General features: G+C 41.5%; 2 protein-coding genes and 1 pseudogene across 3 annotated transcripts; 2 read left to right on the top strand and 1 right to left on the bottom strand.

Annotated features, from left to right (window-relative positions):
* Window positions 1-1,734: 1,734 nt before the first annotated feature.
* Window positions 1,735-2,290, top strand: LOC127220550 (serine/arginine-rich splicing factor 3-like; annotated as a pseudogene).
* A 72,199-nt stretch (window positions 2,291-74,489) lies between these two features.
* Rwdd4 (RWD domain containing 4) lies at window positions 74,490-87,428 on the bottom strand. Its single transcript, XM_051182408.1, has 6 exons — window positions 87,217-87,428; window positions 83,823-83,903; window positions 78,542-78,651; window positions 78,311-78,461; window positions 77,216-77,333; window positions 74,490-74,639 (listed from the first exon to the last, which is right to left on the bottom strand). Exons 1-6 carry the CDS (start codon window positions 87,238-87,240, stop codon window positions 74,584-74,586), a joined length of 540 nt encoding a protein of 179 aa, XP_051038365.1. The 5' UTR covers window positions 87,241-87,428; the 3' UTR covers window positions 74,490-74,583.
* Window positions 87,429-87,639: 211 nt separating this feature from the next.
* Trappc11 (trafficking protein particle complex subunit 11) lies at window positions 87,640-125,649 on the top strand. Of its 2 annotated transcripts, none has more exons than XM_051182386.1 (30): window positions 87,640-87,807; window positions 90,395-90,620; window positions 91,536-91,705; window positions 92,964-93,034; window positions 93,941-94,055; window positions 95,850-95,949; window positions 96,304-96,377; window positions 98,023-98,119; window positions 100,727-100,860; window positions 101,845-101,992; window positions 103,438-103,531; window positions 104,164-104,243; window positions 104,345-104,423; window positions 104,500-104,554; window positions 104,838-104,983; window positions 105,644-105,705; window positions 105,825-105,957; window positions 107,428-107,558; window positions 107,944-108,099; window positions 110,319-110,506; window positions 110,613-110,761; window positions 112,307-112,428; window positions 112,902-113,021; window positions 114,531-114,596; window positions 114,706-114,862; window positions 117,852-117,963; window positions 119,465-119,556; window positions 121,249-121,382; window positions 123,293-123,460; window positions 124,718-125,649. In XM_051182386.1, the coding sequence occupies exons 2-30, from the start codon at window positions 90,417-90,419 to the stop codon at window positions 124,760-124,762; spliced, it is 3,402 nt and encodes a 1,133-aa protein (XP_051038343.1). In that variant the 5' UTR covers window positions 87,640-87,807; window positions 90,395-90,416; the 3' UTR covers window positions 124,763-125,649. The 2 variants fall into 2 exon arrangements, with proteins under 2 accessions (XP_051038343.1, XP_051038344.1); XM_051182387.1 differs by lacking the exon at window positions 87,640-87,807 and adding an exon at window positions 88,892-88,991.
* The last annotated feature ends 18,530 nt before the right edge of the window (window positions 125,650-144,179 follow it).

The raw sequence follows: 144,179 nt of genomic DNA, 5'->3' as shown, positions 1-144,179 counted from the left end.
TTTTGCAGTGAATTAAACAGTAAATTATTCTTAGTTACATTTGGCTACCATAAATTAAGTAACCTTTTCCAAGCAGTGGGTGGCATTTGCTGCAAGGGTGCTTGGAAGTTGCCCTGTTCAACAATGTCTCTTGGCTGCAGTGGCACTGATCACATATACAGGGTTTCCAGGTTTTATGTGACAGGGGAATTGGAAATGGGTGGGGCTCAACTGTTTCTGGAACTTGCCTTCACTTTTTTCTTTGGCCCAAAGGGAGGCTTTCTTGTTCCATTTTGCTTTGATTGTGAACTCTAACCCAGGTATTATCCAAATAACCTTTCTTAGGTTCCCCTGAGCATTCATTGCATAAATTTTTTTTTTTTTTTTTTTTTTTTTTTTTGCTTTTGTTTTTTGGTTTTTCGAGACTCGAGACAGGGTTTCTCTGTGTCTTTGGAGACTGTCCTGGAACTAGCTCTTGTAGATCAGGTTCGTCTCGAACTCACAGAGATCCACATGCCTCCCAAGTGCTGGGATTAAAGGCGTGTGCCACCACCACGTGGCCATTGCATCCACTCTTTTTTTAAATATATATATATATATATATATATATATAATTTTTTCTTATTTTATATATTAATGCCAGTTCAACTCTCCCTCCCATGTCCCCCCCAAACTCCCTCCTACCCCCCCACTCCACAGTGAGGGTGATGCCTTCCAGGAGGGAAATATCTGTCAAGTCATTTGGAGTAGGGATTAGGCCCTCCCTCCTGCCTCTAGGCTAGGGAGTTTCCTTCCATGGGGAATGTGCTCCCAAAGTCCTTCTATGCACCAGGGATACATCTGGTTCCACTGTCAGAGGTCATTAGACTGCCCAGGCCTTCTAACTGAGACCCATGTTCAGGGGGTCTGAGTTAGCCCAATGCTGGTTTCAATGGGGGCATTGCATCTTAAAGACAGTTAATTTTATGTCTCTGTGGTGTGCGAGTCTTCTCTAGGTCCTGAGCAGCAGAGCTGCATGGGTGCTGTCACTACAGTGAGAGAGGTTGCAGGGGACACATACAGAGGAAGCACTTCTATTAATTATAGCAGAGAGCCATCCCATGATTGTGGGAACGGGTAGTGAAGGTGGTAATTCACACCTACAACTCCAGCACTAGAGGGTAAAAGGGAAGGGAGAAAGAAGCAAAGGAGAAAAGAGAGTAATTATAGAAGACACCAATCATGTGGCATTGGCATGTGAAGTTTTACAAAACATCAGGGGTTTGTTTGTTTTGAGACAGGGTTTCAAGGTTCTTGGCCGGAATCTATCTTGTAGACCAGGCTGGCCTTCAATTTGTAGAGATCCATCCACCTCTGTCTTCTAGGTACTGTACTGGAATTAGAGGCATGTGCTGTCATGCCTGGCCTTTTTGCCATTGTTGTTGTTTTCCTGGAACTCATACTGTAGACCAGGCTGGCATCGAACTCACAGAGATCCTCCTGCCGCTGCCTCCCAAGTGCTGGGATTTAGATGACTATGCTGTGGCTTTACTGAATTGGCCTTTACAGACCTTAGCTTTCCTGTTCTCATACAGCACTGCTGTTCAGGACCTGGAGAAGGCTCACACATCACAGAGACACACAATTAACTGTCTTTAAGAGTGGATGCAGGCCATTTCGTGGACGCCAGGGAACGGAGAACATCCAGAAGTGTGCGGGTGGGCCTGTCAGGAGTGTTTGGGTTTGAGCCTTGGTGTTTGAACCCATGATCTAGAAATGCATCCGGGTTCCTGTCCACTAGATTGTAAGGTGTATGTAGGTAATCTTGGAAACAAAGGGAACGAGACTGAACTAGAGCGGGCTTTTGGCTATTATGGACTACTTGGCAGTGTGTGGGTTGCTCGGAACCCTCCTGGCTTTGCTTTCATTGTATTTGAGGATCCCCGAGATGCCACTGATGCTGTCGAGAGCTGGATGGAAGAACACTATGCAGCTGTCGTGTGAGAGTGGAACTGTCGAATGGTGAAGAAAGAAGTCGCAATCGTGGCCCACCACCCTCTTGGGGCGGTCGCCCTCGAGATGATTACCGAAGGTGGAGTCCTCCACCTCGGCGAAGATCTCCAAGAAGGAGAAGCTTCTCTCGAAGCCGGAGCAGGTCACTTTCTAGAGACAGTAGAAGAGAAAGGTCTCTGTCTCGGGAGAGAAACCACAAGCCATCTCGGTCCTTCTCTAGGTCTCGTAGCCGATCTAGGTCAAATGAAAGGAAATAGAAGACCAGCTTGCTAAAGAAGTGGTGTACAGGAAATGACTTCATTTGACAGGAATATGTACAGGAAATTCAAGTTTTGTTTGAGATTTCATAATCTTGGTGCATTTTAAAGATGTTTTAGCTGTTCAAATTTGCTTTGAACTTTAGTTTTACATAGACTGAAATAAATACAGTTAGAGTGTGATGTGCTAATGATAAAGAAACCACTGGCAGATATGGAATAAAGCTCTAGTTTGTCTAGTAGCTGGGATATGGTGTGGAGCTGTGGGTAAAATGATAGGCAGTCTTTAAAAGCTGTTAGTGAACACCAGCTAACAGGTAAAGGACGGGAACTGCACCCTGAAGGCTTTCCTTACTGATTGCTATATATGGACGCATAGCTGTAACATTCTTTATTTGGAAATGTAAGACTTTAAATTACCAGGGTCCTATCAGTGTAAAGGTACATTGTGGAGCTGAACCTTTGAGTTACTGTGCAAGATTTCTTTTCCATGCTGTCATTTGTTAGAATCCTCGGGATTAAAGTTTTGGTTACAAATTGTTGTTTAACTTGGAAGCCTGTTTTTTCCTTGCACACTCACATCTGTGGGCTTGGTATCAAGTCCAAGTATAACATTCCTATTGGAAGCCATACTTATATTTTCTTGTAAAGTGCTTCTGGATTAATAAAATACCAGCATAATTGTGTAGTTTAAAAAAAAAAGAGTGGATGCAATGAATGCTCAGGGAAGCCTTAAAAAGTTATCTGGATAGTACCTGGGTTCAAGTTCACAAATGAAGCAAAATGCAATGAACGAGAAGTTCTCCCATCTGGCCAAAGGAAAAGTAAGCATCGTCAGCTGTCTTGAACTGCAGTCTAAAGAAGCTGTCCCCTTGACTCGTACCATAGACCTACTGGTTCTTTTCAAACACATGTCTAGTTCCAAGCAGATCCATTACCCAGGAAATGATCCAAACAAAGTCTGTAGCTCCAACTGTTTCTGGTTTAATGTCAATATGCCCATGTGGATGTGTGTGTGTGTGTGTGTGTGTGTGTGTGTGTGTGTGTGTGTGTGTAATGAGCCCATGAACTCAGAAATGAAGGAAATAGAGTTGCTCAAAACTTTACACCATAACATCAGAATAAAAATCTACAATTCTCGGTTGCTCTGGAACAAATAAAGACACCAATAATCACAAAGGCAGCATTACTTGTCTACAAAATCTATCACCATAATGTGGGTGTTTGTGCACAGAGAGAAAGAGAGGGCTGGGAGCTGATCCAAAGGACTGGTGGCAGGAACCTCTGTAGAATGTCACCTGACAGGGAGGCCCACTACTTAGATAAATAAAGAAAGCAGTCAACTCAATCCATCTCTATTAAAAATGAGATCAATCAATATCCTTTTTCTGGGAATCCATGCCTACTAAGAAACAGCCGTGATGCAGCATCTCAAACCCACAGGAGTTCTGGGCCCGTGTGCCAATTCTCTTTCCGATCATAAGGACAAACTGGGATTCAGATGACTATAACTCAATTCCGTCTCATCATTTTCCCCAAGTTGGATCAAATCTGGAAAACATCTAGTTTCCTTGTTCCAAAAAGCTGCGGGCTGCTCTGAGAGTTCACTTGATCGCTCAGCCAATTCAATCTCACAACACCAGAAGCTTCTAACGGCCCGACTGTCGAGCTTTACACTATCGAGCAGAATAGATTGACCCTCAACCTCAGTGAGCTTTCCAGCAGAGAAATATAAGAAAATGTGACAAGCATCAAGCTTTGAAGAAATATGGGTTGTGAGGCAGAGTGGAATGAGTAGGTTCTGGGAAAGCTCCCTGGAGTATGCATTCAAACTTCAAACTGATGTGTGGGAGGAGAGAAAAAACCGGGGAAGGGGAGGGGGCAAATGTGGAGAGGCAGAGAAAAGAGCGCCGAAGAAGCTCAGGTGGGTTGGCATTTTAGAAAATGCCCTAGCTGGATGCAAGACTGCATCCAGCTGATGAATGGCCTAGTGAGCGCAAACATTAGGAAGCTTGACATTTATGTGGAAGGCCACTGTATAGCTCAGCAGCAAATGAGAATGATCAGATTGACAGGGAGAAAAATCCCTGGCTGGGTAATCATTTGACTAGGAGGTGGGAGTGGCCAGAAATGTGGCAGGGGATCATTGTACAGATGACTGTGATTCCTAAGAACTTCGGTGATAGCTGAAGGGACAACCGGGGATTGGGAGAGACATTTCAGAGCTATAACTGGAAGGGGCTTATGGATAAAATGGGGGGGGGGGTTGAAGGAGATGAGGGGTTTGGCATATCATTTCCAGCCTGCCGGATTGGGCAAACGACTGGATGGTGTGGGAACCATGAGACCTGGGTGCTTATACTTGCGTTGAACCTACACAAAAGGAGAGAGATGAACATGTGGGAAGAGAAGTGTCTTGGGGCTAGAGAGATGGCTCAGTCCCCGAGCAAATTTGAGTATCTGAGTGCAAATCACCAGCTTACACGGAAAAGGATGGGTGTGACAGCCCGTGCCTATTGCGGATGAAAATTCTCTGTGTGTGTGTGTGTGTGTGTGTGTGTGTGTGTGTGTGTGTGTGTGTGAGTGTGGAGGCGCAGCTGTGTCTGGCTGTTAGTAAAAACTCCTGAAAGGGATCTGTGTCTACAGGAACTGACTGGTGATTAGAATTTCAGTTCTGTGGAGAGATGTAATGTTGCAGGTACCAAGGCCAATCAGTTACCTTATTATGGGCTTCGTTCTGACCTTCATGAACACCCAACCCCTAGCCTGGCGGTGGTGGCACATGCCTTTAATTCCAGCACTAGGGAGGCAGAGGCAGGCCTGGTTTACAAAGCGACACAGAGCTTTATCTCAAAAAACAAAAAACAAACAAAAACCCCCACTCCCCCCCCAACTCCCATGTTAGAAACAGCTAAAAGGCTTTTTAGAATCTATTAGCTTATCAATCATTAGCTTCTATCCATCCAAAAGCTAAGAATGCCATTAGTAGCACCTGGAGCCTACAGAGAAGTCTTCCCCATCCCCTTCTCTGATGGACCAACCAATATATTTTAAATTTACCTTGAATTAGGACATTCTCTGTTCTATAAAACTATAAAAAACTGTGAAACAGCTTGCATACTGGGACACAGAATTTTGGCTTAACCAGAGTCTGTGTTGCCCAGCCCTACACACTTTAGGATAGATAAACTGTATCTTTATTCCTATGAGGTGAGAACTGTTGTTTTCCTGGGCAATCCTGGTGGCCCAATGTGGTGCCCCAGGCAATCTTGCTTTTTTAAACAAAAGAATCAACAAGAACCAGGCCAGGTAGCTGACTTATTGTCCACTATCCTGCCTTGCATTCTTAAGTGGAAATCGCTGAGTTCGTCATCTGTACTTCCCTGAATCTCACTGGTGGTCCATTTGTTTGTTCTGAGCTGAAGTTTAGGATCCCTCTCAGATACTTGTTGGTTCATTTTTCAGTGTTTTGCTTTAGGTATCCACTTTCGCAAAAACATTTTGGTCTAAACATTCGGTTTCAGTAGCTTGCTTTTGGGTCTCTGAAGACATTTTACATTCTAGCTGTTTGGCTTGTTTTCAGTATTTTATTCACTTTTAGAACCTTGAAGGCATTTTGCCTTTTTCTGTTATTGCCTTTGAAATTGTTTGACCTTTTTCTCCCCATATTCCTCTTCAAATCCATACTTCTTCATTTTCTGATGTTTCTCCTGTGACCTTGGCAGGACTTTAGCTCAGGGATCTTTCCACAGGGAACTCCTGGAACTCGAAGAACTAAATAAAATAAATCCAGATGATTTTGTCTATTGGAAAAGGCATTGCATCAAAGACTCCCCCCTCAGCCTCATTGCAAAGAACCTTTATCTGGTACTTTTACCTACACCCTGTGGTGCAAAACGACAGGATACAGGCACTGGATTCATTTTTCCCACGTCAAACATGTCCCAATTTAAGACACATCCATGTGGGATTCAGAAGGATGGGGTGATACTCACCTTTTTCTAACTCGTCAATCAATAGCAGTAAGTAAGTGAATGCAAACCCCAGCTTGCATGTATGTATATGTATATCTGAAAGGATAAAAGCAGTGAGGGGCTATCTATGGCTGGCCCTACCAAGGGATGCCCCTGGAGAACACGCCACGTGCAACAGAGTTAGTGCAAGAGGGTTGGGGGTTATCAAAGAGCAAAAGGCTGTGTTGGAGTGGGGACATGACAGAGGCAGACAGGCAGACAGACAGAGAGGACAGGCAAGAGACAAGCAAGAGGCAAGAAAGGTAAGGGAAGCAACAGAGGGTCTGTGACCTACAGGCACTTTTCAGGTGTGTGCATGTGGAGTGGCTGCTGGTAGAAAGGCACCAGGTGGCAGATGATGACTTCCTTGGTGGCTGAGGCAGCACCTTGGTGCTGCTGCTATTGCATCAGAAACAAACATCTTCTAGAAGTTTTCTGAAAAATCTAAAATTTATTTTAGGACTTTCCCTTAAATGATAGATACAATGCTGATCTTAGGGACTTACATTATGCTTTTCTTTACCTTGTTTTTTGTTATGCCTGTTTGCTTACCCAAACCTCCTATCTTACTTGTACCAACTTGTTGCTTGTTTTTGCTTTTTTGAGACAAGGTTTCCCTGTGTAACAGTCCCAGCTGTCCTGAAACTCCCTTTGTAGATCAGGCTGGCCACAAACTCACAGAGATCTGACTGCCTCTGCCTAATGGGTGCTGGGATTAAAGGTGTGTGCCACCACTGCCCCGCCCTTGAACCAAGTCTTTTTACTTAGAAAGATTTAAAATTTTCACTATGTCCAGGAAAGAATTCTTTTATTATTCAATATGATTTTGATAAAGATAAATTCCAGGTTTTGGACTGAGTCCTAATATAAATCTACCCAAGATGATCCCTATCCCCTTTTAAGGGTAACTCCGTTTTAAAGCCACAGCTCCTACACCCAAAGCAGCAGAAAATGTTCCCATTAAGAAGGGAAGAAGCATTTTAGCTGGGTTTAACCAATTAGATTATTGTGATGCCATTTATACTGCATATGATTAGTAACAACAAATCCCCAGTTTGATAGCCCGTGTTTCTTGCCACCTGTCCTGATGACCATTTGCCTGTAACAGTGACTGGATACCCCACAGCCACAGTGGGACATACCCACACTTGTGATGGCTAGTTTTACATCAGTGTGATACAAGCTAAAGTCATTTGAAAAGAGGATACCTCAATTGGAAAAAAAAAAAAAAAAAATGCCTCCTTAAGATCTGTAGGCCAGGCAATGGTGGCAAATGCCTTTAAGCCCAGCACTCAGGAGGCAGAGGCAGGCATGTTCTGTGAGTTTCAGGCCAGCTTGGTCTACAAAGCTACACGGAGAAACCCTGTCTTAAAACAAAACAAACAAAACAAAAATCTGGCTGTCAGCAAGCCTGTAGGGCATTTTCTTAATTAGTGGTTGATGTGGGAAGGCCCAGCCCATTGTGGGTGGGGTCATCCCTGGGCTGGTGGTCCTGGGTTCTATAAGAAAGCAGACTGAGAAAACCATGAGGAGCAAGCCAGTAAGCAGCACCCCTCCATGGCCTCTGCATCAGCTCCTGTCTCCAGGTTCCTGCCCTGTTTGAGTTCCTATCCTGACTTCCTCTGATGATATGGAAGTGTGAGACAAATAAGTCTTTTCCTCCCCAACTTACTTTTGGCCATGGTGTTTCATCACAGCAATAGAACCCCTAACTAGGACACTTACTATTGACATGAACTTCAGTTCATAGGAGTAATTTGGTGGACTCAATTCCAAATGCCAACACTGCTTTCTGGCCTGGAAGGTTCTGGGAGGTCCTATGGCACACCCAGACTACTGCCTACCAGGAGTAACCTCCACACTGTTGGCTCTGGTATTGGATATCCAGAAACTTTGGGTTGATTCTTTTTATCCAAATTGTATCAAAGCTGTCAGTCTCCAGTGGCAACAACATTCTTGGTGCATTAACTAAAATTGGCCAAATGCAGAGCCAACAGAGAGATCTTATTGGAAGTACAGACATTGGATTAGAAATTGTTAGACAAACTGAATTTGCTGCAAATGAACAAAGATGTTTCTTAGAAAAGGACTACTTTCAAAAATAGAATTCATAGAGGGGTTATTTCCAGAAGAGGGGAAAGGGTTGGCAACTCTTCTAAAGAGAAATAGCATTCTACAGAAATGGATTAAAAACACTAGACAATACAGGATTATTACCAAACTCAGGGGTAGGAAAGAACCTTGTGTTGGTTAGTGTTCTATTGCTGTAAAGAGACACCATAGCCATGGAAACTCTTATAAAAGAAAACATTTAATTGGAGCTTGCTTACAGTTTCAGAGATTTAGTCCATTATCCTCATGGTCTGGGAACATGGCAGCACACAGGCAGACATGGTGAGTTCTGTATCTGTATCTGAAGGGTTCAGGAAGAAAGAGACACTGTCTGGGCTTGGGCTTCTGAAACCTCAAAGCTCACCCACAGTGACACTCTTACTCCAACAAGGCGACACCTCTTAATCCCTCTCAAGTAGATCCACTCCCCATTTAAATAAATGAACCGGTGGGGGTTCTCAAACCACCACAAGTCTGTACCTAGCTCAGCAAGGACTATGAGTAATGTTAATTCAGATGGACTTTGAGGTAGCTGTGTGGCAATGGCCAATGTTTCTCAAGATATTGTGCCTTAAGGGCCCATGTTCCCCTACTAAATGAATCCTTAAATTATATAGTGTAGTTAGCCGGAATGGGAAAATACTAAGCAACATCTGTATTCTGCCAATGGGAAGCAGATAGGCTTTCCCTTTCTAACTGTGAAATGAAAAATAACATTCACTTATTCCCCAAAAAACCTGTGGAATCCCAAATTCTCAAAGGTCTGGCCCCTTATGTGTATCCATCATGAAAAATATTTGATACATGGAAAAGGGTTTGTTCTGCTGGGAAGGAATTCACAGTGATACTGTGCTGTTATCTGATTTTCACCCCCTGTAATGTAACTGCCCATTTACTTTCCCAAACTTCCATTTGGTGCAATACCAAGATAGTAGGTCAGATGAAGCTATTACCTACAAATAAGAGTCACAGTAATTAAGATATTGAAGACCAGTCATTTTTAGAATTAGAGCTAGCCAATCCATGTCAGGTGATTGCCATGGAGCCAAACTGGCCAGAGGAAATACTAGAATTAAAGGATAAGGAACTGTTTCAAGTGCTCCAAACATCAAATACAATGTTGCATGGAGCACAAATGAATGTAGATAAGGGGGTGGGGCGCACATCATCATCAATTCAGTAAAGGACTATGATGACACATACAGAGGATTATTTTGGTTGGTTAATGTTCCCACTCCCCTCATCTACTGCTTCTACCTGAATAGACCAGACTGCATTCTTGATTATTTTAATTTTAGGTACAATTTAGGTGCATAACACACAGGGTGTTAAAAAATCACATCCAGATCACAATGGGTAGTAGTTCTCATGTAATCCAGGAGTTTCTTCCTTAACGGTCCTTACCAGCTATTCCTCTCTCCTGAAGACTGCTGTCCTACCCACTGGATCTACACCAGATGCTACCAGGAACCTTATTATATTTAATATGTGGCCTCCTCATGTACAAAATGGGATAGTTGGCCTATGGGATACTGTGAATGAATGCCCCCCCCCCCCCCCCCGCCTCTTCCCTCCAAAAGCTACATCTGGCTGTGAATGAAAACTCCCAAAGGGATCCATGTGTATGGGAAGGAATTGGCTGACGGGACTCTCAGTACTCTGGAGAGATGGAATGTGGCAGACTAATTACCTTATTGTGGGCTGAGCTCTGACCCTCTAGAACAGCCATTCATTGCCACCCTCTGTGTCAGAAATAACATCTCATGACAATAGACAAAAGCCCTTTTGGAATCTATTTAGCTTAGCAGACCACAGGCTTCTACCAATCCAAAAGCTAAGGATATCATCAGATAGCATCTTGAGCCAATAGAAAAGCCTCTTCCATCTGGATGTACCCACCAATGTATTTTAAACTTGCCTTGGTTCATGAAAGTGCTTTAATGTTAGAACACAGACTTTTGGGGCAACCTGAGTCTATATTCGTGGGCCATGGTCACTCATATATACTCTAGAGTAAACTGTATCTTAGTCCTTTGAGGCAAGAGCTATGTCTTTCATCCAAATGGTAATCCCAGTACTGGGGTGGGGGTGGGGATGCTGTGGAGACAGGAGTGTCCTTAAGGTTTGCTAGCTGACTGGTGTAGTTGACTCAGTACACTCTAGGTCCAGTAAGAAACCCTGACTCAAGATAAAAGGTGACAGGTGACTGAAGGATGCTCCTGATGTTGACCTCTGGCCTCCACATCACACACACAGACACACACACATACACACGCACATACATGCACAGGTACCTATACACACAAGCATGCATGCAAGTAGACACACCAAAGAAAGACATGCACTCCCACTAGACAACACAGAAGGAAGAGGAAAGCTCAAAACAGAGAGGATCAGGCCATTTTAACATTTGTCCATTCGTCAACAGTAAAGGAACTACTACACTGTTTAGCATGGAAACATCTGGAAAAAGGTTTCCTGCTGCTTCTCCTCACAGAGCCCCAAGAGACAGAAACCTCCTAGTAATGAGAAACTAAATAACAGGATAGATTTTGGTTCATCTCGAATGCTTCAGATTAGTCTGTTCTTATGTTCTGCACCCCTTCCCGAATGCTTGTCTGAAGGGTTCATCGTTTTCACTCTTGGTTAATTTCATTGCGTCTTTACTGTGCCAGCCTGTATATTGGGTTTCTCTAGAGAAACAGACCACATCCTGTATGTGAGTACACAGGAGATTTATTTGGGGAATTTGCTCATAAGACTGTAGGGGCCTGCAGTCCTGCAAACATCTGTCTGAAAGCTAGAGGTCACAGAGGGCCAGTTGGGTAGTTCAGCCTAGGTCTTAAGTTTGAAGTGAGGTGATGCTAGGGTGAATCCTGAAATCTAAAGTCACTTGAATCAGGGGCTCTGAGGTCAAAGAGCAGGAGACAGTGAATGTCCTTACTTAAGAAAGGAGGGACAGAATTCATGTTTCCTCTGCCTTATTCTTGTATCCAGGCCCTTCTAGGAACTGTCAGTGTTCTCCCATTTCTGATTCTATAACAAATAGACCAAGACAGAGCCCTTTAACACAAGTTTTTATTCAGCTCACAATTTTGGAGAGCTAAAGTCCAGGTAGCATGATACCTTGACGAGATACCATCTTGATGGGTGGAACCACGGAAGGGGTATGTGCCAGAGAGAGGTCACTGGTCAATGGGATGCTGAAGAGAGGAATTCGGGGGCCAGGCTCACTCTTTTATAACACATTTCTTCTTTTTTTTAAAATTTATTTTTCACTTTACATACCAACCCCAGTTCCCTCTCCCTCCCTTTCTCCCCCACCTGCCCCCAACACATTTCTTGAGAACTCAGATCCAACGAAAGTATTATCATCTTTTTATATTGTCATACTGGGAACCAATCTTCTGGGACACAAAAATTCTTTAGGCCCAGGACTGCCCTTCAACTTGACCTAGAACACACATGTGTTCACAGACAAACACCAACATCCTTCATTTAGTCAAACCGACACCTAAAATGAATCTGTATATAGTCCTTGGGTGACCTCACATGACCTTTTCAATATGTATCATTTCAACCTAGCATAGCTATTTTGCTTTTGGATCTAAGGTTTACTTAACTTTTCAAGTTTCATACTGAATTCCAACTCCTTAAATGAACCTTAATAAGTAATTTGTTCCTGATGAATCATTGACTCATGAACTATAAGCTAACACTTCCCAAGCTTACCTTGCAAAGGCTGCTGTTTACAAGCTGTGGTTTTTATCTCTGAACCCTCATCAGCATTCCCAGCACAAATAGGGACTTAGTATTTTGGGGCATTTCAAAGATTATTTAGCTTTTTTAGAAATTCTGTCACATTCCTTTAAAATTAAAAAAGAAAGTTACATTTTGTTTGCCCTCCTTCTTTCTCACATTTTGAAGTTGATGTTTTGAAGTGATGAATGAAAAAATATAGACATTAAATATGTGAAGAAAAAGTGCTATGCAGTTTTCAAGAAAGATCCATTATTTAGCAAGCTTTTGGGAGTCTTTCCATTAGAGTTGTGAAGAGGAGCATTTATCAGTGAATCGTCACCCACCTCCAGTAGACATCGCTGCCTGGAAGTTCAAGGGTGTTCTTCTGGTCCCCCTATTTTCCGTCTCTATTGAGTGGCTGTTGTTTCCCTCAAACCTCTGGTCCTCTCCTGTCCTTTCCACCCTTTTCTTCTTTAATTGACACCATCAGCCTACAGCTCTAGATATCCTCTAAACCGTTTGCATGGCACCTGCATCCACTACGTTAACCGGCCAACCTGCACTCAATCCATTCTCCCAGAGATCTCCTCACTCCACTGTGGTTTCAACCATTGCCCGTCAACTGGATTCTGCTCATGACGTTTTCATTTCTCAACCAAGCAAAAGCAGGCAAGCAGACAAACAAAAAAGCCCTGCCCCAATTTGCTTTCCTGGTGATAACCGCATCGCCTTGAGCACCAAGGCAGCAGAAGGTGCTGCCTTCCTTCCTTCCTTCCTTCCTTCATTCCTTCCTTTCTTTCTTTTAGACTTGTTGCTCCACCCACTCCCAGCACATCTGTGCAGGTCACAGCATGACCAAGCACTTTCAGCATCACTCCTTGTCCATTTCATCTGGGCTCTAACCCACACTTAGCCCAAGAGCAATATACCTTCCTACTTGAAACTTGCATCTTGTGGTGATGGTATGCTGGGATTCTCTAAGGCTCTGTCCTGACCACTCTGTGAATTAATTCATAGACTGCTATTGATCTAGGCTGTCAGTTACTAGGTGGTAATGATTCCCAAACTGACATCACTATCCCAAGCTTCTAGTCTCATCTCTAGATCTTATTTATTTTTCTTGTCGTCTTTTTTTAATTGAATTCAATTTTTAATTGAAAATATTTTTTATGATCAGTTTCCCCTCAGTCTCCTACCAGATCCTCCCCCCCCCCACATCGCCACTTATCCAACTCCATGCCGCCTTCTCTCTCTCTTTAGAAAATAAGCAAATTAAAAAAAAGAGAAAGAGAAAACAAACAGGAGAAAACACACACACATAGACACACACACACACACACACACACAAAACCTATAAAAGCACGAAACCAAAAGCAATAATACATAAGTAAAAGACCAGTAGCTTAAAAAAAAAAAAAAAAAAAAAAAAAAAAAGCCCAAACAAAGCAATATGAAACAAAAAAGTCTCCGAAATACCATTAGTTCATTTTGTGTTGTCAGTTTATAGCTGGGCATGGGTCTGCCGTAAAGTGTGGTTTGTATATGTAGTGAGACTCTGCTGGAGCGAACTAATTTTTCCTTTATGAGAAGCTGACCCTTGAGGATAGCTTTTGGGGTAGGGGTGGGAACTCGTGTCTACTTTTCTCAGCACTGGGACCCCATCTGAGATAGACCTGTGCAGGCCCTTCAGGTGTTGCCACAGTCTCTGTGAATTCATGTGTACATCTGTCTCCTTGTGTCTGGAGGACCGACACTGTTTCCATCCCCAATGTCTCTAACAGTCTTTGCACCTCCTCTTCTGTGTAGGTCCCAGAGCCTTGAGGGGAAGGTTTTGATAGAGACACACCATTTAGGATGGAGTGTTCCAAGGTCTCTCACTCTCTGCACACTGTCCAGCTGTGGATCTCTGTAATAGTTCCCATCTACTGCGAGGGGAAGCTTCTCTGACGGTGGCTGAGTAAGGCGCTGATGTGCTCGTGGAGTGCTTGGCTTCCTAAAAATGCCTCAACCTCAACACATCTAAGGCTGAATTTGCTGTCTTTGTGCATGAAGCTGGGCCTCTCCCGGCGTTGCTCCTTTTCTTAGTGTGCAAGACGTTCCCCGGATGCTGTCTCCAACTACGGCCTTTCTTCACCTTCCAAATTCAGTACGACATAATTCTGCTGATTTAAACCCCTGATGGGCCTTGAATCTTTTCTTGCTGTTATGTGCTAGTTTAAGCAGTTTCTAAGGCTCTTCAGGGAAACCAGATCACACTCAGTATTCATCTCTCCCCCCTTCTCCTTTCAGATTTAAATAGTAAAATCCAGTGGGCCCTGGCTTTTCAAAGGCTCTAGTCAAGAGCCTTTGGACATCAATAAGGCAATCGCCTAATAAGTTCATAGAATGAGCAAACTGGAAATTTATGGTGACGTTATTTACATTTTTACAAAATTTATTGATTTTTATTTCAATTACATTCTGAAAGAGACATTACAAAAAATGCAGTGTAAAATTTGCAACAGTTGCTGCATGCAAAGTATGTCTGGTTAAAGATTAAAACTGATTGAAAATAGCCCACTGAGCTGATTATTGTAAACAAAAAAATGACCACACAATTCTATTTTTATATAAATTCAATTTAAAGATAAGAGAAAAAGTAAACAAACATGAAATGAAAGTACTTCAAATATAAACCGAATACAAATCAGGTTCAGATTACGCGTATTTTCAGATTCATCATCAGGCAATGCAATTACCAAACAGTGAGTTCAGTCAAACCGGCACTGTCTGTCTAAAGAGGCCATGCAACATAACATGCAGGAGTAATTTTAACATGGAAAGAAACAAACAAAAACAAAAAACAAAAAATGGCTCTCAGCCCTGCAGACTGGGCTTCTTCACTATCAACAACCAATAGCTGCTTTCAAGTAACCATGACAACAGGCTCTGTACCGGTTAGCAGCAGCATCTCAGAAGACCGATATAGTTCAAGGTCAAACACTGTGTTTGTTTAAGAAAAAAAAAAAAAATAGCGTCTCATCCTGTTCTTCTGTACAAGCAAGTCATGGAATATCAGCCAAAATTTGAGGCTCCCTCAGTGTTGAGATTAGGGCCCTACCCGAGTTGGGGCCACTGTGGTTTCCCGGGGTGTTTACTTAAATCTACATGGACCTCCAGCTGCTGAAGATGCTGAGCTGTTGCTGGAGCGGATTAAGTGACCAAAAAATATTTCCACTTAGTCTGTCCCTCCCTATGGTGCCTGGTGACTCCCGTTACAGACCCCAGCATGCCCATAGCGTGGAACGGAAACTATATTCTCTTTCCTAGAATTTGTTGAGTAGTTTTAATGAGTGTGCTACATCTCTTCTGTTTTCGTTATACTTCTGTTTTATTTAACTTATTAGTTTGGGGTTTACAGCATGTGCCAAGGGTTCTCAAGCTGTAGTCCAGGATCCAAATGTGGCTTGCTACCTGTTTTTACTTAGTGTTTGTTTTCGTGCCATAAGGACAGAACTCAGCCACTGCGGCTAAGACAACAGCCTGCAGAGCTTAGAAACTCACTTCTTGTTGCTTTACAGGAAAAGTTTCTCCATTCCACATAAATTCTTCCTGAGCGTGCACACTTCAAAAAGAACAGTATAGGACTGGGGAGATGACTTGGTGGTTAAGAGTATGTACTGTTCTTTGCATTCCCTGCACCCATGTTGCATGTTGGGATGCTCAACTGCATAGCCACACATTCACATAATTTAAACTATAAACCTTAAGAAAAGGTCACTGTGGTCACTGTTTTTTTTTTTTTTTTTTTTTGAGAATGTTCCTTTTTTGAAACAAAGTTTCAGTATGTATCCTAGACTGGCCTTGAACTTATGAACATTTTGCTTCATTCAGACTCTGGAATGCCGAGATTAAAGGCATATACCCTCACCTTGTTCTTTTGTTTTTTGTTTGTTTGTTTTTTAAGTGTATGAGTGCTTTGCCTTCATGCACCGTGTGTGTCTGATGTCCTCGGAAGTCAGAAGAGAGAGTAGGATCCTCTAGATCCCCCATAAGCCACCATGTGAGTGCTGAGAACTGAACCCCTGCCCTTTGCAAGAGTGACAAGCGATCTTAACCTGCTGAGTCATCTTTCCAGCCCCACACTTGGCTTTTTAAAAGACATAGCTGTAAAAAATAGTCTTAGATATAAGAGGTGTGTTGGGAGTAGAATGCAAATTAAATTTTTAAAAAAGTTTACCCCTTCCATTATTGTTATTTTGACCATTCCCCATGTCACACACTGATGTTAGACTTTGTCCTTAGGGATTTCTTTTTGCATATACTTGTTCTCTGCTTTCTGAGGCAAAGCTTATGTAGCCCAGGCTGGCCTCAAATTCATTATGGAGAAAGAGGATGGCCTTGATCTTTTGAGCCTCCTGAATTCACGCCTTGAATTCCTTGTGATTGGACTTTGTTGAGCGTCTTAGAATGACAGATGTATAGTTTCACAGCTTGTGTAAGCTGTGGGTGTCTTCTGCTTCATCCTTAGCGGTGGTCCTTGTCAAAGCTACAGATGATGCCTCTAACCCTATAACCCACTCACCACCCACTTTGATAGGTGTTCTACCTGAGAGTTCCCACCCCTTTTCCACATAGCTCTCTGCTCTGGAATGCCAGCCTTCAAATTCTAACCGTGTGGATCACTTCCCACTTGTCTCTTTGACTCAGAAGGGGTGCTAGGCCTTCAACCCCACTTTCCATCTCTCCTATACTGTGGCCAGTGGCCAGGAAACTCTTCCCAAGTCACTAAATGAGGCAGTCCTGGGAGCACCATTCATGATTTAACTTTTTATTATCTAATTTTCAAACATCCACAACAGTAAAGAAAATAGTACAATGTGTTCCTGTAGCCATCTGCAATTTCAACAGTTGTCAAATTTCCCCCAGTCTTATGTTGTGTTTCCCCAATGTGATTCTTTTTCCTTGAGTATTTTATTTATTTGTTTTTGAGACAGGGTTTCTCTGTGTTGTTTTGGAGCCTGTCCTAGAACTAGCTCTGTAGACCAGGCTGGCCTCGAACTCACAGAGATCCACCTGCCTCTGCCTCCCAAGTGCTGGGACTAAAGGCATGCTCCACCAACATCTGGCTTTCTCTTGAGCATTTTGAAACAACCATGGACAGATATCTTATAAGTACTTCAGTGTACATGTCATGATGATGATGAGTAAAGACTTAAAAAAAATGTAGTTAGTACTGGGCCATTCGTCAATTAAAGAGATCATCAAGCATTCTTGAATACCATCTAATATTGATGCTGTGTATGAATTGCCTTACTTTAATTCTCCTTCCTTCCCTCTCTTTCCCTCGAGCTCTTAGGATCGAAGCCAAGAGTATGCACATACTAAATAGGAACTCTACCTCCAAAATTCTCCAGCCCCCTTTTGGTGGATGATCTGTGACAATCCACATGCACACAATTGTCATAGTTTACATATGGTCGTGGCATCTCTTAAATCTTGTATGCTGTAATAGTCTTTTCCCACATTTACAATACCTTAAAGAGGTTATTGTAATGTAAACTCTTGTCTGAAAACTATCTTCCAGTTATTCTTCCCTTGTATTATCATTTCAAATTTTGGGCAAACTCTTAGATCTCCCTCTAAATTGAAAGTTGGACCTAGAAGTCTAAAGAGTAGCTCAGGTTCAATTTTTTAAATTTCCATTTTATTTTGTGTATTGGTGTTTTACCTGCATGCACATCTGTGTGTCACATCCATGCCTGGTTGCATGGAGGCCAGAAGAGGGTGTCAGATCCCCTGGAACTAGAGTTACAGATGGTTGTGAACCTTCGGGTGGGTGCTGTGACTTGAACCCAGGTCTTCCAGAAAAAGCAGTGAGTGCTTTTATCTTTTGAGTCCTCTTCTACACCTGCTCCCAGTTTAGTTTTCCAGACAAGAACATTTATATAAGATCCCATGTACTTCTTCAGGATTATAGTAGTAATGACTTATTGTCCCCCTTTTAGAAAGGCTAAGACAGAGCTGTATGTGCCAGACATATCAAACTCACCCATCTGTTAAGATGTCCTCATCAGAATTTTATCTAATAGCCTAGACATCCTTCAAAGGACAGTCTCACTATGATTGGCTAAGTGGGGCTAGTTTTAGTGACAAAACAGCTTGAAATACTATGAGGGTGGCTATAAGAATATTCTTGGCTCAGACTGAGGCAACATCTCTTTCTCTGTTCTTTACCAATTTGCCTGATCTATTGGCCTGTTAGACTGTTGACAACATTATTCCAATGTATGGTTTCAGTGGAGTAGCTGTGTGAGGCCATGTGAGATGTTAGAATTTTAGTACTGGAAATTAAGCCCCATAGGGGATGGTTTTCAGTGTGAGTGTTCAGATAAAATCCTCTCAGAAAAGACTTTTCATTTTGCAATTATTCCTCTATTCTTCTGAAGGTTCAATGTCTTCTATTGATGAAATTTTGCTTATTATTCTTGGTAAGTAGCCAGTACAAAGTTGGCAGGTTTACTTTACTAGTCTGTGAAATAAAAAGAAGGTCTCAGATAGCAGGCTGAGATGATTCTCGACTAGGAACATGTGAGACTCTCACAGTGGCGTGGGCTTAATACTTTTTTTTTTTAAAGGAGGGCATGGGGTGCAAATAGTACAGATTGAGAAATACCGATCTAAGGCCATACCACTCTGAACATGCCCAATCTCCTCTGATTTTGGAAGCTAAGCAGGGTCTGGCCTGGTTAGTACTGGGATGGTAGAAATACTGATCTGAAAGACAATGGAACCAGTTCAAGGAACACAAATCCATCAGGTGACAGCCCAGATTGAACAGTGCTTCTTTTGCTTTCCCTGTAATGGGCTGCTAGCTCTCAATGTCCGGGTGAAAGTAAATAGTCACATGAGATACCACTTCATACCCACAAAGATGACTGCAGTGGAAAAGAATCACAGATTCAGGACTGGTGTGGAAATACTGGGCCCTCATCTATGGCTGATGGACAGCAGCCTGGAAGTACACAAGCATAGAATCACCATGTGATCCAGCAAGCCCATGTCTAGACGCGCATTCAAGATAACTGGAAACTTACACCCCAAACTCACAACATTGTAACATTAAAGTTGGTGATATGGATCCATGGCAAAGTGCTTGCCTGAAATGTGTGAAGCTATGGGTGTGATCCCCAGCATACAAAAAGGAAAGAAAACAGGTGTGATATTATGACCATGTGTAAATTGACTAGCTAAAACATTTCACAATTCAAGTGTCCACTAACTATTGATAGAAGATACTACATCATGGGTGAACCTTGAGGGTAATATGCTTAATGAAAGAAAGCTAGCCCCCTCCCAATGGCATGTTGTATGATTCCATTTACATGCAATATCCAGAATAATCAGCTCCATACAGGCACAAAGGAGCAGGTGGTCCTATGTCATCTGAGGGGCCAGGCATTGCAGGGATATAGACGGATGGATTGCTCTGCTGTGTAATTTCTTTGGGATGATGAGGCATTCTAAAATTATTCCACGGTGACTGTACAACTCTATGCATATATTAAGTCACTGAACTGAACACTCTAAATGGGCAAATTGTTTGCTGGGTGAAATAAAGCTGTTATTAAAAATAAAATTGAGTTTCTTTTCTTTCTCTTTCTTTTGGCAGAGCCGAGAGTCAATTCCAGGGCCTCATTAGGCAAATGCTGTACCATTGACTTCATCCCTACCCTGGAATTGCTATTTTTAGCCATCTGTTCTTTTTTAAAATTATCCTTCCTCATTGCTATCTTCTGCCTTTATTGAATTCTGGTTTGCATTTATTTTAGTGTGCGTCATAGTAGGTGTGTTGAGGTAAGAGAGAGCAACTTATTCAAATCAATTCTCTCCTACCATGTGAGTCAAGAATCAAACCCGGATCATTAGGCTTGGTAGCAACCACCCCTACCCACTGAGCCATCTCACTGACCCCTTCTTCCTTTTTTTTTTTTTTTTTTTTAACATTTTTAACTTAACAAAGTTATCATGTTGCTAACAATGAAAGATAAACCTACCAATGTAACTGGCATTGAGAAGGCTACTGAAACAAATTAGATTAGAAGGTTGTATAATGAATGCAGACTTAGAATGGCCATATCAGATGGAGCTGCTTCCTGACTTAAGAGTGGAGAACATATGATTTCCCAAGGCATATAGACTTGTAACTATATGCTTATTTTAAGGCTAGTTGTTTTTAAAGGAAAAAGCAAGAGCTTCGGATATGAAAAGACTAGGAGCTGGATTTGTTTGAATCTTGGGGTTTCTTGCACAAATTATACTTGAAAACAATCTCCTAAGATAAGCAGAATAGAAGGAACATGAATCTGTGAATAGCTCAGTTCAATTTCTGGTGACAGAGTCTACAAGAGAGCATCTTACCTGCCTTAATAACTGAGTCTAGTTATAGCCAGCACAGGATGATGGGTTTAAACTGTGGGAAGGCAGTACAATCTGAAATGCAAAACAATAAACACCATATCATGAATTCAACATGCAAATAGACCCTGTGTCACTGTTTAAAATACCAAAAGGCTCAGAGAGAAGAACAAGCAGACTAAAACTTCCAGTGGAGTCTTTCCTGGTGTTTAGGCTGAGCTGGTTATGCAGGTTGCCATGGGTGTGGTGTGACCTGTAAGTTCAGTTGTTGGACTCTTGGTTTGCAATGAAGCGCATTTCAGGAATTATTACATAACTGGGGATTTCTGCCTTCATGTAGAAACAAGTTCTTGCTTTTGTAGGACTGGATTGGTCAGGGAGTTAGTTGTTACAATGTGAATCTGACTCCTTTAGCCCTTTCTCTTGCTCAACATGTGACCTCTCTATTGTACCTGCTCCTACTATGAGATGACATCCACTACGTATGATGTAGCCCAGTGGTCTCCATGCCATATCTCCAACCTCCAGAGCCATAAGCAGGTAAATCGCTTTCCTGTATGAAACACTCAGTCTACAGGCATTTTATTGACAGATAATCAAATATTCTAAGACAACATCAAGGAGGCTGAGCAGCATGAGGGGGATACAAATTACTCCACAGAGAAAGTAAGTAAGAAAAAAGAACAGAAGTTGTTGGCTCTTAATCTTTTACTTTTCATTAGATTAATTTTTATTAGTCATTAAGATTAATTTAATTAGATCAATCTTTTAATCTAAAAGCTTAAGTATAACTAATCTAAGGCCAATCCATACATGGTCTTGCATGGTTCGGTACATATAAAGCTCATGCTCTATTGATTTCTGCTTAAAAGGGAAAGTTTGCCCCTGAAGTGAAGACTTCTGGGATACAGCTGTACTCAGAGGTATTTTGAAAGCAGTTGCAGTCACTGCAATTTTTCAGCAGAGGCATGTAAGAAATGAACAACAAAAGAGAATCATATAGACACTCTTGGAGAGCTGGGCTGTTGATCAGTCCTCAGTTCAATTCCCAGCATTGCCAGGAAAATAGAAAAGGAAGCCACTGCCTTGATCCTGCTTTGACACTGTGTTGGTACTAGGAGGATGGCCCAGTCAGCAAAGCACTTACAGTCATGCACGCCTGAGAGCCTGAGCCCACATCCTTAGAATCCATGTAAAAAGTGAGGTATAGCAGCACAGGCCTGTAACCCAGAGCTGGATAAGAGGGGCTGAGACAGGGGATTCCTGAAGCTCACTGGTCAGCTGCCTCGATAAACTGATGAATTCTAGGTTCAGTGGGAGATACTGTTTCAAAAAATGAGGAGAGAGGTTCAGAGAGACAACCAATGTCAACTTCTGATCTCTACACAACTACATAATCACATACACCCCACCTCCCACAGACATTCATGCAGCCATAGTCTCAGTTGCAATCCTCTAAGGCTCTTCCCAAAAGATTTTGATGGCAGATTGCATGCTCATAAATCAAGTCATGTAGTTTCTTTGTAATTGCTTTAAATGGTTAGGTGAAGTTAAATTGAACTAAAAAGTTGCACAGATTTATTATGGATTCCATAATGTTTTAAGAATTTACTCAATAAATTATCCTCCAAATCGCTTCCACTCTTCTGACTGAAGATGCCCTGGAGAACCTTTTCCCACACTTGGAGGAACTGTTCCCAGACCACATTGAACTGCCTGGGAAAGGGCTCTATGCCGTCACAGAAGGGCTTTATGATGTCACAGAAGGACATCACATCTATGACATCGCAGAAGGGCTCTATGACATCGCAGAAGGGCTCTGTGCTGTCGCAGAAGATTCCACTGACATTTAACACACTTCAGTTAATTCTCCCCAAAGACGCAGGGCTCACTTTGGTGGGTTTATCGGCTTACAGGCAGGTTAGCCTTTCTTTGCACCTGAGCCCCAGATCTCCATCATTCAATGATTCTCAGCCTTCCTCATGCTGCGACCCCTTAATACATTCCCTCATGTTGTGGTGATCCCCAACCACAAAATTATCTCGTTGCTATTTCATAATTGTAATTTCACTGTTGTTACAACTCATAATGTAAATATCTGATATGCGACCCCTGTGAAAGGGTCAGTGGGCCCCAAAGGGGTTGTGACCCACAGGTTGAGAAGCACTGCTTTAACTGGATTTGTGAACTTGGGTGTCCAGGAGCACATCACGCTGGCTGGGTCTCACTTTCCCCACCACCGCAGCGTTCTAACAGCTTTCTGTAGATCCTCACTGCAGTTTTGACACGGTGTCAGGAAAGCACAGTTATCATGTTACACAGCAGGAGGGACATGACAGCCAGGCTATTTATAACCGTGCCCTTTTAGACGGCAGTGTTCAGTGCCTACTACATGGCTTTAACCTGGAGTTAATGATCCAAGTGACCCAGTTTCTCAACCGCGATTCTAATTGTTAGAGTTACGTTCTAATTTGGAACGAGCCATTAACACTTTAAAATCTCAGAGCAAACAGGTGGAGCTTTTTGGAGATATTATATCATAGTTTCCACCCTTTCAAAGTGCACAATTCAAGCTTCTCTCACACAATTGCCAGATGGTGCAACAGGCATCCTGTCTTCTGGACATGTTTAAAGGCATCGTGTCACACGTGGTCTGCTGTAACTGGCTTCTTTCACTTCGAAAGATTTTAAGGCTCGTTCATGTTACACCGCATTTCAAGGTGTCATTGACAAATACAATTCTAATGTTTGAATCTGCCACAACAAATTATCTATATCAGGTGGCAGAAACCCACTGTAAAAATTTTCCATAAAAAATTAAAAGCCAGATATAGTGGCCCATGCCAGAACACCCAGTGCTTGGGAAGCTGAGGTATCATAAATTTGAAAACAGCTTAAACTACAACCAAGACCCTGACTCAGACAAAAATAAAAAACACAAAACCATTTATAATCACAGAATTTACACTGGCTTCTGTTTCTTACATTATTCAATTGTTTTTAAATTTTACTCTTTTATTTTTTTTTCTTATGTGTATGTGCATGTGTGAGAGTGCAGTGCTCATGGAGGCCAGAAGAGGGAGTCAGACCCCCTGTAGCTAGAGTTACACACTGCTGTGAACTGACTGGCAGAGGTGCCTGGAACTCAATCAGGGTCTTCTGGAGAAACAGCAAGTGCTCTTAGCTACTGAGCCACCTTTCCAGTTTCTCTTCAGTAATTTAAGAATCCGAGTTGAGGCATAATTTCTTAGAAGTCTGGCTATGACCTATGACACAGAACATAAATTGTAGAGCATATAGTGTTTTATTTGAGCTTCTCTAGGTTAGTGGAGACTTTTCTCTGACATTTGCACACAGGGCATCCGACAATCTTCTGGTCCTGCATCTGCCGTTGAATGTGAACATTTAAAGAGCCCATGCATGATGCATCAGATAAGCCAACACAATGTTTACCTGGTGGAGTTTGCACAGGGAACAAGGACCTAGACAGCTAGAAACTTCCAGACTACCTTGTTATGAGTAAGGTATTCCCACTGTTCTGGTCCCACCACTGTGCCAGCCCCAAATAACACACAGAGACACTGTATTTGATATAAAGATGTAGGCCAGTTACTAAGTTTCTTACTGGCTAGCTCTGTCTTAAATATTAACCCATTTCTATTAATCTAAGTATTTTCACGTGGTCTCATCTTACCTGAGAGAGGCCCTGGCATTCTGTTCTCTGCAGTCTCTACATGCTGACTCCTCCCTACTACTTCCTTGAATCCTCCTTGTCTCCTAGTCCCATCTATTTGCTTTCTTATTGGCCAACAGTGCTTTATTCATTAACCAATAAGAGAAACATATTTACAGAATGACATCTCCCATCACTATCCCAAACTGTGTACTTCTTTATATGCAAGCCTTCAAGTGACCACCTGGCTCCTTCTATAGTGAGGAGATATTTGCATGGATTCTCAGGATGCAGAGAATGGAGGCTTAAATGGGGCTCTTCCAGAAGTGATGATTCAGTGTCTATAAAGGACATGATGGGCTTCATTTTGAAAACACAACACAAGTTTTTGCAGAGATGTGTAGTTTATCTGTCAATAATCATTTCTATAAATGATAGTAGGTTGTTGCCTGAGGATTAGGACTTTCAACACATTCTGTACAGCAGCATCAATTATTGTATGAGAGAAATGGCAACCTCAAAGCAGTTACAGGCAGGTTGGACCGATTTTAAGTATTTATGAATAAAACATTACAGAGCAGGGTGCAGAGGCAAACAGCTGTGGAGATGGCAGGAAAGCAGTCACACTCAAACTCAGGCAGGCAACAAATGTCCTGGAAACACAAGTGCTATGTTCCCGTGCTGGCTCAGCTATTGTGACACCAAGCTATCACATCTGTTTACTGCAGCAGATGGTGTGACAACTGTTAGGGTGGTAAATTAAAATAACATGTACAAAGTACCTAATGTGCACCAGGCATGCTACAACTATAAACCAAATCTAGAAGGATTGCAGTTTGGCCTATGTCAAATGCCAATATATAATCTTTGTTTTATGAAACAATTCCTATGGCTGGGGAGATGACACAGTGAGTTTAGTGCTTACCACACAAACATGAAGACCAGATTTTGGATGCCTAGGAGACATGTAAAAGGGTAGGCTTGGTGCACACAGACTCAGCATTAGGGGATCCCAGGGGCTTGCTGGCCAGCTGGCCCTGCCAATCAGTGAGTCCTGGTTCAGAGAGAGAGACCTTCTCTCAGAGGATAGTGCAAAGAGTGATAGAAGAATATAGCTAGTGTCCCACTCTCTGACCTCCTCATGTACATGAACAGGTAAGTACACACACACACACACACACACACACACACACACACACACACACCATTTCTGAGTCAACCACTGCCGCAGTTTTGAAAGCTTTTGCAATCAGTGGAGAGATTCTTGAGTTTTGCTAGTTCATCTTAATATGGCATCATTGGGCAAGAACAATATGGGACAAACACAATAAGCAGTAGGAGGTCAGAGGTAACCCTATGATATAACTAGGTCAGAGGTAACCCTAGATGTACAGATGTAACTTCTGAGGGAAGTGTTTTTGCAAGTCTCTTGTTTACCAAACTCAATGTGTTAAAAGGCGAAAGATTTATACCATCTGAAGAGAAACCAGAGAATTTAAATGCATCACAAAATTGATGAACTTCTAAGAGACATAGTGACTTATTGATGGAGATTTGGAATAGTGGTAGAAAAGAGAGCTTGAGGCATCTGTTCATTATGCAACCAGCGAATGTAAAAGTCTTGTGTGCCTGAGAGCCTTCTGTTTTCATTCAGGTCCAGCAATCATCTCTGTCTACTCTGTTACCAAGTGTCCTACTCCTGACTATAATGTTTTCCAAGAACGCAGACGTGTGGGGGAACTGGTATACCTTTCTATATTTCTGCAGTTCTCAGGTTCTGTCATAATTAGCTTCATCTGTTAACAAACAAGTCACCTGGGAAGATGGAGGTGCAGAGAAAGGATTGCCTTGATCAGATTGGCCTGGGGACATGTTGCCTTTGGTTAGTGTTTTGTTTTTGTTGTTGTTGGTTTGGTTTGGACTTTCAAGATGAGGTTTCTCTTTGTAGCCCTGGATGTTCTCTAACTCACTTTGTAGACTAGGCTGACCTTGAACTCACAGAGATCTTCCTGCCTCTGCCTCCCATGTGCTGGGATTAAATGTGGGCAACCCCATCCCCAGCTTTGGGCAGTGTTTTTAATCACAGAAACCTGAAAGCAAACTAGGTCAAGTGACATCTATTTAATGCCATCATTACCCATGGTGCTGTTGAAAGACCCTCGGAGGGCCTGGACCCTCATGCCCCGACTCAGGAAAGGCCCCCCCCCCCAAATCACTCATGAGAAGTGGTCTTGATGCAAAAGCATGAGGTCTTTTATATTCCAGTGCACTGGGGTCCACAGCCATACTCCACGTGGGGTAGAGGACTGGGAACCCTGGGTACAGGGTTCAGACAGCTTTTATAGGGTTACAACAAAGCCCGTGCATCACAAACCAATCATCTCATAGCATCCAGTGTGGACCAATCAATTTGAACTATCCAAGTCAGCACTTAGTCCAGGAAGTCTGCTTTCACTAGGGCTTCTGGGTAGTGTGGCACAGCTCATTTCCTGTTCTCATTCACTGACAGGTGCTGTCAGTAAACTGCCCTGTCATAAACAGTCAAGAATGACCTTTTGCTTACTCACTGCTAGGGGGCAGAGTCTAGGGAAAACTAGGCTAAATTTTTCCATCCTTACACTGTTTCAGCCCTTGGGCTGCATGTGAAGTCCAGTTTCAGGTGCCAGTCACTGAGGTCATTAACCTCCAGGTCACTGTGTCCATTGAAGACAACTATCTCAAACTGCTTTCTGTTGCTGTAGAACAATGTCTGAGTATAATGTATAAAGAAAAGTTTATCCACCCACAGTTATGGCGGTTCAAAGTGCTGCTAGGCTCTGGTGAGGTCCTCACAGAGAGTGACATCACAATGGCAGAGAGTGTGTATGGAAGACTTTTAAAACTCAAAGGTTGAGCCCCCCCCCCCCTTAATAACATCCTATTCCCATGGGAATTCATTCATTCTGTGAGACCAGTCTGTCAGGAGGAGGGATGGCCCCAATGGCCTCACTAATCCCCACCCCTTAAACCAATGATTCTCAATCTTCCTAATGCCGTGACCCTTTAATACACTTCTTCATGCTGTGGTGACTCCCAACATAAAATTATTTCATTGCTACTCTGTAACTGTAAGTTTGCTACTGTTATGAATCTTAATGTAAATATCTGATGTGCAGGATATCTCATGGGTGACCCCTGTTTAAGACCTGCAGGTTGAGAACCAATGCCTTAAGCAGTTTTATCGCCTCCCACAGTGCCTTCCCACTTCTAACACACCAACCTTCAGGAGACAAAGCACGGTGAAGCTTTGCCTGAGCCTCCTGACATCACCACTAACAGAAAGGACAGATGTGAGCACATGAGTGGAGAGAGAAAAGTAGAGTTCCATCAGAGCCAGGATGTAAGGCCTTTGTCTGGTAAAAGGGTAGCATGTTTACAGGAAGAAGAGAAGGTTTTAATGGGAGGAGTCTGCTGAATGGGAAGGGCCATCACAATTGTGAGGCAAGAGTCTGAAAAATTTAGACAGGTGTGCTACCACTGGGGAGACTTCATAGAGACAGCCCTGGTGACAGCGTAAATGAAGCCTGGTACCTGCTACAGTGGCCCCCAGGGATAGCACTCAGTTGAGAAATGACCTGGTTTCATGAGCATGACTGCCTTTTAGATACCTTTTGTGATTGGTTTCCTTCTTGTAGTATAATAACTGGGTTAACTCTGTCCTCATAATCCGGAAATTCACAAAGGTTTTGTGTTTGAACTTGTATTTTGTGAATGAAGCTTGATGGGACAAAGAGGCATGCAAGTAGACAGTGGGGATATGCCAGGGGCCTAGGTTCCAAGGACAAGTCAGGTAGCCAAGTGCTCTGTGGAGTTGGTTGGTGGCCAGTGTAGGAACTGGGACCTGAGTGGAGGTGACCTCGGTGGCAGTTGCCATAGTGCATCCATGTTAAAACAGAGGTCCCATATGGGGGCAGCCAGGACCAGAGGTGGGAGGCTGTTTGCTCCTCCATCTCCCTGCAGTCTGAGCAAACATTATCTCTGGGGTTAAGAGCAGAAACGGGAACTGCGGCTGATGAGGCAGCAAACTGACAGTACATTATTGAAAAAGAAAAGCACACACCTGGGCGTTGCCGTGAAGCACGTGGGGAAGTGGTTAGATTTGTAGAAGATGGAATCTTTTTTTTTTTTTTTCTAAATGCTGGGCTATCACAAACTGAATCCCCAGAGGCTTACAAACAAAACTGAAAGTCATTTCATTCAATGGAAAAGAGCATTAGCAACATGAGAGGCATCTATTATTGACAAAGAAAACTTTAAGATTAATTTTTCTTGTGATTGAAGACACAATGACTGAATTCATAAATAATTATGTTCTATAAAAATTATGAAGCCAACTGCAAGTGAACTCTACTATAGTGTTAGTTTCTCATCAGTTCCTGGCTCACAAACAATGATACAGAGACTTAGTATTAATTATGAATGTTGTCACAGCCTATAAATAACAGTCTCACCTGGGCCAACATACCTGTTCACATCACTTCTGTCAACATGTTTGGAGATCTTAGCCAGTACAAGACAAGAAAGGAAAAAAAAAAAAAAAGGTGAAAGCCATATGGAATGGATGGGAAAGAAAGTGGTGTTCATTTTATAGAGTGAATAATTATTTATACACAAAATCCTTTCAATCATCCATTAGGGGCTGAGAAGATGGCTCAGTGAGTCAGAGCATTTTGCTGTGTGGAGTTCAGATCCCCAGCTCCCACATAAACAAGTTAAACATGGCTCTATGTGTCTGTAACCCCAGCTTTGGCAAAGGAGTAAAGACAGGATTGCTGACACTTACTTGCTGGCCAAACAATAACCATAAAAGCAACAACAACAAAAAACCCCAGAGAGCCTAAGGTTCATCGAGACACCCTGCCTCAAAGGAATTAAAATAGGAGCTGTAGAGAACATCCAGGTTCCTGGTTAGTTTTGTTTGTTTGTTAACTGGACACAAGCCAGAGTCATCTGGGAAAAGGATCTTCAATTAAGAAAATGCCCCCGACAGACTGGCTCTGTGCAAGACTGTGAGGGAGGGCCCTTTCTTGATTAGTGATTGATGTGGGAGGGGCCGGCTCACTGTGGGCAGTGCCACACCTGGGCTGGGCATCCTGGACTGTGTAAGAAAGAAAGCAGACCGATCAAGCCAGTAAGCAGCATTTCCTTATGGTCTTTGCTCCTGTACCTGCCTCCAGGCTCCTGCCCTGCTTGAGTTCCATTTCTGACTTTTCCTGGAAGCCACAGGATGAAATGAACCTGTTCCTCTCCAAGTTGCTTCTGATCATGGTCTTCATCACAGCAGTAGAAGCCTACCTAGGGCAACCAGTATCCTCATCTGATCTTTACACATGTGTACAAGCACAGCCACTTCCATACACATAAAATCTGCACATACAGTATACACACTTAAAAAAAAAGTTGGGCCAGTGAGATAGTTCAGCAGGAAAAGCCACTTGCCATCAAGCCTGCCAACCTTGATTGATCCCCAGGGTGGAAAGAGAAAACCAACTCCTCAAAGGTGTCCTCTTTATTACATGCACACTATGGCACAAGTGTACACTCACAAGCACGCACAATAAATAAACAAATAAATAAATACATGTAATAAAATTATTTTCAAAAGTACCAAAATTATCCTAGACTATACATGATTGAAAATTGACTAATATAGAAAAGCCATGTGGTTTTAATATGTTAGCAATAAACACTTGAAACGAGATTGAAATATGTGTGATGTATGATAGTATTACAATTCTGAAACTCAGGATCTAAGGGGATAAACTTCTGACCCATGCAGCAACACATGCTTCCAAGACCATGTGCCAAATGAAAAAAGTCCAGACAGGGAGCATTATTGTTGGGAGGCCCTCCTGTGATGGGAGATGTCATTTTGTAAATTGGTTCTTTTAATGGTTAATGAATAAAGCACTGTTGGCCATTAGGGAAGCAAGAAAGGCAGGATTAGGAGACAAGGAGGATTCTGGGAGATGTAGTAGAGAGGAGAGTCGAAATGTAGGATGAAAGAGGAGTAAGAGGTCTGGATCCTCTCTCCAGTAAGATAAGAGCACGTCGAAACACTTAGATTGATAGAAATGAGTTAATATTAAAGACAGAGCTAGCCAATGAGAAATGCTAGTAATGGGCCAACATTTTCATAATTAATACAGCCAGGGACCAGGCTGGTGGGAAAGTGCTCATAACACTCCTGGTCAGAGGTGCAGTCTACCATGGCCTGGCAGCTTTCTCCAAGCTCAGTAACATGAAGGACTCCCTCCCCAGCAAGGCTTCCTGCTCTCTACCTGCCCTTATTTGGAGGATGCTCTAGTGCATGCCTGATTTATCTCAAGGATGACCCTTGACAAAGTTTCCTGCAAACATTTTCCCTGGTGACCCACATGGCAGTCAGGCAAGTACTCTAGCCATTTTGATAGGGCTGTGCTTCCACTAATCTAGCTATGTAACAGGAGTGTGCCACCTAATGCAAATTAGGGTTTGTCCTCAGTTACTGTCCCCAAAACTATTCCATAAACTGGAATAATGCTGAGTTGCCTCACTGGAGTCATCTCTCAGAGGTCTATCTCCATCATATTCACAGCTGTCTGAACCATGTTCCCCACTTCTGCTCCCTCCATCCTAGTGGACCAGTGGCCAATGATCCCCAAGGAAGAGGAGATCCATACATTATGTGAGTTCATTCAGACGACCATCAGGGAACCCACAAAACTGTAGAGGCAGTAATCAGAATAGGTTTGTCAGTGACTGAGGGACTGAGGGAGGGGTTGTGACTGTCTTGATTATCAACAGGATTTAAAATCACAAGGAGACACACAGTTGGAGCATGTGTATTTAGGCATTTGCAGAGAGGATTAACTAAGGGTGGACTGTTTCTACTGGTGGTCCTGATAGAAAGAGGTTTGAGGAACAGGAGTACCTGTACACCTGCTTCATGGCTTCCTCCTGAGCAGGCTTGCCCATCTATGCTACAGTCAGCCTCTGCCTACATCTGGCTCCATTGTCCTCAGCCTTCCAATGGAGACTTGAGTACAACTCTCCAGGGAACTCACAGACCTTCTGTGGTAGATTGGGACTATTAAACATCTGGCTTCCTGACCTGGTCAGCTACCTGTTTTTGTTTTTATTTTTGATTTTGCCTCTCTACTATGCATATGGCTGTCATGGGACTACCCAGGCTCTATTGTGTAAGTCAATTAATAAATACTCTTTCATAATAGATATAGATTCTGTTGGTTTTGTGCCTCAAGAAAGCCCTGCCTCATACAGGGGTTGGTTACAGAGAAACACAAGAGAATCGAAGGGCTGAGATTAAAAAAAAAAAATTCCTTATCTTGCTTTCTGCTGTGTTTATTTACTTATTTATTTATTTGTTTTTGGGTTTTCGAGACAGGGTTTCTTTGTGGCTTTGGAACTAGTTCTTGTAGAACAGGCTGGTCTTGAACTCTGCCTCCTGAGTGCTGGGTTTAAAGATGTGTATCACCAATGCCTGACTGCTGCTGTATTTAGACAGCTATATGATACAGTATTTATCAAAACTTGTATTTTCATAAAATTGTAAACTAAATCTTATTTTTAAAATATTTTTAAGGACACAACAAAAGTTGAAAGTTATTTAAGAATAAATTGTGAATGATAAGTACAATTATTTTTTATTTCCTTAAGGAACATAAGGTACAATGGAGACAACTAGGACATTCTAAGAACTGTATTTGTTTTTATTGAAAAATGCACTGAACATTTTAATTACTTGTTTATTGTTCTTTTTGTTTTTTATGACAGGCATTCTCTGTGTAGCCCTGGATGTCCCCGAAATTGCTCTGTAGATCAGGCTGACCTGGAACTCAGAGAGCCTTCTGCTACTGCCTTTCGTGTACTGGAATAAAAGGTGTGTGCCTCCACACCTGCCTCTATTTGATTCTTTTAAAAATAATTTCTATTTCTATATTGATACTCCATATCTGATATCACTCTCAAGGCTTCCTTCTCATTCTTTAGATGTAACTCTCTTTAGTCTTTTAGGGATATTTCAATTAGGCATCTTAGTCATCATTACTGTTTTTTGTTAACTATTTTATTATTTTATTATTTCATTTTATGCGTGTAAGAGTTTTGTCAGCATGTAAGTTTATGTGCCACAGGAATATCTGGTGTCCTTGGAGGCCAAGAGAAGGCTTCAGATCCATAGGAATTGGAGTTATAAATGGTTGTTAGCTGCCATGTGGATGCTGGGATTTGAAGTCAGACAGTCTGGAAGAGCAGACAGTGCCTTTAACTACTGAGCCATCTTTTTAGACCCTCACCCCTTTGTTAGCTAAGCACCTGGGATTTCTGTGCTATTGTAAGTCAACTTGACACAAGCTAGAGTTACCAGAAAGGAGGGAACCTCAATTGAGAAAATGCCTATATAAGATCCAGCTGGCATTTCCTTAATTAGCGGTTGATGGGGGATGGCATAGCCTATTGTGGGTGGGGCCACCCCAGGCTGGTGGTCTTGGGTTCTATAAGAAAGCAGGTTGAACAAGCCAATAAGCAGCACTCCTCCATGGATTCTGCCTCAGCTCCTGCCTCCAGGTTCCTGCCCTATTTGAGTTCCTGTCTTGACTTCCTTCAATGATGAACAGTGCTATGGAAGTATAACCTGAATGAACCTTTTCCTCGTTGGTTATAGTGTTTGACCGAAGCAATGGTAACCCTAACTAGACACTTCCTTTCAGTTGCTGCTCTCCTGAACATGTGCCATGTCTTCCTGCTTCTTAGTATGTCTCAGAAATTTTTAGTACATTGGTAACAAGATAATAGGGCAACACTAGAAACTATGTTCTCTGTAGTCCTTGGAGTTCTATTATTATTGTTGCCATGTTACAATGTTTAGTGTCTGTCCTGAGTTACTTCTGTAGTCTGTATCTTTTCTCAAGTGTTGCCACTGGAACTCTTGCTCAGTTAGTTGAACACAAGCTGTTAATTAGAGGAGGATTCCCTTAATAGCCCTCCAAGCCACTGCAGGTGTATGTTGTCTGTCTGTGTTGGGCACACCTTCAGCACTCAGCCAAGCAGCTGCAAATTCTGACCTAGCTTATACATCCTTCTTGTGCAAAGCCCCAAGATCAACCAGAAGTCAAAATTTAAAGCCTTCTTTAGTCATTCTGGGAACACACACACACACACACACACACACACACACACACGTACACATACGTGTGTGTATTTCTAGTTCCAAACACTACACAGCAGTTTTCCAAGTCTTATGTACATCCGATTTTCCAGATTTTCTTTAGATATTTTTAGGTGGCCTATTAGTCATTGCAAAGTTACCTACTACCCGTGCAGCTATGATGTCAAACAATTATATTTAAAAAAAAAAGTGTGTGTGTGTGTGTGTGTGTGTGTGTAGTTGGTTCTCTCCATGGATCAAACTCAGGTCACTAGGCTTGCATAGGAAGGACTTCTATTCACTGAGCTATCTCACAGCCCAGCAATTGCTTTTAAATGTTCTCAAAAATCATCTCCAAGAAAAGGCTTTAATCTAGGTGTGCTCAGAATCAAATAAAGACAGTCTTTGCGAACAGTCCCAAAGGGCCAAACAGGTGAAATAATGCCAGCCCTCCTGGACAGAGGTGTGACAATTCAGGTGGTCCCTGGCATTGCTTCCTGATTGCTGGAGTGGGGTTTCAAAGCTAACACATCTGGGGGTAGTAGCTTTCTTTTCAGGCTTCAATCATTTTCCTTACATAAATATTCCATGGTTTGTAGTAAATGTTTAGCTAATTTTCAAGAGTTATGGAGAGAGGAAAAGGAAATTGGTTCTGACCACTTTTGCCCTTTTCTCATTGGTTTTAGTGAAGACTCTTTAGAGGTTCTTTGCTAAATTTCTGTCTTTCTTTTTTCTTTTTACTACAAACTTGATACTTTTTTTTGTTGTTTGGCCAGAGTTGCAGGATTTTGAAGATTAAAGATTATTGATAGAAGTTTTAAAAGCATTTGTGAAGCAGTCAAGAAGGTGAAAGCAAAACACATAATCAGCAATATCCGCTGTCTTTCCCCCTTCTCTTCTGTCTTTTTTAAGTATTAAGGTAAAGGGCTGGAAAGTTGGTTCAGTGGTTAAGGGTACTTACAAAGGACCTGGGTTTGATTCCCAATTCCCACATGGTGGCTCACAACCATCTATAACTCCAGTTCTAAGAGATGTGATGCCCTCTTCTGACCTCTGTTGGTAGCAGGCATGGATGTGGTACATTTACAGGCAAAAACACTCATACACATAAATAAAATATATCTAACAAATTTAAATTTGAAACAATATATAATTACACTATTTCTCTCTGTTCTGTTTCTTTCCTCCAATTTCTCCCATGTGCCCCAAGCAGCTTCTTTCAAACTCCTGGCCTCCTTGTCTTTGTCATTATCACACACACACACACACACACACACACACACACACACACACACTATACAAGTACAGCCTTCTGAGTCTTTCAATGTTGTTTGCACGTACATGATTTCAGGGCTAACAACTTGGTATTGGATGACCAATTAGGGGACTGTCACCCTGAAGGAGAGACCCTTTCTCCTACTCTTAGCATTCCTAAGTTGCCTGTAGGGATGGGACCTGTGAGATAACTAATCCCAACTACCTTATCATGTCTGTTGATGTGATTCCTGCTCAGGTTTGTGTTTTGCTCATTTTTCTTGACACCACACAGTAAGAAAACACTACCCTACAACAATGGAAAAAGAAAAGAGAGAGACAAGTTGACCCATGCCATCAATTCACCTGTATACTTTGTGTCAATCATTTTACCATTTTGTAGTAGGATATTACTATTCTTTTGAGTGGCCCCAGAAGACTTAAAGATATGCACCACTGTCAATGTGTATTTGTGCACAGACTTCCAGATATCCTTCTGAATTATAATTCCAGGTATTGCAAAACATCTTTAGAGAGCCTGTCCTTAAGGGGCTATACAAATAAATATGGAACAAAACGATGTCTCAGTGGCTCCAATTAATTTTGTTTCATTAGTTCTGCACATCCCAGGCTCCTGTTACATAATTATTTATAATTTATATTCATAACTGTTTCTTAATTCGTAGTAATTTTATCACTCAGAGGATAATTGTTAATTATTTTTTCCCTGTGATTATCATGGAAGAGAAACAAGGCTTTTGAAAACTGCAAAATTAAATTGGAAGAGAATTTCAGACAGTCACGCTCCTCTCGGCCCTGACATCCCAGATGGTGCCGACGGTTTGTGTTCATAGTTATGCAAAATGACAGATGTCGGAGAGCAAATATTTTCTGCATATTAATGAGAGTGGATCCACTTCGCCCCTTTTGTATCAGCAACTGTAGTGCTGATGAAGAATGCTGATGAGGCTGCTCTTCACTGCAGTAGGAGAATGCCTCATGCACTCTCTTTGGTTGCTTCTGTGTCTTGAGCAATAGTTCAACACAGGGGAAATGAAAAACCTTGGGCTCTGCCGCCCACTGCTAGAGAAATTCACTGTGTGAATTCAGCTGTTTCCCCTTTGAAGTGAGCTACTGCACTGAACTAATAGGATGAATTAAGCAGGTGCTGGTGAGGTGGCTCATTGGTTAAGAACATTTACTGTACTGGCAGAGGACCCAGGTTCAGTTCCCAGCACCCACATGATGGCTCCAACCATCTGTAACTCCGGTTCTGGAGAACCCAATTCCTCTTCTGACCTCCTTAAGTTCCTGCATGTACATGGTGGTACACAAACACCCAGGTAAACACACACAAACAGAAACATGCACATAAAATCAAACAAATTAGTATAACATTTTAAGACTAATAAGTGTATGGTAACACATACACTCAGCATCATAATCAAGAATGAGGCAATAAATACAGTCATTCCCAAATATTAGAAACTTATTTTGAGGTTTTAAATATGATATATATATATATATATATTTGAATCAGGGCTACAGTGATGGCTCAGCCACTGAAGGCTAGGCTCATAAGTATGTATTTGAGTCAGAGTTTCCAGCAACTCAGGTTGGAACTTGCCATCCCCACGCTTATGTCTCCTAAATGTTGGGACTACGGGCATGCACCCCAACACCCAGTTTATGGTAGATGCCTCGCTTTAAAACTTATCCTATAGTTAACTTCTTGATAACAGAGAGAATAAATTCAACTTCAGCTTCATACCTTAGGTTACCAGTGGGAAAGCGGAGGTGATTTGAGTGATTTGTGTCATACAGCAGGGACTAAATTGCAAAGGCCTGCAGGAAGCCACCCGAGTCTGGTGATCAGTTCTGAGAGGCCTGGGGACTGATTGAAGCCTTAGCACATGTTTTTAATGAAGCCTAATGCATCTATCTTTAGTATCATAGCAAAAAGATATCCACCCAAGACACATCATAATGAGAAAAAATAAAGCCAGAGATACATGGGAAGGAGTTACAGAAAAAAAAAAAAAAAAAAAAAAGCCCACTTTCTTAAAAACAAAGTTTACTCTTGACTCTCATCAGTGGCAGCAGCAGAAATGGTGCAATGGCATCTTTTTGTGCTGAAAGTACCAGTCAACCTAGAATTCTGTATCTGGTGAAGGTGTATTTAAATAATGAGAACGATAAAATAAGCTTCATGCAACAAAAAGTTTGTCCGGAGTTTGCTATCAGCAGAGCTACACTTGGGGATATTTGAAAAGATGTATTTTGTTTTTTAAAGGATTTATTTATTTATTTTTGTTTTATGTACCTGACTGGTTGCCTGCATGTAGATGTTTGCAGCACAGGAGTATAGGACCCACGGCAAAGAGATGAGGGTGTCCGATGTCCTGGAACCAGAGTCCCAGGCAATTGTAACAGTTCCTACGGGTGTTGGGAACTGAACCCAGCTCCTCTGAGCAGCAAGTATCCTTAAAAGCTGAGCCACCTCTGTAGCCCTGAAATGACACACTTTAAATAGAAATAGGTTAAGGCTGGACCTTTTGAGGATACACTTCATATCCAACCCAATACCAATGCTATGCTCTTCAGCCCTCATACTGCCTCTAGAGCAGTGGTTTTCAACCTTCCTAATGCTGCACACTTTAGTGCAGTTCCTCATATGGTAATGACCCCCTGCCAGAAGATTATTTTGTTGTTACTTCATAACTATAATCTTGCTGCTGTTATGAATTGTAATGAACATCTGATATGCAGGATATCTAATTTAGGACTCCACCCCCTCCCGTGTTGAGACCCACAGGTTGAGAACCACTGCTCTAAATGATAGGTTTAGAGATCAAAGACAAGAAATGGACAGGGTCTTAGTTTTAGGTTACATGCATAGGAAACTACATTCATCTTTCATTAGTAATTTCATCTGTTATCCAAGGACTGGGAGGATCTATGGAAGGATTTGTAAAGGAAGCCATATAGATATAGAAGACAAAATTACTCAAGCTGGCAGTGAGCACCTCTGTGTAATGGACATCACACACTACTTGCTGAAGACTAAATGAGTAACATTGAGCTGCAAGCAATATGATCAGATTGATATAATAACAAAATAATAAAAAAGGACATGTGGTGAATGAGAAAGTAGTTTTTGTTTCATTTTTCATGTAAAGGTGGCGTCTTCCCAACTAAATTAAAGTGATAGTGCCTACAGGTATAAATCAAAGTCTGTTCTCAAATGTCCACCCATCCTTCCTTCCTTCCTCCCTCTTCCTCCTTCCCTCCCTCCCTTCGCTGCTAAAACAGCAGCAGGCTAAAATGAATGAACCAAGGATGCTGCCCTCAGCATCTTTGCCTCCTCTCTGCTGATTCACCCTTAAATCTGCGATGCAGATCCCAGATTCCTGTCCCCTTCGGGACCCGAAAGGCATTAAATATCCCCAAGACCAGTGGGTCATTTCTGGTGGCTTGCTCCCTTCTTGAAGATGTGAAGGTATTTGACATCTGGCATGCATTATTCTTGGGGTTTTTTCCCCACACAATGGTGGGAAAGAAATCTGTCTCTTCGACAACCCTTTTGTTTGTTTTGCCTTTTACCCTTTTCCGTGAACAGCGGTTCCTTAAAATTCTGTATTTCAAGTTCTGTATTCAAGCACTTCTCTTTGTACTTCTCTCCATGTCTTCAGAGCGTACCATCCACTTTTACAAGGCCAATCACTAAGCACTGATCCCCCTCACCTCCATTCTCTGGACACTGAGTAACCTACAGGACAATTCGGATCTGACACTAAATAACTGATTCTAAGATTCCACAGGCTCAGACCAATAAAACTGACCTCATATCTGACAACACACCAGTCTTGGCCTTCTCTTCTGACTAAAGAGCTTTAACTTGGGTGTTCTCATAGCCCGCCCTCATTGAATGAAAAAAAAAAAAAAAAAAAAAAAAAAGGTCATGAGCGCTCCTAGGTACGGTGGTGGAGAAAGCTATTATAGATATATGGAGAGCACAAAGGCAGGGACATCTGGGACAGTCCAGAGAGAGCATGACCCTGAGTCATATGAGGAGAGTGGGGGTGGGTAGGAGAGGGGAGAGAGGGGAACCATGTGTAGCAGCCAGGAGGCCAAAGGTACAAAAGGGGTGGGTAACCAAAATGGCTGGGTAATTAATATAGGGTAGAGCCTTGAAGAGCATCCCAGCCCCTGAGGTGCAGGGGTCTTAGCCCAGCCATGGAAAGCTGAGCTGGGTCTAAGAAAAGGTAAGTTCATTGCCTGCCTGTTTCCCAGTCTCCCAGAATTCTGGAGACAAGCAGATACAGCAGGGAGTCAAGCAGGAACTTGTTTATTGTCCTATAGCAGGCATCTTTTAAAGGAAAAATCCACAGAGCAGGAAAACCGCCAGCCAATGTTTTTAAAGGTCAGTCTATCATACGCCTAGGCACCCTATGCTTTACCTAGTGAACACAAGCTGTTCATGCACTGACCTCATCTGGTTTGATCTAGGCAAACAATCAACTTTTTTTGCAAACAACTTAGGACTCACCCATCTGACTTCCCCTCAGCACCATCTTTGACTGAAGTGTGTGGCTTACACTGGGGTGGAGAGTTCAGAGTGGAGGGTGGGTTATGCCAGCCATAAAACAGGTAGGAACTGAGGGATGCTGGGAGAACCTGGAGGCCATTAAATAGGCACCTTAGCCTTTTGTCCCAGGTCTAAGATTCAATACTCATCAGGCTCAATAATATCTTTCAAACCCAGGGAGAGTTCCCTAGTGTTTCCTAGTTGACAATAAGGGTTAGAATTCAGACAGCCAATGGAAGTGATGCATGGGCATTGGATGTGGGGTGTATAAAGGACAATGGAAGACAGACAATGGAACTGATGTATGGGTATTGGGTGTGGGGTGTGTATAGCTCCTAAGCAAGCCTCACACATTAGTTTTCTTTTCTGACCATTGTGACAGAATATCCAACAGAAGCAAATTGACAGAAGAAAATAGATTTTTCTTTTGGCTCACAGTTTATAGGCACATGGTGATGGAGAAGGTATGGTGTGCTTCATTCTGTAGCAGCCGAAGCTTACGGTATGGCTTGCTCTCCTGTGGACCGTTTAGGAAACAGAGCTCAGACCAGAATCAGAAACCGTTAACAACCACTTTTTGGTTGTTTGGCTAAGATCCAGAGCAGAAGTAGACACCATCTCCGACACGCCCACTGGATCGATGCTGCTGGTGTAAAAGCTACTCACCTTTCCAAAACAGTGTCACAGACTGGAAACAAGTGTTCAAATGTATGAGCCCATGAGACACATCTCATTCAAGCCACATTTTCTAGCACACTTACACCTGTGAGTCCATACACCAGACACTTCAGGACTGGGAATATCTCAGTGGCACTACAATTAAAAAAAAAAAAAAAAAGTCAGTGGTGGCATGAATGCACACTTGTTTTGTTTCCTCTGAAACAGGTTTCTCTATGTAAACAACCCCAGCTATCCTGATACTAGCTCTGTAGACCAGGCTGACCTGGAATTCCCAGAGATCCATCTGTCTCTGCCTCCCCAGTGCTGGGATTAAAGGTGTGAGCCACCACAGCCGGGAAATGTAGCTTGGATGGAGATGCAGCTCCACACCGACATCTCCATGTGTGAAGACACAGCGCCACACTGACATCTGCATGGAAGGAGGGAGACAGAGCCACACCGACACCTGCACCAGCCTGCAGCATTCCTTCGCTGTGTTAGGAGTGCTGACTCAGGTAAAACTAGACCCGTAGTTTCCACTCGGAAAAGAATTTCAAGAATAGCCAGTATACAGGAGATTGCGTAAGAAAAAGGAGTTTTTAGAACATAGATTTTAAGCATAAGCATTAAGGGAAAGGGCGAGGCACCTGGGAGGAAAGTGTGATGCACCAGAGAGCACGGATGTGAGCTTCGGCAGTCATGTGAGGTTCTGTGAGAATCTTCTTGATTCTTGCTCGTTTCGAAGTCCTTCTCTTCTAAGGGTGGTCAGGGAGCCTAATGACGTCACAGGCTGGCTCTTGAGAGGAGCCTGGCAGAACTGATGAGAAGAGAGGTAGAACCTGGACAGACAGACAGCTCAGGGTAGGGACCCGAGAAGCAGCAGTCCCACAGTGTCCTTGGTTCTCCGTTCCACAGTTTCAGAAGAGATCCCGGATTCTTATCCTAGGACTATTTATTCTTATCTTTAGTGAGTACCCTTGCCCGAGGCTGCTTGTGAGGGTGGGGCTGAAACACCCTGATGGAGCTGGATCTCTGGATATCCAGGGGGAAATGATTCTCTCTACTCCCCAGTCCCAGAGCATCTCTGATGTTCTGGTTACCTCTTCCATGGGGATATTATGGTAACCTTGATTAGAGCCCTTCTGAGGCATGTGAAGGGAAAGCTATTTCTACCTGACCCAAGAGAATGGAATGTGTCAGGCCGGGCGTGGTGGCACATGCCTTTAATCCTAGCCCTGGGGAGACAGGTGGGCTGTTAGCTGTGATTTCGAGGCCATCCTGGTCTGCAGAGCAAATTCCAGGACAGCCCTATTCTTGAAACCCTATTCTTGAAAAACAAAAACTGGGAAGGGGAACTGTGGTTGGAATGTAAAATAAAATAAATAACAAAAACAAAACAAATAGAATACATTAATCTGGCCTGTCAATCCTGGCCAAGACACTGTTCCTCTGAAAAGTGAATTAACTTTTCTTATTTTTAAGTTAGAGTTGTTAATTTTCTGTGTGAATGTTTTGCCTGCATGTATGTATGTGTGACACATTCATACTAGTGTCCATGGAAGTCAGAAGAGTCATCAGATCCCCTGGAACTGGAGTTATAGGTAGTTGTGAGCTACCATGTGGATGCTGGGAATCCACTCACATCCTCTGTAGGAGCAACAAGTGCTCTCCAGCCTGGCAGATTCACTTTAAACCAAGCTCAAGAAGTGGGAGGAATAGCTGGATGGTGGTGGCAGTGCCTTTAATCCCAGCAATTGGGAGGTGGAGGCAGGTAGATCTCTGAGTTCAAGGCCAGTCTGGTCTACAGAATGAGGGCAGGGCAGCCAGGGCTATCCAGATAAATCCTGTCTCAGTAGGAAGAATAATTGACCCTTGTTGAGACAATGTGTACCCCCATCCCCCCAAAGCCTGTTTTGGTGCAGTCTCTCACCGAGCTGTGACCATGCAACAATGCTGAGGTCTACTTACATTTCTCAATTTTTTCTCCCCTCTTTCTATCTCTTTCTTTTGAATACATATGCAAGCCTGGACACCCTGCATCTGTGTTCTCTCTGAAGTTCCCACAAAACCTTCGGCATGGGGCTGCTTACTGCCCCCATGGCTACATGCAAGCTGCACAGCTTTCTGTCTTCTAGTCTATATCTTACTTTGCTTCTTACTCCATGGGTGGCTGGGTGGCTGGGTGGCTGGGTGGCTGGGTGGCTGGGTGGCTGGGTGGCTGGGTGGCTGGGTGGCTGGGTGGCTGGGTGGCTGGGTGGCTGGGTGGCTGGGTGGCTGGCCCCTGATGTCCTTCTCTCCTTGTTCTTTCTTGCTTTCCTTTTTCCCCCTGCCAGCCCTACCTATCCTTGCTCCTGCCTTGCTATTGGCCGCTCAGCTCTTTATTAGGACCACCAGGTGTTTTAGACAGGCGCAGTAATACAGCTTCACAGAGTTAAACAAATGCGGCATAAACAAAAGTCACACACCTGAAAATAATATTCCCCGACAAAACTTGAATGAAAAATGAAATAAAAAGGAGAAGGACACGACTACTCCTAAAATATGGGGATTTTTATCGTGTATATATAAGGAAGAAAGCAGACAGAGGGGCGAGTCCAGGCTGAGCATAGCTGACAGACTAAACCACACTAGAGGAGAGAAGGGGAGGAAGAGGAGGAGAGAGGCCTCTAACCAGAAGAGGCCAAGAGACCAAGGGCCTGGGGTAGACAAAACGAATGTGTTATAAAAGGATCAGGTTGGAGAAAAAGAAGGAGGGGAAATCCAGCCTCTGGGAGGGAGCGTTTTATTTTTACTTTGTTTTGTTTCTTCCTTTTATTTTCCCCAGGCAGGGGGCGGGGTGAGGAGTGCTGGGAGGAGTCACAGGTACTGTGTGTTTCTTTGAGATCTAACAAAAATAAATATTGCCTCTATGTTGGCAACTTTCACAGCAAATACTGTGTTGGACTACTTGATTATCTGAATTCATCCAGATTCCAGAGTTAAGGCCTCCTTTTCCTTGCCAGGTCCCCCAAATTTTCTGTGTCTGCCTATCCTGCCTCAGCCTATTGCCTGCCAGATAAATTCCAAAGGGATCTCCTTGTCACAAAATGTTCAATTCTATATAAAGCCATTAAGTAAAAAGTAAACGAAGGTTGGTCACAGATGATTTATAAGGAAGTGGAGACTTGGGGAGATGAAGACTGTGTGTGTGTGTGTGTGTGTGTGTGTGTGTGTGTTTCACAAAGCTTCACCCTCTGGTTAGATAAACATCAGGAATACATTTAGGTTTTCAACATAGCTACTAGCACAGTGCACTGTAATGTTCTTTGTCCTGTCTTAGTCTGTGTATGGAGCTGTAACAGCATACCACAGGCTGAGTAATTTTGCTTTGCTTTGTTTTGATGTTTGAGTCAGGGTCTCACTCTATAGCCCTGGAACTCTCTTAAATAAACAAGGCTGACTTTGAATTCATAGGTATCAGTCTGCCCCTGCCTCCCAAGTGCTAGAATAAAAAGGCATATGCCACCACTACCCATCTCAGACTGGTCTTCTCCTCCTCCTTCTTTGTTTTTTCAAGACAGGGTATCTCTGTGTAACTTTGGAACCTGTCCTGGAACTAGCTCTGTAGACCAGACTGGCATGGAACTCACAGAGATCCACCTGCCTCTGCCTCCTGAGTGCTGGTATTAAAGGTGTGTGCCACCAAGCCCAGCTCAGACTGGGTCTTCTTAATGATCAGATATTTATTTAGCTTATGGTTCCAGAGGCTGTAAAGTCCAAGAGGACAAGAGGGACAAGAGAGCATCAACCTTGACTTTATAACAAACCACTCGAAGGCGCCTACTTTGGCGACTACCAATCCGATGTTTCTCTGTCTTCACGACCCCAACACCTCCCACTAGATGCTACTTCTCCATATTGTTGCTTCAAGGGCTGTGTTCAACACACGGTCTTGGTAGTTCACACCCAAACAGGGACAATTCCAAAGGACTGTTTTTAGCAAGAATAAAGGAAATAATGTTTCTATAAATCAGAAATCAACGAGTTACCTCTGGCTAATATACTGAAATAGATTTTCAGATTCCTCAGCATTCTCATTAAATGCTGATTTAAATCAAGATGCTGCAAGGCAGAGCTCATGGTGCGTTTGTTCAAACCTGTGGATTTAAGAGTGATGTGGCCCGACTCCCACCCCACCCCCATTTATTACATGGTTCTCTTTGGGACAGGGATAAAATTAGCTGATCCATTAATGAGACAACGACACAAGGGTAAGCAATAAATTCAAAGCCAAACTGATACAGGAAAATCAGGTTGCGAAAATGAATCATTTCACACACCCACTTGTATTTCTTCTGCATCTATTTTTGGCTGCCATAGTAGAGTGCAGTTATGAGGACTCAGAATCTTTCTAAGGATCTGCTTGGATTTGTGTCACCAGCATCCAATGCTTCCCCAGTTTGAGCCATACCTTGAGGTCTTTGAGGAGAGAAGACAAAGGATTAGTGACTCGGCAACTAGTAACTCAAAAGGACTTGTGGAGGGAGCCTCTAGTGCAAGAACCAGAGCCCACGATCCCCTTACGAGCTGAGGCAGTTATAGGACATAAAGGCAGAAGGAAGTGGGGGCAGAAATCTTCCATTTTTGGCCTATGGTTAGCAGTTACTGGGGTGGCTAGAAAGGAAGTGGTGGGTGAAAGGCCAGGTGACCGACAAACATCTTTTGTCATCAGCCATTACTGGGACCAATAGAATGGAGAATTGGGTAGGTAGAAAAACAATTGGGAACCAAATTAGTTTTGGGAATTGCATTGCTTAACCAAAATGTTGTGATCAGGGGTAACATTCCTACCTTTTGGTTTTATTAGATAGATGGAAAGGAAAAATAGTTTTCTAACTCCTTTCTACTGAACAAGCATAGCACCTGGTGGTCTGAATGAGACTGTCCCCCGGCCAGGCTGATATATTTGCATGTTTGGTCATCAATTAGTGGAACCGTTTGGGAAGGATTAGGAGGTGTGGCCTTGGAATTGATGTGGACTTGTTGGAGAATGTGTGTCACTAGGGGGTTGGCTTTGACATTTTAAAAACCTGTGTCTTGCTCTCTGCCTGCTACCTACAGATCAGCATGTGAAGCTCTCAGCTACTGCTCTAGAGCCAAGTCCCATCTGCTTTTCAACACAACGATCATGGACTATAACTCCCTAAAACTATAGGCAAGCCCCCAATTAAATGCTTTCTTTTATAAACGTTGTTGCAGTCATGGTGTCTCTTTACGGCAATTGAACATTAACTAGGACAGCATCCTCATCAGAGGAGACTGACCTAGCACCCTTCCTTGGCCCAGGAGCAAATGAACTAAGGACAGCATTCATTGCTCTCTGCCAGTGAAGATACAATGTGGCTGACTCCCTCAAGCTCCTGTCTCACACCTTCCTTACTGTGATAGGCTATACCCTGAATGAATGAGCCAAAAGGAGCCCTTTCTCCCTTCAGCTGCTTCTATCAGAGTATTTTAGTACAGCGACAGGAAAGTCACCAAGAGGAGCTCTTACCCCAATCCAGATATAGTGCCACCTTGGCATGGAGGTATCAGGGGCCACCAAGGCTTCTTGTAGTTCTCACCTTTTTATATCCCTGGCTTTTCTGTGCCTTCTGGTCTTGTCTCTTATTAGGACAAGGCCATGGGATTTAGGACCTTCCTTAGATTAAAGGAGAGTTCATGTCATATTCCTTAACAAGTTATGTTTTCCAAGACTCTGTTTCTAAATAAGGTCACACTCTGGGGTTCTGGGTGGAGATGGTCAGGGGAGCACTCCTGTACATTTGTTCAAGCAAAAAGATGATGATGATATCTCCAAATACTAAAGGAGGGTGACTTTTTTTCCCCCATGTTTATATCAATTCTATAAACAGCCTGGACATCAACCTAGGTCACATGCCCCCCCCATCACAGTTTCAATGGAAGAGGGCATTCAGATGGATAGGCTAGCCTGAGTCACATACTCGCTTGCACTGGGGCAAGAGTACCCACACAATTGACAGCTTTCTTAGAGCTCCCAGAGAACAAAAGTCTCCCAAAGGCAAGATGGCTGGATGGATTGTGTGTGTGCTATATAAGCCCAGGCCCTCAACACTACTTCAGCTCATTCTAGGGCCAGATCTAAAGGAAAAGTAAAAATTACAGTCAACAGTCCCATAGACCACAAATCCTACTGCAAACAAGTTGTCCTCCAAGCATGCTCTACAGGAAGTAGAACCAGGCTATAAAACCTTAAAGCCTGCTGGGCAGTGGTGGTGCACACCTGTAATCACAGCACTCAGGAGGCAGCAGCAGGCAGATCTCTCAGTTCAAGGCCATCCTGGTCCACAGAGGAAGCTCCAGGACAGCCAGGGCTACACACAGAGAAACTTTGTTTTAAAACACTCCCCACAAGCCTCAAAAAACAATAATAACAGGAGCAGCAGCAGCAACAACAACAACAAAAACTCCTAAAGCCGGTGTTGAGTGATGCACTTCCTCTAGAAAGGCTCCATACCCTAAAGATTCCATAACCTTCCCAGACAGCACCACCATCTGGGGACCAAGTGTTAAAACACAAGAGCCTACAGGGGACATTTCATTTTCAAACCACGGCAGAGTATAGCCATTTATTGGTGTTTACTGGGGATTGGTTAGAGTATCCCTAGGTCTAAAAGCAAACCTGCTGATGCTCAAGTTCCTTCTTATCCAAATGTCCTGGAACATGAAGAGAATCTATTCATATCCTCCTGTGTACATTCAATCATCTTTAGATTATGCATAAAACTAATGCAATGCAAATGCTATTTAAGCCATTAAAATGCAGATCTTGGGGAATAAAGAGAAGGGAAACAATTGTGTACACGTGCAGTACAGATGCAGTGACCAGAGGCCAAACCACATTTTTGACCTATGGTTGAATTCACACAAACAAAGCCCTTATATGTATAGGGTTCACTCTACTCTGGCCAAACTTCCTCTCAGCCAAATTCTTTATAACAGGAAATTACTTTTCTGCTGGGTCACCTTCTGATCTCAGAAACACATTTTTTTTTTTTCTTCCCAGAAGCATTTTCTTCAGAAATGAAGCTCAGAGAGTTCAGAATAAGTCTCCTTTCTTTTAAGGAAAAGCAAAAATAGTGGAGCCTTGATATTTTCTCCTTCAATAAAGGCAAACAAGAGAACAAAACTTACAGTATGGCTTCTTTGGCTTGTAGTACTTAAAGGTCCAAAGCTTAGGGGATGGGCTTTTAGCAACAAGAGTAGGATTTTGTTTGTTTTTGTTTTTGTAGATAGAGTTTTTCTGCCCTGGAATTTGCTCAGTAGACCATGCTGGTCTCAAACTGGTTTTGATCTGCCTGGCTTTGCCTCCTGAGTTCTGGGATTAAAGGTGTCTGTCATCACCACCTAACAAGAATAAGATTTATTTCTGGTCAAAATGACCAGGCCTTTTTCTATTATGTCCTGAGTTAGTTAGCAGTATTGATTTTTAACACAGCATGGTTACTTTCCATGCAGCAACAGCAGAAAACAGTAGCCTTCCTTTGCTGGCTTCATAATTTTGGGCAACGCAGGCCTCCAAGTATCAGATGTCCTCAATGACAGAGGAAGGACTCAGGAGGGAGGTGATCATAATGTTTATTTTATGTATCAGCTTGGGTAAACCATGGTCCAATACCATTCTAGATATTTCTGTAAACATGATGCTTGTTGTTCTATGTATATATGTGTGAAGCTGTTGTATGCATATGCCAAAGGTTGATGTCAGGTGTCTTCTGCCTTATCTTTTGACATGGTATTTCACTGAACCCTGAACATCAATTTGGCTAAAGTGGCCCACCAGCAGGCTCCAGGGATCCTCCTGTCTCAACTTTGGAGGTTGAATTCAACTGAATCTTGTCCATTCCAGGGCAGGTGGTCCTCTTGGACACACAGGTCATGTTCATATGCATTAATTCTGTGTCTCCTCCGTCTCCCTCACTCTGATAGACTCTGGCCCTAAGCCTACATCCTTGTAAGAAAGCATCAAACGTGGCTCACTTGCACGCAGTCTCTAAGGGACCTTAGTGTCAGCTCCTTCAGGCTTAGCATCTCCTCAAGAGCTTTGAAGCAAGTTTCTAGGGGAAACTATCTTCAGCAGCATCAAGAGCTCATTTCTGAAAAGAAAAAAAGAGAGATATTCATATATTCAAATGGGTTCCTTTCTGAGACGTACGTACAACTGTGAGTTCCCTCAATCATCAAACGATTTCCTACGCATTCATGCAGATTTCCAGTTATACGCTTAGTTTTAATATTTGATGTTCTAAGCCTGAGGTTAAATTCAGTATCATTTGGAAAAACTGAGCTTTGGACTCTCTGTCAGTGCCTCAGGGATGCTCACATTTAATTAAAAACTAATGGAGAAGGCATTTTCTTTGGTAATTGATTAGTCTTATCACTTAAGCATGTCGTGGCTGTTGCCTTTGGGGATGAGTGACTTTTACCTTTCCCCTTTTATGTAAAACCCACACATGCCTATTAGCAACTCTTGGTATTTGTGCTTTCCTTTGGAGAGAGATAATCCACTCTTCTATGTTAATCTGAGAGCTTGCCTTTGAACATGACTCCAGACACCAGTAGAAAACAGAGTGGGCCTTCTGTTTGAGGACATTCTAGTTGGTGTTTGTCTTTAAAATCTTTGTTTATTTGTTTATTTTAAATTATGTATATGTGTGATTGTTGTGGATTATGTACACATGAGTGCAGTGCTCAAGGAGGCCAGAGGAGGGAGGACATTGGATGCCCTGGATGGAATTGCAGTGTAGTGAGCTGCCCTTTATCATGCTAGGAATTGAACTTCAGTCCTCTGCAAGAGTACTATGTACCCTCAATCACTGAGCCATCATTCCACCTCTCCGTGTTTATCTTTATCTTCCTTCCTTTGTTCCCTAAATCTGGAAACAATAACACAGAACACAGGCTTTAATTAATCCATATGGGTTGGGGAAAAACCAGAACAAAGCAAGGTGTATCTAAAGAATGAGAAGTCTTGTTGTTCATGGAGCAGTTTCTGGAATCCTGGATGCATCAAAATTTGTTTGAGAGCCAAGGCAAGAATTATAGCACTCAACACAGGAAGGAGAGAAGTTTGTTCATGGAGTAAAGCCAACTTCCCCAAACAGTCCCAGAGAAACCCCAAACTCAGCAAGAACAGCAACAATACTACCGTTATCTGCAGATGGAAGAATAGGAAGGCTACAGCTTGCCCTGCCTCATCAGAAGATTGCATGTAAAATTCTGCTCATCTATAGCAAAAGGTCAGTCAGAGAAGAAATATGTGAAGGACACTGACAGTCAAAAGATATAAAGATGGACATATGGTCAAATTTTCTAGAAAGGAAGTGCAATTGACTGGCAGTATACTATAGTTTACTCTTTGAAAAGTTTACTGTTTGCCTAGATAAGAGTGTGAGAACTCTCTATTGGTAGAGGATTGAAGAGATAGTCTTTGGGATTCACAGTGCCAACAGGAAACAAAGTATCAGGTACAAAGACTGATACAGCAGTTCCAGAAATTTTCTACTGAAACATTGACTCAAAGAGGAGGATGCAACATTGTTTCCAATGGACAAGACCTGGAAATGCCTATGTTTGTGGTCCATGAATATTTGTTGCCCACAGATGCCAGAAGAGGTCCTTGTTTCCCCTGGAATTGGATTTACAGACATCTTAAACCTCTACATGGTTGCTGGGAATCAAATCCTGGTCCTCTGGACAGCAGTCAGAACTCCTAACTGCTGCTGCATCAGCTTCCCAGCCCTGTTGTTGATTTTTAAATAATTAAGCATACAAACAAGTTGCAAATATAGTAGAAATACCTTTTTACCCTGTTGAGAGAGAGAGAGAGAGAGAGAGAGAGAGAGAGAGAGAGAGAGAGTCTAGTTGTATAAGTTCATACGTATGCATGTGTTTAGGATGTATTTCTCTGTTCCTCCCACCGTTTACTCTGCAACACTGTCTTTCACTGAACCTAGAGTTTAGCGATTTGGCTAGATTGGCTGGGCAGTGTGCTCCAGAGAGCCATCTGTCCCTGTCCCTGACTCCGCCAGTTCTAGGGTTAAACCATCTAGCACGGTTCTTTATGTGGATGCTGGGCTTCTGAACTCAGGTCCTCATGCTTATATGACAAGAACTCTCCTAACTGAATCATGGCACCATTACTTCTTTTTAAAAGCTTTTTATAGCACTCGAGAGGCAGAGGCAGGCGAATATCTGTGAGTTTGAGGCCAGCCTGGTCTACACGGTGAGTTCCAGGACAGGCTGTAAACCCACACAGAGAAACCCTGTCTCAAAAAAACAAAACAAAACAAAACAAAACAAAAAAAAAAAAAAAAACAAAAAACCCAAAACTAAATAAATAAATAAGTATTAAAAAAAATAAAAAAAGCTTTTTAAATTAGTATATGTTACTATACATAATGAGTTTTGGGTGTGGTAGCCTTTAGTCTCAGCACTCTGGAGGCAAAGGCAGGAGAATCTACATGGGTTTGATCCAATCTGATCTACAAAGTGACTTCCAGGATAGCCAGGGCTACATAGAGAAACCCTATCTCAAAAAACAAAACTAAACAAAGAAAAACTGTATTTCTTAGTCAGGCATGGTGGTGCCTGCCTTTAATTCCAGCACCCAGGAAGCAGAGGCAGGAGGATCTCTGAGTTTGAGGCCAGCCTGAAAGTGAGTTCCAGGACAGCCAGGGCTATTACACAGAAAAGTGCTATTTCAAGGAGAGAGGAGACAGAGAGACACACACAGAGAGGATCATTGTCGTATTATTCATACATGTAACATATTTTGATCATATCCCCCCATCATCCTCTCTTGACCCTCTTATTTCTGCTAATGCCCTTCCTTTTTCTAGACAGTTGTAGCTTCATGTCTCTTTGTGTGTGTGAACGAATGAGTTTAGTTAGGGTTGCTTATAGGAGCACAGACAACTAACCATGGCTACACTACTGAAGGAAATGTCTCTCTCTTCCCAAATATCCATTGACTACCAATAGCTTCCCAAGAAAGGTTGTGACCTCATGATCCTCTCCCCACAGCAAGAAACTTTTTTTTCCCACTTGAGAGTAAACTTCTGACATAATACCTTACCACCCTCATAGTTTTTGGCCACTAATTTCTGTAAACAAGAACATTCTTCTGAATAAGCAAAACACACTATAGTCAGAATCAGAAAGGAACAATGTACCCTTACCACCACCTAATCTTCAGACCTCACTCAGGTCTCTCAGCTCAAATGTCCCTTTTAATAACCGCAGGTCCCTGTGCAGGCTCTCAGCATCATCCCTTGTCACATGTCTCTCTCTTCTTCATGATATTCTGTGAGGTGTCACATGTTTTGATGTGTCCATCACTAAGCAGATGAGCCACAATTACTTGATAAGGTGGCATTTGTCAAGCCTTTCCACTTACAATGATTCCTTTGAAATCAGACATGAAACATGAAATGACTAAAACATCACATTTCTTTTTGTTGTTTTGAGACAGACTCTTAGAATGTGGTTCTGGCCGGCCTGAAACTTGCTAGTAGACTAGGCTGGCCTCTAACTCACAGAGATCCATCTACCTCTCTTTCCTGAGTGCTGGGGTCAAAGGAGCACACCTGGCTTAAATACCCCAGTTTTTAAAGTCAAACTTTGACCCACTGATTTTATAACAGGTCTGTTTTTTCCTGAATTCATTCTTTTCTCTGTCTCTCTCTGCCTCTCCCCCTGTCTTCCCTTCCTCTCTCCTTCCCTCCCTCTCTCCCTTGTCTCTCTTTCTCTCTTTCTCTTCTGTGACTACATAGCCAGTCTGACCTCCAAATTTTATCTTGCATTAGGCTCTTAAGTGCTTGGTTACAACCAACTGCTGGATACTTCCTGAAGTAATTATTATTTTATTCATTATCCAAAATGATCATGTAGCTGCTTCCTGGTTTCTCCATTTCTCTGTTGGCATTTGTTCTTGTGTCCTGTTTTATACCATATTCTATTATTGTTGTAACAAACTTTTGTAAACTTAGTTCTGGAAAATAATATACAGTAAATATTTTATAACCCTGTAGGGTGGGTTAACAGCAGGTGTTGCAGGCTATGCTTCTTCTGAAGGCACAGAAGGAGTCATTCTCTGGCCTTCCCAGCTTCCAGAAGGACATCTGCATCTGTGAATGAACAGCACAGGGCCTCCACTTTAATCTTTCCATCTTCTGACTCTGGTTCTCATGCTTGTGTTTTGAAGGACTCTGTGACTACACCGGGCCCACATGAGTACCAGAAGCTCTTTTGTAACTGGACATTTCTCTCCTACCCACCAGTTCCAAAATAACCACTCAGAGGCTTAATATTAATTACAAACTGTGGCCTATTAGCTCAGGCTTATTATTATCTAGCACTTACAACTAAATTAACCAGTTTCTATTAGTCAATATTTTACCACGAGGCTCATGGCTTGTAACCTCACATCTTGCTTCCCTAGTGGCTGCTGGTGTCTCATTCACCCCACTTTCTTTCTTCCTTTCTTTGCTTATATTTCCCACCTGGCTTTATTCTGCCTGGCTGGCTATTGGTCAAATCAGTTTCTTTATTAACCAATGGTAATAAAACATATTTACAGCATACAGCACACATCTCACAGCACCTTGTAACTGAATTACACATGCAGTCTATTTTAATACACAAAGTAATATATTTATAGGCCATGAGAATAAGCATACCTACATCTTTGGTGTCATCTTTCTGCTCATATAGCCTGTTGTTAGGGGGAAAAACTCTATGCTCTATCTGTATATCTATCAATCATTTATCTATCATCTATCATGTATGTGTCATCTATATTTCTATCATCTATCATGTATTGTGTATGTATGTATCATCGCCCTGTATTTACAATATCTATCATGTGTGTATATATCATCTATTGCTATCATCTGTCTATCCATCATCCATATGCCTATTATCTATTTACTTATCTATATGTGTTATTTTTCTAACATCTATCTGCCATCACCTATTTATGTTTTTACCTATCATATATATCATCTATCCTTCTGTCAACTATCTATCCATCTATCATCTATCTCTATCTATCTTCTATCTACCCTCCATTTGTCTACCTGTCATCTTTCTATCTGCCTTCATCATCAACTTTGTCATCATCTCTCTGATACTGATTCATGGATCCCCATTTGGTCCCATGGATTATGACCTGCTGCTGGTATTAAGGGGGCTCTTCAACCAGGTTAAGTCTTTTAACCATATTTCTATCATTTTTTGAGACTGTCTTTAATTCTCAACACAATAATTATCCTAAACCCACTGTGCCCTGGTCTTAGTATTAGTCATTTCCCCCAGAAACCTCAACTCTTCAATGGAGACTGGTAAAGCCAGAATTGGCATTAGACATAGGTCTGGTGGTCCAGCCTATTCATCTCAGTGACTTGGAAGGCTAAAAGATGAGGATCACTAACTCAATGCCACCTTCAGCTTCAGGAGCTCAAGGATAGCCTAGCAATTTAGCAAGATGGTGCCTCAAAATAAAAGATTATAAAAAGGTCCAAAGATAAAAATCAATGGTAGAGCATGTGCTTAGCCTGTGTGAGGCCCTGAATCAAATCCTCAGCACCACAGGAAAACCAAGAGCAGGGAAACAATAACATATCATAACATAACAACACATCCAGCAGTAGCCATTTCAGTATTACTAGGCTGTTGCTACTGTTAGAACCTCCCTGGAATCTCTACACACAGAGATAGACACATGGGCATAGGCACATACTGTATGAGTTGAGTATATACTCAAACTCATATACAGCTGGGCAATGTATTACATGTTATATGTCTAGCCATATCTATCCACTTAAAAGCATGAGTTTCCAGCAGCTCCTCTAATTCCAGTCTAACCCCATACCTTTCAGATTCATTTTTTCATCCTTTGCATTTCTACCTCTGTTCCAGTAACAGAAAAGATGGTTCTCACTAGTGTTAGTTTGCTTGACTTTCATCAACAAGCCCCAGATTCCATCCCTGCCACAGAGACCCTCTCCTCACCATTGGCCTCCTATGATGTGTTCCAGGCCACATGGATACATCATCCTGCTTGACTTCTGGGGACCTGCTCCAGGTCTTTCCTGCATGTGAATGCCCTCTTCTGCTAGACTCTCACACCACAGGATGTACTGTGTAGATGTTCTCCTCACCACACCAAGGTCTCAGACCTTATGTGGGGAGCCTGACTCTCTTCCTTCCTCTCCCCAATCATCCTATTCATTCTTGGCTCCAGCAACCCATGGTGGGCCCTGATGATCCAGTCTCACATAGGATGTCCTTCCTCAACTAATTGAGGCTCAAAATACCTCACACTGGCCAATCCATCCAAAGGAATACTAGAGCTTGCTCACACTAGCTTTACACATGATGTCATTTCTCAACTCTGAATTCAGGTTATATTGGTGGCTTGGAATTGGCTGTACTAGATGTTTTTACACCACAGCAATTAGCAAAGATTAGGAATCAAGTCTTTTATTCCCCTAAGCTGCATTCAAACATTCAAACCTAGGTTCATTCATTAGTTGGAACCCAGGGCCTCTCCTATGCTTGGCAAGCACTCTGCTCTGAGCTTTCTATTACTTCAGTGCCAAAGTTTGTTGGTTGGCTGGGGTTTTAGTTAGGGTTTCTATTGCTGTGAAAAGATACCATGACCACAGCAACTCTTAAAAGGAAAACATTTAATTGGGGCTAGCTTACACTTCAGAGGTTTAGTCTATTATTGTCATGGTAGGAAGCATGGCAGTGTGTAGCCATACATGGTGCTGGAGAAGGAGCTGACAGTTCTACATCTCTTTCTCCAGGCAACAGGAAGTGAACTGTGTGCCCACTGGGAATAGCTTGAGCATATATGAGACCTCAAAGCCGACCTCCACAGTAACACACTTCCTCCTACAGGGCCATATCTCTTAATAACACCACTCCCTATGGGCCAAGCACTCCAACCCTTAAGTCTATGTGGGCCATTTCTATTCAAACAACCATAGTTAGTTTACAAAAGACATTAGTTACTTTTGTATTTGGGAAAAAAATACAGTGAATTCTGAAAAGTTCTAATGTTCCCTTGAATATTGTGTCTTGCTGAAAGCTATGCAAAAGCTTCATTCACATTTGCTAGCATCCTAGATTGGATTGGATTAAAATAGTTCCTGTTGGCTAGAAAAAAATATAACATTAGTCAGGTACAGCTTCATTCTCTCAGTTTATAGTGCAGAGACATTGAGCATGTTTGAGAATGGCTTTCAATAGTGACGAAAGTCAGATTCCACATTCAGACAAAATAACAGTAAGTAGATGTCAACACTGAAGCAAATGAGCACATATAATTAAGAAAATTCCGTGACTTGTATTTTTCAACAGCCAAGTGAAATGAGACTGAGCCATTAAAAATGTCTTACTCTCCTTGGCAGTGTTGGACCAGGCATGCCCTTAATCCCAGCACTTGGGAGGCAAAGGAAGGCAGATCTCTGTGAGTTTGAGGTCAGCATGGTCTATAGACCAGGACAGTCAGAGAAACCCTGTCTTGAAAAACAAAAAACAAACAATTTTTGTTTTTACTCAAGTAAATTTCTGTGAATTCTTACCTTCAGAATATAGCTGTGTTTGCTAGAGTTCTCTAGAGAAATAGAATCCATAGGGGATTCATGTGTGTGTGATGTGTGTTCGTGTGCATGTGTGCGCGCACACACGTCCAATAGGAGAAAGGCACAGAGAGATATTTATTATTTAAAGTTGCACATGGCTTTTGGGTCCTGAAGGTGTGAAATTCCTAAGGAAGGCCTGCATAGAGGAAATGCAGGTAGGTGTGGGTGGTGTAATCTTGAGTCTAAAATTTGCAGGCTGGGCTAGGCCAGGCCAGGTAGGCTGGACACTTAGGCAAGCATATTTCTGTCTTGAAGTAAAATTCTTTCTTCTTTGGGGTTTCATTGATTGGAGGGGGCTCATCCACACTGTGAGGTCCAATGTCCTGTTCTAAGTCATCTAATTGTAAACTTTACAGCAGCCTCTAGGTCAGTGTTTGAACATAACTAGAAATGAACATCTAGCCCAGCCAACATATATATAGAAGACTGGCAGAAAAATCTGCTTTGAGAGCAACATTGATTTTCTTTGCCAGGTAATTTCAAGCATTTGACTTAATGTTTTCTTAATGATGGTTAATTAGCAATTAATCAACTCTGAGCTGATTTGAGTTTCTGCACAAATCTTGTTGGAAAACTGACTGCAAGATCTTAGATCAATGGCAATTTTGCTCTCTTCTCTCTGTGGTCATGTATTGCCTTTCCCCTGATGATTTCTGGCCTTCAGAGGAAAATATAGGTTGATGTCATTACCAGTGCCATGCTAGAACTTGTGAGTGAAGGTGCTACACTCACCTCCCTCCTCTTAGCCTTCCACTGGAGGACATTGTCTCATACAGGTTGGACTAGTGTGCCTCAGGACTCCAAGACAGAGTGAGTGCTACACCCACTCACACACACTAAGTGGTTTCTTCCTCTTTGTATACAGCAAGCCTGAGAGCAGACTTGCCAAGGGAAACAAAATGCCGCCTTGGGCAGCCAGCAGGTTGAAGGCAGCTGACAGCTGCTCAGGCTGTCTAGACCACCTGTTACTGGCACCTATTGACCTTGTGAGCACATCCCCTCCTGTTGTGGACACGGAGGAGGTTTGGGCTCATTAGATTCGTGCTAACATTCACAATCAGTCTGTCTTCCTTTACACAAAGTATACAGAAAACTCATGAATAAAGCATACTTAAGTAAAATTCCAATCACAGGTGTTATCAGTTTCAAACAGCTTTTTGATGACCTGCTCATACAGTCCCTGTGAGAAAGAACACAAAGAATTGGGCTGGGATGAGGCTCTGTGGTGAGATACTTGCCCAGTGTGCATAACTGATAGGTTTGATTTTCAGTACCAAAAGTAAACAGCAAGATCCCGGGAGTAAATATCCCATAAGATGAAGCTTGGATGGTATTGACACCAACTGAAGGTGGCTTCAGCGGTGCATGGAGACATTGCAGCCTCTTGTTTAAATAATGCTGTAACTGTAAGTGATTTGAGCAGTTTGGGGTTAATGACGCTAGTGTAGCAGCTTTTCTCATTGCTGTGATAAAATGCCTGGCAAAGGTCACTTAAAGGGTTTCTTTTGGCTCACGGTTTAGGGGGTACAGCCCATCATGGCCAGGAAGGCTTGTTGATGAGAACTGAGGCAGCTGGTCACATTGTATCCACAGTCAGGAAGTAGAGCCAATGCTGGTGCTCACTTTCCTTTCCTCTTACATTAAAAAAAAAAATTACATTTCTTCATTTGTTGTGTTAAAGTGCACATGTGGAGGTCAGAGTACATTGTGTGGGAGCTGGTTCTCTTCTTCGCTGTGTGGGTGTCAGGAATAAACTCAGGTCATGAGGTCTGGTGACAGGTGCCTTTCCCTACTGAGCCGTCTTGAAGACCCTCTCTCTCCTTTTATTCAGTCTAGTACCCCAGCCCAGAAAATGGTGCTGGTCAGACTGGGTTTCCCCTCTTTAAATGTTTGACTGAGAGACAATGCCCCCATAGTCATATCCAGAGTGTATCTCCTAGATGATTTCAAATTCACGGTCATGCCCAGTGTGTGTTTTCTAGGTGATTTCAAATCCCTTCAAGTTGATAGTCATGAGTCTACAAAACTCTTTACTTATTTAAAAGTGCTTTTTTATTTATTTTATACATCCAGTGTATTTTAAACTGCCCCCCCATCAATTCCACTAGGTAGCTACCCACTAGCCAAGTGTAATTACCTACATTAAAATTAGCTAGTGTCCTAGTTTGGTTTCCATTGCTATGCTAAAACACTGTTCAAAAACAGCTCGGGAAAGCAAAGGTTTATTTGGCTTACAGGTCACAATCACAGTCAGTCACTGAGAGAAGTTTATGCAGAAACTCAAGCAAAGAGCCAGGAACTGAGGCAGGAACTGAAGCCCTGGCCACAGAGGAACGTTCCTCATCAGCTCCCTCCCCAAGGCTCGCACCACTTGTTACTTTGTACGACCTAGAATCACTTACTCGGGTGGGACATCACCCACACTGGGCTGGGCCCTCCCATTCCAGTCATTAATAAAGAAAATGCCGCCACTGACATGCATCAGTGCCAATCTGATGGCGTATTTTCTCAATTGAGATTCCTCCTTCCCAGGCAACTCTAGTTTGTGTCAAGCTGGAGAAGCTTGGCAAACATGCTACACCTGAACTATGCTCCAGACCCTGTACCCATCCATTATAAACTAGCAGGTAAGTTTCTCAGCTACAGAAGCCCCACACTTGTAAATGTCCATGTCCAGTAGCCACATGTAGCCGGTGGCTACCTCATTGAATTGACACAGCTGTAGCACACTTCCGGTGCAGGGGAAGGTTATATTTAACAGTTATGCTGATCTTGGGCAGGAAACAAAGCCTTGAATTGGCCAATGTCCACTTCTCATCTGAAGCCCTTTTAAAAGAAGCACTGTTTACTATGGATTGGTGGATAGGTGTGGGTTCCTCGGATTACTCTGAGTCTTAGCCTTGGACCAAGCAAAACTCACCATCAGTAACCCTAGATACCAGAGTCCTGGGTCTCTACAGACCTGCTTTCACGGAGCCACATTTCAGGGTTTTGCTTATGAAATTGCTGAGAAATAACCTCTTGTACATTGACGTGCCAGCAAGTGAAGGGTTCCTGAAGTGTGATGGGGAATCTGTCTGATATCCCATGGGCAGTGCTTGACAGATGATATGTAAACAGAAAAGCATCTGGCCTGGGGGCCACAGGACACATAGGATCAGTGGGTATAGAAGAGTACATAGGGAAGTTTCTATGGAGTTCCATGTACTTTTAATAGTTAGCCAACAAGTTAGTTTTGACCTTTCTGCAAATCAGAGAAAAAGAGAGTAAGTGGTATGTATACCTTTGGTAAGTGAAAGGAGAGACTACATACTCTCTGGGAAAAGTCCAGGTATACCTGGGCTGTATCAGACAAGTAGCAGACTATGAGCCTGAAAGCAAGCCAGTGGGCAGTGTCCCTCCACCGCTTTCCACTTGAAACTCCTGCCTTGAGTTCTCGCCTTGGCCTTCCTTGCTGTAACTTGTAAGCTAAAATCAACCCTTTCCTCCTTGAATTGCTTTTGGTCATGGTGTTTATCATAGAACAGAAAAGCAAACTCCAACAGTGCCACTACACCCTTGGGACAGAAAGCACTTCTGCAAGGACATCTGCCCAGAAATGCTCTCTTACCACAGAGGTCATCAGTCATTGTGGCCCAAAATTGTAATTTCAAAATATACATTACCATCTTCACTTCTGTTTTCTAAAACTTTTTCTTCTTTCAACCTGTTTGGATGTGTTCACAGTATAGTGTATAATCCCATTGCAAAGATCTGCTAGTCCCAAATACAAACGGGATCCCCTTTTACATTATTTGCTTGTTTGTTGTGTGTGTATGCATGCCATGGAGCACAGGTGAAGGTCAAAGGACCACTTCTGAGACTTGGTTCTCTCCTTCCACCATGTGGGGTCTGGGGATTGGGCTCAGGTCTTAGAAGGGTTAATGACAGCAGGTACCTCAAAGCCTACCTACCCTAACTAAGGAGGGGAAGGAAAAATCAATTTCCTTCAGGGATGCAGCCCCTGAGAGGCTGCCAGGCCCAGGCAGTGCCAAATGAACTCTGTGGAGTTTAAAAGAAGATGATATAAAATTGGGAGGGAAAGGTGGTGGGAGTATGGGGAGGATTTAGAGGGTGAGGGAATGAGGTAGACTCAATCAAAACATTTATGCATGTCTGAAATTCCCAAACAACTTTAATTTTAAAACATCTGATGCAATCATCTTCATTTCCATCTTTGAACACACACACACACACACACACACACACACACATTCAGTCAGTTGGTATTGGTGCTTAGCTGTTAAGAGCAAGTAATGTCTTGCAGAGGACCAGAGTTAGGGGTCTCAGCTAGTAACTATTTGTAATTTTAGCTCCAGGGGATCCAGTGCCTCAGATCCCTGCAGGTACCTGTACTCACATGTACAAATCCATATATATATATATATATATATATATATATATATATGAATGTGTATATATATATGGATTATTATATATACATATATAATTAAAAATAATAGGAAATCCAGAGGGTGTATTTCCCATCAGTGGTTTCTCCTCCCTCTTGCATAGGCAGTTGACCATCTCTCCAGGACATGGGTCACTTATGCCAAGATTGGCCAATGGCACATGGTTCCCACTTCCCAGAATGTACTTTCCATTGTCTGGTATTACCAAACAAGAGTGTCTTCTTCCTGCTGGTCTACCTCATGAAATCCTCTTTTCGTCCTTCATGAAATGCACCATATGTTTATATACTTGTACTTGATTTTTGTCACAAAAGCTTGCACAGATGCAAACCAAGCTCTCCTTGGGCCCAAAGAAATTAAGCATCACAAACAGGGGCTGTTTGCACTTAGAGTCACCAACTTGTGACTTTTCCCATTCTGTACCTGATAGCCATGGAAAGCCAGCCCCTTGGTAGCTTCACCTTTACAGGCTGCATCTTTTGGGGAGAGTAACATACAGCACACACAGGGACCATTGTGGAAATTAGCTCTCTTCTTAGCTGATCAACCCAGGACAACCTTTTCTTTTATGTGACACTGTCTCAGGCACACGCTGAAGGCTGGCTGTGCTGTGGGTTTCCAGAGCCAAAGACAAAGACAAAGACAACAGCCTCATGGCTCAAAATCTAAAGCTAGTCCATAGATGTATTTTGTTCAGTTATTTTGAAAGTGTTTTTAGGACCCAACATACTTAAATTTAAGTTTGGGTGAGGCTGCAGAAAAAGACAATTATTTTTTTTGGGGGGGGGCTTCTCTTTAAAAGAGCTATAATAGCACCTTCCTTCATCGTGACTTTGGGGTGTGTCAAGTAGTAGGTGCTACTTATGAGTTTTATCATTTCCCAGGCTTTCCTTCCCTTTCCACTGTCGCTGACTTCAAGGCTGAGTGGGATGCTGTCACTCCTTAGCACTTCATGGTGCTGTTAAGTCTTTTTTTTTTTTTTTAATACTGGATTTTGTTTTTGTTTTTGTTTTGAGGCAGGGTTTCTCTGTGTAGCCTTGGCTGTCCTGGAACTTGCTCTGTACACAATCCCTGCTGGTATGATTCTCCTTGGGTCACAGAGTGACATCAGCAAGTTCAGACCTTACAGACTCTAGACTTGAGTGAAAAGCATCTCCTTGGAGTCCGGTGGACTTGCATTGCACTGTTGGCTGGGAGGGAACAGAGAAAACACCACAGCACAGGAGGGTGGCATCCATGCACTTCCATTTGTTAGAAATGTCACATTTCTCTTGTCTTTAGGGTAACAGTGGTTTGGAGGAACAGGATACTGTATTTACCATGTGCCTGTTTAAATTTGGGGAGGATAAGCCTTCTGAGAGCCATATGTAGAGAAAGGTGAAGAAACACTGGAGGTAGGTGACTGTGTCAGGCTGAGGTTAGGGCAAAGAAGGAGAGTGGTTGCTTTGCCACTCTTGAAGACTTCTCTGGCTATGTCTTTCCCACATTTCCCCGTCTTGGTCTGTAGCCGGACACTATTAGGACTTCTATAAGCTGACAGCAGAAACATTTGCTTCTCTGACTGCTGATGTCAAGTTGTGGGGATACTGTCAAGGAATACAAAACTAAAAGGAATTTACTGTATAAGTGCCAGATATGACTTTAGTATCTTTGGGGTGTTGGGGGGGTATTCAGTGACTATCCAGAAGCTAGCAAGGATACCATCTTGTCTGAATAAGCTAACGTGTCTCTCTAGGGAGAAGGGGGCACTCAGTGAAGGAATGTGCTTGCTAGTGACATATGAATGAAATGGCGGGTGTTCAGAGACACCCTGTTGTCCTTAGTTTGTTGTGCTTGTAGGGCACAACAGCTAAGGCAAGTCAGAGGCAATGGGAGTGAAGGGATCCAGTGTAAAGTGGGAAGCCAAGGGAGTTCCACTCAGCGTGCACTGCAGGACATTTTGGCCACAATGACACACAGAATGGCTGACAATGAAAGGGAACTTTGTTGGGTGGGTAAGCAGGGAGACAAGCACAAACCAGAGATGGGCGGAAGAGCAAAGCAGGATTCATTTCTGTTGTCTGAAAGGAAACACTAGGGACCACTACTGTTGATAGGAATAATCCAGGAGGCAGGACCTGATGGTCAAGCAGAGAAGGGGTGCCTGCAGACGTCATCAAGAATATTAGAGAGTTTGGGACATAGAACTCAAGTGGAGGAGTGGGCATTGCAGCATGCACTGAGGGGACCCTGTCGATGGTCAGTGCAGGCAGGGAAGTGAACCACAAAGAGGTGAGGATGAAAAGTCAGTTCAGAATGACTTCGTCAACCCTGATCACACTTCAGGGAGTCTAATGCTAGACGGTTGATTCTCACCAACTTTAAACGCAGAATGGAATGGGTAAACGTTTCCTGGTGTAATACAGTGCACAAGGAAGCATAATTACAGCGAAGCTCAACTCAGGGAGCATAAAATTTTTCCCCACGAAGATGAGTTCTAGATATAGGCTACCTGTACTACCTCAAGGGTCTAAGGGTCTGGCTTGGTCTCTGTCATACAGACAGCATAGAGGTCATTTGGGTATGGCCTGGCCCAATGAATAACACAGATTGTTAACCACCTCCAGTTCCCAGACTTCTGGATGGAAGAACAGGTTTACACCCGTTCCTTTGAGAAGACAGTTCCATATGTTTAACATTCCTGGTTTCTGTGGAGATCTGTGGATACAGGGATCTTTGTGTTGTGCTCCCAAAAATCAGCAGGAATGGCTGTGGATATGGGCATGGGGTGGGAGCTGGGATGGGACAAAGACAATTACTTTAAGCAAGCAATTTTCCTCTACACCTAGAGTGGCACTTAATCAGAGGTATTGATGAGCGTTTATGGACAAAGGGGTTTGGAATGATGGATGCAGTCCAGAGGGGCTCAGAGAGGATGAGGGCATGAAGAAGGAAATTGAGGGTTTGGAAGTGTCTGGGCCTGAGAAAGTGTGTGACAGGAGACAGACAGCAGAGGTGGAGAGTACAGTTCTCAATGTTGGCAGTTTTAAATAAGTGCATGGTTGCACTCCAGGCTTCCATTCCTCAGCATCCGTCCATAGATTTCCTGTTCATGATCTCATTGTAAATCCTTGGTGAAGCCAGCCTGTTGAGCCAACCAATAACCATTCAAACAAAACCAAACCATGGATCCCAGCAGAGGAGTGAGTTAAGAAAAAAGCTAGAAAATCTACCTTATCCCAGTAGCATAAGAAAAAGGATGTCCTTGTTTGCTTTGTGCTGAAATATTAACCAGAACTAACATGAGGAGGCCACAGTCCCTTGTCACTCACAGAGGGAAGCCCAGGCAGGAGCACATGGCAGGAATCTGGAGTCGGGAGCTGAAGCAGAACCTTGGAGGCAAGCTGCTTCTGGATCTGCACAGCTTCTTCCTTATTCCTTCAAGGACAACTTGCCCAGGGGCGATTCCACCCACAGGCCAATCTGATGGTGGCAATTCCTCTTCCAAGGGAACTCTAGTTTGTGTCTAGTTGACAGCAATTGACCAGACAGCTAGATCTGAACATATGTTCAGATGTTATTTTTCAGCGAGATCTGGGCCCACTGTCTCAGTGGAGGTGCCAGGCTGAGAGGTCTTTCAGGACCTCAGTAACTCAGCATTTCTTGCAACAATAAGAAAGAAACCACTAGCTCTGGAGACAGAAGACTCAACCAAGGGGTACCATTTATAAAGACGATATTTGAAGCAATAGCCAACGGCTTCTAAGTGACGCCTCTCTGGCACTTAAATAAAAGAGTCACACTGTGGGTGAAGTGGCTGATTCCATTTTCGTTTCTGGTCACCGACTCAGCACAGTAGTAAAATGTCCTGCCGTAAAGTGTGATGTGATCACACTGACTCAAGACATAGCTAGGGTGGGGAGCATTGCACAACCGGTTCTGCATCGTACGGGCTGAAATTGTGGAGTGCTTTCCCAGGATGCATGGCTTCGCTCTGTATTGAAAATAAATAAAATGATGCAGAATCCATTTGCTGACAATGAAAATCAGTGGATTTTTGTTTTGTTTTGTTGGTCTGTTTGCTTTAATCTAAGCTTGAACTGTCTTGGGACTTTCAGTCTGCTACATCTTTTGGCTAGGGATGGGGAGCTGGGTAAGGCACCCATAATACTGTCTGTCTGATTTGTTAGGATTCACACTTTCTGATTCTGCCACCTTCAGTCCCTGCTAGGCACCGTTAGGGTAACACACAAGGTCATAGGACCTGAATCTACTCACACCATCACATGCCTGCAAGCCAAATAGCAATATGTAGGGCTGAAAAAAAATCATTTTTGTTTGTCATAGAACTCCCGGACATTATATTAGAACCTAGTATGTTCAGAGCCATCCATCTGACACATGCTCTAAACATCTCGTAAAACATAATCTAGCCTTAGAGTGTATATGCTAGTCAACATCTTTTGTTCATATAAAAAAGAGGCTGCTAAAAAGCCTATCCGTTGCTTCTATAACGAATGGGTTGGGAGCCAGTTTGGAAGTAACACAGGTTGGGAAGATGTAGTCTCCTCATTGTAGGGGTCTACATAGTATGAGAGGCAAGGCTTTATAAACCAGGAAATCTCTGATATTGATATGCTAGAACATTTGAGTTGAAGAATAAAAATGATAAAATTATTTGGACTCTCTCTCAGGGGATTATTAATCTTACGTCCAAGATCATGCTTGATATGAACTCTTATCACTGAGATAAGCAGCCTACTCTTTGATCCTCCTGTCTCTGCCTCCCCAGTGCTGGCATTATAGGTACACACCACTGTTATGGTTTACACCGTACTGGGTCAAACCCAGGTCAAGCCTGTCCTGGAACTAGCCCTGTAGACCAGGCCTGCCTCTGCCTCCTGAGTGCTGGGATTAAAGGTGTGTACCACCAACGCCTGGCTGTGCTGTGTTCTTTTATGCTACATTTGTTTAACTCTGTGAAGCTGTGTAACTTTGCTTGCCTGAAATACCCGATTGGTCTAATAAAGAGTTGAATGCTGCCAGGCAGAGAGAATAAATAAGTGAAGAAGAGGGAGAGACAGGAAAAGGAGGAGAGGACTCCAGCGGCCAGACATCCACCACACAGCTGGTAACAGAGTAAGATAAAGAAAGACATATAGGCTAGAAAAAGGTGAAAGCCCAAAGGCAAAAGGGATAATTTATGTTAAGAAAGGCTGGCTAGAAACAAACCAAGCTAAGTCCAGGCATGCAAAAATAAGAACAAGTCTCTGTGTATTCATTTGGGAGCTGGGTGGAGGGCCCCCAAAAGAGAAAACAAAACAAAACAAACAAACAAACAAACAAAAAACCCAAACCCAACAACATTCTTCCTTTGAAAATCCTTTTGCAGGGTTAAAGAGGCAGCCTAAGGATGGTGGATGAGTTTCCTGTGTGCTCAGCTTGGATTCCCAGCACACACATGGTGACTCACAGCCATCTGTAACTCCAGTTCCAGGAGAGCTGACACCCTCTTCTGACCTCTGATGACATCAGGCATGCACACGATGTACAAACATGTACACAGTCAAAACATTCATACACAGAAAATAAACATGTATTTGCAGCAGGTGGTAGTATGCTTACAATCTCATCACAAAGGAGAAGGAGGCAGAAGAATCCCGGCACTCAGGGACAATGGAACAGATGGTACTTGTCAGCACGTGGTGGGGGTTAGGCTCTTCTCTTAGCAGAGAGACCTTCCTATAAACCAGGCTCCATAACTCCTCTGTTATCCTGGGGATTTTAATGAAAATAACTTACATTCATCAATTCAAAAGTTCATTTCTGAGCAGATGCTGGAAGGCATTTGTCGAGTGAAATGGAAAACAGATGAGCTGTGGATCTCCAGAAAAAGAGTAAAAGAAGGAACAGTCTTGGCAGTTTTTCGTCATTTTCATTTTCATACTTTAAAAGTCACTGTGTTGGTAGAAATGGAGAGAGGTAAGATTCTGAGAACACAAGACAGTCAAAGATTATGGGGTCAACTGTGTATGCCCTCTGAAGGAGTCTCAAAGTTAAATCTCTCCAGGCAACAGGGATCTCTGGCCACAGGCAACCAGAATGCTTTGGTCCTCTGCAAAACAATCACGGGTCCTCCAGTTCCATCCTGCAGTCCGGAGAATGGAGCACTGGTGTACACGGGAAGGCTCGGTTTCCTGCATTTCCACACTGTTAATCTCAACAGTCAAGAATAAGACCACTACCACAGTTTAAAGCCAAAATACGAAGCAAGCTTTAATTAAATACTGGTCAGGTTTCTGGGAAATGGCCCAGTATCACAGTTTACAGTGATTAAGAAGGAAAACCTATAGTTCATTGCATTTCCTATCAGGTCCAATCAGAGGCAAGCATACATCCTGATGTACCTTTAGTCTACATCCAATCAGGGATAAATGTACATCCTGATGTATTTCCTGCCTGTGAACCTCCCACTCACATGAGATCAAGCACATCCAGTGCAGATGGGTCAAACAAATTTGTATGTGGGAGCGAAGACATGTGGTTTGCTAGCTCCCATAAACAGTAGCCTCCAGCATTTCAGGAGTTATCTGTCCTTGGGCAAGGGGGCTTGCAGATCAGAGGCATTTTTGTTTCATGGATCTCTTAGACCCAGTCATTAAAAGTTAAACTGTAACTTTGGCTCTCACACTACCATCAATGAAAATCTTTCTTCTTAAAAACATTATTTATTTTCGTGCCTGCGATGTGGTGCAGGTACACATGCAGGCCCAAAGAGTGTATGAGCTTCCTTGGCACTGGAGCTACAGGTGGTTGTGAACTGTCTGATGGGGTGCTGGGAACTGAATTTGGGTCCTCTGCAAGAGCAGCAAGCACTCTTAGTGGATGAGCCATCTCCCTCCCTGAAGCTCTTTCTCCATATGTCTTCCTGTACTTTACAGAAATATTAAAACTTTGACACATAATATTAAAACTTTTGAGTTTAATTTAAGAAAAAAAAAGATTTATTTGTTCATTGTGTTTGGTGCCTGAGTGTATACATATATACCACATGCATGCAGGTGCCCATAGAGTCCGGAAGAGGGTGACAGAGCCCACGGAACTAGGGTTACAGGCTACCCAATACAGGTGCTAGGGACCCAACACTGGTCTTCTGCAAAAGCAGCGAGTGTTCTTTCTTAACCACTGACCTGTCTGTTCATTTCCCTCTTTTATGACTACTACTTCTCCTTTTTTTGGTGGGGAGTGCTGAGGCTCGAACAAGGTCTTACTGAATTTCACACAGCTTCAGGTTAGTTTCTAATTAACTAACCAGAGTGCAGAATGTGTTTTATCTATGTGCTGTGGGTGTAGTTCAGTGTCAAATGCATGAGGCCCTAGGCTCAATTCCCAACCCCCTCCAAATTCTCTTTTTGAGGTTTTTAATGTGTGCCTCTCATTCTCGTGGGTATTTTCCTACGTCTCTAAAATAACATTTGCTTTTGGTAATGAAAGGAGAAAGGACAGCCTAGAGAGTGCTGTTTGGAAGTCAAGGATAGAAGCTCAGCAGGCTAAACCCTGGGCAGGGGACAAGGGCAAGCAATAGCTGCAGGAAAGCCTGCAGGATCTCTTCCTACATCCCAGGCTGGCCTCAGGCTCTCCACAATCTTCCTGGCTTTGCCTCTGCAATTCTAGGCTACAAGGCATGAACCACCACAGCCAGTTTAAGTTTCTTGTTATACTGGTTGCCTCTCAGTCCTGGGAAACACTCCCCAAATCTTTTCATACTTGTCTTTAGAATAGTACAGGATGAATGACGTTTTAATGCTGAAATCAAAAAGGAAAACAAAACAACAAAACCCTAAATTACAGGTTTAGCATCGGTGCACTCAGCAGGGTAGTAACCCACTGCTAGTTCTCTCCCGCACTTTAACTTCAATGAGTGTTTTTTACTGACATGTTCTGTGAGTCTCTCACTTGCTGCTATTTAAGTTTCCTGGAATTTGCGCAATTCCCTTATTTAAATACTTATGAGTGTGGGCAATGCCCATATCCTGGTGGTTCTCTACTCCTCTCAAAGTTTTCTTGACAGGTTCTCATGGGACAGTGTTTGTGTGAGGCTGCTCTCTCTAGACTTCTGAGGATGAGTGGACATTCAATATGCTAATGGAATCTCTTTGGAGGTCAGTGTTGAAGGCGGTTGTTCCAGAATAGATTTGTGATCATTTCTATTGGGTGTCTACATACCCTGCTAATTTGGGTACAATATTTTTATTTTTTAAAGTTTTACTATGTACACAGTATTCTGCCTATAGGCCAGAAGAGAGCACCAGATCTCATCATAGATAGTTGTGAGCCACCATGTGGTTGCTGGGATTTGAACTCAGGACCTCCGGAAGAGCAGCTAGTGTTCTTAACCACTGGGTCATCTCTCCAGCTCAATGTTTTTATTATTAAGTAGTATTTTGCTTAGTTGTGTGGGTGGGTGGGTGGGGCATCTCATAGCATGTGGAGGCAAAGGAACTGATTCTCTTTCTTCCATTCCAGTTCCAGAGATAGAACAAAGGTTGTGAGGCTTGGCTGCAAGTGCCTTTATCTGCTGAGTCTTTTAGCTAGCCTTGGCACCATCTTAAATAAAAACATGGCTTGAGGTGTTTGTGAAGTTTTGTTTTTTCCATATTGCCTTAGTTACCTTGATATCACAATGACAAACATCTGGCAAAATTAACATAAGAATATATTCTGCTTTTAATTTTTTTTTTTTGAGACAGGGTTTCTGTCACCTTAGCTGTCCTAGCACTCACTTTTTAGACCAGGCTGGATTCAAACTTACAGAGATCTGCCTGCCTTTGCCTCCATTGTGCTGAGATTAAAGGCGTGGGCCACTATGCCCACCCGATGAAAAATATATTCTGGCTCACAACTCAGGGGATGGTCCCTTGGGAAAGGTCACACTCTCGTTTCAGTGGATAATGGAGCAGAGCTTGGGGTAGAGTAAGGGAGCCTGCCCATGTAGGACCCATAGTGTCAGCCCTGCCTACTGCCTTGAGCTAGGTTGGTTCCTCCTTTTAAGTTTCACAACCTTCTAAAACACTGCCACCAGCTGGAGGACAGGTGTTCTAATATATGAGCCTGTGGGGTCATTTCATCGGAGGGCAGGATTCGGCCTTAAATCCAACTGTGCAGTAACTTTTGGATACAGCATGTCCTGAGAGTATATGTAAGCTCAAGATGGGAGCTCTTCCTCAGGGCCCTGGCTGGAGGAGGGGGTCTGAGCCACTGAACACACAGACAGGTCTGAGTGTAACTTCCAATACTAGGCTGACCCTGGACTTGGCCTCTTTTCTTCTGAGACCATGAAGTTGTGGAAATGCAAGCTGTTTTTAACTTCCAGATTGTAATTACCATCTATTTATTTTGAGAATCTCTTATTTTCTTCTGAGCTTTTTTGGAATATTTCTTCTTTGGATATGACAGTTGGATGGTTTCCAGCAGGAGCACATGTCTCATACCATAAGATTATAATGCAGATTTATAGAGTTAACAATTCTTTCTGAAGTGATTTGAAATAAAACATATAGAAAAGAAACCATTATGATTCAGACTTTATTGCTTATCAGTCATGTCATTCCATACAATTTTAAGTAAATAGACTCTGAGAAAATATACTGGGAGCATTATCAGATGTTGGCAATTGATGAAAGTGTTCAAGTGTTCACATAAGGTAACAGGAGGCACCACTACCACCATCTGCCCCAGGGATTTGTACAATTCATAGAAAAAAGAGTAAAAAAGAGTTCATTGGCATTTAACTAGCATTATTCTTTGCAATCTAAGAACCACAATAACTCAGACCAGTGTAATAGTCTTTAAAACAGAACAAAACACCTTTTTTCCATTATAAGATGCTTTCTTAAAAAATAAATAAAACAAGTCAAGATGACAATAAAACCTACACAAACAGAACCTTGAAAATAAAAGATGTCATAGTCTGAGTGTCTTCAATATCAATCCAAGAAACAAACTGGGAGTCAGCTCTCTCAAATTCGAGCAAACTCCTTCATTGTACTACACTTGACAGTTGACACAACTTCACTGAAGCCGAGGGTAACTCTGGGAAATCCATGGACACATCTTTATCTGCTCTTATGCTACAGTGACTTCTTTAAAAGTTACCTGTGGGTCTACACTACACGGTATAACTTGGTATTCTAGCAACATGGAAGCACACATAGTCACCCTAACTCACATACACACAGTAGGAAAAACTACAGCAAGTTTCCTTTCCTAAGACTGCAAAAGCCAAGCATGTGTTAACAGCAGTTCAGCATGTGAAAGACTTGTATGTACATTAAAAAGACACAGAAGTTGGGAAACACATTTGGATATTTGAAAAGACACTATAAAAACAAACAAATAAAAAAAAAACCCACCAAAAAGCAAACCCCCCACAAAAATGGAGCACCACCCCCCAGGATTTGAAATGTGTGAATGCTGAATCCACTGAAAACTTATTTACCAACAAAACATCACAATAGCAGATGATAGGAATTTATTAAACCCACTGTCTCCAACAACACAAACATATTAAGGCGTTTTATACTCATCCTGGCATACGCAGAAAAGAGAAGTATTTTAAATAAGAGCTAGCACTTACTCAAATGCTTTCTGAAATATTTGGCAAATTTGTTGTTTTTGTTTTGTTTGGTGTATGGTTATGAGTGCCTGTTTGTGTGTGTGTGTATGTACATGCATGCACATGTGTGTATGCAGATGGGTGCACCCACGTGGGCTTTCCTGTTGAGGGTAGAGATCTATGTTAAGTGTCTTCCTCTATTGCTATCTATCTGATTTATCTGATTCAGCCAGACTGGTTGATCTGCAGGCAGCAGGGACCCTCCTGTCTGCCTCCCCAGCTCTGGGTTTCAGGTGCATGTGCGGCTTTATGTATGGATGTTGGGGATCTAAACTCTGGACCTAATTCTTGTACAGCAAGCCCTTTACTGACTGAGCTCTTTCCCAGCCCCTTAATTTTCTTCTTAGACTTTTTCTATTATTCATAGAATTGAGAGCTCTCATGATCAAACACCTTCTCCCAAACCAAGAGAAAGTGTAACTAGATATCAATTTAATAAAGGGAAGCAATTTGCTGCTGACAAATGAGAAGGAATTACAAAGAGAATCACAGAAAGCTCCACACCCATACTCAGATTGCTCTGAAGCAACTTCCTCTTTGTTACCTAAGCAGGAGGTGGCGCTGATTTAAGTGGAGACTCCTATTGCTATGGGTAGTGCCAAAGAATACCAGAGACTCTGTACTGGGCGATACTGAACTGACAGTTTGCAAGTGGCTTTGCTGGCCTTTAAAAATGATCCCATCCCTTGGATCAGATAGTTAAGTCACCACCGACTGATTCCTCAGAGCTATCCACTGCTGAAGATGCTCAACAACTTCAGGAAGTACTCTAAATGGGTACACGTTCACCTTTTATTAAGGCAAGTTTGTGAAAATAATTTACTACAACCAAATCTCTTCATGGACTTTCTTTCCACTGCTATTTTTAAAGACACAAACAAAAGAGCTGTGTCTCATAAAATGCCACTCAGTACCAAAAAAAGTAAGGAGACATGTTGATCTGGGTTGCTTTGTCTGCAGGTGTTACTCATCATCTTTAGAGCCAGTTTTGCTTAACTGTTGAAAAAAAAAAAAGACAAATATTATGTGGAAGTGATGGCAGTGTCTGAGTCATTAGTTCTATCAGAATCAAAAGGTAAATAAGTAAACAACAGGAAATGAAAGTTCAAGTCATGGGAGTTTAAACTGTAACTGATCCATATTACTTCTAACAGGTTTAAAAACATCCCAAAAGCCGGTTCAACAGAACAAGGTTAAGAGGGGACCATCCCTTGCAGTTTTCTAAGAATTCCGATCTAAGAGGATTCATATAGAAGGAGTAGTTTGTGACATGAATGACATCCTTCTATTATTGCTTTCTGTCAGCAGCAGTATTTTTTTCCCCACCCAGGCTTACTTTTTATGGATAATATTCCATGAATCATGCTGTCATGATAATATCTGGTGCTTTCTCTGCACCTAGTGCTATTCTAAGTGTTTTGATGAATGTATATTAACTCAGTATGAACTTTATTCCCTATCACAGTTTATTAGAAGTGTGGGAACTGAGACAGAGGTTAAGTAACTTGTCCCAAGGCACTCAGCTGTTGAGCACAGAAATGGCTTCAGACTCAAGGCAAGTCTGACTCAGTTGTCCTTAACTGAAGTCTTAACTCCATCATACAACATTTGATGCACATGTCAATATAACCAAGCATGACATTGACAGCCAATAAACTGTTATTTTTCAAAAAATTTACACATTTATTGTGTGTATGAGTGTGTGCATCTGTATGCATGCATGAGTGTTTGTGAGTGTGCTCAGGTGTGTCTGGAGGTGAGAGGACAACTTGTTATGAGTCAGTTCTTTTCTTCTATCATGTGGGATCTGGGACTGAACTCTGGTCATCAGGTATGACAGCTGGTGCCTTTCCCTGTAATGTGTACATACATGGGTGGTAGGAACTTAGAACGACAGACCAGAAGATAAATTCTTTTCTAAATTTAGTCTTTTTAATTGTGCATGTAGTGTGTGTGTGTGTTTGTGTGAATAAACAATATTTTTAATAATTAAAAATAATTGCTATAATAAAAGAATATACTTTATAGATAAGATTTTTTTTAAAGATTTATTTATTTATTATGTATACAGATTTCTAACTGCATGTATGCCTGCATGCCAGAAGAGGGCACTTATAGATGGCTATGAGCCATCATGTGGTTTCTGGGAATTGAACTCAGAACCTCTGGAAGAACTGTCACTGCTCTTAACCTCTGAGCCATCTCTGCAGCCCCAGATAACACATTTTTAACTCTAAGTTAAAATTTGAGTTTGCTGTTTTTTTGTTTTGTTTTGTTTCTGAAAAAAAAAAAATCTTTGTAAAGAGTTGACAAATTTGAGAGAATGAAGCAGATTAATTCTCAAACAACACAAACATGATCCTGATTAGGACAAATACTATGGTGGCTTGAAAGAAAATGGCCCCCACAGGCCCATAGGGAGGTGTGGTGTTGTGGGAGTAGGTGTGGCTTGTTTGGAGGAAGTGTGTCACTGTGGAGGGAGGCTTTCAGGTCTCATATGCTCAAGCTACGGTCAGTGTGGTACACAGTCTCCTGCTGCCAGAGGAGGAAGATGTAGAACTTTCAGCTATCTTTCCAGCACCATGTCTGCCTGCACACTGCCATGCCCTGTCATGATGATAACTGTCTAAACTTGTGAAACCTAAGCCAGCCCTAATTAAATGCGTTCCTTTATAAGAGTTGCCATGGTTATGGTGTCTCTTCACAGCAATAGAATACTAAGAAGACCACCCAATTACCACCGATTCCATCCTGTACCCAATAACTAAGAATATGGAGGCCGGGATGCAAAGAAAGCTCTGTATCTAAGAGCATTTGCTGCTCTTGTGGAAGACTCATGATCAGTTCTTAAAACCCACACTGTGCATCCCACGACTAATTCTAACTCCAGTTCCAGGGGATGTGACTCCTTGTGGCCTTCACAAGCATCTACACATGGTGCACAGGTACATACTTATAAATGGCTAGGGAAATGGCTAAGCCTGACAATCCGAGTTTAATGTTCCAGATCTGCATGGTGGAAAGAGAAAGCTGTTCTGACTTCCACAACCATGCTTCAGCATTTGTGTATACACACAAAATAAATAATGGAAATAAAATGATATTGGAAAAGAATGTGGGAAGCCATGGAAAGCAGGAGTTAAAGGGGTGACAGTTCCCAAACACATGGATCTTGTTAGGTAATTGAAGATATTAAGGACTCATTGTTTATAATATGGGCTACAGCTGCTGCATTTAGATTTAAAACTGTTTCTTCATATAAAACTAACAATAAACCTATCATACAACAACCCAACCACTGTTTTTGTGTGTGTGCATAGGTGATGTATGAACATGTCTGTGTGAGTTCCTGTACATGGATGCCAAATGTCTTGCCTTCCACATTATGGTCTCACAAAATACAGACCTTGTTAACTGAGCTAGGCTTGCTGGGTTAGCCTGTTTCTGACCTCCAAAATGCATGCCACTGAACCTAGCTTTTTATGTGAAAGCTGGAGATCTGAACTCGGGGCCTCATGCTTGCATAGCAGACCCTTTAATGCACAAACCACTCCTCTAGTCTCTCATTTTCTGAAAAAGGACTTAGCATGGTTCTGGCTTTCCATTTCTGCAGATCTCTTCATGATCTAGCTCAACAGAGGATGGCTGGATTCCCATGTATCTGTTCTACAGCTCAGTAGAGCTAACCCTGGGAGGACATCACAGCAGAGGGATGGAAACCAAGCTTACTACTAAGAACATCTAACCCCAAAGAAGCAGAGAACATCAAGACTTCAAGAATACTTACATGCTGAGTCCAAACATGTAAACAGCCGGGAAATTCCAAAGGAGGCAGGAGGAAAATGGAAAATAGACATTTTGTTATTTGATGGCAACAACTGTAACAACTTTGAAGACTTGAATGTAAGTATGCTATACCTTCACGACATCAACCCAGTTCCAGCCTCGAGGGAGCTCCCCTTTGTGATCTAGAGGATAAAATCAGTAACTTAAGTTTGTAAATGAACTCATATCCAAGCAAATAATATTTTTATACTCTTTTATACACCAAGTAGATGGAAAGTGTGCATCACATATTACTAAAGTTGGAAAAAGCAGTTTCTCAATATCTTGGTGATCTTAAAGCACTATTCTGGAGAAACCTGCAGAGTATTTGAGACACACCCCTTTTAAGCTTACGACACATCTATTCAAGACAAAACCTGTTACCAAGGGAAAGTGAGGGGTGTGACTGACAGACTGCTCCTGTGCAGGTGCAGAGTCTTCCTCTAAGGCCAATGCTTATCTGAATGAGAAGCCATGCTAGATCACTGTTTCAGGAATCATAACTGGAAAGTCTATGGGGCCTCCGGCAGTAGAACCAGTGTGTATCTACAGTGCACAAACGACTTTGGGAGCTCATTCCCCATGGAGAGATACTCTCTTAGCCTAGATACATGGGGGAGGGCCTAGGCTCTGCTCCAAATGAATTGACAGACTTTGAAGATCCTTCATGGAAGGTCTCACCTTCCCTGGAGAGTGGATGGGAGGATTGGTGGGGAGAAGGGAAGGATGGGAGGGAGAGGGAACTGGGATTGATATGTAAAATAAGATTGTTTCTAATTTAAATAAAAATTTATATAAAAACAGAAAAACAAAAAAGCAAAATGCTTTCAGCCTTTAATATTCAAATTTAAGGAAATACTTAACAAATAAATATTTTACTTAAAAATTCTTCAATATTAGGGCCAACAAGATGGCTCAGCAGATGAGAGGACATGCTGCGAAACCTGACCACTTAGGTTCAATCCCTGAGCCCCACATGGGAGGAGAGAACTGACCTCCACCCAAATTGTCCTCTGATCTAGAATAGATTCATGTAGGCTGTATATCTTATTTTATGAAGCCTTAAAAATTTACATTTGAAACAAATATTATACATATCTGAAAAACAATGTTCCAAAAATCTGAAACTTTTTGAGTAGTTTTAGCTTTTGGAACATTTTAGCTCTTGAATTGTGGCTGACAACTAGGAACTATGAAAATTTCCTGAATTTGGAAGGCTCTGAACTGTAACACTTCTGCATGTGGGTAAAGGATAGTCACCTGTATTAAATGTCCAGCAAAGCAGTCAGACACTAATGGTTTTCAGAGCCAACTGTTATAGGAGCCCCATTCCTGATGCCAATGGTTCTCTTCTCTCTTGGACCAGCAAGAATCTTATGTCACAGGTTATGAGGGCACATGGTTGTACCATCAGTGTGGATGCCCAGGCTATCCCATTAAAGTTTTATTTAGAATGTAAGCTCTCAGTCATAAACTCCTACTTTGTCATCTTGGGGAGATTGGACCATAGTGGGGCATTGTTAAGTGAACATGACCACAGGCCATGAGGCATGGAAGTAAGAGGTAACTGGCACAGATGCTAAAATATTTCAGAAAGACAATCTGAAAGACAATTTCAGAAAGACAAAAATTCTAGAAAGAAGGCTGCAATGGCTAATTTTTTTTATTTCAGTTATTTACACTTTACCACTACCTGCTATGAGGTGAACGATGCAGAGACTTTTATACCACAAACACTTATAATTGCAATGTTGTTTAGGAGGACCAACACAGTGTTGGTTTCTTTTTATTCTATCACTGACATACATTAAACAAACAAACAAACAAAAAAAACCCTATTATCCCTTCATAAAAGAAAGGGCAGGGGCTAAAGAGATGACTTGTTAGTTTGGAGCACTTGTTGCCCTTTCAGAATGAGAGACAGGTTCCAAACACCCACCACATAGTTGCCTTCAATTCCAGGCCTAGGGCATCCACCTTTTTTGGGCGTCCTTGAGCAATGTACACACACCTGAGCACGCGCGCGCATGTGCGCTCGCACACACACACACACACACACACACACACACACACACACCTTTATGTAAATGTCTGTGAATACACGACAATGTTCTCTTTTTCCCTAATTGAGAAAATTCAGACTAATGCCCATTTGCAAATTTCCAAGTTAATTCAAAAGGAGCAAACATCACTGTTGATTGAGCTGGAGTTCATAACCCTCTTCTGAGCAGTCTGTTATCAAACACATGGGAATTCTTCCCTGAAATCTTACTGTGTAATTAAATTAACTATAGGCAAAAAAATATTAAATTACTATGCCAAGTTGGGAATGTTGCACCAGACTGCAAGTGAAAACTATATTTCACACAGCTAAAGTGCACACCTGTCACACAGGTAAATCCCACACGGGGTTACAGTGTTCAGGCAAGACATGTGCTCTGTCTATTTTCTTAGTGTTTCTCAGTGGGAATGTTTATAATTTCTTTGTAACTCATTATCTTTTTTCCAAATGATGATCTCATGATGAAGTAGCAATAAATACAGTATTTTTAAAAAATTAATTTATTATTATTATTTTTGTTTTTACTGTGACCAACAGGTCTCTGATTCAAATGTTCCAAGAATGGACTGAAGAATTAGCCCTGTAAACAAGCGCCCACATCACAGTGAAATTGACCCACATCCTGTGTTACGAAAGACAAAGAACTACAATTCACACCTGTTTTATCTGCCAGCTTGCGTTTCTGAGCTTTGGAAAGTTGCTCTTTCTTGTCTTTTTTCTTACTTGAGGGGGCTGTGCTCGGAGTTTCAACCGAGATGATATTGGCTATGGGCGTCTACAAGAACAGAAACAGATCTTAGACTCATACCTTAAAACCTACTGGATTAGGTTAAACACAGCTACATCTTGAAGGGAGTAGTATATTTCTAAATTTATAAAACGAAAGGTGTTACTTCTGTTATTCACTTATTCAGTCAGGTGTGCTCATGTATCACTGGCCTTGCTATCACAAAGGCTCATTTTCAAGGACACAACATTAGAGTGCAGTAGAACTGGAATCCTGAGAAGGAAGTCTGATCGCCCACGTTATGTTGAAGATCTGAGGTTCCAACAAAATTGTCCAGATTATTGAACTTGCTGTCATTATTGGTGCATCTTTAGAGAAAGCACATATCCCACCCAGATCTTGATGGTTTCCTACAGAAAAGTCTTTAAAATAGTTGGGCTTGCATAGTTAGCACTTATGACAGCTGAAATATAAAATACTACATGGCAAGTACTCTGTGACTATACATATCATTTATTTGAGCCTTACCACATAGAGGTTAAGCTGGCCAAAATCACAGGGTTAAAAAAGATATGCAGGGAGGATTTGATGCCTCACATGGAACAAAGACAAGATTGGTCTTTCTTTCCTTCTTTCTTTCTTCCTCCTTCCTTCTTTTTTTCTTTCTGACAGAATCTTACTATGTAGCCTAGCCTGGCCTTGAAATCACAGACCTGCCCTTGCTTCCCAGTGCTAGGATTAAAGGTATACACCACCATGCCTAGCTTCAGTTTCAATGGCTAGAAGTATTTAAATCTTTGCTGAAGGGTAAAAATTGACAGAACATAATTTCATTTTCCCCATTAAATAGAGGGAATCTAAGATTCATTGTTCTGACTTAACTCAAATATAATTCTCTGTTTAATTCTAACACACAGTCTTCTAATTTTCAAAAAAAAAAAAAAAAAACAAGCCAAAAACCCAACCAGCAAAAATTATTAACAAGCCCAGACCAAACCATCTGGCAGAACCAACCCCACACTCACTGGCGTAGGATTCCCAGGATGGTGGTTCTCCATGAACTGCTCTTTGTTGTCCTTAGCATACTCAAACAACGTGTAGGTCATGGCGGTGCCAAGGTTCACTTCTACTGCTTCCTGTAGTTTGGCTAAGATACTCTGTTTCACAGCTGAGGGGCTGCAATGCAGAGAGATCAAACTGTCAAGGGTGACTAAAACAGAAGATGATGACAAAGCGATGAAAACAAAGCTACTCACATGGTGTTGTTAAAAAATGCATTCATAGATATAACCGGAGGTGTTTGGGGATATGTCTCTGTCCAGGAAATCTCTATTAAGAAGGCTTTGGGATCACCATCTTCACCTATCTGAAAAAAGGACAATCTTAGTCTCATGGAAAGTAATCAAAATACCGAAATAACTAGCTTCAAAATGATTCTTTCTAATATGTTCAGACTCAGAAGCATAATGCTGAGAAGTTAAGAGGCATTGGGGGTAAGATTGACCAACGGGGAGGGGAGTACAAGCACATTCAACTTTAATCGGAGTCCTGCTTTAGGAGGCTGCATTAGTGCTGATGGCCCACTTCTCAATCCGCTTTTCAATGCCATTTTACTTTTTTTTTTTGTCTCAAAGACGCCAATGGAGCTGGGTATGGTCACAGTGGGAGGCAGAAGCAGATGAATCTTTGACCTGGAGGCCAACATGATCTAGAGAGCTTCAGAGAAACCATGTATCAAAAACTAAACTGAAATGGACAAAAATAATTATCCACAAACTTGTAACAGCTTGTTTTTAGGATTTCCAACTGCTAAACTGCAACAGGCACAAAGAACAGGGAAACTGATACATGCTGTTGTTCAAGTGGCAAGAGACAGAAATGGAGTGTAACACCAAGCAAGACCAGCAAAGCAAGGCCTAGGAGAAGATGCCTCAGGCCACAGAGCAATTCCTGGTAAGAATGGTTCCATTTTGTCAACTTTCTATTTAAAACATTTTTAATTTTGCTGGATGGTGGTTGCACATGCCTTTAATCTCAGCACTTGGAAGGCAGAGACTGGTGGAGCTCTTTGAGTTCTAAGCTAGCCTGGACCCGCTCCAAAGCCACAGAGAAATCCTGTCTCAAACAGTAACAAAATTAATCTTAAGGAAAGTTAACCTAGCAGATTAATTATCACTGGTATACATTCTCATTTCCTTGTCTCTACCCCCCAACACAGCAAACAGTATCTAATTTAACATGTATGATTTCCCCCACTTTGGTTTTTGTTGAAGCATTTGGAAGTAATGAAATATCTTTAGTTATTTATGGGGGGGGGAAGTCAGATATCTTCTGTAGTCTCAAGACAATCATCTCACCCCCAAGAATTCAACATTGATATAAAATATCTTATCAAATAATATGTAACTCTATCTAAGGTGTCCTTTAACAAATGCCACTCTTACCCCAGAAATCTAAATTTCACTAAAACTTTACTGTCATTGGTTGTTGTGTCTCTTTAGTATACCTTAATAGAACCTTCTTCCTGGCTTTTAAAAAGTCTTTTATGACATTAAGAGTCTAGGCCAGTTTTTCTAACATTCCCCAAATATAGACATGGACCATTTTGTGAGGAGAGGTGATGTGGTAGCTCACGGGCACCCATCCGGCTTCACCACTGGGGATAATTTCTTCAGTGTAGAGGTAATAAAGAAAATCTGTGCAGCAATAACACAGAACTACGCCACTATCCTGTTTCTTAGCAACCTTTGCCTAGAGACGTTAACATCTGTTAATAATGCTCGCCTGAATCAATCTTTTCACTTCAGGGGCCTGAGAGACAGCCAGGGGGTGGGGAGAGAAGTCAAGCCTGATGGCCTGAGTTTTATCCCTGGAATCTACATAGTGGAAGGGGAAAACCAACTCACAAGTGCTATGGATACATTGTCCCCCCTTGAACGAACACACACACACACCATGCCTGTGATTGACTCACACTGACATCAAAAGGTCCCTAAATTTAATGGATGCTGTTTCTGTGCTTCAGCTTACATTGGTACAGACTGCAGCTGAAGGTAAGATGAGGACATGGGCAGATTGTAAAGGCGAAGCAAATAATAACTTCTAATTATTCTACATTTATCTCTCTGGTGGGGTTATCCACTTTTGACCATTTCCCTGGATGTGAGCCTTCCTTTTTTGAGCACCGTCCTTTCTTAGACTTCTGGCTTTTCTCAAGGACCTGGTACCAGGTGACCTTGTCTCTCTCAGGCTCAGCGCCCTTAGCCCCAACCCTTTGAGTTTGACTCACTAGGTGGCCTGTGCCTGTCTTGAAATCGACCCTCTCTGGATTCCTGGGAGGTTAGGAATTGCAGAGCCTTGGGTCTTACTTCTCTGCCTCATTCATGAGAGCTATGTCATCATCTATACCTGCTTGCTCCCATTGGGATGTTTACTGGAGACCCACTGACCATTGCTAATCTGCTGTTGTTCATAGAGCTGGAGGTGTAAGGCTACCAAACATGTCCAGGTGATGCTGTGCTGATGGGAAAGGATCAGGTGCTTTAAGCACTAGGGAGCTGATTTGAATCCACCACCAACAGCATTTTGCCAGGTTCAGGAAGCAGCTGATAGTTCAGAAGAGCCTGGACAGTGAAGCGAAACAGCAAGCTACTCCAGGACATGGCTAGCATCCCAGCTTTCCCAGGTCTCCCGAAGATGAACAATGCCCCCCAGGTCAGCAGGAAGTAGTCTTGAGAGCACAGCATCCTCATCCCTACTTTATCTGCTACACCTTTCTAACGCCTCACCTTTTAATAATAATAAAAGGGGAGGAAATGTTAGTATTTAGGCATCTGTACTGGCCTCTCCTTGGGGTTCTGACAGGATATGCCCTCAGTTGCAGCCACTAAGAGCACCACCTGTGCATATTCACTATGTTCCCTTTTAAAAAGGCCCTGCCTACTTCCCATCTTCTCCTTCTTTCTCTCCCTGTCTCTCCCCTCCCCCCATTCATTTCTCCTCTCTCCTGTTGTTTCTGTCTCGAGACCAGTCTCCCCAATTCCCTTTCCCCTTTTTATAATCCCTTTCCCTAATTAAACAAAACAAAAACCCTCTGCTTGAACCCTGTCCATGGTGTCTTTTTTTGAGAGTCACTTTTTTTTGTATCCAAAGACAATGCTTAAGGGGGAAAAGATACTGACAGATCATTTATGAATCCCTTGTGCCTAATGAAGTTTGACAAAGTTTCCAGGTGTAGATCAGGACCAGAAGATGATTTGGAGTGGCTGGAGAGTTAGTTGGCTCAGGTGATGAGTGTTTGTCACTATTGCAGAACACTGGGGCTGGGTTCCCATACTCCCATAGCAGCGTAAAACTTTGGGCCTCTAAGAGTACCAGATACACAAGAACACATGCACACACAAACACACCACACACACACACACATACACACAGTACATCCAAGTCAAACAGTCACATATACAAAATAAAAATAAATCATTTTTTTAAGTGGACTTTGGTATAGAGATAAGAATACAGCCATCAGTCTATGAGCAAGAGAAGCCCAGGAAGAAACCTATTTAAACAGGTTATTGCAGGGCTACTTAAATGTTTCAGAGTGCTAAACAGCAATATGTTGAAGTCGTGGTTCAGTGTAAGGGGTAAGCTCATGAAAGACATGGAAGAAGGAAAGTCACTTAGGAACTGACTAAACCTTTCTATTCAATAACACAGGGTCTGACTGGGCATATCCCTAGCTCGCCTCCTTTGACTATGGACACAGTCTCTCCATTTCATGTTTCATTTTGCATATTGTGCTCAATAAATAACTGATGTGGTTACTGCAGATACTTAGGAAAACACATGGGAACTCTCAGTGTCTCTGGTAAAGAAAAAGTGGCAGTGGCTGGGGAAATCTCAGAAGGCAGCTGGATTTAAGTAGAAGGGCCCAGGTCTTAATTCCATCATGAATGTTGGCCATGAAGAGTTCCCTAGTTGTGATGGTTGCCAACTTGATGGGAATTGGAATCGCCATAGAAACCAACCTTTGGGCACGTCTGTGAGGGATTTTCTGCATTAGGTTAACTGAGGTGGGAAGTCCTACCCTGATATGGATACCATTTCACGGGCTGGGGTCTCCTTCCTGACTCTGGACACAATATGAGAAGCAGCCTCACAAGGGATTCATGACGTTCACTGATGGACTGTACATACCTTCAAACTGAGCCAAAAGAAACTCTTCTTTCCTTAAGTTTTCACATTTTAAAAAAAAATATTTATTTGTCATCACTGTGTGGATGGGATTTGTGTGGGAGCCCACAGTACCACAGGAACAGGATAGCTTTGTAGAATCGGTTTTACCCTTCCACCTTTATGTGGGCTCTTGGGGATCCAGCTCAGGCTTCAGAGCCTCTGGCCTGACCCTCAAGTTGCTTTTGTCAAGCATTTTGTCATGACAACAAGTAGAGTAACAAGTACAGTTGTCATACAGATGGAGGCAGTACAAAGATAGCTGGGCCTGAAGAACTGGGAATTGCTATGGAGTAGTGGTTCTCAATCCCATTTGGGGTCAAATGACCTTCATACGAGGATTGCCTAAAACCATCAGAAAGCATAGATGTTTACATTATGAATCATAACAGTAGCAAATTACAGTTATGAAGTAGTAACGAAAATAATTTTAGGGCTGGGAGTCACCACACCATGAGGAACTGCGTTCAAGGTTCACAGCATTAAGAAGGTTGAGAACCACTGCTAGAGAATTTATTTCCTAGTTACACTTGTGAGTCTGAGATAAAAGAATTCAAGGCTAGATTGTGCTACATGGTGATTCTGTCTTAGGAAAACAAACAAAAGCTCATTTCCTATCACAGTGTACAATACAAACAAATTTGAGAATTATATATTGATATCAGCTGTGGCAAGAGTTTAGGAAGCTAGGACCAGGGAAGCCATCTTTAAAAAGGTAGCACCAAGTAATACTTAAGATTTCTTTTATCTCTAAAATTTTATAATCAAGTAAACTTGAGCTTTAAAAAAGGATCTGAATTAGGCTGGAGAGATGGTTCAGTGGTTAAGAGCACTGGTTGTCTTTCCAGAGGAGCTGGGCTCATTTCCCAGCACCCACATGGCAGCTTGCAAGTCTATGGTTCTAGTTCGTGTGTGTGTGTGTGTGTGTGTGTGTGTGTGTGTGTGTGTATTTAAAGGTTTTGAATCTTACCAGGAACAATGTCGTGATAAGTTTTCATTTAAATGTGTCAGGAGGCTGGAGTGATGATGGTTCAGTTATTAAGAACACTTGCTACTCTTCCAGAGGACCCCGGTTTGGTTTCCACCATTGATGGATTTGATGCCATCTTCTGGTCTCTATGGGCCTCCAGATATACATACATACATACATACGTAAACCAATCATCTTTAGAAAAAGAAAAGTTTCAGAAAATAGAGGGATGTTATAAAGTTAATCCACTAAGTTAGAAGATGGATGCAGATTCTGCAGGACCTCGATATCCTCTTCCCTAGCACACACATACACACAATGTACATGCTGTCTCTTACCCTATATTGAAATGAAACTGGACTTAATTCCCGGAAGCTTTCATCTCCTTCATAAATAGAACGTAAAGCTTCTAGTTCCATCTGGGGGGGTGGAAAGCAAAGGATATTGTTTAGTGGCACATATGGATTAGGAAGGAAAAGTCTTTAGCTTCTCATTCAAAACCATCCAACTTTGTAAAACATGGCTTAACTTACTGGCTCCAGAGACTTATGACACATGTGTAAACCAACACAGTACAATTATGATAACAACACATACTTTAAGACTGTCTGCCAGATACTGCTAAGGGTTTTTATATTATATTAGCTCACTTAATTCTCAAATCCACTATGTGGAGGGAGAGCTGATTATCATACTTCCTTCTCCATATTGTGGAGGTAAGGTGTGGATTAAAGCAACTTGAGAGTAGTTTCTGCCACTCTCCTGAACAACTAACCTGGTGCACAGAAAATGCACTACACTTGGAAGTGAGAAACAGGAGGCACAACAATTTCCTGTTTTAAAAATAACATCAATTACTGGGTGGTAGTGGTGCATGTCTTGAATCCCAGCACTGAACAGGCAGAGGCAGGCTGATCTCTTGAGTTCAAGGACAGCCGGTCTACAGAGTGAGTTCTAGGACAGCAAGAAAAACCCATTCTAAGAAAATAAAACAACAACAAAAATCAGTTACATTTCTACTCATTTCCATAGTGATACAAAGATTAAATGGTATAAAAGCCCCAAGAAAGAATATAGTAAATAAGTTGACAGGACCTACTCAAGATGATAGAAGGACTAGAAAAGTAGATACTCATTAGTAGCCTTTGCCTGGGATTTGTTCCTGGAATACTGCTGTCTCACAAGTGAGAAAATTCAGTCACTGTGAGTGACAGGCAGATCTTGGAGAAACAAATTTTAGTTTTCAAAGAGTTTCATGTCATTAATTTTTTTTTTTTTTTTTTTTTTTGTTGTGTTTTTTTGAAACACAATTGTCTGTATGGGCTTGATTGACCTAGAACTTGATCTGAAGACCAGGCTGGCCTTGAACTCATAGAGATCCATCTGCCTCTGCCTCTGCCTCCTGCCTCACGGACTAGCTCAACAGGCAAAAGATGGTGATGTTGACTTGTTCTCCATATACAAATTTTAGAATAGATTATAAAGAAAATAGTCTGGCAGTTGTGAGAGTTTAGAACCCTTAGTATCCAGCAAGCCTTACAAGGTATTACTAAAATATTCTTCAAGTGTCCATTAGAGAAGGACTCAGTCTATTACGATCTTAGCAAGGCTCTCTACAGAACGGAGCAGAAGCAAACACAAAATAACAATAAAGAAAAGCCTAGAAATCCAAACCAGATTCAAGAATGTAGTGTTGCTCCTACCATAATCTCTTTCCATATTTTAATTAATAACTTGGGCAGGAACAAAAAGAGAAGACATGCTTGCCAAAAATGTGTGGATGATAATGTGATGAGAAAATGAATCATGCTGATGAACTAAGAACTCCCCCGCCAAAAGTCCTTTAAAATCAAGCTAATGATAATATTTGACAGCGTAAGTAGATCTTGCATTTAATACCTAAATATCTAAGTAGAAAATGGGAGAAGGGCTGCTTTCTATGAAGCACTAAGGGGCGTTGATTGACAGTAAATTAGAAGACGGTGTGATGCCAGTTTCAGCATAAGAGATCAGAGGCTCTGTTCACACACATTCAATTTCAGGAAAAGAAAGGAATGACAAGGAAGGATGCATGAAGGAAAGTGAACAGGAAGCATATGATTACTGTTTTGTTTTTCAAAGCCAGGAGTTTCAAAACTGGGCAGGAAACTATCTTCAAAGATCCAGACACCCCTCATGAGGAAGAATACAATTTTATTGTTAAAAATGGAGAGATTCCTAGGTTCTACCATAGGAATTTTGATTCATTAGGTCTGAGGTAGCATTGGCTCCATGTGGTGGTGGGTGTGGTCCATCAGTCAAATTGGAAAAGTGCTACATTGTGCTTTGCTGGGAGAAAGAACTAATTTCCAAATTGACACATAATAATCATATTTATTGGGGCTGGAGAGATGGCTCAGTAGTTATGAACACTGGCTGCTTTTCCCGAGGACCTTGTTCAATTTTCAGCAGGGACATAGTAGTTCATGGCTGTCTACAATTCCAGTTCAGGGTATCCAACGCCCTCTTGTGCCCTCTGTGGGCACCAGATGTGTAAGTGTGCACATACAAACATGTAGGCAAGCCATTTATATACATAAGAATATTTTAAAAATTGTAATTATAGGGTACAATGCAGCCTTTTGATAAATGTACCTATCACGAAATGATCAAATGAGGCTAATTAGCATATCTATCACTTCAATGTTTTAATCAAAATTTGTCAAGGAACCATTCAAAACTCTTCTATTTTGAAATACAAAGGATACTTTGAAACTAGTCCTGCTGTGTGACAAGACATCAGACCTCCTTCTTCCCTATTTAAGTTTGTATCCACTTACTAGTCATTTGTCTTACTTTCTCTCTTTTCTCCCCCCCCCCCAATTCATTAATGCTTTGGGTTCACGGAATTGGTAAGAATTATTTTAGCAGGGTATTCAGGTAGCAATTAACTTGCTGGATTTGGGTGTTCTTTACAGAGACCTTGTAACCTAGAGCTTTTGTTAACACCCATATTGTCAGGATGCTAACTTTTAAGCAACATAACCCTAACCCTGAATTACTACTTATCTACTACCACATAAGGATGCTTGTTATCTAATCATTCCTTATTCCATCGCGTTTACCCTGGGCATCAATGTAGACCACGCTTCCTCATCTAGACACATTATAATTAGAAAGTTCAATGACAGATGATTTATAGTGTGTTGAATTTTAAGCAAAATAATGCTCAAAACATTTCATATCCACTCAATAACAGTGATTACATTAAGCTTTATGAACAGAAACCGAGACATAAGGGTCAATCATTTTCCTCCACAAAAATTTTACTTCCTCAACCCCTCTCTACGAGACTACAAGTTTAAAAAATGTAAAGGAGGTCAGATTTGAAGACAGGATAAGTCAATACGTAAGCGCTAATAAGCCACACACGGGATTTAGAGACAGCCCAAGTGCACCAGGGTCGTGGACCAAGGACACTCATCTTAGCAAGGATATCTGGGGACACCCCCGGGGTTGCAAAAAAAAAAAAAAAAAAAGACAAATGGGGGGGGGGGGCGTGAGACGCACGTGACCCATTCATGCTTGCTGGCCTCACTGTTGACCAGTGCCATCTGGCAGTAGATCCGCCAACGTGGGACACCCGGGCGGCCAGGCTGTGAGGGCTCCCAACGTAAAGAGCAAGAGCGGAGTCTTGGGTGCCCCACGTCGGGACCTGTGCCGGGACAAGGGTGTCCAGTCCTGGGTTCTCACCTCCTGGTCCTCGTTGGCACCCATCGCGTAGGGCGCACAGCGTTTGCGACCGCGAAGAACAGGCGGGTTGCGGGCGGGAGGCCGGAGCACCCCGTTTCCGAGCCTCGGTCTGAGGAAACCCTCCTCACAGCCGCGGGTACGAGCTCGCGCTCTCCCGACCCTCGGCCACTGGCAGTCGGCGGCGGGACGGGAACCCGGGACCGCGTTTAGTGCGGGACACCAGGACCTCTGACCAGCCGCTGAGGGGCGGTCATGGTGAGGCCCCGCCCCCTCTCACGACAGCTTCTCCTATTGGCTCCTTCGTTCTCCGCCCCCAACTCTTTCTCCTCTAGGAAACGAAGCACCTTCCGTGCAGGGAGCCCCGTTCGGTTCCGGGACTGGTTTGGAGCACTGTCAATCAGGCCCAGAAAGTGCTTCCTGTGCCAGCGGAGGCGGGGAAAAGGAAGTCTCGCCTTCTGCCGCCGCCTCTGTGGCTTGGGCAGTCGGAACTCGGTGGCCGCGTTCCGTGACGCCCTTGCCTGGCTCTCCTGCTCCTTTCGGGGCTGGCGGCGACTCGCCGCAGCTGCAGCGGGCCCAGGGTGTGCGGCCTGGGTGAGTTGGGCCCAGAGGCTCTCCGGGCCAGGCCAACCCAGCTGGTTTGTGGGGGCCTGCGCTTTCCCGTGGCGTCCACGGGTGCAACCTTGGCATTTCTCTTCCAGAGAAGAACGCACTGTTTCTAGGTAGAGAGGTTATTTCTGATAGAGGAAGGTTGAGGCAGTGTCTAGGACTGTGAGGTTATTCTCCTTTCCCAAAGCCGAAAGCTGCGCCCCTGGGGGCAGCGTGTTTTCTCAGGTTGTGTTGCTTCTCTTTCTCCACGGTGTAGCTTTATGTACCAAGCGATCTGTCTCCGATCTTTTTTTGCAGTCGGACGTCTCTGAATCCTTACTGACTAGCAGAAGACCTGACCCACCTGTTCATCGATAGCCATCTTCTTTAGTAGCCACTTTTGGTTGGGTTAGCTTGTTTCTCTTCTAAGCTAGCTGTCACATTACTTCCGTTGCACTAACCAGGTGACCTGGTGCTGAGGTCCTTACTTTGTACTTCTGCGTGTCTCCTCCCTGTCAGTAGTTTGCTTGGTTTCTCCATTTATTTTCCCAGGAAATCAGGAAACGGTTCCTTTCCTGGGTGTAATTGAAATAAATGTATTCAGGCAGGACTTGTTCCGTCCTATCCCTTTGAGATCCACTGCACAAGCAGAGCTATTGTAAAGTGCAAAGTTTGTAAGGTAGAATGTAGCAGGGATAGCTGATGCATTTCTCATGATGTTGTTGGAACAGATTTGCTGTAATTGACAGCTACGCTGTCAGTCGTGGTGGACAGTAGCTGTGGGTGGCTGTAGAGCTCTTGAAGTCAGCTAGTCTGAACTGAGGTGCGCTGTGAGTATAAAATACACACAAGGGTTTGAAGGTAGTATACAGATAGGTTTTTAAAAGTTCGTTGATAACTTATAGTGATGTTTGGTGAATATTTTGGTTAGAGTATAACTAAAATTCCCATATTTTTTCTTTCTGATTTTTTCATTTTTTGTTTCTTTTTTCCTCCCTCCCTCTCACCCTCCCCTCCTCCCTTCCCTCTCTTGTTTCTTTTTTTAGGGGAAGCAGGGTATTGAGATCTCCATAGCCCTGGCTGGCCTGGGCTTCTCTGTAGACCAGGCTACTGTGGATTGAACCAATCTTCCTGACTCAGCCTTTGAGTGTTGGGTTTACAGGAGTTTGCTTTCTGAGCTGGGATCAAAGGCGTGCGCCACCAACGTCTATCTAATTTTAACATTATTTATGTGACTATAATCCACTCAGGAAGTGCTAATTTAAAAACTTTGTCTTTCCTGCTTCCTCTTATGTTCAAGGACCTATCTATTTCTCTGGAGCCTCTGGAATTATTAAGGGAAATAGGTCTTTCACACTCTTGTCTAGACTGGTATTAGGAAAGTATATTAGCCATATTATGTTTTGACCACTTCTAGGCTATTTCATTCGTTATCCTATATTCTCTAGAAACAGTATTTTTTTTGTTCTCCTAGCACAACCCTTCCCATAAGCTTCTTAAAGCAATTCTGCAAGCTTGTGTTGGAGATATACGTCATTTCTGGCAAGCTTTGCAAATCAGTTTTCAATACCTGTTGTTCCTTTGCCCTTAAGCATTTGATAGCAAATTAGTAAAGATAATTTACTTTTCAGTTAGAAATAGTCCACATTTTAGGGATTGAGTGGTGTTTTACACTTCAGTTTTCCCATGGATTACATTGTTTTGTATAATGTGATGCTGATAATCACTTCTTTTAAAGGAGTATATGATAAATCCTTTTAGAAATAAAAATTAATTAAAAAATTTTTAATTTCTTTTTTTTTTCCTTTTTGGTTTTCAAGAAGTGTTTCTTTGTGCAATAATAGCCTTAACAATGATATATAATCATTTTCGAAAGTCATGCACATCTGCATTATTGTAGGTTTAGCTAAAGGACACAACAGAAACATGGTCTGAGGTGTTTCCATTCATTATTAGTAGAGTTTCTCTTGGTGATTTTCCCTTACCTATTACATCATCTTATGAAGATTGAGAAAACAACTACTTCATAATGTATACAGTATTTGAATTATGTTCTAAGAATTGAGGAATTAGATATTTGCAATTCCAGAGAAATCAGAGGAGTTTGAAGTTAGTAACTATTTTTAAAATTTTATTGACACAGAGCATATACCTTGAATTAAAAAAAAAAAAATCTAAAACCCACTTTTTAGACTGAGTTACTATTTTACACCAGGTTGTCTTGAATGCTTTATTCTCCTGCTTTAGCCTCCTGAGATCAAAGCATGTGCCACCATGACAGGCTAGACCTATTTTAATTTCATCACTTACCTGCTTTCTTAGCTTGTTCATTCCACATTTTGGTATACATTTTTAAAGATAACTGAAAATAGCAAATTTTCTGAAAAACTGCTGCAACCTTTTTTTGAAACTTAAAAGAAATGCAATACAGTTAGTAATTTTAATAAACCTAATTTAGGAATTAAAATTTTTACTTTCTTCTATTTGCTTGACTGTGTACATGCAGAGCCTTTGGTCTTTTTGTAATGTTTATGTTAGATATTGATGTTGGCTTTTAAAATTAACTATGAATATCCTGACATTTGTGTTTCAGATTTTTCTGTGACATCTTAAACATGAGCCCCACACAGTGGGACTTCCCTGTGGAATTATGTTGTCGGCCTATGGCTTTTGTTACACTTACTGGCCTTGATGTAGTTTATAATGCCGTGCATCGAGCAGTCTGGGATGCTTTCTGTGCCAATCGGAGAGCTGATCGGGTACCGATTTCTTTCAAGGTGCTCCCTGGTGACCATGAATACCCAAAATGTAGATCCAAGGTAATGGCATTAGGATCATGAGCATTCATTTATAGTCCCTGTACTTTTCCCCACTCTACTCCCAACCCTGTTCCCGTCATGTGTGTTGTGCCTAAGGGAAAAGGTGTTTTCATGTACTATGCAATATATGCATGTGTTTAATAACATTAATTTTTGACTTCAGGAGGACTAATTACAATAATTCCCATTCTATAAGGCTATATTTTTTTCTTGTAAAATTTTTTATTTGTTGTGAGAGAGAGAGAGAGAGAGAGAGAGAGAGAGAGAGAGAGACCTCTTCTTCCAACGTGTGGGTCCTGAGGATTGAACTCAGGTAATCCTAGGCACTACAGAAAGCGTCCTTTTCTTTTTGTCCCTTTTCTTTTTGTCAAAATAACCCCTACCTCTCCATAATTTTAACAAAGTCTCCTTAAAAGGTCTCACGTTACCCATTCATCATTTCCACTTTTATTATAGAATCCATGACCTTTGCAGTTAGATTCTGTTCCACAAGTTTTTAAACCGTTTTGATTTCATCCACAGGTAAGGTGAAATGCTGTCGTGGCAGTATGTCTGTAAACAGATGAAGCTGCAGGGGACTTTTGATCATTGTAGTATTTTATAAGAACAGAAAAGGGAGTGGGAAATGGAAGTAGACCTGGGAAAGGTCTACTGAGATACTTGGCATTATTAGGACGCCGCTGCTTTGGCCGTTCTTCCTCCCATGGGAAGGGTAGTGTGTGTACGGTTGAGACTCCACTCTAACACCTGGACCCTTACAGCCATTATTAACCTCTGATGGACCGAACGTCGTCACCTTAGAAACGGGCAGCGAGCATAGTGAATGACGCAAATGCATACAGAGTGCCTGGCACTCGGGAGGTGGCGTCTGCCGCTCTTCTTCCTAAGTAACTCCAGTTTTGTCGCTGTTGCCAGAGAACTTCGTACGAATGGTACATTCCCAAAGGGATCTTAAAGACCGGTTGGATGAATAAGCATCTGAATCTGGTGCCGGCGCTGGTGGTTGTGTTCTATGAACTGGACTGGGATGAGCCTCAGTGGAAAGAAAAGCAGTCTGAGTGTGCCACCAGGGTGGAGATCGTCAGGTACAATGCCGTTGGGCTTCTGGGGTGCTTGCAAGTGTCTTGTCTGTTGTTCACTGACTTGTTTGTGGTTTGTGGTATCAGGGATTGAGCCCATGGCCTGTGTGTGCCAGGCAAGCACTCAGCCCTGTTTACAAACACTTGAAAGTAACTGAATTCTGTCTAAATTGCAATGGTTACTTTGGAGATTGTTAACCTCATTCTGTTTCTAAGTGATAACATAACTATTAACTATGCGGTGCCAGAGATATTAGGAAATTTATAAGCAAGTTGGCCTGGCATTCCAATTTTTTTGTCTATACTATGATCTCTTTGAGAGATAACAATTTACTATCAGACCTTAGAAGATACTTTTTTCAAAGAACTTTTTGAAAAACCATATATCTTATTATTTAGTGTGTGTGTGTGTGTGTGTGGTGCTTGCAGAGATCAGAAGACATCACATCTCCTGCAACTGGGATTGCAAGCTATTGTGAGCCACCCCACAGTGGTTGCAGGGACCTGAACTCTGTTCCTCTGGAAGAAAGCATCAAGAGCTCTTAAATGCTGAGCCATCTTTCTAGCACTCATATAAGACAATTACAAATTATTTATTATTGTGTGTGTGCATGATTTGTATTTTTGTTCATGCATGCAACAACACATATGAGTCAGAGGACAGCCTTGGAGAGTTGGTTCCTTCCTTCGACTTTTACATGTGTTTTTGGGCTCTAATGTGTGTTGCCAACTTGCATAGCAACATAGACACTCTGTCTCACTGGTCTTCATAATGCTTTATCACTGTGTAGTTCTAAGATAATTATTCTGGATGACTAATATATCACTATGAAGATGTATGTTAACTTTAATTTAATATAGAAGTGTATATTAAAATTTCATGTTAAAATCATCTTTACATTTATTTATTTTGTTTGGGAGGCAAGTCATGTGTGGTCAGAGGACAAGTTGGGGAAGTTGGATTGCTCCTTTTGCTATGAGGGCATGGGGAATCAACTCAGATCATCTCACTGGCCCTTAAGTTTCACTTTTAAAGCAGATTTTAGTAAGATGATAAGCTTGATGTACGATTATACTTTGAAAATGGAAGCTGTTATGGCAAATATATTCATCTGTAGGAAAAGATTTACTCTGATCTTGATGTTTTTACTTGAAATTTATCTTCAGTTGGATTATGAAGCCTGTGTTTTATGTGAAGCCTAACATAGTTATGCTAAAGCATGTTAATTGCTTTATTAATTATATTGTTATTTTTCCATTGCAGGCAGAGTTTGCAAGGGAGAAACACAAAGGTTGCAGTTGTCCTGATTCAAAAGAAAACGCCTCTACCTCCAGGTATCAGAGGGGTCATCAATTGCTTTATTGCCCCAATTGCTAATACCAGGAGGTAGATTTTTTTTTATACTTACATGTTTTATACGTTCATTCTGGGGGTTGATAGTATGCTAACATTTATAAAGCACCTAATAGAAGGTCAGAAAGATGGCTCAGCAAATAAAGGCACTTGCTGATCACCTGAGTTCAATTGATTTCTAGAACACACTTGGTGGAAGGGGAGAATCAATTCCTGAAAGTTGTCCTCTGACCTCCACAGGTGTACTTTGGCTCAGGTACAAACATATACGCATACACACACACAATAAATATTAAAAATATTGGTAATAAACAAACTAATGCTTGATATAAATAATAAAGACAAATGAAGTTTATAAATGCTGACTTCATATCTGTGTAACCCCTCACATATGCCTGTATCAGTTGACAAAACAGTTAGTTCATTTGCTTAAAATGTGTTATTCACTTGTCTGATTCTATTTATAATTTACACTTACATAAAGAAACATAGGATTTGTAATATTGTCCAGAGAGATGCTTCATTTAAATGGTTCTTTCCTTTGCCTTCCCAGATTTTCATGTTAGAATTACTTTTGTTGCCATTTTGACGCTTGTAGCATTCTGAGGTTTTGGAAGCCTTCCTTCATGAATGGCTGCCCCCATTTCTATTTATGTTTTCAAATAGCCATGTAATGTGGTTTGGGGCACTATTTGTCCTCTCTGCCCTGCTCAGGAGAAAATATGAACATAGTAACTTCTGGGAGCCCTAAGCCCTCAGGGAGAGCAGGGAGCCCTACTGACTTGATGACCTGGGCTTGGAACTCCATTCCTGATCACAAGCATGAGTAAATTCTACTACAGAGAACTAATATCTTTGCCTTGTTTCTCTTTGGGGCTTGCTGACAGGAGAAGACGTCATTGCTTCAGAGCGGGCTGCAGCTTTATGCAATGTGTGTGAACTCTCAGGCAAGTCTTTGTTTGTGCTGCCCCACACAGACCACCTTGTGGGCTACATTATAAGGTAATCAAAGTTTTGTTCTTCCTCAGGAGTGAAAAGTTGGTAGCTTAGACACTTTTATTCACAAACAACAACAAAAGTATTCATAAAAACATTGTGGGCAGTGAAGTTCAGCTAGGCAAATCACTAAATGAAAAGACTCAAAGGAGCAAATTCCAGACTTCCTGGGGCTGCATAGACAGACCCTGCCTCAAAAACAAACAGTGAGGATCGTATTGTACTTACCTGATGGCCAGGCAAATCTCTAACGATCTAACCTTGTTTCCTTAAAAGCAGGGAAGGGTTTAATTCCATGTAACTAGGTTTTTTGTTTTAAAATTACTTTTATTTATTTATGTATGAATTCCTCAGGGAAGAGGGGCATGCACATGTCCCAGAGGTCAGAGGACAACTTAGAGAAATCAGTTCTGTCCTTCCACTATCTGGGTCCCTTGGATTGAACTCAGGTTGTTAGGCTTGGCAGCAAGCACCTTTACCTGCTGAGTCATTTCACCAGCCCAAAGTCTTAACAAGTTTAAAGGATTCAACCAGGCCATTTTGTTCTCATGTCTGTTTTACTTGATTAACACTGATTAACACATGTCCTGTCTGAGTACACAGCCTATTTGGAACCTGAAACAAGCCTGTCTTTGATACATACAGAATTAATTCCTTTGAGGTTATTGTTTCATCTTTGAGAATAACCGAGAAAGATATTTCTCACTATAGTCAGGTGTTTCACAGTCAGTCCCTTATTGTTGTCTCTTACAAAGTTTTAACATTTTTAGAACTATAGTTTTGAAAATGAAAAATTGTAACCTAGAAAGCCCAATTTCCAAGCACTCAGGAGGCAGGGGCAGGGGGTTTACCAATTTGAGGCCAGTCTGGGGTACACCAGTGAGTTTAAACCTTACCAAGGCTACATAGTAAGACTTTGTCTATAAAGACGCAAATAAAATATTTGTTTTAAAATTTTTGACTTATCCTATTTTCCTCATATGTGGTAAAAATAATTTGTTTTGGTTTTTAGAGATAGAGTTTCTCTGTGTAGCCTTGGCTGTCCTGGAACTTGCTCTGTAGACCAGGTTGGCCTTAAACTCACAAAGATCCACCAGCCTGTGCTGGATTAAAGGCACACACCACCACTGCCCAGCGCTAAAAATCTTTTGAATGTAGGTTAAACTTTGTTTTATTCTGAGGAGGAGAACCTGCAGTCACCTGCTGTTGTCTGTGAATTCACTTTTTGTCATTGTCTGCACACTGACTCTGACAGGCACTTCCTTTCTCTGGAAGAGTGAGAATTGCTCAGATCTCTTCAGTGGTGCTCTTATAACCTCAGAGCTGTCCAGTGAAACGGGACTTCAATAACACCAATGTTATTTCTATCTCATTGGCCAATTGTTTCTAATCTCCCCATAAGTTTTCTTATTCTTTTAAACTCTAAATATTAGAAAGATAAAAAAGAGTGAAATACAATTCAATTTTAAATCTCTTTTCAGATGTTTTATAAAATTATAGTAGGGATGAAAGTATTCTTAAAGATCAGCTAATTTTTATAAAATACTAAGTTTTACATGTGTTGCTTCCTGTGTTGTAATTATTTTCAGAGGTGATGGAGAGGGCTTAATTGTAAACTTTTTTTTTTCCTAAAAATACACAGCTTCACTTTTCATCTTAATCATCAAGTAAAATAGACAGTGTTGGTCACAAATTTACTGTCAGTTCTTAACAAATACCATTCTTAAAAAGAGTTTGGCTTTGAATAACTGTACATGTATATATGCATATATAGATATTTGTATATATGTTTCTTAACAGGTTAGAAAATGCATTTTATGAGCATGCCCAGACCTATTACTACACTGAGATCAGAAGAGTGAAATCTCATAAAGAATTTTTGAATAAAACAACACACCAGGTACATCCAATAAGAACTAATAAAAAGCATTCAAAAGCAGATTATTCATTTCTGGTTTCTTCTTAGGTGATTCTTTAATTTTAATTTAAACAAAACTTTAAATTGTTTTAGTACATCAAAAGGTTTTTTAAGCTCTTAAAAGTGAATTTGTTTTTAAATTAGATTCTTTTGCCCTTAAAGTTAGTTTTAAACTCTTTTATCCATTAGAAGAGCTCCTGGGAGCTTGTTTTAGCTGTGTCCTTATTGGAATCATTTAACTTTGAATAATTTTCTTCATACCTTAACGTACCACAATAAATATCATTTTTCATCTTAAAAGTATGCATGTGATCATTCTTTAATCTTTCTTTTCAGCTTTTGTTTGTTAGGCATCAGTTCAAAATAGCTTTCTTCAGTGAGTTGAAACAAGATACCCAAAACGCTCTGAAGTAAGTGTCTGCTTTCAGATAAATCTTGGTTATCCTGATGCTTGTAATGCCATACTGATAGCCACATGTGAATCTCCGTCACCTTATTTTAAGATAGTCATGTTATATTCCGATATTTAATAAGTAGTTTCTTTCCATCTTAATGCTGGAAATAAGTTGTCACTAGTTAAACTAATTTAACTAAATTTTATGTTCTAAAGAAAAGTGTCATAATTGTCTTCACTTTTCTGTTTTTTATTTTTCTATTTGTATATTCAGTGAAATTCTTGAAACTAATGACATTAAATAGTCATTTATTCAATTCAAATAAGGTTTTATCATTAATTATCATACCATTTTCCATTTAAAGACCATACTTGGAGCCTTGAAGGTTAGTTGCAGGTGTGTTGACATGCTCAAACATTTTATTTCTCTGTTTGTACCAACCACAGTTTAATAAAACATGATTTCTTTGTGTGTTAGTTAGCTCAGATTTTTTGATAATGTAGAAAGGATTCAGTTATTTATATTATAGTTGAGGAGGAAATAACAATAGATCAAAATAATAGCTGGTTTAATGTAGTTTATTTTTATTGGTGGATGGGTGGCATCAGTTAAAACCTTCAGGTTTAGGTCTGCTATAAGAACTAATGCTATAGAGGAAACCATTTGCCGGAGAGGTAAGGATCCCCTTTTCCTATGGACAAGCTACTTTTTTTACTGCCTCCCATCTTTAGGCTGGTTTCTTTCCCTGTTCTCCTATACTGGATCCACTAAAGATATTTTCTGTCCTCTGCAGCCTCTATTCAAGATAACACTACTTAGTGAGCCTTTTTGTGTGTGCCTTTAAACCATTATTGCTGAAATTACTTCCCTATGAGAAACTTACAGTGGTATTTAAAAAGCAAAAAGACCTTTTCTGGACATGGTGGCATATCCTTATGTCTTGGGAAGCCAAAGCAGGAGGAATACAAGTTCAAAGCCAGACTGGCTGATAATCAATTCTAGGCTAGGCTGGGCTATCTAGTGAAACTGTCTCAAAAGTGCATACATACACAGACACACACATGTATGTTTATTAGCAATGCTTTCCTTTCTTTCTTTCTTCCTTTCTTTCTTTCTTTCTTTCTTTCTTTCTTTCTTTCTTTCTTTCTTTATTTCTTTCTTTCTGTCTTTATTTATTTATTTATATTTTGAGACAAGATCTCTCTATGTAGTCCTGGCTGTTTTGGAACCTACTATGTAGACCAGGTTGGCCTTGAACTCACAGAGATTCTTCTACCTTTGTCTCCTGAGTGCCGATATTAAAGGAATTGTGCTCAGCAAACAGTGTTTATTTTTTAGTGTAATTTTAGGTAACCATCCAGTTTACCCTTAGTTTTCAACTTGTTTCTACTTGTTATTGACTGGCTAGTTAAAGGCAGAAAGAACAGTGCACATGGGATGGGTCTTTTTGTTGTGAAGTTATTGATAGGTAATTTCTTAGAACACTGGAGATACATGCACACACACACACGCACACACACGCACACACACACACACAAGTGCTGTTATTGAGCTGTTGAGTGGTAAGAAATGTATAAATAGTTTCTGTTATAATATTGTTCTTAGGAATCTTAAACATTAATTTATATCATAATTAACTACCCTCTCTATATTTACTTAGGAATTATAGAACTGCCTATAACCTTGTACATGAATTGAGAGCCCATGAAACTAATATTCTGGAAATTAAGACCATGGCAGGATTTATAAACTACAAGGTATAGTTCTGCTTTGAAATAAAGGAGATTACCTTTTAAAATGCAAAAATCAAAATCAGTCTCTTGATCTGATGAAAAGGTGGTATTGGTTGAATTATGTTTGTCTTTTTAGTATCTTTTTACTCAAGAATGGCTTTGACTCTCAGCAGTGTCATGGTAATAGCTGTGTTCTGAGTTTATGGATAACTAATTATTGAGTCTTCATTGTGTGTTTGAGAGTAAGAGAAAGGGGTAGTGAGAAGAAAGCTTGCTGTTGTTGAATTTTAAAAGACGCAGCATATTGGAATTATGTAAGCTTTTCTTGACGTAATGACTCAGCCATAGGAAAGATTCATCTATTCATTTTAGTGGGTTTATTTTTGTTTTTTGAGACTGGGTCTTACTGTTGCATAAGGTGATCTTAAACTCCGGGGCTCAAGTGATCCTCTTGCCTTAGCCTGCTGAGTAGCCGAGCCTACAGTGCACGCCACCACTGCCGCCTCAGTCCACTTCAGGGAAGACGGCACTGCCGCTCGAGCATTTTAAAATCATATATTGTAGCAATAACCCTGTTTGTCCCATCCCTACCCTGTCACCGTTCCATCCTTGTATCATGACCTGTTCTCTTCTCCCCTGCTTCCTAACAGACAAGCAAGGCTGTTATTTGTTTTCCCATTCATCCCTCAACAATGTCTGACACTGGTGGGTGATGAGTAGTAGAGAATACTTTTAGTGAACACAAATTTAAAAATGGATATTTCCCTATCTGTCAGTCTTCTTCAGGAAATTTCTTTGCCAATTATGGTAATATGTCTGTAACTAAAAATCCATGATTACTTACTATATTTTCTAGTAGGAAAATATGGGAAATAAGCTAACAGTAGGTGATTGTTTCTATAAATTGTAGTGGGATATTAATAACTATACATTATGAATTTGGCAGCTCCATTAATTAAGATGAAGTGTGGTAGCCATGTGACTTAGTTTGGTTTCATAACTAAAAGCAACTTGGGGAGGAAAGGGTTGATTTGGCTTAAATGTCTCAGGTCCCAATCTATTGAGGGAAGCCAAGGTAGGAATCTGGGGTCAGAGGTCATGTAGGAGTGCCACTTACTGGCTTGCTCAACATGGCTTGCTTAGCCTGCTTTCTGACAGCACTGAGGACCACCAGCCCAGGAGTGGCTGGATCCTTGTCACATCAGTTATTAGTCAAGAAAATGCCCTGCAGGTTTGCCTAGTGTTGATCTGATGGTGGCATTGCTTTATTTAAGATGTCCTCTGGTGTCCATTTGATAAAAACCAATTGGTGCTGGTCGTTGGTGGTTCACGCCTTGAATCCCAGCACTCAGGAGGCAAAGGATGGTGGGTCTCTGTGAGTTCGAGGCCAGCCTGGTCTATAGAGCGAGTTCCAGGACAGGCTCCTGAAACGCTGTCCTGAAAAACCAAACCAAACCAAAAACAAACAAACAAACAAACAAAAACAAAAACAAAAAAAAACCCAACTAGCATATTAAGGTATTAGAGGAAGAAAGTAAGGTGTAAATCAGCATAGTAAGCATGATGTCACTTGGTAAATATACACACACTTACTTGTCTGTAGATTGTATTGCCCCTATGTTAAACATTGCCTGTGAAAAGAAAAATCATATGAGTGAAGGACACAGATGGTTAATAACCTTATTTTGGGCTGGGTTGCTGGCTCAGTGGGTAAAGTGCTTGCTGCCCAAGCATGACTATAGTTTGGATCCCCAGGACACCTGTTAAAGCTGGGTGTGGGGCAGATCTGTAACTCTAACTCTAGTACTGGCTGGGGTGGGGTGGATAGGGCACAGACAGGCAGATCCTGGAGGCTTGCTGGCTGGCTTGTAGCTGCCATTGTGAACTTCATGTTCAGTGATAGACTGGGTCTCCTAAGTGAAACAGAGACCAATAGAGGGAGATATATAAAGTTTTCTTCTAGTTTCCACATATGCACACAGGTACACATGCACACCCCCACATACATACACGCACGCATGCATACACACACACACACACATACACACACGTGAAGCACACAAAGATTTGTTTTTATATATTTCTTTGTACCTAAAAAATAAAATTGAAAGTTGTTGTAAGCATATGGAAGTACATTTAGGCTTTATTTCTGCTGGGTTTCTGCTTACCCTCAGTTTGTGTAGATTGTACCATTTGGAAACAATGTATGTCTAGTGTTCCAGAAAGAAGTTTTTTTGAAATTTTCTGTAACCCTCATTGATGTATGGGCAATTAAACATGACCTTGATTATACAGTAGAAATGTTTACATTTCTGACAATGTCAGTCTTTCCTTCATAAATTCCCATTGTAAATATTATAGCCCATTGTTATCTTGTTCTTTTGTTATGATTTTTAAAATTTTGTATTTTGAAAAGCTGTTCTATTGCCTAGGACAAATTCAGTGTACTGAGTTACTGTATTTCACTTCTCAGAGTGTTCAAATGAGGAGAATCATACAGAGAAATAGAGCTGGGAATTGTATAGTCTTTTAAAGTTACTCTTGAAGTTTGTTTTTTAAATTATATCAATGTGTCATTAGACTTCTCCCTTATTTGGGAATTGATTTTTTTTTTTTTTTACATGTTTTTAGATTTGTAGGCTGTGTTTTCAGCACAACACCCCATTGGATGCCATTGCTCAGTTTCGAAAACACATTGACTTGTGTAAGAAAAAAATTGGAAGTGCAGAGCTGTCATTTGAACATGCTGCGTGGATGTCTAAACAGTATGTTTAAGTTGCATTTTCTTCATATTTTAAAAATAGAATGTTGGGTTTGAGGAGTTGGCATTAGCAAAGGCTTTGGTTCTATACAGAATTAAGTGGCTCTTTTCCTTATTAAGTAGGGTTTTCATGATATACCCTAGGTGTGTATTCAGGAATAGTATATGTTGATTGGTATGATTTCTTAATAGAAGTCAGGTAATTTATGGTACCGTTTTTTACATTCAGCATGTATTCGTTAGGTTTGTTTGTATCCTGAAAAATAGAAAAAGAGCACAAAACAAAATCCTTGCTTCATGGAGCTTAGAGTCTGTCTTAGTCAGAGTTTCCATTGCTATGATAAAACACCATGAACACAGCAGCTTGGGGAGGAAAGGCTTTGTGTCATCTGACACTTGCAGGTCATAGGCATCACTGAGGGAGGTCAGGGCAGGAACTCAGGGCAGGAACTGAAGCATCGACCATGGTTTACTTCTCGTGTCTGCTCAGTCTATTTATCACGCATTCAGGGCCGCCTGCCTGGGAATGGCATAGTGGGTAAGCCCTTTTGCATCAATCATTAATCAAGAAAATGCACTACAGACTTATCTACAGACCATCATATAGAAACATTTTCTCATCTGAGGATCCTCTCCCAGATAACTCTAGTTTGTGTCAAATTAACATGAAGAAAAGACCAACCAGGACAGTGTTTAGGTAAAAATGGCCAAAATAGTTACTTCCAGAAACTGGGACATAATTAAAGAGTTAGGATGATGTTAAGGATCTAATATAATAATGCAGTCATGGACTTGAATTGTCACAGATGATTTAAATAAAAAACTTGTTTGTAACTTGTCTCTACTGTATATTATTGTTTCCAAATAAATTAGCAGTTATTCAATAGTTGAGCTTATGGTTTCCAGAATGAATACTTACTAGAAGCAAGGTGCTTTTTCATTCGCTTTACTATCCATTCTTTTTATTCTTTGGTTTGTTTTCTTTAAGATTCCAGGCCTTTGGAGATTTATTTGATGAAGCCATTAAGTTGGGGTTGACCGCCATTCAAACACAGAATCCTGGCTTTTACTATCAACAGGCAGCTTACTATGCGCAGGAGCGGAAACAGCATGCCAGAGCCCTCTGTAATCATGATGTAAGTCCTGGCCTGCCTCACTTCGCACTCAGGACACGGTTAACCCTGCCTTGAGAGAAGCTAGGGATCATGGTATTAAATTTTAATTTGTCTTTGGATATCTTTTGGACTGTTACGACTTTTCAGTTTTAACCCAAGCATTCTATTTTTAAACCTAGTTGAGCAGAGTATTATATTAAAAATAAAATTTTTAAGATTTGGCTTATTGTACTTCAAATATAGTATTTTAATAGATGATTAGAACTAGGATTTGTAAAGAACATGTGGAATGGGGCATTAACAAATATGATTCAATAGAGTATAAAGTAAATTGTAGAACTTTAAACCTAAGCATAATCTCTTGACACAAAATTTCATTTTTAGGATGATAGATCCTAAGAGTAAGTACCAATCTTTAGTTATGAAGTTCTCATAGGCTCATTGGCTGCAAAATAAAATAGGAATTCTTTTTCTTAAAGATTTATTTACTTTTGCCTGCATGCATGTCTGTGTCAGAGGGCCAGATCCCCTGGAACTGAATATAGACAGTTGTAAGCTGTGGGTGTTGGGAATGGAAGGAACTCAGGCCCTCTGGAAGAGCAGCCATTCAGCCATTAACTGCTGAGCCATTCAGCCCTGTAAAATAGAAATATTAAAAAGCTTTGTTAAAATATATAACAGGAGGGAAACATGAGAAAGCAAATATTGAGAAGAATTTAGTGTTAAAGTGGTATTTATTTAAATGGAAGAACAGGTTGAGAAATTATGCTGATTGGTTACAACTTGATGTGCTACAATAGAGAATAATGTATAAATTCTTAACAAGTGGCAGTAGAGCTATTAGTAATTGGAATTTTATATTTTCCCTTTTGGGTGTTTTAAAATATTTTAATAATGTAGTTATATTACATTTTGGTTTTAGACACAAAAAGAAAATGTATTATAAATATGTTCTTTCTAGTACTGAAAAATACCCTTCCCAATGCTACCAGAACTAATACGGAAGTAATAATGAAGAAAAGAGAAAAATGGCTCTGTTTTTCAGGACTCTATATAAACACATATAATGGTTGATATTTGTGAAATCAGCATCAGAACCAGTGGTTTCAGTTTTTATAAAAGGTTTTTGGGGTTTGTTTTTTTGGTTGTTTTCTTTTGTTTGTTTGTTTTGGTTTTTGAGACAGGTTTCCCTATGCAGCTCTGCCTGTTCTGGAACTTGCTCCTCAGGCTGGCCTTGAATTCACAGAGATCCATCTGCTTCTGTCTTCCAAGTACTGGGATCAAAGGCACTTCAGCTTTATAGGATTTCTAAATGTTAGTAAACATGTTAAAATAAAATGGTGCCATTTAAACAATTGTTTGATGTTTATATACTCATGGATATTTCTTTATTCAATCAAAGATTGGCCAAGAGTTGATTTGGGGTAGATTCCATAAATTCTTAGATCTGTTCTTTTTTATTTCAGGCTTCTGTGATGTACCCCAGTCCTGATCCCTTAGAAACACAAACAGGTGTTCTTGACTTCTATGGACAGAGGCCCTGGAGACAAGGAATCCTAAGTAAGTAATTTCCTTCCTTTTCATCTCAGCCTCAAGAAGACAGAGATAGCTCTCACACTGTCTAGTAATTAATGGAGCCATGGAAAAAGTATATTGGAATAAGTATATATGCTTTTTAAACTTTCTTTATAAACTGTGTTTGTTTGTTTTAAGATTTGTGCTCTTAGTTTTTAGAATGGTTTCTTTCATTATATATTAGAGTAACTTACAGTCAGAGGTATTGATGTGATTGAAATATTTGAGTATTAAGCATTTAACTGATGATTTATTTAACATTTTTAAATGGCATTACCATGTATTGCCTTTAAAAGAGTTTATGTTTGTCTTTTTGCATTCAGTGCACATTTGATTTGAGCAGCCTCTGTGGTTCTTGCACCTTAAGTGCTACTCAATCACATCATCCATAGTGTGTGACAATGTCAAAGGGGAGCCCTGGGCAGCTGGGAAGAGAACGCCTGGGCTAGGAACGTTCTCTGCAGAACAGAGACTCAGAGAACTCTCAGTGTTTTTAGGACTCCAGAATGTTCACACATTGTCTTAAATGCACTCTGTATTGAAGTGGAGGCTTCGAGGAGCTTGTGTGAAGAGCACTATTAAATGAGCTAAGATGGGTTGCTTCTTGTCGTACTTAGGCTTTGATCTTTCTGACCCTGAAAAAGAGAAAGTGGGGATTCTTGCCATTCAGCTGCTGGAAAGGAGTGTTGTCCACTCTGTGAGTTGCTCCCCTGCCCCGATATAGACTATTTGGGCACTATTCTAGTCAACAGGAGCTGGTTTTTATTTCAACACCCCACACCTTTTCTTTTCTAACAGGAGATAATAATCAGTCTTCTGAGCAATGCTGTCGCACAGTTCAAGAAGTACAAGTGTCCCCGGATGAAAAGCCACCTAAGTATGTGCCCCACCACACCGTGTCCTGTGCTGGTTGGAGTAATGTTCAGTTACTTAAGCCTTCTTTTCCTTTGCAGTGGTTCAGATGGGAGAGGAGTACTATTATGCAAAGGATTATACCAAAGCTTTGAAGTGAGTGAAACTTGCTGTTTATTTTCACAAGTATTCTGAGACTGGAATAGACATTTATATTGAAGGATTTGTTATTATCATGTCCATTTTTATTAAATTTTAGTTATGTGATAATTTCTCGTGTCCTCTGCTGGCATAATCGTTCCTTAAGATTTTAGGTAACTTCACGTTTAACCAGATGTGAACAGTAGCTGTTAAAGCATGCCAGTAGGACTTTTTGTATATACATAGTGAGAAAGCACATGGCGTTCTCCAGGCACTTTCTACTTTCTCCTCCTCTTAGGCTGCTGGATTATGTCATGTGCGACTACCGGAGTGAAAGGTGGTGGACTCTGCTCACATCTATATTGACAACAGCTCTGAAGTGTTCCTACCTCATGGCCCAGTTAAAGGATTACATTACTTATTCTCTAGAACTCCTTGGAAGAGGTAACTTGATGGTTTTTCTGTAAAAGTCCAACCCTTGCAATTGTTTGCATCATTAATCTTTTTTAAATTGGAATAATAGTTTGTCAAATATTTATAAGTATTTTGTGCTGGGCATGGTGGTGTATACCTTTTTCCCAGGAAGCAGAAACAGATGGATCTCTAAGTTCAAGGCCAGTGTGGTCTACAGAGTGAGTTTGAAATCAGCCAGGTTTATATAGAGACTCTGCCTCAAAAAAAAAAAAAAAAAAAAAAAAAGTACTTTTATTATATAAAATTCACTATGCTTAGTCATCTTAGAAGTATGTGCTCAAAATATGTTAAGGTTCCTCAGGGTAAAGTACTTGCTTGATCTCAACCTCAGCACCCTTGTGTATTCCAGGAATAGTGGGCCTGTGTGTAAGCCCAGTAGTAGGGCTGTGGACACAGGAAGATCCCTCAGGCTGGCTTACTAGTCAGTCAATCATAATTGGTGACCTCCACACCAATGAGTGACCTTGTGTTAAAGGAGGTACACACGTGAAGAGCATATTTTGGCAGGGCAGAAGAGGTGGCTCAGTTCCCATCATGCACCCTTGGACAGTTATAGTTGCCTATGACCCCACAAGTAGGGTGACGGACTGCCTGCCTGTGTTACAGTTCTGTTTTCTTTCCCTTTCACAGCTTCAACTCTGAAAGATGACCAGAAATCTCGGATAGAAAAGAACCTCATGAACGTTTTAATGGTGGGTTGTTAATTCTTCCTAGAAAGTATACTGTATGTACACATCATAAGTGTACACAGATCTGCGTCTGTATGTGTTTTTTCCCAGCTAGTTGAGCAAATTTGGAACTCTCATTGCAGAATGAAAGCCCTGACCCTGAACCTGATTGTGATGTCTTAGCTGTGAAGACTGCTCAGAAGCTGTGGGCTGATCGAGTCTCTCTGGCCGGAAGCAATGTTTTCACCATAGGCGTACAGGACTTTGTGCCATTTGGTGTGTAGCGAACATCCACAGTGTTCAGAGAAACTTTTGTCTGAAGTGAATAGATGCAGAATAGTAAATATGAAAGGTTGTCAGAGTACAGCCATCTTGTGGCTAATCTTGAATTCTTATTTTTCTCGTCATGTTATAACAATAAGCTATCAAATATTTTGTTTTAAAATCAAGTATTTACTGAACAAATATGTGAGTGACGAAAACCTTTGTTTCTTTTACTGTTTCCTTAAAACACCACAAGGAAACATTTTTCAGTTTTGTCCTGTTTCTTTTTTAAAAACTATGCTTTATTTTATGCATAACAATATAGTTTACATCAGTGGTTCTTAACCTTCCTAATGGTGCAGCCCCTGGTACTGGTACAGTTCCTCAGGTTGTGGTGACCCCCAACCATAAAATTATTTTTGTTGCTGCTTGATAACTATAAGTTTGCCTTTATGAATCATAAGGTAAATATTTGATATGCAGGATAGCTGATATGTGAACCCAAAGTGGTTGTGACTCACAGGTTGAGAACCACTGATTTACATATAAAATAATGCTATAAAATAATAGCATGATTTCATGTTGTATGCATTTGTTATGGTGACCCACTGAGAATAAATGAATTGAAAATTTTTTTGTACTGGGAGGAGGGGTTTTACAATTTGAAATTTTCCACTGCTTAAATACTTCTATTAATTTATTAAAATATACTTTGCTTATTTGTAATTCATGTTGGAAAAATATCTATTTAAAAGTTTTATGCTTTATTGGGCTTGAGAGATGGCTCAGCCATTAAAGGCTAGGCTCACAACCCAAAGTGTGTTTTATTGTCTAGGAAGGTGTAATTCAAAGTGGCTTCTTTTCCTTTTAAGTTTTGCATCAACATTTAAAATTAATTTAAAGCTAAAAATGCTTATGAAGTTGGACCATGGTGGTGTATACCTTTAATGCTAGCACTCAAGAAGCAGGGGCAGATAGATCTCTTTTGAGTTTGAGGCCAGCCTGGTTTACAGAGTTAAGTTCCAGGACAGCCAGTGCTACACAGAAAAAAACCCTATCTCAAAACAAACAAACAAACAAACAAACAAGCAAACAAAAGTGTTGTTTTTTAAATGTTTGTTTAATCTTTGTTTATTAATCAGAGAGAGTTGTGTTTGTGTTTGCTGGGCAGCTGCAATCTGTGAGGACACTGTAAGTAAGAAGGCAGTAAGAATGCAAACAAGGGGCTGGACAGATGGCTCAAGTGCTTGAAAGCTCTTCCAGGGGGCCTAAGTTTAATTCCCAGCACCCACATGGCAACTCAAAACTGTAATTCCACTTCCACGGGATCAGACATCCATGGCAAAACACCAATGCACATAAAATAAAAATAAATTAATTTTAAAAATGCAGATGAGCTGTTTCTGTAAAGGTAACTCCTAGGACAATGTATACTTGAGTGTCTGGCACTGTTTGACTCCATCCTTCTTGTTTGACTTCTAGTACAATGCAAAGCCAAGTTTCATGCGCCAAGCTTTCATGTGGATGTTCCTGTTCAGTTTGATGTTTATCTGAAGGCTGACTGTCCACACCCCATCAGGTTTTCTAAGCTCTGTGTCAGCTTTAACAATCAGGTAGCGTATCACTTACTATGTTTCCACTGTGTGTGTATGTATATGTATATATTGTAGTTCTCAGGAAACTGTAACTTGAATTTAGTCAATTTTAGATCTTACTGATTTTATAGCTATAGCAAGTGACTTTTGGCCAGGCTTATTTAAAAATCAGGGTACTTGTATTTCCACATGTCTTGCAATCCAAATATGCTTTTCTTACTCTTAATTTTTATTTTCATTCCAGGATTAAGAAAGCCAAGAATAATAATCTTAATTTTTATACTGTGTGACTTGAATTCCAAATAAGATATATTCAGTGTGAATATATCCCCAGTGATCAGTGTCAGCGAAAGCTCCATTGTTTGGTGCTTGCAATTGATAACTCTGTTCACCTCTCTTTAAGGCGTATAACCAGTTCTGTGTATTAGAAGAAGCATCCAAAGCAAGTGAAGTCTTAGAAAATCTGACTCAAGGAAAGATGTGCTTAGTTCCAGGCAAAACAAGAAAATTGTTATTTAAATTTGTTGCAAAAACTGAAGACGTGGGTAAGAAAATTGAGGTTAGTTATGAAATTTGCTTAAATATAATGTCACTAACAAAAGCAGCATGTTTATGTTAAAAATTTAAATAATATAATAGTTTGGTAGCTTTCCTTCCATATGTTCTTCATCAACATATTTGTACTTTAAAGTGATTTAATTAAAGAATTGGGCTCAATGGATATAGTTCAGTGGTAGAATGAATGCTTCCTAGTATCAACAAGGTCCTGGATCCAACCCCTAAAACAACAGGAATATACTGTACTCTAATCCTAGCTTTTTTCACTCAGGGGTGCAATTAAACATTGTTTGCTTGTAATCTTGTAATACAGGAGCTTGATCTCTATTTTTTCTTTTCTTTCTTTCTTTCTTTCCTTTTTTTTTTTTTTTTTTTTTTTTTTTTTGAGGTAGGGTTTCTCTGTGTAGACCTGGCTGTCCCGGAACTCACTCTGTAAACCAGGCTGGCCTCTGCCTCCTGAGTGCTGAGATTGTAAGTGTGAACCACCACCACCTGGCCCAATCTCATTTTTCTCTTCCTTCCTTCCTTTCTTCCTTCCTTCCTTTTTTTTTTTTTTTTTTTTTTTTTTTTTTTTGATTTTCAAGTCAGGGTTTCTTTGTGTAGCTTTGTAGACCAGGTGGGCCTTGACTCACAGAGACCACCAGCCTCTGCCTCCAGAGTGCTGAGATTAAAGGCATGTGCCACCACCTGACCCAATCTCATTTTTTTAATGAGTAAATTGTCAGTTAAGGAGTTTTCAAAAATTTGTATTATATAATACAATTTAAATTATAGGACCTGATTTAGAGTTTTATGTTTTTAATGTCCCAACATTGCAGTTTGCATATATTTAAAGAAAATGAAGACAAATCAACATTTTGACAGATTGATATAGTATAGGCAGCTATATGATGAAAATGATATGTTGTATGCACTCTGGAGCCAACTGTGTTTGCTTCAGTTCTAGCTCTGTAGTTTGAGAGGTCCTAGGCATGCTAACCTCTTTGTCTCAGTGCATTTATCTGTGAGATGGGATGCCGATAATAGTGCCTTGGACTGTGGGGTTCCGTCAGTCCATGTCGGTGCTGACAGTGTTTGCTTCATGCTAAGTGCTCACTGAGTGCTTGTTTTCTATAGTTTGTAAGAGAGTGGTTAGCTATGATAAACCCAGGGACCATAGTTAAAGTGCATGTACAAAAGGTTACTACTAACATTTCATAGAAATCTCTGTAATTGAATTTCTTATTGACTAATATCCAACATTTTCAGTTTCTTCCATTTGAAAGTCCTTTGTGATTTGACCAAATCCCTAGATGTTTGCTACTCCAGTTGGCAGTGTGAACCTGGGAGAGAAGGGCCTAAAATGAAGCAGACTAAATCCTTATTCAGTAGCCACCTGTATTCAGAGCATCAGGCAGTTTATACCCTGAATGTTAAGACTTGTCACCAAGTAAAGTTGTCATGAGTTCAAGCTGTATACAATGGCAAGGACAAGCTGAATGTGGCAAAAACATGTTTTTCCATAGAGGCAAATAAACAAATAGCAGTAGTCAGTTGCAATGAATGATCTAAAGGAAACTCAGTTCTATCTGCTACACTTGGGAGGGGGGGCACAAAAGTGTAATCCAAGAACAATATGGTGGCTTTGAAGAAACTGAGCTCACAATACTCTTGTCTAGTTTTGAGTTTTCTCACAAGCATTCAGAATTCCCCTGGCACAATTCCATCCTTAGACTATGTTCTGCCACCTAGAACTGTATTTTGTTTTTTACTTGGTATCTGAGGAAACCTCTTATTATAATTAATACTTCTATGTTGAGTCCTTTTGTTAATGGATTTGTTTGAAAGTAATATTCAGCTAATATGACATTTTATTACTAATAAGTGCTTCCAGCAGAAATGTTTGTGGGATTAGACACTAGGTTATAAATGTATCAGTGGTACGTCCTTATTTCCATCGGTGTCCACCAATGATCAATCTGCTGTCAAGTTCTGTGCCAGGTGCTGGCATCATATCTATACATTTGTACATCACATATATACATCATACCTATATATGTCTATACATTACTTGGAAGTTTGGGGTATGGTCAGTGCCTGGCTGGGGTTAGAGTCTGTTCTTTTTCATCCTGCATGTGACTAGGTGAACATTAGGTATAATAGTCACAACTGTGATGTTGTTGACAGGGACGATGATAAGTAGATATGTGATGGTATTTCTGGTTCACCTTTTTTTTACAGATTACTTCTGTGGATCTGGTTCTGGGCAGTGAGTCGGGCAGGTGTGTGGTTTTGAGCTGGCAGGGTGGAGGAGGAGATGCAGCTTCCTCCCAGGAAGCCCTGCAGGCCGCAAGGTCTTTCAAAAGGCGACCAAAACTTCCCGACAATGAAGTTCATTGGGACAGCATCATAATCCAGGCAAGCACAATGTAAGTGTGCTTTGAAAACAGATCAGAGATTGTCTTATTTCCATTAAATACTGTGCTCTATTACGTTATTTCTTTAAGATGCTTATTGAGCTGTTTCTTTTTAAAGGATCATTTCAAGAGTCCCAAACATTTCTGTACATCTGCGACATGAGCCTCCAGCCCTTATGAATGAGATGTATTGTTTGGTTGTAACTGTTCAGTCCCACGAAAAGTCCCCAATCAGGGATGTGAAGCTCACTGCTGGCTTAAAGCCAGGTAAGTATTCATTCTGTAAATTTGATCAGCATCAGTGTATTACATTGGTGTAAAAGTCACTGTGTTTCTTTGTGTTGCTGAAATTTACCATCCTAATACATTAAAAAATATGGTTATATTATACATGGTTTTAATGTGGATTTCTCCCTTTATGTCTTTTGATAATTACTTATTACTTGCAGTTTATATTTTACTATGGAAATTGTGCTACATGAAAAGCAAATTTGAATAATTTTCTTAAATTTTTTTGTTGTATTAAATTTTACTAATTTTGGGGTGGGTTGCATGTACCATAGAATATATGTGGAAGTCGGAGGACAACTTGTGGGAGTTGATTCTCTCCTTCAGTCACGTGTGTTTGGGGGATTAAACTCAGGTCATTGGGATTGGTAGCAGGTACTTTTATCTGCTGACCCATTGAGCAGTTTTCTTACACAAGGTAAAAATGGATAATAAAGCATTGGAGATAGCTTACAACATCAATAACACATTTGACCTTCTAACACACACACACACAATGTAGTGGTTGTGCAAGATATTTTAGAAACAATAGACTTGAAGTTGGCCATTTGAGAGCAATCATCAAAGCCAATGCTTTCAGATCTATACGAAAAGTTACCAAGGAACTCATCATGGACTGTTGTGTGGTAGTCAGCATTTGAGGCAAGTGAAAAAGTGCATATGTAGATGCCTCCATGAGCTGACCGAAAAGAAAACAATTATCATTCTCAACTGTCGCTCTCTTATTTTGTACAATAGCGAACTGTTTTTCTGACCAGATGGTAAAGTGGGAGCAAATGGATTGTATAACAGATGGCAGTGACCAGCCCAGTGGCTGGATCAAGAGGCAGCAAAGACAGACTTGCACCAGAAAGTTCACCAAACAGTGCCAAAAAAATGTGGCTGTCCTCTGTCCTGCTGCTGGTTTGACTCAGTGCAATGTTTGGTGTCCCTGCAAAACCATCAGTGTGAGCATCATGTGTACCAATCAGTGAAATGCATTGAGAACCGCAGTGCCTGCTGCTGGTATCAAATGGAAAACCCCATTCTCCACAACACTGACTGCGTCTTACCTCTGATGCTTCTGACATTAAATGGGTTGGGCTGTGAAATGCTGTCCCATCCACCGTCTTTACCTGGCCTCTTGCCCACTGATACTCCTTTAAGCATCTCTACAACTTTTTACCAGGAAAACACTTCTACAGCCAGCAGGGAATAAATGATTGTCAGGAATTTGTTCAATCCCTAAGCATAGATTTTTATACTGTAAGAATAAAACTTTTTCATTGTCAAGCATATATCGATTATAGTATCTCCACTTTGATTATAGTATCTCCAACTTTGATTCATAAAGATGTTTGAGCCCAGTTACAGTGAATTAAAATGTACAGTCTATAACCACAATTCCCTTTGCACCAACATAGTAACAAGGTAAACACCATTGCGTCAATGATAGGATATTTGTTTAAAAGATGGTATAGTGCCTTCACATAGTATTGACTATTATGATAATGTCCTAAAAGGCCACTGTATCAACCTTCACAGGGCAGGATGCCAACCTAACTCAGAAAACTCACGTGACTCTTCATGGAGCCGAGCTGTGTGATGAGTCCTATCCAGCTTTACTCACTGACATTCCTGTGGGAGACTTGCATCCTGGACAGCAGGTGAGCATGGTCAGCAGGGGCTGGAGAGGACATTAGTTGGGCTGTAGTTCTAAAATAACATAGCAGAACACTGGAAAAGTGACTGCTGTCAAAAATCTCTCACACATTTTGCATATTTAAGTATGTAAAATGTCATAGTCAATTTTTATGCATAGTCAATTTTAGAACAAGTAGCCCTGAAATGAACTGCTTGTTGTTGGCGAAATCACTGGTGGCTGTAACTGCAATAACTTCTCAGTCAACTTGTGTTTCTTGGGAAATTGACAGGGAATGATAAAAGATGGAGGATTATGTCACTGAGAGCTGGATTGCTCAGGGTTCTTTGGTGGCTGGTGGAAGGGTTTTCATTAGTCACATCAGTTACACTGTAACAACCTATATAAAGTAACTAGAAATCTCTAAATGGGAACATTGACTTAGACTATTGGAGGAAGTCTCTGAAACATTAAATTACAATGCTTACTGTGTTACAGCTAGAAAAAACAGTGTATGTTCGCTGTGGAACAGTGGGCTCCAGAATGTTCCTTGTGTATGTTTCTTACCTGATCAATACAACTGTGGAAGGAAAAGAAATTGTTTGCAAGTGTCACAAGGTATTTTTTTTCATGACTGAAACATGTATAAAACATTTGTATTTGTGTTACTTTTTGATCTTGGCAGTAACATCATCTTATTGGTTGGTCTTTCATCCTGGCAGAAACAAAGGCCCAGGAATTGGGATTATGCTGTGGGTTTTGTAGAGGTTGTGGGCCATGGGCTGTTTGTAAGAGAAAAGGTTGTTGAAAGGCTAAGAGAGGCTTCCTAGTTGAGAAAAAGGCCAGTAATACTCAGGGATTTCACATAGCCTGGTGTGGTTCAGAGCCTCTCAGACAGGACTTAGGAGATGCTAGGAGATGCCAACCCCACGTTTTATGTGAACCATCATTTTTGTTTTGATTTGTTTTTTTGAGACAGGCTTTCTCTGTGTAGCCCTGGCTGTCCTGGAACTTATTAAGTCGAGAGATCTGCCTGCCTTTGCCTGCTGAGTGCTAGTAGTACAGGGTATACCACCATGCCCAGCTTACACTATCTTATTTAATTCTTACCACCTCTGAGCATTATGAAACTGAGACCTAGAGTCTAGGTTTATGTGTGTGACTTTCCTAAAGTCATATGATAAATATCTGTCTGGCATTACAGCCTGAACTTCTAACCAACACAACTGTCTTCCATTTATATGTCTTTATTTTATACATGTGTGTACATACACATACATATGTGCTTAACATAAGGCATATGTGAAAGTTGGGGAACAATTGTGGGATTGGTTCTCTCTTTCTACTACGTGGGTTCCAGGAACTGATCTCAGGTTATCAGACTTGAAAACAGGCATCTTATCCTTTGAACCATCTCACTGGCCCAATATAATTTTTTAAAAGGGTTTCTCATCAGTGTGCTGGGCTATTTGTTTTGAAAGGTAGAATAACCCCATGGCTTCTCAAACAGTCTTTTAAAGGGGAGGGGTAGCATGTTGGATTAGGATAGAGCTCCATGATCAGATTTGGTTAAGTTTTCACCTTTGTCATTTACATTCCAGTCATGTGACCTCTGTCTTAAAACGTCAGCATAATAGATTGGATAATTATGAGCATTACATTATATGTGCATGGCTATTTTATCAGTGCCTGTCACATTACCTTATGATCATTTCAGCCATCTTGAGTTAAAGTGAGGTAAAGAATTTGCATAAGAGGAGGGTGCAGCTCTGATCATGGCCACATTTTGACATTATACAAGTCACTTTATCTTCTAACATCTGGCTTCTCTGTGTAGAGTGGTAGTGATTCCTGCCCTGCCTTCTTCTCTACAGCCTGAGATACATAACACAGGAGAAAGCACTTTGCTGTGTGACTGCCAGACAGTCAGATAACTTACTGGAAAGAGCAGGTCATTATGTAGATTTCTACAAATGTTATTATCTAGGAAAAGACCCTTCCTAATGTGTAACATGGGGTTGTCTGTCAGTCAATTCTAGACTGTGCTTTGTATGCTTTCTAACTTTAAGACTTTATGTTAAAAGATATGAAAAAGCCATTGAATTTGCTCTTGATGTTCTCTTGCAGGATGAAACTGTAACAATAGAAACTGTCTTCCCGTTTGATGTTGCCGTCAGATTTGTTTCCACAAAGGTATGCTCCTGTGGTGCATACTGGGAGCATGCCAGTTAAAGAATTAAAAGAAAAAAATGAAGTGGATTAGTGTAATTGCTGACCAACCTTTTATCTTCCTTGGTGGCAGTTCGAGCACCTGGAAAGAGTCTATGCAGACATCCCCTTTCTGTTGATGACAGATGTTTTAAGTGCCTCACCTTGGGCCCTCACAATTGTGTCCAGTGAGCTCCAGCTTGCTCCTTCTATGATTGCAATGGATCATCTGGAGTCCCAAGTGGACAGAGGTGAAACTTTACATCATTCTCACACAAGGGCAGGTGTGGTGTGTGTGTGTGTGTAAGTTAGTAGTATAATAGATTTTTGCAAACTAAGAGAATATGAAACTTAAACTCCCCCAAGTAAGTGCATTTAGAATTAAGGTAGGAGTGGTATCATTTACAATTTGCTTGACTATTCTTTATTTTAAAAGGTCAGATTTTATTTTTGTTTGGTTATATTTTGAGACAGTCTCATGTAGCCAAGGCTGGTCTTGAGCTAGGTAGTTCAGGATGTCCATGAATTGTAATTACAGACCTGTGCCACTATGCCCAGCATAACAGATCTAGGGAAGTAACATTTTGAGAGATGTACTTGAAAGTAAAATAGGAGGCTTTTTATGTTTTGAAATTTTAAGTTTTTTTTTATTAATTTGAAGGTAATGTTTACTATTATTTATAGTTGGAAATTGGACAAGATGTGTATTAAATAGACAGCAGATATGCTAAATTACCTAACTAAAGCAGTCCAGAGAGCAGGTTCAAAGCCAGGGTGATAGCTTTCCTATTCACTGTACTTTCAGAAACTGTTATAGGTAATAAAGTTAATTTGAATGTTAGCCCAAATAAAATTATCCTCAAGTAGATGGCAAGGTTAAGTGTTGTGAACAAAAACAAAACAAGCATACTGTTGCTCCAGTTTCGGGCATGACCTTTGCTTGCCGGGTTTAGTCACAGTTGATTTGCCTATGTCCTGGCATGGGCTTCCCTCTCTCTCTAAATCTTCAGCTGCCACTGAACCTTAGGGGGCCCTTGTTCCCTAGCAGTCAAAGGGCGAAACTGCAGAGGGCAGCCATGCTCCTTTACCCAACACCAAGTTTTCCTCTCTGTACTTCTGAGTCCAGCTGCTCATCTCCTTTCTCCTGCCATCCTGACCCTTTCTCACAGGTCTGGAGAAGTAGCTTCCTAACTGGATTGCCATTTCGCTAGTATATGCTGCTAGAATCTGGTTCCTCAAAAACCCTCTGGTCTTGTCATCCTGCTTAAGCATCTGTTTTAGCTCTCTAGGTTTTCTGCAGCCAGGCTCTGACTCAGTTTCCTAGCACGTTTCCCCATCTCTCTGTTTGCCTTTGCTGACCTCCAATGCAGTGAGGCTGACTTGTGTGTTATCAGACATTGCTCCATAGACCTTTGTCTTAAACCATGTGTGTGCCCCCCCCCATTCTCTCCTTTGTTCCTTGTGACTCATGTGTGTTCCTCCCATGCAGTGCTTCTTCACATGTGTGGCACTTTGTACATGCATCTGTTGTGACACTGCAATCATCTATGTCTACTTATGGCTCCCTTAGTAGACCATGTGTTGTTTTAGAGTCAGAGCTGTATCCTTTTCATCTCTATATTGCTGTTGTCACTTAATGACTGTACATTAAATTGAGGGATGATTTCTGGTTTGAACCTCTGGTATGTCAGTGTCTTATTGCTGGTGTAACAGTGACCATGAAGTTAGTCTCTTCTTAAAGTTCTGTTGGGGGTAGTTACTTCTAAGATCCTAGGGGACACTCAGGTTCGCAGCCTCTCCCAACTCCTAGGGACCACTTGTGTTTTGTCTCATGGCTCCTTCCTTATTCATAATCAACAGTGTAGCATTTCTATGTCACAAATTCACCACATTAAGGTTTTTTAATATACATCATGATCATTTTGGTTAATGTAGAATTTAGGGGGAACCTCTGTAGACTGTATTATGACTATCCCAGGTTTTTGTAAAAGCCACCTTGTAAGGAGTAAGGTTTTTCCTCCCGCCACCTCCAAAGACTTGAACCCATGCATTTCTAAAAAAGGTATCAGGCTACAATATTGTTACTTTTTAAGTTTTCTTAAAAACAAATTAAGAACTGGCCCAGCCCTTTTTTTTTTCCCACTGGGGACTACTTGTCCACCATAAGATATTCTAGTACAGCCCTCTTCATTGGACTACCATGAAAATGCCAGCCCAGTGTGTAGGCATGTTTTTGCTTTGTAGTTACTCACAGATTTGTTAAAACTGTGTTAACTAGATGCTGTCACCCATGTGCATTTAAATTGTGATGTTGTGGCTGCGAGGCACTGAAAGAAAGGTAGAGATGGGCTAGTTAGTTAGTTGTTTCTCATCAAGACCTTTGCTGTAAACTGGTAAGAGGTTCCTTCCTGTACAAAGAGGTAAGTATATCTAGGAAACAGTGGGACATAGTGACCAATGTCTGTTTGAACCAGTTCAGTAGTGAGTAAAAAAGAGTAATCATGTGAATAGTATCAAGAGTAACAAAGATTTTGTTGTTGTTGTTTGTTTTTCTCTATCCCAAAATGTCGTTCTTTTTCTTTCTTCTCCTCCTCCTTCTCCTCTTCCTCCTCCTCTTTTTTCTCTCTTTTTTTTTTTTTTTCTTTTAAGCCACGTGATAATTTAGAAAAAGGAAACTACCATATGGTACCATTCTTCAAGCTGTCATGACTTTTCAGTAGGACTTTGTTGCTGATATATAGAAACCTCATTATGACTGGTGGTGGTAGTGGTGTGTGTATGTGTGTACATAACTGTGTGCACATGTAAAAACCAGAGGAGTATGTCAGGTGTCCTGCTATATCTCCAACTTATTCCACCTTATTCCCTTCTCACTGAACCTGGAACCAGGCAGGTAGCCACCAAGCCTCAGTGATAATTTTTTTTTACCTCTCCCCTCAATACTGGGATTACAGGTGCATGTGCAGCCACACCCAACTTTTTAGCAGCACTGGAGAAATGAACTCTTACCCAGCTATGTCTCTAACTAACCCCCACTGATTTTCTCTGTAATGAATTTAGATAGATTAGCCCAAATACTGGACTTTTGTGACCTAGAAAAAGTAACATAACATTTCTAAATCTTGGTTTCTGTGTTTCTAAAAACAGTTTGTGAGATAAAGATATTGCTTCATTGTGTACTTGAAGTGAAATTCTCCTAGATGAAATCATGGGCTAGGCTGTAAGGATTCTGTCTTGTAGTTGTCTTACAGACAGGAGAGAGTGCTAGTGAGTGCTTCTGTCTCCGCTGCCCGTCTGCTGGGAATGTTGAAGGTGGAGTGGCAACAGGACATTACATTATCTCCTGGAAGAGGTAAAAATCTCACTGGCCCCCTCCCTCTCTCTCCTTCAGCGTCTGATGCCGTTACTGTTTGTTATTTCTGTTCGTCACACTGAAGTGCAGGGTAGAAGTTACAGCAGTGTGTGTGATTACCATGTTTGTTAAGTTATAATGATGAGGAGATAATCAAGCTTTGTCACAACTTCTGACTGAAATGCCAATGCAATTTTAGTCAAACCAAATCTGAAGACAGGGCTGTGGAAAGTGTCAGGTGAAACGCCCTCATGCAATTAGTGAGCCTAAGAGGGGTTGCAGTCGGATGGTTCAGCTGCTTCAAGTGCTTGCTTCCAAGCCTGACAGCCTGAGTTTGATCCAAGAACCCACCTCTAGTCCACTGGAATAAATTATAAAGAGAGAATGAAAAGACAAAATATAAAGTAGGTGAATATCTTTGTAGTGTAACTGATAAGGGTTAGTAATGGGTGTAACCAATAAGGGTTAGTACTATTTGTAACTGGTAAGGGTTAACAGTGTGTGTAACTGACAGGGTTAGTAGGTGTAACTGATAAGGTTAATAGTGTGTGTAATTGGTAATTGTTAGTAGTATGTAACTGATAGGGTTAGTAGTGTGTGTGACTGGTAAGGGTTAGTAGTATATGTAATTGTTAAGGGTTAGTAGTGTGTGACTGATAGGGTTAGTAGTGTGTAACTGTTAAGAATTCACATTTAGAACTTCACCTCTGGTGTCCTAAGACATAGGTGGGTCTGCTGTCAGAAAGTAGAAAAAGTTCTGAGCTGAGGAAATTCTGACAGCCAGACATAGCTCCTGCCTTAGCTCCCAGTGGGAACGCACGGCAGCCCTGGTTATAATATCTGCTCACTAAACATTCACACCAAAAGTGGGGTGCTGACCTCCTGGAGTATAATCAAAGTGAGGGAGAAGCCATAATATGAACAGAGGAGTCAAGACCATGATGGAGAAACCCACAGAATCAGCTGACTTGAGCTAGTGAGAGATCACTCACTCAGGTCTGACAGTTGGGGAACCAGCATAGGACTGAACTAGGACCCCTGAATACAGGTGACAGTGTGTATCTGTATATGAGGCCACTCTCCGTGGGCCCGAGATCTAACTAATGCATAAGCTGACTTTGTGGAGCCAGTTCTCTATGGAAAGACACCTTGCTCAGTCTAGACTTGGTGGGGTGGACAGGGGGCAGAGACATTTGGCCTGTCTCAATGAGGTGATGGGACAGACTTAGTTGACTTCCTAGGGGAGGCCTTACCTTCTCTGAGGAGCAGATGGGAGGTGGGGGGGGGTAGTGGAGAACAGGAGGAGAGGATGGAGGGGGAACTAGGATTGGAATGTAAAAGATAAGTGAATTCAGAAAGCTCCCCTGGACAAAACTCAATTGATGGACTTCAGAAAATGAATAGTTTTTCTTTTAAAGCCAGTTGGTGAAACAGATTCCTGTGTTGTTTGGTTGACGAACATTTTTGAAGGGTGAGTTCAAAGCTGAACTTTGTACCGTAGGACCTCGGGCATGGAGAGCATCCCTGTCATCAGCACTGTCATCACACTGCCTCACGTGATCGTTGAAAACATCCCTCTCCACGTGAACGCAGGTAGTGGGTCTCAGGTGTTACTCGATGAGGGGCTTCTCAGAGTGTAGGTTTTTAAGTGTATGTGTAAAGTGGCTAACATCTCTAAACTTTACATTATTACTCCACCGCGGTCTTACCCAATTATTGTCAAACAATCCCACATGTCATCTCATCTCTAAATGTTGTTATATGATTGCAAGCATTACTTTTTCTGAACCTTATTGTTTCATTACTATGACTTAAAATTATCAATGGATTCTTTGTGTAGGAGGGTGGTTGAAGCAGGATCTCGCTATTTGGCCCTAGATGGCCCTGAACTTGCTAAGTAGACCAGGCTAACCTCAGACACGCAGCCTTGTTCATGCTTGGATGACAGGTATATACCAACATGCCCAGCCTAGCAATATATTCTTAACATCACCAAATTCAAATGTTGGAACTTTTGTTGGCTGAATGTTTCTCAGCCTAGTTTAAGGTCTTTACATTATTTATGAATACATAGTTTATGGATAAGTCTCAGAGTAGCCATCTAAATCCCTAGATAGGCTATGCCCTGTCTCCCACATCTTCCTCCCTCCTATTATAATAATTCCTATTACTCTCTCCAGTATTTTTCATCCATCCCCACCTCCTTTCCTATTCCAGCTTTCCCTCCTCCTCTTCCTGGTTATTTATTGAAGAAACCAAGTCATGTAGTAGAATCTCTAAAAGAATATGTGGTATCATTTTTAACCATTTCCCTATCCCTATAAATTGACAGTCATCAGACAGACTTGATCAGATTCAGGGTTAAATTTTTGTTCGGAATGCTTCATAGGTATGTCCCCTTTAATGGGCATGGAGCCAGCCCCTTCTCTTTTTTACATAGGATCACATACAGTCCAGGCTAGTCTTAGACTAGAGGTGCATAGTTTCTATCAGATTTCCAACCCACCTCCCTCTGTTTCCCTTCCTTGGTTTTTTTAAGACAGGATGACATATAGTTCAGGGTAGCCTCAGACTCAGTGGATAGCCAAGGCTGGCCTCCAGCTCCTGTTGCTTATTCTACCTCTCCTTTCCAAGTGCTTGGCTTACAGGTGTGCACCATGTCCCTGGCTCGTTCTCCTCTCTCTGTTGAATAGTTCTATCAAGAGAAATGTTTCTTTACCAGCCCCTACCATGTCTGTAAGGATTTTAAAAGTAGCTCACACTGCCTGCCTCTGACCATGCCACCTCCTGCAGTGCTTCTGTAAGCAGAGCTGCTTGTGACTAGGACAGCACAGACAGCATTAATATGACCTCTGCAAGGATGGTCACAAAATCATGAAGCAGTCTGTTTCTTGTCTGTTGGTAAAAATAAGTCTGCAGAACTTCAGGAAAAAGATACATCTGCCTGAGTGGATGAATGAAGTTCTACTTAGTCTCCATAAAATAGAATGTTGGTCTTTTCTAGTTTCGGAACTATGATTGTATTAGGGGAGATCTTTTGTAGGTTTGTCAGGTTACTTGTAATTCCACTTTTCAGTTTGCAATAGCCAGACTCTTGCTGTGTCAGCACTCCTTTCTCGACTTCCTTCCTTTGTAGCCATCCTATCAGCATCCTTGCTATCGCCCAGCCAAAAGACCTTGTACTCGCAAAGCCATAACTTGCATACCACTGTGTCTGTCCAATGTGATCCCACAAGGGTTGAGCTGTATTCATCTAACCGAGAGAACCGTGATCTTTCCCTGTAGACCTGCCATCATTTGGACGCGTCAGAGAGTCATTACCTGTCAGGTATCACTTACAGAATAAGACCGACTTGGTTCAAGACGTGGAAATTTCTGTGGAGCCCAGTGATGCCTTCATGTTCTCAGGTCTCAAACAGGTATGGGTCATCTATACTGGTGCTGCTTGTGTCACCATGGAAGTGACCAAGAGGTGAAATGCCATCTTGTCCTATATGAGCTGCTTTTCACCTCTGGATGGCTTCCTTTTACATATGTGTATGTCTAGTTGTCTGCTGAAGCAAGAGTTTTGGGGAAAAAAAAAAAAAACACAAATTCTGCTGTTCCCCAGAAGAAATCTGTTATAAAAGACAGTCTTCATGGGGACTGATTTTGGCTGTCTAACACTTGTCCATTCGAGATGTAAACCATCTTGCCTCTGGCGCCCGCTTCCGAACCACTGGGTTTGTGTTCTCATAGTAGTAAATTTTTAGACCTTCTTAAACGTTGAGTGTAACTTCCTGCAGAGGTGGATTGCCCTTTTTACATTTTCAAGATCATACAGATAGCTTTCTTCTTCCTTATAAAGCACAGGTCGCCGATCATGGAATTGTATTGTAATAACATGTTAGACTTCCTGGGAACTGTGGACCTCCTCTTATTTGTTCCATGTCTTGGCCTGAGGCCAGGAGCACAGCCATCCTGAGGTTAAAGCCTGCCTTTCTACTCTGAGAGCTGTACAGGATTCTCTGCTATATTCAGCAACTTTTTTGCCTATTCAGCCTTTCTTTCTTATTCAGTCAAATCAGATGGAAAATTTTATTGGTTTTTAAAATGAATAAATATAACACTCAGTCAAAAACATGTTCCTGAGAAGAACGAGACACCCCCCATTTGTCAGTAAATATGTCTCATTAATAAGGGATAGTTACAGAAACAAATGTGTCTTAACACACAAGTATCCACCCTGAACAAATCAGCCAGTTTGCTCAGTACATTCAGAATTCTGAGTTTGTTGTTAAACACACAGTAGAATTATGTGTAAAATATGCAATATAGCCATGCACCATTATAAAATTATGGCATAAAATATTGTATATCTCAGCTTTAGTACATCCAAAGCCTGTGCTGTGTTGTCTTCAGCACATTGTGGGTACATGCACACTTGTTCCCATTTATAAGTGAATAAGCTGTTCCCAGGTATTCACTTACAAACTGAAAGGATAAAATATCAAAACTGTAAGTTTTTATTTTTCTAAAGTTTAAAATAATTTTTTGTTATGCTTTTATAGTTATTGTGTATCTGTGCACATTGTGTACTTGTGCACCAGGGTATACCTGTGGAGGTCAGAGCAGCTAGTTTTCCTTTTCAGCATGTGGGATTGAATTCGGCTCATCAGGTTTGGCAGCAAGTGCTTTTACCTGCTGAGCCATCTTGCTGACCTCAAGTATTAGTAAAGATTTCCACCACCACCACCCCAAGCTGTTTACCTTGACATATAGTATAAAATCCCCAAAGAAAATAATCAAAACAAATAGTTTTCATTTTGTTAAAAAAAAAAAGTATTATAAAGATATACTTTTTAAAAGCAAATTATCCTATATTTTTATTTATTTATTATGTGTGGTGTTTTGTCTGCATGCATTCCTGCACACCAAAAGAGGGCATCAGATCTCATCATAGGTGGTTGTGAACCACCAGGTGGTTGCTGGAAATTAAACTCAGGACATCTGGAAGAACAGCCAGTGCTCTTAACCATTGAGCCGTCTCTCCAGGGCTCCTCCCCCCCCCCCAGTAACATTTGTTGAGGATTAAGATGTTCCTGGTGTAAGACACAAAATGGTAACATGCATAAATTGCCCTTCAGCTCTTAGTAGAAACTGAGAGATGGTTCCTACTGTCCTATTATGCTTATTCAGCTGTGTGTTTTAGAGGATGGACTAGAAGAGAGCATGCATGCTTCCCCAGAAGGATTTGTCCTTCATTAATAATTGAGGGTAACATGTAAGTACATGTCTATGCATATAGCAAATTTCCTGTGACTGTTTTTCTCTGGCTTTCTGTGACTAGATTCGATTACGTATTCTGCCTGGCACCAAACAGGAAATGCTGTATAATTTTTATCCTCTGATGGCGGGATATCAGCAGCTACCATCACTCAACATCAACTTGCTTCGATTTCCCAGCTTCACCAACCAGCTGCTCAGGCGTTTTATACCGACTAGCATCTTTGTGAAGGTGAGACTTGGCCATTTCCTGCCTTTTAACTTCACTGTCTTAGAAGTTCACTGAGTAAATAGTTGGGGCTTTTTTTTTTTTTATATGAAATTATCAATTCTGTTCATTTCTGTGGTATTATTATATAGAATCTATTTTTAAAGATTCCCATTCCCTTAGATAATTAGTGACTTACCTTTACACTGTCCTTGAACATGCTTTCCCTTTGTAGTAAAGTATGTTTTTTTCTTTTCTTTTTTGGCATTTGTAGCCTTGGCTGTTGTGAAATTCACTCTGTAGATCAGGCTGGTCTGGAACTTAGAGATCTACCTGCCTCTGCCCCCTGAGTACTAGAATTAAAAAGGCATTTGCCACCATGCCCAGCTTCAATGTTAAACATTCTTACCTTCTCACATTTTATTTTATTTGCATTGGTGTTTTGCCATGGGTGTCCAATCCCCTGGACTGGAATTAGACAGTTGTGAGCTGCCATGTAGGTGCTGGGAACTGAACCTGGTTCCTCTGGAAGAGCAATCAGTGATCTTAACTGCTGAGCCATCTCTCCAGCCCCAACCTGGTCACATTTTAAAGGCACCCATCTTGCTGTTCTTGTGTCTGATGTCACCTGCAGGGGAACTGTGACTCATGACTTGGTCAGAAAGAATAGTAGAGTGAGTGGTCTCTAGCTCTTTGACTGTTAGAAATTTGCTATAGCTAAACACAGTAGTACTAGTTTCATCATGTGTATGAGAGACAGGCAGACTGACAGGTTGGTAGGTAGGTAGGTAGATAGACAGACATAGATAGTTGGTAGGTAGATAGATCAGTAGACAGACAGACAGACAGACATAGATAGTAGGTAGGTAGATAGACAGACAGACAGACATAGATAGTTGGTAGGTAGATAGATAGATAGATCGATAGGTAGGTAGATGCATGCATCCATGCATGCATACTTTGGAGTTCATTATAAGTCACATCTTTCTCAAATAGAAGATTTGAATTCCCCAAAGGAGCCTACTGTCAGTTCAGGTCCTGGGCCTGCATGGTGGGCAGGCATGGTAAGTAGCTTCCATTTTACACCAGCTGTGAGGACTGTGGGAGCTGCAGGAGCACAGGGTTAGGAGGGAAGTACCGACTGAGTAGACCAGCAGGGGGAAGTACTGGGCAGCTGGTATTTCACTTTTATAAAATAGTTATTGGAATTTTAAAGATGCTTTCAGTAATAGAGCTCTTGTTACTATTTTGTAATTCCATTTTGCTTTTCCTGTCATAAAGCCACAGGGTCGACTCATGGATGATACATCTATTGCTGCTGCATGATGTCTAGGACCGGCCCTTGGTGTTCTTACAGAGATGGCGAGAGAGTACCTAGGAGACCCATTGGGACTTGTAGCTTTGATCATGGTGAAAAGTTAATCTTGCCTGTTTTTTAATGGACATGAAACCAGCTATTCAGAGAAACTCATGCTTAAAATATTAAGAAAATCATCTTCTCGTATAGTTTCACTAATAAAAATTTGAAACCTGTCAATGTGATGTGAAAAGATATCAGATCGTTGTTGTTACTGTAGGAAGCCACTTTATGGTTAGCAGGATGCTTCCAGGGGAAGGGACTTGGAGGTATGATGTCAGTGGAATCAGATACCCAACCATGATTGGACAGAGGAGCTGTATCATGCTTGGTTCTGCCTGGAGATGGCCCATCCCATAAATTCCCTCTGTGCTTAGCACATCCCCACAGCAAGCATCGCAGACCTTCAGGGTTTTTTGGTTTTATTTTGTTTTGTTTTGAGACCGGGTTTCTCTATGTAGCCCTGGCTGTCCTGGCACTCACTTGCTCTGTGGCAGTTGAAAGGAGTCAGCTTTTTACTTACCATCAGAAAGTTCGGACTATACCTCCGCACATATACATCACTTATAAAATAGGCTGATATTTCCAAAAAGATGTGACCATAAACATGATTTCCAAACTAAGGTTTTGAGAATGATGCAAGGTCACATTGAGTTCTCAGTCACTTTACACAATTTCATAAGTGCTATTCAAAACCCCTTTAAATTTGTGTAAATGAAAAAAATCATATAGTGAACATTTTCTTTGTAAAATATCTTAATTTAAAACTACTTAATTTCTTGGAAAATTTTATTATGTAGACTGTGGGCATATTGTAAAAAGGAAATGGTGATGTAAATAAATATGTTCTCTTTCATGTCTGCTTGTAGATACTGTTGATTTCTTTCAGCTGTTTTGATTTCAGCTGTGTGAAACAGCCTTTACCAAAAACACACCAGGAGGGTCCTGGAAAACACACTCAGAAGTGTTATGTGTTCTAGGCCTTGCCCTGCTAATCCTTGCTCAGACAGGGAAAGCTATATGGGGGACATGAGGTCCATATGCCATGGATTTTCAGATAGAGGCCATCAGTGTAGCTCTGGAGTGGACTGGGATCTCTCTCTCTCGTGTGGCTTGCCAGCCAGGTGACTGTGCCTATGTGTGGAATTTTCTGGAAGAGAAGCTGATTCGGCCTGACCCACAGGCTTCCTGTGAGGATGTAGATTAATATGGAAGACAGCTGGACACAGGCAGAGCCAGGGTTCACGTGTAGCTAGTGTCACCCTCTTACCTTCAGTGGGAGGCAGAAGAGGACTTGTGTATAGATTTGTCATACACTACATAATGTGATATATAAATGAATATACATGTATACAAATATACATACTTAATATAAACCATAAACACATTTCATAAAATACACTTTACCAGTCCTCTTGTATGCTGGTGCATTGCTTTGATTCTTCATTTTAACCTGCCAAGTTGTTCCAGTGACCCCTGGCAAGATGTAAGTGGAAGTCTGAAAACTTCCAGATGAAGGTCTTTAAGGTCCCCATGCTCTACAGTGCTTGGGTGCAGTAAGCTGTGTCTGCTTTACCAAATAAACGAGTCTTTTGTTCTTTTAATTTTCCATACAACTGGAGACAAAGTATCTTTTCTAGCCAAGAATTCTCCCATATCGTACCTCCTGTGACTATATTCTATTGGCCGATTTTGAAACTGATTTTTTGTTTGTTTTTCAAGACAGGGTTTCTTTGTGTAGTCCTGGTTGTTGTGGAACTCCCTTTGTAGGCCCAGGGTAGCCTTGAACTCAGAGATCCACCTCCCTCAGCTGGGATTAAAGGCCTCTGACACAACTGCCCCGAGTTTCAACTGTTTGTTTTATTGAAAACCATAAAATTGTGACTTATCTTGGGTTCAAAAATCAAACTGTCATAATGGTGTAAGAGCTGTTGTTTCACTAACTTCCTCCCCTTTTTTTATCCTGCCACTCGGGACATCTGCCTCTTGTGAGATGTCTGCCTCCTGTCTTGTCCTGTGTGTGTGTTACCTCCTCTTCTGTTATTTCTGTTTACCCGTGCACACCGTGTGTGGTAGTCTTTAACCCCAACAATATCAATTGGGAGATTTGTGTAAAAGCCTGACTTCCAGGTGTTGCTGTGAGCACCAGTACACAATCCAGATGATTCCACTTGTGAGCCTAAAAGAGCAATAGTAACTTTGATCCCTTAGCTCTGTTTACCAGTACCATCTTGCTCTCCTTGTCCTGGAATTCTTAGAATCTAAGCATTTTAAGGAGCATGACTACTATGGTGAGGTTTTTAAAATGTCTCTGTTATTTGTAGGCAAGAAAGATGGTTTTTACTTTAATGCAGTCACTTTTTCATAGCCCATGTTATCACCACCAAGAACAGTGTTCCTTCCTGTCAGCACTCCCAGAACAATAACGGTTAGCCTTTCTAAGCTGTAATTTCCACATTAGCATTGCAGTGGAAGAGGTAGTGCTTTCAAAGCAAAAAAAAAAAAAAAAAAGCAGCTGGAAGTTAGACTCCACCCTTTAAAGGGTCGGGCCCATGTAGTCTTAGTTACCATAATCAAACTGTAATCAAACACCATGACCAAAAGCGACTTGGGGAGGAAGAAAGGGTTTATTTGACTTACATAGCCTAAAACCCAGTCCACTGAGGGAAGCTAAGGCAGAAACTCAAATTGAATGGTTACGAGTCAGGATCTGATATAGAGGCCGTGGAGGGGTTCTGCTTACTGGCTTGCTCAGCATGGTTTGCTGGACCTTCCCATACCATTCAATAATTAAGAAAATGCCCTAATGGCTTGCCTAGGGCCCATCTTAAGTGTTATTTTCTCACCTGAGATTCCAAGTTGACCTAACTAGCAAAAGCACATGGTCCCAACAAATACCTTTTTATAGTTCCTTTCTTGACCTCAAAACCAGAAAAAGCAGCCTACAGTCCAATTCTTAATCTATAAGCTACTTAGTGATGGGTTATAGTATTTAATGAATAAATTATAATGACTATCATATTCAAGAAACAGTTACCTAGGGCTGGAGAGATGGCTCAGTGGTTAAGAGTACTAGCTGCCCTTCCAGAGGTGCTGAGTTCAATTCCCAGCAACCACATGGTTGCTCACAACCATCTATAATGAGATCTGGTGCCCTCTTCTGACATGCAGACAAAACACTGTATACATAATTAATACATTGAATTTTAAAAAATAAAGTTATCTATACCTTGAAGGGCTGGAGACATCCAAACAAATACATGATGCCAAATACAAATGTGGCTTTATCTTGCACTGAATGTTTATCCCTGACATGGTTCAGGCCTAACCTTATGCATCATTATCATTATGCATGACTATAGGCTGAAAGCCTCAGCCCTGGGCAGGAGGGTCAGAAGAAAAGAAATTCAACTTTATTGTCACAGTATTCTGAAGTAGCATTTTACTTAAAGATTAATCACTTTTTTTTTTAAATTTGGTACTTCATAACCATCTCACTTAGTAAACTGCCTCCATAAAGTTCACCAAATAAACACAAAATCCCATTTTTTTTAAATAAAAAATCTGAGTTCTATTCAGTTACCCCTCAAAGATCACACTCATGAACAACTTTCCATTCAATTTACTTAAGGCAAGTACAGAAGCCAGTTAGCACACAGGCTTTGTTGTCCCCACTTTCTGCTGCACATTTTACCCTAGGGAAAGATTAACTCACAACCGCCAAGTGTGCCTGCATCTCAGGGTCTTTGTACCATGCAAACTATACCCTGAGCAATTCATAAGTTTTCTTGTCTCTGTCATTGGAAAAAAGCAAAAACACAAAACAGCCATGAGGCCAATGTCTTGTGTTTAGAGTGTACACTCAACATGAGTGACAAAAGAAAGCTGGCAAACACCCTTGGTAGGCTGCTCAAGACTTTCTAGAGTTGGCCTGGAAGGGATGGCTCAGTGGTTAAGAACCCTGGCTGCTCTTCCATAGGATCCTCATTGGGATTCCAGCACCCACATGAGAGCTCAACAGCCATTGTAATTCCAGTTTCAGTAATTCAGTTTCAGGGGATCCGATACCCACTTCTGGCTTCTTAATGTAAATTGCTGGAAGAACACCCATATACAAAGAATTGAAATCTAAAATAAAAAATATTGCTAAAGTTGTGTATCTTGCCAAGTGATAATTGCTAACACTGATTGAGTGCTACAGTGTGCCAGGTAGGGTGCATTTTTCTAGGCACCAAATAGCTATGATTGCAGGTGTATACCTTAATGTAGTACATGGTTTTGTTTTAAAGACAGGATCTCAATCACCTATGGCTCTGGCTATCTTGGAACTCACCTTAAATTTTAGGCTGAGCCTTCCTAGGTACTTTCCATGCTGCATGCTCCTACCCAGTCCTAAATTGTTTTGAGTTAGATATGTATCTGATGACCAGTGCACCATGCTTCCTGAGTTGAAAACCAGCCTTAAGACTGTGGTAGTAGACAGCTGTGGTGGCACAGGCCTTTGATCCCAGCACAGGCAGGTGAATCTCTGTGAGCTCGAGGCTAGCCTGGTCTACATAGTGAATTCCACAATAGCTAAGGCTACACAGAGAAGCCCTGTCTCCAAAAAACAAACAAACAAACAAAACCTGTGATAGTAAATTAGCACCCCTAGCTGTGCATTGATTCTAAATGTTCATTGTGGGTGCCCATGATCCCCTTTCTGTGCAGACTCCAAGTACTTCCAAAAGCAAAACGGGAAATTAGATAGGGTGCCTCTATTGTCAGCAACTTGAGAGGCGGAGACAGGAAGACCACCACAAGTTTGAGGTCAGCCTATTCTACATAGGGCACTTCACACTTGGAACTACACAACTAGATCTTGTTGGAAAAGCAAACAGGCAAAAACAAAACAAAACAGACAAACAAACAAACAAACAAAAAAAAACCCAAAACAAAAAAGCCCTAGTTGGGAGGCACTGTAAAATTTAATTTAGGAGATGCTACTGTGGGGTGTTAAAGATAAGGGAGGGCACATGGGGGCTCCTCAAACTCTTCAGACTCCTTTGGGATGTGTTTGAAGTCTTCCATAATAAAAACAAAGGCAGGAAGGAAGCCCAGGGGAGGGGAGCATGAGGAGCCAGGTGGGCCGTAGGGCTTCTTCCAGGAATGACAGGGGAGTTGTTTCAGTCCTCATGTTCATAAGAAAATTACCCCGTGTTTTTGTTATATGAGAATGCATCTCCATCATCCCTGGACAGATAATGATGTGAAAACTGAGGGTTGTAGCACATAGAAAGATTTGTAAAATAAACAGAGCGAGGAGAACATTCCAGGTGATGAAAGGGAATGCTGGCATTCACTGCTGGCAGCACCAAAGCATGCAAGGGATTCCAAGGCAAGCTGGTCCACTGTTGAGTAAAGTCAGTGTTTCCTCCCCCAGAGATTTGTGTTCCCTGATAAGGCAGTTGGGCAGGGAAGATGAAACTCACTTAAAACCCAGAACTCACAACACTGCAGCTGCAGGGCAGGGCTGCCTTCTGGATTCAAGTTGTGATTTGAAGTAATAGTAGCTCATTTGAAGTAATAAATGAGCTAGTATTTGGAAAATAATGTGATCTTTGGTGATTGTTCGATGGCTGCAAAGGACTAAATCTACAGGTTCTCCCTCCCTAACAGTCACAAAAGCCAAACAGTCCATGGTTGAGGTGGAATGCTGATTGATTGAATCTCTGGGTGGAAAAGGTGCCACCATAGCTGTTTTTTTGTTTTTTCATTTTACTTGCTGATTATTTTTTAATTAGATAGCTGATGGTGTGTTGTGTTTTTGAGATTGGGGCTCACTCTGTAGTTTAGACTGTCCTGGAACTACATAGCTACATAGCTCCTAGACCTGCCTCCACCTGACTAGTACTGGGATTACAGGTGTGAGCCACAGCTGGCAATGTTTTCAAGTGAGAGATGAGTGAGACCATTGGACGGCCAGACTACATTTATAATATTTCTCCCCTTCAGATTGCCATCACTTCATTTTAATTCTTATTGAAATTTCTCTAAGTACACAGGATACTTCACTTGTACTCAGCGTCAGCTATTAATATGTTGCCATTTACCATCTACCTCCTTGATAAATCATTTCACCTATCAATACTTAAATACAACCATAAATTATTACAGTAATTCCTTGAAATTGCCTAATACATAATACACATGCAATTTTTCCTGATTGACTGAGCACTGGTTTTATAGCCTGCTTTTGTGACTCAAGATCATATTTAATTCAACCATGCTTAGCTATGCCTAACACTCCACTTAAGTTAGTCCTTTGTATCCCTTATTGTTGGCTTGATCATCCACTGATCCAAGACTCCCTCAGCCCTAATATCATTAATCCAGTTGAAGAGATGGAGTCACTTATAGAACGCCCAACATTGTCCATTTGGCCACTTCTCCAGATCTGTTAATACAACTAGTTTCTTTACCTCCAGTACTTCACATCAACTGGGAGAGAGAGAGTTAAACGTTTGTGAGTCTAAAGTGGTTGGTTGCTCAATCCCTGTCATCTCAGCACTTGGGAAGTAGAAGCAAGAGTTCAAGGCCAGCCAGGACTACATGAGACACTGTAAAGATTCAGGCATTATGCTGGCCTGCCCCTGTCACCTGGCAGAGTGCACTCAGGCAGTACCGTGGTCAGCCCAGGGTTCCATGAGTACTATCTGCTCACGGGCGTAAAGGACCCCTTTAAAAGACAGACCCTGTCCTTTTGCTCTTTGCTCTCTCTGGCTCTTCTCTATATATATATTTGCTCTCTTCTGTCTCTGTCTCCTTACCTCTTTCCTCGCACCCCCCCCCCCCGCGCCCCTGCCCCTGCCCCTAATAATACTTCTCACTTAAGCTCTGTCTGCCTGACCTGTTTGTCCCTTTGCCTGGGTCACCCTCCCCTGCCATGGAACCCGCCTTGGCCCCCCTCATGTGGGACTCTCCTCCAGCTTTACCTTATCATTGAAACAAAAGAACAACAGACACCTCCCTCCAAAAAATAAAACAAAAACCCTTTTTTAAGCTCAACTAGAATTCTACATAGAAACCTATATTCAATGAAATGCATCTCCTATGAGAGACAATTCTTCTTTGTCATGGTCAGGGGAGAGAGGGGGTTTGGTGTCCATGTGATCTCCAGTGCTATTAAGAGCTTCAAGCTGGGCATGATCGTACATGCTTTTAATTCCACCGCTTGGGATTGTTCTCTGGGAGTTCCGGGCCAGCCTGATCTACACTGTGAGCTCCAGTCCAGCCAAAACTACATACATAGTGAGACACTGTCTCAAAAAAGAAAGAGGCTGGTCCCTCAGTTTTTGTTTTACTTGCTCCTTTCTTGATTCTATGAGATAGTAACATAAATGCCTAGCTGGCAGACACGGATCTTGGACTGGTTGTGGTGGCTTTCTGGCATTTGGGGTGTGAGCTCTTAACTCTCATTAGCTTCCTTTCTCTCTGAAAAGTTTACAAGGAATCTTCAGCTGTGGGAGTAAAATCAAGGTAGCTTCATGCACAGATGTTTATTAATTGTACATCTAAATTCGATATTAACCCAAGAACAACCTTGAGAAATCAGCCCAGGAGCTAGCGCAGTGAGAGGGTTATATTTAAGTCATTTTACATTACTCACTCAGGAATAGGACTTGTGCCACACACCAGCCCTAGCCATATACAGACTGCTACCTGCAGTTTCTATTCTTGGGTTAATTTCTCCTCCTGTGTGTGCTGTAGTTACGGTCCCCTTTGCCCAAGGGTGGGGGGAGGGAGGACCATTTTAAGCAATGCTTCCCTTTTTATTCATTGCAAATTAAACTAGAGTGGCCTTTTTGCAGAAATTTACTATGTCATGCTCCGGTGCACAAATAATAAACAGTGTGTCTCCCTACCCGGGATGGTGTGGAGTGACCAGTTCCAAGTTCAATGGTGCATAATGAAATTTCTAAAGTAGTCAGGCAAGCTGGGTGAGTTTAGGACAATGAGCTTTTATGTTTAAAACCGGGACCCCAGCTGTGACAGGCAGAGAGGGTTTTCTTGCTGGCTTGTGTGTTGGGGGGTAGGGAGGTGTTGCAGAAACTCAAGCTGGCCCAGTGAATGGGTTACCTGCTGTGTACCACAAGAGTTCACTTATCTCCCGCTACAAGTCAAGTCTGCAAAGGCCCATGCCTGGACTCTGGGGGACATCAGGGAGTGAGTAGGGGGAAATGACATCCCTAGGGTCGGTCAGGGCCCGAGGAGAAAGCCACCCATTCATAAGGAAGTTCTCAGTACTACCTCCATTTTCAAGTTGGTATGGCAACTTCCTTGGACAGGCGCCCTTCATTTACCCTGCTTCAATCACAAGAAAACACTCGCATCTGTGAAGCAACCGTACAAAATGTCTTACATGGCTTTTTGCAAAGCTGCCCTGAGAGGTGGCTATGATTTAGAAAGTTCCTGGAGACACTTGAACCCCAAGAGGTCAGGCCTTGTAGGAGCGCCATTGAAGGGGATATTGGGACTACATCCTTTTTGTCTCAGACCTCCCTCCACACTGAGCTCCACACTGATATACTGTGCCATGGCTACTGGAATTTGGGGGCTCCTTCATGGTCATCAGAAAATAAAAGGGAAATCAGGGTCCCCTTTTGGAATTCTTAGTCTTATTAATAAAAGAATTTAAGAATGGGCCAGGCAGTGATGCATACCTTTATTCCCAGGAGAGACAGGGGGGCAGGGAGCTCTGTGAGTTCAAGGCCAGCCTGGTCAACAGAGCGAATTCCAGGACAGGCTCCAAAGCTACAGAGAAACCCTGTCTCAAAACATAAAAACAAAAACAAAAAAATTAAGAATGGACTCAGATGGAAATTCAAAGACAATTTTATTAGATTTAAAAGGAAAACCAAATCAAATCAGGGGAGAATGAAATAGAGAAGGAAAAAGCCATGCCATTTTAAGCTGTCATGGATAGAGGTCGGACCCATAAGACAAGCAACCAAATGCAGTGAAAGAATAAGGAAGATGAAAATGTTGGGGAAACTCAAGAGTGCCAAGGAAAACATACTTAAAAAAAAAGAAAGGACAGGCTTCAGATTCGATTTTTAAGACGGGGTCTAGATAGTCCTTGCTGACCTAGAACTCTATGTAGACCAGACCAGCCTCAAACTCACAGAGATCCACCTGCCTCTGAAGCATGAGCCTCTACACCTGAGTACACTTGGCATTTTTATGTGAGTCCTGGAGCTTGCAGGGCAAGCGCTTTACTGATTGAGCCATCCTGCCAACTGTGCCGAGGCTTTGAGAGCAGGAAGCCAAGCACAAAAGGATTCAAGTGTGCTCCTTTATTCTATTGCCAGCTGTGTGTAAATTTGAGACCGTGACCTACATAACGTGCGTGCCTTAAAGATGTCAGTGATTTCTGTCAAAACACAGGAGAAGTCTTCCTGGGCAGGCAAATTTAGACCCCACAGGCAGACTAATCCTACTTCCTCTGCAACAAGTCCTGTCAGCAAGCTGTTTCTGTGTCCTGCCCACCAGAGTGGACTGCTGTACCTTCTTGAGGAGAAGAGAGTATGCATTATGCTGGCCTTCCCCTGTCACCTGGTAGAATGCACTCAGGCGGTGCCCTGGTCAGCCCAGGGTTTCGTGATTGTAGTTTGCACTCAGGCGGAAAGGACCCCTTTAAAAGAAAGATCCCACCCACTTAGGCTCTCTTTTCCAACTTTCTTTTGGCTCTTACCAACCCCGCTTCCCCTCAGTTCCCCTGAGGCAGATGGGATATTTCCTGTCTCCCTCTTCTCTTCTGTCCTCTCTGTTACCTCTTTTCTCTTTTCTCCCTATCCCCCTCCCCTTTCTAATAAAACTTCTCACTTAAGCTCTGTCTGCCTGGTGTGTTTGTCCCCTGCCTCTGTCACCCTCACCCGCCATGGTATCCGACATGGTTCCCCACATAAGGTTCCCCTTAAGATTTATCCTAACAGAATATCCTGGGAGGATCCTTAAAAAGAACAAACTGTAGTGCAGGTGATATCCTGCTTCTTAGCAACTTCTTCAGCATTTTCATCAACTGCATTGGGAACTGAGTGAGTCACATGCCCAAGTCCTGAAGCCCAGAGGTAATTGGGACTATTGGCCTTGAACAATGAAACTCATTCTTTCTCCTTTGCTCCCTGTGGTGGTTAGAATAGCTATGGCTCTCGTAGACTCAATGTGTTAGAATGCTTAGCTCATTGGGAATGGCACTATTAGGGGGTGTGGCCTTCTTGGAGTAGGTGTGGCCTTGTTGGAGGAAGTATGTCACTATGGAGACAGGCTTTGAGGTCTCATATGCTCAAGCTATGCCTACCATGACATACTGCCTCTTTCTGCTGCCTGTGGAACAAGATGAAGATCTCTCAACTCCTTCTCCAGCACCCTGTCTGCCTGCATGCCATGGGCCATGATGATAATGGACTAAACCTCTGAACGGTAAGCTAGCCTCAATTAAATGTTTTCCTTTATAAGAGTTGCCATGGTCATGGTGTCTCTTCACAGCAATAAAAGCCCCAACTAAGATATTCACCTTTTGCTGGCATCCCCACAACTATTCTACTTCATGTGTATTTATTTTATGCCTATGGAGCCTGTCTCCTCTGTTGATATGAGAAACGGTCAGCTAAGTGGCCAGCTACATAGTCTCTCTCTACCCCCCCCCCCCCACATCACATTGACTCTTCGGATTGATAGAGGTTTTAACTGGACAGAAGTTGGCTCCAGTGTGCCTGAGACACACCCATGTACATCATCGAGTCCAGGTTATAATTTCTATGTCTCAGTGAAAGCTAACTGCAAGGTTTTGTGATCTCATTTTCTTTTCCACAGAGTGAAATTACATTTTCTCAGTCAAACCAAGGTACAAGGCTGTCATGTCAGAGGGACCTAGAGCCCCAGGATTCCCATGTGCCATTCTCACCTTTAAAACCCTAGAGGACTTGCTGTTGACAACACCCACTAGGTGTACAGTGTGGACACCCATGTGACAGCTTCCCTGCCTCTGGCTCCTAAATAGCCCAAATGTCCAAGGAGACAGCTTGGTTTCAGCTGGAAGGCAACATGTTAGGCTTAGTGATGCCAGCACTGTCTCCCTGCTCACACTTCCATGGGTTGTCATGGTGCCCTTGGCATGGTTGATGTTTCTGGGCACCTCGTACAGCACAGGTCTCCTGACTGACACATCTCTGGTGTAGCAGTCAGAGGATTCCTGGAAACCTCCTGGGGCTCATGCATACTGGCCAGGCTCCTGAAGCCAGGCTTGAAGGTGGGCAAGGAGACTGCTAGTACTGTCTTAGAGTCAGGCTAGCTGAAGATGGCTAGCTGAAGAACTCCAAGGAGAAAGCAAATAAAAAACCTAGGACTAGTTGGGCTGTAGAAGTGGCTCAGCAGGTAAGAGCACCTGTTGCTCCTTCAAAGGAGTCAAGTTTGATTCCCAGTTACAACCATCTGTAACTCCAGCCCCAGGGAATCTGATGCCTTCTTCTGACCTTTGAGAGCACCAGGCATTGCTGTGGTGCAAATACACAGATGCATACAAAATATCCACATACATAAAATAATACAATAAATAAATCTAAATAAATAAATAAAAGAATCTGGGGCCTATGAGTCCACCTTCCATTAGTAGATAGTGGTACAGGGTAAATTCTTTTCTCCATTTGGACTCTTTTAAGAAGAGAGGGGGCTGTAGTTAGGGAGAGGAAGAGAGACATCTTGAAAAGGGGGTTGGGAGGACAAACCAATAGTAAGGACAACTGAAAGAACTCATAAGGAATTATACTATTAACTATCTACCTAAAAGTATTTATTATATATATATACATATATATATTAGTATATAAATATCATATATAGTTTAAATGAAAATTTTCCATCTTAACTGATTAAAAGGCTTCCTTCAAGATTCAAAAACTATCTACAAAAACTCTACCACCTGGCAGAGGAGCCCTGATGGGAGATGTCATTCTGTAATATGTTTCTCTTATTGGTTAATGAATAAAGCCCTGTTGGCCAATAGGAGAGCAAGATAAGCGGGACTAGGAGACAAGGAAGATTCGGGGATAGATAGAGGAAGAGGGTCAACATGTAGGACCAAGAAAATAGAGGTCCAGATCCTTTCTCTGGTAAGATAAGACCACGTGGAAATACCTAGATTGATAGAAATAGGTTAATGTTTAAGACAGAGCTAACCAATAAGTAATAATAGTAACAGGCCAATAGCTTTATATCTAATATAGCGTCTCTGTGTGTTATTTGGGGCTGACATGGCTGTGGGACCAAGCTGGCGGAAAAGCATGCTCATAACAGAGTCCTCTTTTGAATTATTTGTCAGGGATGTCTAAAAGACTTCCCAAACATACAGACTAGGCTTTCTTGTTGACCTTGGTTCCTCTCTAGAGATGGAAGTAAGTCGCTGTTGAAGATTCCATATGCTTTAGACATAAGGCCCAGAGGCCATCTAGGTGGAACTACTCTGAGAGCCTCCTCCTCGAGGACTAAGTTTCATGGAACCAGAAGGCAACATGAAAGCTTCCAAAGGAAGGAAGTAACAATGGTCCTACCCATCTATGATGCTTCGGAACCACAGCCATAACCAGCATGGCCAGATAACCCTGAGGATGCAGTAGTGACATGCACACCTTGGCAGTAACCAATAGTTATCCAGTAGAACTAAAAACTGCTCAACAATGGGGAAGCCATGCTTGATACCAGCAACCTAGACAAATACAGGGCCAGTGAAGTCATTGATGCTGGAGAGCCTACAACTGTCACTTTACTAAATCAGCACAATCCCTAACTACAGTCTGAATGTTTACCTTTTTACCCACAGGTATAGTCTTCACCCTTCATCAAGGAAGCATTTCTGCAACAGATGTAGACCACTACAGAAACCCACAAATATCAAAACACAGAGTTGAGAGCCCAGTCCCTGCTTATACAGGAACAATACAACTTCTGCACTTGAGGCTCAGGGATCACTGCAGAAGAGAGGAAGAAAAGCTTGTAAGAGCCAGAGGACCAGGGAGTTTGCAGTGAGATTGTGTCTCCTAGAAATGTCAGAAGCCACACCTATGAAGTCTCACCAACATGGCTGCCTAAAGCACAAAGAACTACAGGCAAATAAGGAATGCTGAGAGCTGGAGAAGTGGTCTTCCTCAGGGAAGAGCACACCAATGGTTAATTAGTACCAAATGGTCATAAAAACACATCCATGCAAGTAACACTATACAGACATAACAGGTTGTATTTAGAAACACACACACACCTACACATACTTACACACTCACACATACAATGAACTCATATACATACAGACTCATATACACTTTCACATACACTTGCATATGCCTACTTACATATGTTATTTCTAATAGCCATACATAGATATAGTAGAAACTTTGGAAAAATGCAGAAAAATACAAAAATAATGAAGATAATTGCTAAATGATAATAATCTTTGGGCATGCTAGAATGTTTCTATCTGGCTTTTATTCTTTACAAACACTGCTTGTTATTATCTGTTTGCTGATTGGCTGTTGCCCTTTTTGTTTTGTTTCACAGGGTTGAGAGGCAAATCCGTGCTAAGCAAGTGCTGTATTGATGAACTGCTTCTGCAGTCAGTGTGTGTTTTTTTCCTGCTGTCTTTCCACAAAACAGCTAGATGGAGTATTTCTACACGCTCTCTCAGGTCTACAGTAGACCATCTGTGCACTCGTATGTGGACTACTTACATGGGAATGAAGATAATGTGAATAATATAAAAATAATACAAACATGTAGGGTAAAAGTTCTACACATATTCTAGAAACTGTTAGAATTTCCCAACATCCCCCAACATGCTTTAAAAACGCCTCAGTCTTTGGTAGATTTTCTGAGCACATGTGACTACTGTTCCTCCTCTTCACATTCAGTGGCGCTAATAATAATCTCCTGGGTGATGTTCTGAGAACAATAGGCATGGGAGGGAAGCTGAGGAGGCACCACTATAAATACTCACTGAAATAAGAACTGTCAGGAGGTCCTCAGTGCTGAGCGATGCTAGGCAGCTGGAGTGAATACTGCTAAAATAGGCAATATTCATGTTGGCTGTGGAGGGAGGCAACATCAGCACTTTGGGAGACCAGCATAGTTACTCTACCCATAGAGTTGGGATGAGCTAACACTGACTTTTCTATTTGTCTGCGTTTGACCTTTGGATGTTCTTTAAACACTGGGGGCTCCTGTTTTCTTACCTGAAATGAGGATAATAAAAGAAATCTCGATGGCTCTCTGTACCATAAAGACTCTTTACTCCTTCCCCTCCCCTTTCCTTCTCCTCCTCCCTCCTCCTCCACCTTCCTTACCTCTCCTCTCCCTCCTCCCGTTCTTCTTGCCCTCCTCCTCCCTTTCCTCTCTTATCACCTCTCCTCTTCCCCCAGGGTTCCTCACCCAGCTGTTAGCACACGAAGGTTCTGCACAGGTTTTGGACAATTGTGATTATACTCAAAATTATCCTGGGAGTCTCTGTCTCTTACTTGAATGGAAAGCATTGAGAATTAAGTAAATATTGTAATCATAATTTCTGGGAGATATTTGCAAAGTTTTATAATGGCCTTGCCAGGATTGAAAGCTCCCAGAAATATTAGCATTTTCATATTTAACACTTCTCCTTGTTTTTGAGAGTTTCACACAAGTATACAATGAAATTGATTTTGCCTACCCTCAGTTCTTAAATGCCCCCAACTCCCACACAGTCCCTTCAACATGTTCTCCCTCTGACATCAGGTTTTTGATATCAGTGCGTCCCGTTAGTGCTACCCCTATGTGTATGGGTGTAGGGCCATCTACTGGAGCCCAGTGGCCACAGCCTTTGAAAAGAACCATTCTCCTTCTCCCAGCCATCCACTGCCAACAGCTCCTCAGTAAAGGGTGGGGCCTGTAAAGGGGAGAACATCTTTCCCTTCACGCTGGGATTTGGGATGGCTTGATCTTGTGCTGATCTTGTGTATGCATCCACAGCAGCTGTAATAGCAATTTGTATGTTATGCAGCTTTCACTTGATCCTCTTATGAAGTAGAACAGAGTTCAACAAGAATCAAATGCTTTCTCGGTTTGTAGTTGATAAGGAGACAAAGCTAAATCTGAATTGTTTTCTAGTTCAGACCTAATGATCTATATTAAAGTATGATTTTATTTGCAAGAAAATGCTTTATTTGAACTAATAAGTTCTCAAAATTGAAGGCAATATTTATGTTCTTTCTTTTTTGTTTGTTTTTCTCTGTGCATACCTGGCTGTCCTAGAACTCTGTAGACCTGACTGGCCTTGAACTTATGGGGATCTTCCTGCCTCTGCCTCCTGAGTGCTGGGATTAAAGTCACCACTGCTAGGCTTTAAGGCAATATTGAGATTCTCAGCATCTTATGAATTAAATATGCAGACACTTGGCTCAATTGCTTACTTATCTTTGCACTGAAATGACCTGCCTCTCTCCTGTCCCCCTTCCTGCCAATCACACGTTACTTTCCTGAGCACCGAGCCAGGCAGCAGGGTCAAGGGTGTCCCTTCCAGGCTGTGATGTCAGGAAGCCATCTTTCCTTTCCTCTGTCTGCCACACACATTCTTCCCGGTTCACTGATGTTTGAAATTCCACAATTTATTGCTTTGGCTTAAAGCCAGAAGAAGGGATGCAAGTCCTTTTCTGCCTGGCTTGTGCCTGGCACAATCTTATTTACATTCTTGTAAGTCTCACACCTTGTTATAAATAAGGAAACTGAGGCTCAGAAAGATTTAACAAAGTTTTCAGGGTCATAGGATCACAAGAAAGGGTTCTAAGTAAACCCAAGTTGGATGACTCCAGATCTGTGATTTATCTATACTAAAGGCTAATATTTATGTGGACCTGGCATTGTGTCAAGTGTGTAACCTAATTCATACTTATTCTCAGCCAGTGTCAATGAATGTCTCCTGATGAAAGTAACCCCCCATGTCCTGCCTGCTCATTGTCATGTGTCCCACAGGATTTCAGACTGCATGAGGTCTTTGACTACAAAGCCTATTTTTTCCAAGAAAGTTAGTACCCAGAGACTATAAATAAGGAAGAATTAGCCTCTGTTAGTTCCTGGCTCCCATTCCCATAGAGCTCAGTCAGTGACTGATGGGAATATCATGGAAACATCAAAGCTCCCAGTACCTACATCAAGCGACTCACAATCATTTGTAACTCTGGTGCCCCCTTCTGGCCTCCATGGTCTCCTGCATACACATGTGCGCGCGCGCGCACACACACACACACACACACACACACACACCAGTAAAATAAATCTTCTAAATACAAATAGCTTTTCCTTTCTTTCCTTCTTTCTTTCTTTCTTTCTTTCTTTCTTTCTTTCTTTTGAGACAGAATCTCTCTATAATGTAGCTCTGGTTGTCCTCAAACTCACTGTGTAGAGCAGGCTAGCCTCAAACTCATAGAGATCCATCTGCCTGTGTCTCCTCTCCTCAGTGCTGAGATCAAAGATGTGCAAAACCATGCCTGGCTATAAATAAGTGAACAGATGGTAAAGTTTCATATGTCTGAGAATTGTATTAAAATGAATTTCTGTATGATTTATTATCAGTAAATATTTGATTTATGCATCTATCCATCTGGATCCCTATAAAAAATTTTTTTTCAGTTAAAAGGGGCATGGAAATGTTTAAGAAACTCCATTTCAGTTCTTCCATGAGATCTTAAAAACATACCATGGAAATGATGCCAATCAGAAAATTTAAAACAGGTAAGATAGTTTAAGTATAAAAAGACAAATGAAACTGAAATCAAATGGAGAGAAATCAGACTGAAGCACGTGGAGGAAAAAAGAAAAAGAAATGAACAGAGCTTGGTTGGGCATGATAGTACATTTCTGCAATCCTGGAATTTGGAAACTAGAGGCAGGAAAATGAAGAGTTTAAGGTTGTCATCAGCTATGCAGTGAGTTCAAAGCCAGACTGGGCTCCATGCAACCCTGTCTCTAACAACAATGTTGTGTGGGAATCAAGATTCACTAGAATCAATACAGGTTAAGTGAAGTTTACTCTGGGAGAATGCACTTAACACAAGAAACAGAAGTCTGCCGTGGGTTCCTGCTCCAAGTATGCCGACCCTGCCACCTAGATGCTCTGGGCAGCCCGACCAGGAAGCAAGAGAGAGAGAGAACAGGGTCTCGACCCCAGACCTAATCTTACTCTCAGTCACATCCCCACCTGCGACCACACCCAAATGGTCTTGGTCTGCGATACTGGTGTGTGTGTGTGGTGTGTGTTTTGAACATCTCACTACACAAAAACAATAACAACAACAAAATAGCTCAGTGACCGTGGAAATGTCTGACAGGCTGATGTGCAGGTTGAATCCCAGATCAAGAGGAGAGAGAGTGTGTGTGTGGCAGGATGTAAATTTGAAGAGGGTTATGACCTCCAAATTTCTAAATTTAAAATAAAAAAAACCCAAACCTATTTCAATTGAATCACTTAAAGAAGCGTAGAAAGTCTCAACCAGGAGAAATCCAAAGAAAAGTACTATTAGGCAAAGCACTGGCAAACTGCCAAAACAAAAGAAAGCAACCAAGAAAAAAGGATGCGTTAGATATAAGTGAACAATGATCGAAAACAACAAAGAAAATAACAAGAAAAGGAAATCTTTAAAGGGCATATAAAAGGGGAAAAAAAAAAAAAACCCTGTCAACCTAGAATTATATAATAATAAAAGTGCCCTAAATTATCCAACATGAAGCTCAAAGACCTAAATCAGGAGAAACACAGTGTGGTGGATGGAATAAGAATAGGCGCATATGTTTGAATAATTGGTCCCTAGTTGGTTTGGAGGGATTCAGAGGCCTTATTTGAAAAAGGTGTGGCTTTGTCTGGAGAAGGTGTGGCTTTGTTTGTAGGAGGTGTGGCCTTGTCTGGAGAAGGTGTGGCCTTGTCTGGAGAAGGTGTGGTCTTATTTTGAGGAGGTGTGGTCTTGTCTGGAGGAGGTATAGTCTTGTTTGGAGGAGGTGTGTCCCTGGGACTGGGCTTTGACGTTTCAGGATTCTACCAGATTCCCAATGATCTTCATTTCTGTCTTATGTTTGTGGACCAAGATGTGAGCTGTCAGCAATTGCTGCAAGCTTCCATATTCTCTGCCATGATGGTCATGAACTCTAACCCTCTGGAACTGTGACTCTTGAGCTGAATGCTTTCTTTTTTAGCTGATTTCTATTGTTTGATCACAATAGAAAATGTAACTAAGACACATGGGTGACTGAAGCTTCACAGTGTACAACAGAGCATGGTCCAGAGGCAGTCTCTCTGATCAGCTCATGCCTAAGCTTTCTGTTGCCTGAACAACTTTATTTTCTCCCTGCCTCACTTTCTCACTCGTAAAATGAGGAGGATAATAACATCTATTTGACATGGTTATTACAAAGAGATTAGTACAATGTTTAATTTCTAGCCATCTGGGGATTTCCCAGCTACCTTTCTGTTGAAGGCTGAGCCTCCGTAATCAAAACACTCAAAATTGCAAATATCTCCAGTTCTTCAATGTTTTGAACACTGACACAATAACACAAATGGAAAATTCTATAGCACAAAACTTTAACATATACCATTATTAACATATCACACAATGTTGGTTTCAGGCTATGTTTATATATGAATGTAACATGAACTATTTAATGTATAGGCTTGGGCCCTATACCAAAAAGATTTTATTATGTAAAAGCAAACATTCCAAATTGAAAAAAAAATAGAAATTTGAAACACTTTTGATCCCAAGCATTTAGTATACACAAACTTTGTTTCTTTTTTAGCCCAGGAACATACTCTGTGTGTTCCTTTGAGCCATGAAGATTTATGTAATGATACAGGATTAGTCTGTCTAATGAATGTTTCCTACCCTTTCTACTTAATTGAAAAGATTACATTTGTCATTGGGCACAGTGTTCTAGAGATGTCATCTAGACCCAGGTGATTGATGATACCATTCAAATTTTACCAAACCCTTCCAGGAATCTTCCTGCCTGTTTTACAGGTCTTTCTCTTGCTAAAAACTCCAAGTATACCTATGGATTCCCCAGATCTCTCAGAAGTTCTATCAGTTTTTGATCCCTGTATCATGAAACTCTGAACTTAAATGCATGTGCCTTTAACCATGTTAATGTATGTGAGATGTGACATGAAAGATAGACTGCATTATAAGAACTTATTTATTTTGAAGTTCTTTTTTACTTTTTATTTACATGTATGTATATGCAACTGTGTGTGGGGATGTGTGCACATGAGTGTAGGTGGGTATGGATGCTCAGGGTGTTGGATTCCCCTAGAGCTGGAGTTACAGGTGGCACTTTATGAACTGT

This window comes from Phodopus roborovskii, unplaced genomic scaffold, assembly GCF_943737965.1.
Source record: "Phodopus roborovskii unplaced genomic scaffold, PHOROB, whole genome shotgun sequence".
Lineage (NCBI taxonomy): Eukaryota > Metazoa > Chordata > Mammalia > Rodentia > Cricetidae > Phodopus > Phodopus roborovskii.
Note: the sequence above shows the minus strand (reverse complement) of the source record. Positions and strands in the feature narration are given on the sequence as shown.

Bases quoted from the DNA above. Each gene is read 5' to 3' on its own strand.
- Rwdd4 (XM_051182408.1), bottom strand. From the start codon at position 87,240: ATGGGTGCCAACGAGGACCAGGAG. The intron at 78,652-83,822 runs GTAAGAGACAGC...TCCTTTTTTCAG, and splicing joins CAGTTTCATTTCAATATAGG to ATAGGTGAAGATGGTGATCC. The intron at 74,640-77,215 runs GTGTGAATTGTA...TTTATCCTCTAG, and splicing joins CAAGCTGGCAGATAAAACAG to ATCACAAAGGGGAGCTCCCT.
- Trappc11 (XM_051182386.1), top strand. From the start codon at position 90,417: ATGAGCCCCACACAGTGGGACTTCCCTGTGGAATTATGTTGTCGGCCT. The intron at 103,532-104,163 runs GTAAGTAATTTC...TGTCGTACTTAG, and splicing joins CTGGAGACAAGGAATCCTAA to GCTTTGATCTTTCTGACCCT. The intron at 114,863-117,851 runs GTGAAACTTTAC...TCTGTCTTGTAG, and splicing joins GGAGTCCCAAGTGGACAGAG to TTGTCTTACAGACAGGAGAG.